Consider the following 110,099-nt stretch of genomic DNA (forward strand, 5'->3'; position numbering starts at 1 on the left):
TGAAGTGCATCTTTGTATTGATTGGTTTTACTTTCACATTTGGCTCTGCTGTAGAGAGATAAATGCCTAAAAATGAGTCAGAGCAGGGGGTCTGCAGCCCCCAAACTGTGAGGAGGAGATGAGTGGAAATGTGTGAGGGAGTGGTATGTGAATATTTTTTTTTTTTCTTTCTAAGGGAGGGATCCCTACAGGATGCCCTTAAAAGATGATGCCCACTCCCCGACACATATTCACCGTTAGGACCGCAGAGCCTAGATCAGGAAAATAAATTAAAATAAAAGCATCATGAGGCGACAAAGGGAGATTTTAGAGAAGCTGGCAGCGACTTTTCACATCCGGCATGCGCTCCTCCGCCAGGCCCTGGCTGAATGCCTGGGAACCCTTATTCTGGTGGTGAGTAAAGAGTATTTTTGCTTCACTCCTGCAGGGAGCTAAATGGATCAGATAAATAAAAAAGAAAAGAAATATTAATTATACTCAGTGTGAGTTTATGATGTAGTCTTTTTTCCACCCAGATCTGCTTCAATTTGGTTAAACTGAATTTAATCAGACTTTGTGGTATTGTACTGGTTAGGAAAATGAGGGAATTAAATGTTTATTACAATGTAAAAAATATGTGGTTTAATATAAAATATATCATGTATATTTGTAAAATATAGAAAGTCTTCCTACGGTCACGTCTTTGCTTGTATTAACACATTCTTACGAAAGCAAACCCAGCGACAAGTACAGGTGGAAGACAAATGTCATTATTATCATTATCTAGAATTTAATATACAAGCAAGTAGACGCGTCATAATAAACCATTAACGACTAGTAGAGGATTGTTTTTATCTGATAATGTATAAAATGTAAATATTAAGAGGGTAGTAGTACATTTTAAATCTAATTCTGCACACGAACTAATAATGCATCAATATCTTGCTAATCTTAAGACTGATTGAAAAATTTGAAAAACTTTTTTTTATTATTTTGTTGGCGGCGGCATCGAGACATCAAGTAATCAAACTAGGCTGAAGTTGTTTAAGAGATATTTGCAGAAAAAAAAGTTAATCAGTAAAGCTTTAATAGCAGTTTTTTAGAAGTGGACGGTTTTGTCCTTCACGACTCAAAACATTCACGGACTCAAAACATTCACGGTGTTCTATTGACCTATTCGAAAAATTTAAATTTGAATTTCCAAAAAATTTAGCCGTATGCACAAACACAGCCAAGATGACGGCCAGATCAAGAGGAAAAACAGACAAGAACGTCCATAATGACGCATGAAGGTAAAACCATTAATAGCAACTATCAGAGTAACGCTACCAGGTAAAATAAAGTGTCTCTGCTGCCTTATTTTCATTAAATCGCTGCTCTTTTGAGCGACCTGGTCGAAGAAGTTACATCCATGGAGCACCTAAACCTCCACCAGTGTTCATTTCATAAACACATACATCTAGTTGTTTCACACCCATGACGGAGGACTTCATCCGTCCCCGCTGAAACCTATTCCAGCACACCGGGACGCCGTGAAATTCTTTCAAAATGAAACAAAAATGTTTTCCCTCTGGTTACCCACAGACAACAAAATATCAGTAAAGGTCACCTACAGTGAAACGCCGGGCCATTTGTTATTCCCCCCTCCCACCGGCTGTGACTGATCTGTTAATTCCACGAGACCTTTCGCTCCGCTGCAGCCAGGTTCTCCTCGGTAGTCGCGGTCGGGCCGCTCCGCGGGAGGAGTCAGGTTGTTGTCGACCTCGGTAAAACGCCCACCCACAACACACGCATGACCCCTGAGGTCACAGAGACACACCCTGACTCGCTGTCAGGCCACCGTGGGGGCTTTGTTATTCTCTTTGAAGGTTTTCTACGTCGGTCTGCCCACAAACAACCGCTCTATCGTTTGACGCCCTGGCACAGATCTGGATCGGCCTCTAAATGGTAAAAATCTGTGTGTTAAAGATCAAAGAATCCCAAGATAAGACATAACACATGTGAATCACACATAGACATAAGGATAAGAATAAAGATAAAATAAAATAATCTTAAAAACAGAATAAGAATAAGAATGAGGGAGTAAAGAATTACCAAACATTTATAAACAGACATTTTAGCCAAAGTGTCTCAGTGTGAGTTTAGCAAAAAGCCTTCTACAAGTAAGTAAGTGCTCTCCCCTCCTCTGTCCAGATGTTTGGTTGCGGTGCGGTGGCTCAGCTGGTGCTAAGCGGAGGATCTCATGGCACGTTCCTCTCTGTCAACCTTGCATTTGGTTTTGCTGCGACACTGGGAATCCTAGTGAGTGGACAGGTCTCAGGTGAGGACACGCGGCAGATTTACTTCAAGCTGAACATGCGTCTACCTTTGTTTGAAAATCAAAGGTAGTTCCCAGTAACAGCTTTTTCTTTCTTAGGTTGCTTTCCTAAAGTGAAATTTAATAGCCAACGGCATCAACGTAACATGATTTATAACCTCGTTTGATGTTAAACTGTGTAGAAGGACTTGAAATTTACACATCTTGTATCTCTGGGGGAATTTAAGACAATTATAAAACACAGGGAAATATGTTCAGTTGGATCTTGTGACTGCACCGTATATTCATGTAATCCCACTGTTGTTTTTCTGTAGTGTGTGTCCATATTTTATTCGTGTTTTGTGCGTTTGATGAAACCGTTCTGTTTTCTGTGCTGCCGTCTTGAAAAAGAGGTTTTAAATCTCAATGAGTGTTACCTGGTTAAATAAAGGATATAATAATGATAATAATATGATATAAATAATAAGCCTGGAAGTCTAAATTTGGAAAACTGCTGGTAACTTACAAATTGCACAACTCTTTATTAAAAGAACCATCAAATATGTTCCACAGGTAAAAACACTGGTGCATTACTTTTGTGTTCATTTGGACACATTCATTTGGTCACGACGCTTTGTGCCTTGTGCCTTAGTATTGTCGTGTCAGTTTGTTACGTACTTTACACGATAAGGCCAAACTCTGATATTATAAATATTACAGAGAGAAACCCAACATTTACCCCTGGAGCAAACACTTGGCAACATTTCTTTTGAACAGGAAGAAACCTGTGACTGCAGTCTGCTTCAAACAGTTAGGGCGAGACAGGCAGACTATTAATAACTCCCACAGAACTCCCACGCTTCAGGAACTAACTTTACTCGATCCCAAACTGATTAAGGCCCAAGTCCATTCAACTGTTTAAGAGGCACGAGAGATACCTACACGGTAGTCATAATGTTATGCCAGATCGGTGTATTAGCTAGTCTGGGTCAGGTTTGAAGAAAACCTGTTTAAATTATGGTTTATTTTAATCATCATTAGTAATATTTGACAAAAAATTGTGAAAAAAGTAGATGTGGACAAAATTTAAGTAGGTGTAGGAATCAGGAACATGATTTAAAAGCACATTTAGTTCATCTAGAGTCCATTTAAATCACCTCCGTGCAGCGTCTGCCATCCAAAGAACCGTTTCCACAAGACTGAGCTTTTCTCCAACCTCCATCAGCATAACAGGGAGTCATTATTATTGATGGCTTGACAGGCTCTAAATATCAGCAGAAGGTAAACCGGCAGTTATCTGAGGTGCAGTATTTACCACACTGATGCGTCCGCGAGATGAATTAGAATTAGAGGCGGCGACGGAACCAGATCGGCGAGCGGCGGACGGAAGAACGCGAGGAAGGAGTCTGAGGAGGCTCTTACGACGTGGCTGGAAAACTATGTGGTCTGTAATTGAAAGGATGGCGAGCGAGTCGGTTCCTTGGCGCCCGTGTCTTCTGTCGAAAGGAGCCACAGTACAAACACTAGCACAGTTCACTCATGCTCACTTCTGCATTGTCTTTATAATGAGGCTGTCCCCCTCTAATGCACACCGGAGCTGAGAAAATAAGCTCTTATAATTAGATAGCTCCAACTCTGACACGATTAAGGTGTGAATGCTAGCGAGGCGCCCACATGAGTGCGCCATCAGAGCACTTCTTACCCCCTTCCAGGTTAGAAAAAAAAGAAGAAAAAACTGATACTTTTCATCCCTCCAATTTAATTTGTGTCACAGAGACCCTCCATCCTAACAGGGCTACAGAGACTCTGGATATACAGCGGATTCCTGTCTCGCTCAGAAGTGGGCGTGCAGCGGGAAAGCAGAAAATAGCCTCAGGGATGATTCCCATTGAGTCTGGTTGTACATACACACAGTATGTATAAATAAAGCAACGTTTCTATATGTTGCTCCTTTTAAGGTGGCCACCTGAACCCAGCGGTGACCTTCACGCTGTGTTTGCTCGGGAGAGAGCCCTGGAGGAAGTTCCCGCTCTTCTTTCTCTTCCAGACCCTCGGAGCCTTCCTGGGTGCGGCGGTCGTGTTTGCAGTGTATTTTGGTACGTGAAGATAAATCGAGAAGATTGTTGAATGTTGCAGCATCCCTGAATTTAGTTTCTTAATGATTCTCAATACCACTGCTGTCAAACATACGGCCCGGGGGCTAAAACGGGCCTGCAAGAGGGTCCAATCTGGGTTACTTTTCATTAAAAGCAACTGCTGTTCTTAGTTTTACCACTAGGGGTGGCACTGTTTTGGTGAGAGTCAGAACCATATATTAGAGAGAGTCTGGCCAACTCAAATCATGGGCGCCATGTTTGCTACATCAGAGGGAAGATTCTACAGTGTAACCCTATGGGGCAGATGTGCTATGTTGAAATAAATGTATTGAGAACATCTTTCAATATGTAAAATACCACTACTTAAACATCCCAGTGTCTACTTAACTTTAAATATCTTAAATGAGCCTGTAAAATGCTTTGTAGCCCAATCACCTCATCAGTCATGGAGCTGTGTTTACCTTCTCCTCAGTCTCCGTGTTCATCCATCACTGCTAAGTTTGAAATTACTCAGAAATAGTGAAAATTAAACTAGTCTTATTGTTATTTAATATTATCATTGTAGCATTAGCACGCTAGCCATAATAACTTAATAGTGACCGAGGCAACGTTACGTGTCAGTTAAATTTGTCTATCTACATGGACATAAATTACATGAACACGTGAATTTCAAAGTATATATGACAGTTATTTTTCTAACCCTTTAGTCTAGATAACTAGCTCGAATAAGGCTAGAATGAGGTTTAGTTAACTTTATTGCTTCAAGCAAAACAACCAGATGTGCCTAAACGTATTTGATAAGAATCAATGTGGGCAACCCTGCAGGAAATACCTAGTTCTACCTTGCTGATTCTTCATGTCCTTCAACAAAGTTCTGTTCGTTATATCAGGCACTATGCAAATGTCAAAAAAAAAAAAAAAAAAATCCACACTGATTGACGTTTTGGGCTATGTTAAAAGTGGAGTTCAAATCTCTAATCAGAATCATTTGTAAATGTACAGTAGCCAGGGATTATACATTGGCGCCTCTTTTGTGGTGTTCTTTACGAATGCCCTTCAGTTGGCAGCTTTCTTCCGCAGAATCTCTAACACAAGGCATCAATTAGTCACTTCTCTCCTCCTTCCAAAACATCCTTATGGGAGCTATAATTTCTAAAGGCTGACTACATTAGTGGGTATCTTCTAAGTTAGAATTGGACACTTCGGTATAATGTTATTATTTCGCGACAAGACAAAGCTAAGAGATTGTTTTAATTCAATTGTTGCAGCATATCAACATTTAACATTTCGTCCAATAGTTGTTCGAGATATTTTAGTCTGGACCAAAGTTGACAGCCTGATTGGCAGCTCCTCCCTAGAGCCATGCCACGAGCACAGCTAAAAATAATCTATACACCTTTATTAATGTGTTCAAGTTTTACCAGCAAATTGCAAAAAACCATTGCGCATACCTGTCATGTCTAGATTGACAGTGGAGAGCAAGTTGTTATCTCAGTCAGACACACATGCATCCAGAGTATGTATGAGTATTACGTGCGCACTGCAGTTGTGCATCACTTGCACAACTTCCTCTGCATGGGTGATAGTTGTTTTTACGGCCTTTCTACAACTTTGTTGTTATTTCATGTTCTTATCCGCAGTGAGTAAGGCTGTAACCATTAAATGTTCTATTGTAGGAGGTACGTTACTAAAAAAACAGATATAACAAAGGTTTGTTAACAAGGTTTTAACAATGGTTTGGTAGTAGGGGTCAACTGACACATACGTGTTAGTAATAAGGGAATGGGGTGAAAAGGGGTCGAGGGTATGGGATGAAACAAGGTCGACAAGATGGGATGAAAAAGGATGAGGGTATGGGATGAAACAAGGCTGACAGGATGGGATGAAAAAGAATGAGAGTATGGGATGAAATGAGACTGACAGGATGGGATGAAAAAGGATGGGGGTATGGGATGAAATGAGGTCGACAGGATGGGATGAAAAAGAATGAGGGTATGGGATGAAATGAGATTGACAGGATGGGGTCAAAAAGGATGGGGGTATGGGATGAAATGAGGTCGGCAGGATGGAATGAAAAAGGAAGCGGTTTTGGGATGAAACAAGGCTGACAGGATGGGATGAAAAGGGATGAGGGTATGAGATGTAACTAGGTCAACAGGATGGGATGAAAAGGGATGAGGGTATGGGATGTAACTAGGTCGACAGGATGGGATGAAAAGGGATGAGGGTATGGGATGTAACTAGGTCGACAGGATGGGATGAAAAGGGATGAGGGGTTGAAGGGAAGGAATGATGGGGCCAGAATGTGTAGACGGATGGTGGAAGAGGAACCCAGGGATTAAGATTTAGGATTGGGACACATCCCAGGAATGATATGGGGCTTGGTCTACTTCCCAATTTTAAGTTATAATAACTTATACAATATTAGCTGTATTTCAGCTTGACAGCGTTTATATCATTTCATCCACTTATAAATGACCTGGGAAAGATGAAAAAGTGCAAAGGTGGGTGTAAACTGTTTCAGTCAGAAAAAAATAAAATGATTTACACCTCATTTCACCAGATGCATTATGGGACTTCGGCCAGGGTGAGCTGATTGTCGTTGGAAGGAATGCCACAGCTGGGATTTTTGCCACGTACCCAGCAAAACATCTCACACTGGTTAACGGATTCTTTGATCAGGTAACAGTGACAGGTATTTCTATTCACTATAATGGTCATTATCCATTTGAAACAGAACACCTTACAACAGTTCTGCATAAACAGTTTACACACAGCATCCACTATCTGCAGACCACTGCCTTACTTTTGCATGTGAAAATAAAAACCGTCATAGATATGTGTAGATGCTTTGTGTCACTGTAACACATGCTCAGCACTTCCACACAATTTCACAAATGAAATGCTCTACAGCGAATGGTTGGGAAACCATTAACAGCTATATGCTTGAGCAATGCTACTTTCTGCACAGCTTGGGTGCCGGATGGAGGTTGCCAGGCTTTAATCAGAAGCTCACAGGGCAGATAATAATTATACAATGCCGCAGCCAAAACTCATAATTCCTACAATGCTCAAAACAGCTACAATAGACAACATCGGAGGTGCAGACTGCAACCACATGAGCTGTCTTATCCCACTCTGTGCAGATGTGGATAGACAGAGGATGTGTAATAATTTAGTGCATTCTATAAGCATGCAACCTTTCCTTTTATATTCAAATTTGACTAAATTCGTAAATTGTGTCACTGAATTAAAAGGGAAACGTTCAATCTGCCAGCATGCTCACTCGTCGAGTAGCTGGCATTGTTAGCTGGCTACTCCCTGGTCTCACGCAAGCCATTATGTAGAACACAATTAAAACGGACCATTTTCTAATCAAACTAAGTCGCAGACCGGATGGAGGAAAAGACAGCAATGCAGCGAATAAGGCAAATAAAGGCAGGCAGGAGCTGGAATTAAAAACAAAAACTGCAGGTGCTCAGTGTAAACAGAAAAGAGAAATGCACAAGAAAATGAGGAACATCTGGAAAAAATTGGACAGGTGAGTTCTTGTTTTATTCCCCCAGAGAAACAGATCCATATATTTAATATGAAGTAATGTTTCTTAGCTTAGAGTGCCAGTTCCCGATTATATATATTCTTTTATTGTATGCTATACATTACGATTGATGGAAATAAATGGTGAAGACCACTGCGAAAGAGTTATGATTTCATAAAGACTGTTTGCTGCCCTTTTACTGTTTTAGTTTCTCTTGGATGACATTTTCAACACCTGCATTTTCACCTAGATGAACATCCCTTACCCATGTATCTGCAAACTCAAAAAAAAAAAAAAAAAAAAAAACTACAGTGAAGTACGCCGGGTGCAACTTTTCAGCTCTTTGCAGCCATGTTGCATCATTTCTGTGTTGCCCTTGCCGGCCAAGGTGGGCACAAGAGAGCTCCTCCGCCGCTGCTACACTAATGTAGATACTGATATGTCACAGTATGCAGCGTGATCTCTGCCATATCCAGTGTGTGTATATGCTGCGAAGCTGCTTGTTGTCCTGACCAAATGATGTAACCAAGCGAATTGAACAATCACTTCAGCCAAGCTCTCTCTGAAGTGTTTCCCTCCATCCACTGATGTCAGAATACATCAGTGGTCAGTGGAGGTTCTGTGATCTGCTGTTTCTGATGAAAAGAGTTGCCATGATTGGGTCTTTTTGTACTTGTTCTGAACTCTGGGATTACTAAAGTGTTCTTTATTCTCTCCAATTTTAACGAAACAGTAACAGATCTAACAGACCTAACATAAATCACAGGGCAAAACAATTAATAATGTCCTCCAAGATGAAATATGAATTCCATTTTCACTTACTCTTTCTAATTGTTCGTAAAAGAGCTGAAGATCAAACTGGTGTTAGGTGTTAATTAACAGACATTCCGTTGCTTTCCATCTCAGATCATCGGAACAGCAGCACTCATTATGTGCATCTTGGCCATAGTTGATCCATGCAACAACCCCGTCCCTCGAGGCCTGGAAGCCTTCACGGTCGGGTTTGTTGTCTTGGTCATTGGCATGTCAATGGGCTTCAACTCTGGCTACGCAGTCAACCCGGCCAGGGACTTAGGGCCACGCATCTTCACGGCTTTGGCAGGCTGGGGTGGAGAAGTTTTCACGTGAGTATAGCAGCAATTGCCATGAAGTGACATTGCACTTGGGTGTCCTGAAACTAGAAATATTTTGGGGGATTTCATAAAGTTTTGAACTTCCAATTAGTTTGAAAACAGAGACAGGAAAACAGAGATATCAGACATAACATTATAAACAGAGTGGTGTTAGTGGGGGCCTTTGGGCCCTATGGGTTGGGTTAGGGTTAGGGTTAGGGTGTCGACGGTATTTACTCCTCCTATCAGTGGCTGATACTGTACTCATTCGTTGGCTCTAGTGGCTCCAAAAACACCATGAGGCCTTCCCACAGTCGACCCTACCTTCTCCAGAGAAGCCCTCTTGTTTCAGCCACACCTTTACTCAGAAATGTAGGGTTTATTTGACATTTACTTGGTCAGACGCCTGCTTTGAAAGCAACAGTACTTGGGGCAAACCCACAAGATCAGTCAAAAGTGAATAATGCTAAACTTCCCTGCAACTTGTGCGGGCACCTACCCGTCAATCAACGTAACCATGCTCTTAATTATGTAATTACTGTAAATAAAAAAAATATTTTAAACAGCCAAGTTGTTTTAAAAGTCATGGCTGACTTGCTAAATGTTTTCCCTACAGGGCTAACACCTACTGGAGCATTGTGCCTATCTGTGCCCCATTCCTGGGTGCAGTGGTGGGTGTGTTGATGTACCAGCTGATGGTCGGATACCATTTTGAAGGAGAAGTTCAAGAGGAGCAGAGGAAGGAGGAGGAAAGGTTCAAACTTTCCAGTGTCGCAGCCAACGAAGATGCATGAGATTTCTACTATCACGCTCTTGACTAACATCTTCTGTTTTTTCTGGTGATTTAGAAACAAACTGTCCCCTTTTACACCTTAAGCACATTTTCTGACATTTTCCACACGTAAGCCTTCAGTCTATAATATTGAAGACATTTCCTCTTGTGCCACCTCGTCATACACGGAAGCCGTTTCTCACAAAATGATTGCAATCGTTGTTTGCATTCTCTTTCATTTGAACCTCTGGTAAGATCTTTCAAGCGTTAACTATTCCCTTCATGCTTCATGTCTGAGTAAATAAATTTATCGACTTACGGAAAAACAGCAAACAAAAGACGGTTTAAGGTGGAGAAGGACTTGAAGGGCGCCTTGTTTACTTGCCTGAGATGGAAGATACCTTCAAATCACCATCAAATCAAAAAGCATTCCCACTCAACATTTTACTCCTTTGTACTGCTCTCGCTTCCATTTGGGGAAAAAAACTATGTATGGTATGTTACTTCCTGAAATGGAGACGCATTTCCTTTTACTGCACACCCAAATCAACACAACTGTCAGACATGCTGCCAATTAAAGCATTTTACCGTCAAATATTTGTGTGAAGTTTTTGTCACAACCTATCCTGGTGTGTTTCCATGACTTGACAGCACGCAACAAATGTTGTTGACTGATGTTTGCCTCATTAGAAGATAATAGGCAAATAATTAAAGCATACAAGAGTATGATCCAGTCTGTTTCTGATTTTAACTTTGAAAGGGTTTTATTAATAATCAAGTACATTTCTTCCTCCATGCATATAAGAAATTATTTATAGGTATATTGTTAAAACATATCATCAGATGGCAACTAAGAGGTCAAATAAGTTTATTGTAAGGATACTGTAGGGTTTACAACTACACATGTAGTTAATGTTACACGAGGTAGACTGGTTTAATTCCTTCACTCACTATCTGTACAAATTCTCCATTGCAGTAGCTGTACGCATCCAACTAATAACACTCAAAGAAAATTGGGTAGAACCATTAAGAAGTTTCTGATGTGATCCATTTTCAAGAATGGGGCGGACATGGAGTCACAGAGGCCTTTGGCTGTCAAACTCTACTCAGTTCAACCTTCAGGCAATGTGTACATGTCTTCTATGATCTTAATCCCATGTGAATCGTCCATGTCCATTATTTGTAAAGTAAAAATTACACTGCAAATTACCTACCATAAATCTCATAACACAGAGGTCCTCTGATAAAACTAATCCGGTGTGAATCGACATCTCTGTGATTTAGAGATGTGTTTTTACTTTTTCGTGACTTTTGTTTGAATTGAAGCTTTTTTTCTGCCACTTGTCACTTAAGAATTATGAAGAATGTGCTATAATTCAAAGCTTGGGCAGATGTTAGAGTGCAAAGTCTGATGTCACTGAACTATTCGCCTGTTTAGACGGATGAAACCATTATATCAACCAATAATGTGTTCGTTGGCAAAGGTGAAATTAAAACTGTCTCTCATGTGCAGTGTAGTGAGACGGAAAGTATATTTGAGTAAAACGCCAAGTTTGTTTATTCCGTGCGAATGTACCACATGAAACACAGACGTTGGGGGTAATATCTGAATCACAGGACGTCCTCAGGTAAAACTAATCCGGTGTGAATAGGGCTTAAGACCCACATGAATGCACTATATACGTGGCCAAGGAATAATATCCATACATTCTACGTGTCCTAATTGGAACAGCACTTTTGTTGCCCTCTCCCACAACTATAGACTCACTTTCATTTGTGTTGTCCCAATTTAAGATGTGTTTCAGCTGGCCCCACTTAGGATGATGTCACCATAACAGATGGTTTTAAATTGAGTTGAGATGGCCAACGCCTATTTAATTGTGTTTAGTCATTTGTGTCTTATGGATGACTGTATCATTACCCCAATTAGGCAAGCCCTGAGAGACGGGCTTACCAAAAATAGAAAACGATTGGTTTCCGTTCCAGTGTCTCAAGAATGTTCGCTCATTGGTGCTGCCGGTGAGCAGAAGCATGCAAATCATGACATTTGTCACATTACAAATGCCGTCCAGATTGTTAATAAATGCTTTTGGTTCGTGCTGTATCAAGTTTGGTGGAGCACCGAGGGCCATAAAGGTCATGGGTGTTTGTTCAAAGTGACACTCACACACACCTACACACACATCAGGATCCTATCACCGAATCGTTGTCTTCCACACACGTCCATCAGTGTTCACTTACCATTACTGGAAAAGGAAAAAAAAGCATATTCTGCATCAAAATATCAGCGGTGACATTTTTGAAGTCTGGGAAAGAATATCAATCCATCGCATCTTACAAAGGCTTAAACTTCAGAGACAGGTGTTTGACATTTGGAGTTCCTCTTTGGCATGACCTTTGCAGTCGTTCGCCAAACATATCTGGTGTCAATCTAACCATTTGCCTCTGAAATTTTAATTTACATTCCAGCTGACGAGTGGAGCTGGCAGCCGTGTTTTGATTTGGCTCTCAAAAGATGTCACGGCGGAACAAAAGCAGGGTCCGACTGTGTTATCAGCGGGAAAACTTCCATTACAAGTACGGCAAGGTCTGCTGGCTTCACAGCACAAGTAAAATCAGAATACACTTTTTATTTCCTGCACTGTGGGAAGAAACCTGTGATACGCACCTATGACTAGAACATAAAATCAGAAACATCAGCTGCAAGGGTAACAGGAATATTCTGAAATGTGAAATGTGATCATTTGTGGCCTACCTTAGAGGTACAGTAGTAAATACAATACATACACACTACTATGTGGGAGGTTTTCATTTTGGATACCAAGCCCTGAATGCCATTCAACAAGGGTGTTTCAATGCAGGAAAAACAGACAAAAAAACTTGAACCACAGCTCCACCATGTGGTGAAATAAAGAACCTTCAACAGGAGGATATGATATAAAAGCAGGGCAGGCTAAAAGGGTTCAAGGACAGGGTCTAATGTGCAACTCTTTTTGACTGATTTAGCTAAAATAATTTAGTTTAGAAGGATGCTTTTCAACTGTGTGACAGGGAATTATAATAATACGTAGCTGCATGTTCCCATCACCTTCCATAACAAACTCAGGTATTAATAATCGTATTCACCCTTTTTGATATAAAATGGTATCCAAACAAACATCTTCCTTTTAACTGTATTTTACTTTCAGATGTAATTATATTGAAATCTTGGGCAACAGGTTCTCTTGGGCTTTATCCAGCAACTGACTGCACAGATACGGACGCCTGCACAGACTAAATGGCAGTGGTTCAAAGAAATGAAAAGAAGGGCTCATTGTTGTCACGTCTTCATTTGGCACGACTTTTGGTCGACGTACGCCCCCTCCCTCCCCCTGTGTCGAACAATGCACCGAGGGTGAACACATTTTAGTTTAGCAGCAAACACAGTGCATGCATAAGGAAACTATCCGTTTACTGCTCTGGGTAAATACCCTAATAGTAATTGTCACCTGTTTCCTGTCTCACCATCAACATCTACGATTCATTTAAGGTGGAATGATTGTTTCCCAGTTTTGTTCGTCATTTTTTGGTTCCGTATTTCGTTTCTTTCATGCCCCACGACGCAAACTTATTCACTCAAATGTGCCCTTCGCATTCCTGACATGCCACACGACCGCTGCTGCTTAAAAAACAACAAAAACGCGACACCGCGCCAGGATGGAATCGGTTCTTCTGAGACATGCCCTCTGCAAGCGTGTCATGAGGAAAGAGATGCCTCCATGTGTTGTTGGATGTTAGTAATGAGCTGTGGCATTTTGCACAAAAAACAAACTCGTCTGCAAACATGCATCGCAGCTTCAAGTATGATCGCAATTCACCTGCTGCGTGCGTCTCGGTGCAGGTGGCGACAGTAAAAGAACTAAAATAAAAAAGTAAACCGAAGCTTTTTACATTTGAGTACATGTTCAAATCGGCTGCTGTTTTCTTCGCGTGAAGGGGAAGTTGTCGCACAAAGATACGCTGATCTCACTTTTATTTGCTGGTGTTGACACACAACTCTGCACAAAGAAATCTCCTTTCACAAAGGTGCTCCTGTACCAACACACAATCACAGCCACCTTTTGTCAACCTAAGCCTCAGTCTTTTGTTTTCAAAAAAAACATTGAAACCAGTTCTGCACAGCGCCGCTGCAAATATATTTGTTGCAAACCCCTCAGTTGAAGACTAGTATCGGAGTAGCACACCAAACACACTCATGTGCACAAACACTGCGTGTTAAACTTTTTTTAAATCCTGCGCACGGTACGCTTTCGCCCGGTCATGCTTCCTGCTCTCGCCTTATAGGCCCACACTCCACCCATATACGGTTGTATGCATGTCAAAATTGCAGCTATGTGTTGTGACAAATGTCATCTTTATTAGATATCAAAAAGATCAGAACACAATAGGAACTGGTTACTGCAGCTTAAGGTGAAGACAAATTGGAGCCACACCTGAAACAGCTATGTCTGATCAACGATAATAAGCAGCCAAGCCAACTTTCATCGCAGCATGAACGAAGAACAAAAGAAACAAGAAGCTTGAAGTACCATTCCGCAGGATGGAAAATATGATAATGTCTGAACTTAAAAAAAAAAAAAAAAAAAAAAAAAAAACCTCACAGGTTATGGTTCGTTGAAAAGAAGGAAACTGAACCTTGTTTTCAGAATTTCTTTTTGATTTGTAGCATTTATCCGACTCTGGGACTAATTTATGAATCTGTGCAGCACAGATCAGATGAAGCACCAACTTCTCTTTTCTCTTCATGTTTTTTACATTGTAGAACAAAATGGAATCATAAGAGACAATGCAAGCACAGCCCCATCATCACAGAGCGATTGCATCAACCAACAAATGATGCGGCTGTTCCAATAGAAGAATAGAAGAATGTAAAAAAACGTCAACTTACTAAGAGCTTAGCTCCTGTAAAATGTTAAGAGTTTTAATTTGCTTTTCAGAAAGATCACACAGGACTCTCTGTGCATTTGGATTTGGATGTGTTATTCCTGATTTATATCAACAAAATACAAAAAAATGAATAATTTATTAAGGAAAGAAAAAGAACAATGGTAAAAACAAAACAAAAAACAAAATCAGATTAGATCCCGTCTCAAAATGCCGGTGTCCTCATTGGCCTTTATTTGCTCACTTGTGGAAATTTTATGACAGCATCTCGCATGGTTGATGGTATCGCGTTGAGTCTCCAGACAGACAGACACACAGACAGACAGACATGGGAATGTGTTACACTGTGATCGCCAATCACGCTGTCACGGCTGCTAACCACGTTTCATATTTAAGATTCCTCAAAGTAGTCCAAAGTTTTCTCCCCGATGAAAGATTGCCACCCTGCTGCAGGATCACGAGGATCGTCCGCAGGGCAAACAGGCGAGGGGAGAGGAGGGCATCAGCATTAATGTGGTGCCGACTTTGGCACAAAAAACACAACATGAGTGAAACTAGATAGCTTTTTTTTTTTCCCGTTTTAATTGAATGTTAAAACAGAAAGTCTCTACGCCCAGTTTCTAAATGAGGCTTCAGGTATTTAGTTTGGCAAATGACTCACCTGTTTATCATCTTAGAAGCGCAAAAGATAAATAGAGTATGTTTTATTTAAGTCCGATCTGATAAAGTACATGCATACTATTTATATTATTGTATAACTTCTTTCATATCTGTTCCTATGAAGACAATATCTGCTCCATCTATTCAGTGTTTTTAAGTTGGAATCATTTGTCACAGTGCAATGAAGAGAAATGAAGTAAAACAGGCTACTTCAAGTAGCGTCTGATATAACTTCACTTTAGATAGCTGTGATTTAAATTTGTTTGATTTACAAGCTTATTAAAATAAAATTTAAAAAAATTAATTCCCCAGTCTATCACAGGGCTAACACAGAGAGATCGACAACCATTCACATTCCCACCTACGGCCAAATGAGAATCACTAATTAACCTAACGAGCATGTTGGTGGGAGGAAGCCTCAGTACCCGGAAAGGACCCACGCAGTTGTACAATTTGTTCACTGTGCTTTCATTCACCTGGAACAGTTACTTAAGTCTTCTTGAATTGAAGCTTGAAAGTTCTGCAACACAAGTTTCCACAGGGAACCAACTGTCAAATTCTGGATTATTTCCTGCTTTACCTGTTGGTTCAACTGGTTCTGCACTGAAAAGTTTATCACTCTAAGGACGGGGGCGAAGGTTTTCCTTATGAAAACACACAACACTGGGAGGAATGGGGGAGCTCAGAAAAAGAGAAACAATTTACAATGTGAATTCCATTTGAAGAGAAAGAAAACATTGAAATTGGTTAAATATCAAACATTTCTTGGTAGCTCAGTTGCAAATTAAAAAAGGTTCTTTAGAGAAACAAGTAAAAAGAAAAATAGGTGAATGTAGGTCAAAAAATGAACTAATTAAATAAATAAAAATAATTAAATAGAAATAAAATAAAAATATAAAGAAGATGTTTTTTGCATTATCCTCCTGAGCCCATGCGTCCTCACATGGGGACATTAACTTTCAGGTTTTACTGCAATGCATTCTGCTTCATTTAAACCCGTTGTCCTCATTAGTGGACACTTTAATCTGCTATCCAGTCAGTAAAGGGTCAGTGCACTAGTTGGTAGAAACATGATAGTGGGCATTTCATTGGATTCATTCTACAGAGGATCACAGGACGAAAGTGGACGAGGAACAAAACCCCGTCAATTTCTACAGTTAAAACGTACAAATTTTATCAATGAGCTACAACCTCGCTAATTAGCAAGTACTCGTTTGAGGACGTTGGGACTTGCTCAGCCATGTTCAGGTATTAAAATAAACAGCTTTATATTTTGTCACACATGGGTGACTTTATTATAGTATAAATAATGAAATAATCCAAATGTCCACATACGAGGACATTGTTTTTTGTTTTTTTCAAAAACTACTACTTCCTGTTGAAAGATGATGCTTAGTGTTTATACATCTTAGGTGTATATCAAATACCTTGGAGAAATTCAAAAAGGCATACCAAACAAAAGCATGAGTCACAGGAGGTTAAGAACAAGAAATATAGATTATATACAGAGAAGATTAATAAGGTGCAATAATGTGCATTCAAAGTAATAAGATGGAGTTATCCGTTACAGAAAGGTGAGTTGTTGTACACCTGGATTGAGTAGGGAATGAATGAGGTCCTATTGTCAAAAACAACATGAATTGTCTCAAGACGCTTCACAAAATCTGGTCTGAAACAACAAGTAGAGACAAGAAAAGAGACGAAGGAGAGAAGAGGAGGAACAAGACAAATAAACATTTGACTAAAGCTTCCATGTAGAATCTGATCGTGATGAAAATACAAGATATAGCGGATGCATGTTGCATGGCAGTTTGATAATGAATATAAATAAAGCTGTTAGCGGCAGCAGCTGTTGTATCACAGGTGAGTTAGCAGCTATAATGACTGGATATAACAGGTTGGAGAATGATGCCCTCAGGTAGGAGGCTATGAAGACCTGGCAGGTTGATGAGGACCTCTATATTCAGGATATGGTTTTATAATAAATATGGGGTGCAGACTCTATGCTGTAATTCGAACGTGTGCACGTCCAAATGGGACAAAGGAAGGTGTAGGAGTTACAACCATTTCTATCCTCAGTCTCCTTAAATGAGCCTGTATATCCTGTGGCTCCAGTGTGGAGTCCCTACGTGAAGACAACTGTACCTGGAAATCAGACAACTGGTTCTGCACTAAGAAAGTGTTTCACTTTGAGGACCAGGAAGAATGTTTCCTGATGCGAATGCACAACGTTGGGGGAAAGTGCAGAGAAAGAAAAATGGAAACAATTTACAATGTGAATTATATTTAAAGAGAAAGAAAACAGTTTGGAATTGGTCAAATATCCAACACCCATAATGGCTGGTATCATAGGATAAAATGACTGATCTGATGCTCAGTGCAAATTACAGATAAAGAAAGATGGGAGACACACACACACCTTAAAAAAGCCTGCTGAGCTCAATAACACAAGCACAAAAACTAATGAAATAAAGGTTTTATGCATATAGGCCCTATAACGGGGAAATGACTGATTTTAGTGTTGAACTCTAAAAATGACAAATTTGACTATTTTTCTCCTAAATGAAACCCTAATACTGCAGAATGAATGATTTTATTGTGTTGCGGCTGAGAGATTAAAAAAATGAGTTATAATGGAAGTCAATGGAACATTTTTGTCCGCCAAGGTCACAAGAGGGTAGTAAATTTTAAATCTGATGCTACACAACAACTAATATACTCAATATTTTAGATAATCTTGGTCATTAACAAGACAGATTTGAAAAAAGAAAATCTCCAGCCTCCCACCATAAGTTTTATGGAAAATTGCAAATTTTCGAGTGCACAAAAACTAATGAAATAAAGATTTTATGCACATGCCCTATAATGGGGAAATGGCTGACTTTAGTGCTGAACACTAAAAATGACAAATTTGACCATTTTCCTCATAAATGAAACCCTATTATTGCAGAATGAATGATGTTATAATGGAAGTCAATGGGACATTTTTGTCCGGTAATGTCACAAGACAGCAGTAAATTTTAAATGTGATGCTACACAAATCAAGTCAATATTTTAGATAATCTTGGTCATACCCAAGACTGATCTGAAAAAATGCCGCAGCAACATTAGTTTTATGGAGAATATCTAATTTTTCACGTTATTTTTCTGCAAAAAACAAGTGACTCAAAATGGCATTTAACAGGTTAACATCCTGCAGAAAAAAGCAGAAGAAAATATTAATCAGTTAAGTTTTTATAGAAGTTTTTGTGGGCTAAGGTCATAAGAGGGTAGTAAATTACACCTGACAGTTAAAATACCAGTTGTGTCACTGTCTTGTAAAGTGACAACAGAGTGAGAACAGATCCTGATTCATGGTTAATGAATTGAACAACCTGCTCGTCCTCCGGATTGAGTTACCTGCTTTAAACCCGAGAACCTGCATCCTGTGTCTGAGTTTCAGAATGAGCCAACTGGTGACATCTTGTAATAAGAATGAGTAGTTCAATGAGGAAGAGGAACTTTATCCTCATTCATTCACGAGTTTCTGTCTCACTCTTCGCTAATCAACTGACTTAGGGGATTTCTGTAGAATCTCAATCAGCTGTTCGTTTTGTTGTTGTCATACTTTGTTCTCATCCGCTGCTGACAGAAGTCCGATCCTCATCCCGCCCACATCACCACCACCAGTGTCGGAACTCATGGAAGTTTCCTTCACTAAGGTCTGGCCGTCTTTTCCTCAAATTAGCAGCTGACTTCATTTTTTTTCCTTCTGCATTTGATAAATTTTCAATAAATCTTAAATTAGATCACGCACCGTTGCATCAAGAAATCTACAAACCTAATCCACCTGACTGAAACTGATCCGTGCTTGATCTATTATTACATCGCGCACAATTGTAAGATTCTGTGATTATACTTTACAGGACAAAAAGAACAAAAGGTGAAAAAAAAACACACAGCCGTCTTTCTAACAATCAATCAAATTTGTGCTTTATCTGTAGTCTAATAAAGTTTTGCGTATACATTTGATTTTTTTTTTTTTTAAATCCATTCCACAGAGACGTTTCTCACTCTTCTTTAAAGCACCTTGGTGTGAGTGCAGATGAGCATGTGTGATCTCAGGGAGCTGAGCAGCTCTCACATTGTTTCGAGTTCCGCATTTGCATTTCATTCATCTCTGTTAGACAGCTGTAGTAGACACGAGAAGGAAATGTGGATGGAGATAGGGAGGAATGTGGAACAAAGAGGAGTCAAAGCACGAGTGGGTGCTCGCATGTACAAGTACATCTTGACCCGCATGCTCAGTATACATGACACCAATCAGCCACAACTTTATGACATACAGGATTAATGAATAACATTGATCATGTTGTGACAATTCATTGTTGGAAGCTTTTGGACCTGGTATTCATTCTGTGTGGATGTTACATAGATACGCAACACACACCTGGACCTCAGCCACTACCACAGTCTGAATGCTGCATTCTCTGAGGATAAAAGTGAAAATAGATTATACTGTCTGTTGAGTGATGTTTTAACACTCTTAACAGATACCTTTAATAGAACAAAGCACAACAAAGACATTCCTCCGTAATAACATCTGGTCATTCCAAGAAGTCTGCTCAGAGAAAACAGACCTTTTGCATGACGTAAAGATACTGTGATATTTCCAACATTGTATGAACTGCACACTGTTGCATGGAAACTAAGAAAACTTGTTTACTGTGATGATCACAATTCACTGTTGTTTGATTAAGAAACCAGACCAGGCACCCCGACCCCATAGCAACGACACACCTTGGTGGCAGCAGGATGCAAAATGACACAGACACACACACAAAAATGCTTCAGGAACCAGGTAAAAAACAAAACAACCGGCTTTTATTCGTTTTCCGTTTCTGAAATTAAAATGATAAAATCTCAGTTTTCGGTTTCCAAAAACAAAAAATAAAATCATTAGAAGACTGAAACAAAAAAGGCCCAGTTTTTCATATTTTGCAACCGAAAGTTGCCGTTATCAAAGTAAGAGCACGTATGAGGACGGTACTGTGTTTAAGGCAATATATTATGCTATTACGCCCAAATATATGACTTCTATCGGTGGTTTCCCTCGCCCAGGCTAAAATGTCTTTGGAACCTTACCCTGACATGATTTTTGACATGGCAAAACAAGGCTTGTCACCTGCAGAAATCTCTGCACTTATTCATGGGTTATACGGTGACGTCACACCGTCTCAACGGCGCCATCTTTAGGACCGTCAGATACCGGAAGTACGCTGTCAATCTGCTGTACGGTACAGGAGTTACGTTTCACAATATCCCCAAAAACAACGAAATAAGACAGAGGTGGGTCGCTGTCATTAAAATGCAATTTAGGACCTAGCGCCACCATCCGGTCCCGGAGAAAAATGGGCAGTCAAACGGCAAATGCGCATCTTTCACCTTCCGAAAAACAACGCTATTTAAGAAAATTGGTATTTTGGGTTCCGATCCCTAGTTAATTGCCCTTTAAATGCTAATCTGCAACCTGCCTTAAATTTGTCAAATTTGTCCTTTGCTGACATATACATTTATCCAATTCATAATCCATCCCCCTATACCGGCGAGTCCCTGTAGGCTTACAAGAGCACCGAAGCCTACCGGTACTTCACCTCAGGTTGGGTCACCGAGGCAAAACTTTATCACCTGGAGGTCCAAAACTGTTTTTGACCACGGGAAAGGTAAGTTATGTATTTATTTATTACTTTATGAGCTTTCTGGCCGATTAAAACTACCACGAACGTTACATTTGCTAGCTTGTTTTTGGCAATATAACTAGTAATTCAATCTAAATTAAACACAACAAAGTAATCTTAATTATCTGAAACAATACTGAAGCGTTGATTTATCGCGGCTATTTTTACTCTGTGACTAATATTGCGATCGTTAGCATGCTAACGCTTGGCTATGTACATAAACATAACTTACCTGAGATGAAGTGCTCAGCAGAGTCTGGAGTGTTCTGTGGGCATCCAGTGATCCCTTTATCGGCAGCGACCCACCTCTGTCTTCTTTCATTGTTTTGGGGATATTGTAAAACGTAAGTCCTGTATTTTTAGCCTCAGCTCTATCGCAGCCGACCGCACAACAGATACACGATATAGTGACAGCGTACTTCCGGTATCTGGCGATCCCAAAGATGGCGCCGTTGAGACGGTGTGACGTCACCGTCACCGTTAGCTAGTAGCTAACTATTCCCTGATTATATGCAGTTATTTTTTTTTGTTTGTACCTGAAATATGAGGCTTAGTTTTTCTGCAGTCGTGTCATCTTCACCAAGACGTTATTATTGTTTCGAAAAACAATGTACTGATCCATGTCAATCAACTTCTGTTGCACAGCGCCGTCTTCATACGTGCTCTTACTTTGAAAATGACAATTTCCGGTCGCACATTATGAAAAAAATGTAATTTTTAATAAAAATTTAATTTCTGTATTTTTTTTGTAATTTCTGTCTTCAACAATTTTATTTTTTGTTTTTAGAAACAGAAAATTCTCGAACCTGATAAAGAAAAATGCCTTTTTATTTTAAATATCTTCTTCTGAATGGAAAATTCAATGACCCACACATACACGGACACAATATTAGGAAGGTGGTCATAATGTTATGCCAGATTGGTGTACGTAGTATTAGTTCTGTTTCAGTCTGCCCTTCCCTCACTGCGTCTCTGTAAGCTGCTTGCATTCCCAAAAAATACTGCAATTTGATTTGTGATATAATTTTCAGGCTTTAACAGTGTAATAAATAAATACACTATGCAGCATTTTCACAAAAGACAAAATATTACTTTTTCTCTTTATTCTTATGCAAGGATGAGGAAGATACACCTTTACTGGCTATTACATAATCTTTAGTCAAATTAAAGTCAGCCTTTAATGTGGATCATAACACTATATTCTAAATTGCTGCAATTGGCTATATGCCCTCAAACCGAAACTAAAGCAAGATGTCCCTAGTAAAAGACACATTGTGTTCAGGTATCCCACTTTCACGGGGACCAGTGTAATTAGTTACACCTGCCGCAACCGAACAATATGGCTGCACAATAGATGCAGCTGCAACTGCATGTGGTATTATCTGCTTATTGACTTGGACACACCCTTTGGTATGAAGTGTTGTGGGTTAAAGGTTTTTTTTTATTATGCAATTGTTAGTGTTATGCCCATTTTTACAGTAACACAAAAATATGAAATTCAATTTTATTCATATAGTGTCAATTACAATAGAGACAGGAAAAGAGAGAGGAGACATGCATCAGGCATAATATTTTGACCACCTTCCTAATATTGTGCAGGTTTCCCTTGTGCCTCCAAACCAGTTGTGACTCATCAGAGAATGGACATGGACCTTGTGAAGGTGTCCTGTGGTTAGACCCTGTGCAGACCCTAGCACCATAGCTAACGTGCACCTCCCCAGAAATGTAACTGCGAGCCACAGAGAGGAAGAGCTGTGAACGGGGAAAGTTTCAGTCTCCATTGTTGACAATGAAGCAGGAAGTAAAAATGTAAAATGCTACGTGCGTAGGTTACACCATGAGCCTAAAGAGAGATTCTTTTCTCCTCCGGTAACCTTCGATGCTCTCGTACCGCATGAATTCCAATCCTGACTGTGTAATTATCTGTAATAAAATATGGAAAGAGCGGACAAGAGACAATCAGACAACAATGGTTTATGATCACCAGAGTAAACAAGTTTTATTAGTTCCCATGCAACAATGTGCAATTCATGCAGTGAGAGAAATATCAGTCTTTACGTCATGCAAAAGATCTGTTTTCTCTGAGCAGACTTCCTGGAATGGCAACTGGATGAAGACAAGTCATGGAAGTTTTTTTCTCAGAACTGTTATTATGGAGGAATGTTTTCATTGAGCTTTGTCCTATTAAAGGTATTTGTTTTGATAACTGACGAAGACAACAGTCAGCAGACAGTATAATGCATTTTCACTTTTCATCCCCAGTGAAACTCATGCAAGATTGAGAATGAGATAGTGGCTGAAGTCTAGATGGGTGCTACATGTCTAAGTAACATCCACACAGAATGAATACCAGGTCCAGAGGTTTCCCAGCAGAACACTTAATTGTCACAAGTTGGTCAATGTTATTTATTTCTCCTGTGAGTGGTCCTATATATGGTCCTTATATATGTGCTTTCAGACTGTACGAACTTATCACTGTAGAAAATACAATTTTTCTTTTTTAGCTCCTAAGAATCGTTGCCAACACAAGATGAACCTTTGGCGGTGAACGGCTGGGGGTCATTAACAGCACTACAGCAGCATTCCTTTTGAAAAAATTGTAAACAATTGGTAAAAATGTCAGTTCACGACATTAAAATACTGGGTCAATACCTGGATAAGTGAACCGACAGTGAAGTCCGGCCTCCATCGAGCTTATGTGTGACATTGTATAAGTGCTAATAGACTTCATGGCGTCTCTTAGGTATGTAGTTCTCATATGTTAGCTAGCCAATAACAGACAGACGGCTTCTCGATACGAACGCTCCGTAATGTAACCCTAATCCCAAAGCGTTTTGAAGCTCAGTGCAGTGGAACCAGCCGTCGCCAGCTTGGCCATGCCTGACTTCACCCGACTAGAACCAATTCAAAGACAGTCAAAGAGGTGGAACAGTAGTGGGGCGAGCAGTTGACGCAGCTAGCAGCTGCTAGCTGCTGTGGCTGCTGTATTACTTTAAACATTTTAAAGGAATTAATAGGTGAGATATATTAATAAAAAAATTAATAAATTAAAAAAAAAAAATCACCCACCTCAGAGTATCAGGAAATTAGCAATAGAGACCAAAATGTTATGGAGCTAGCCTCAAGTGGCCATCTAAGGAACTGCAGCTTCTGGCAATTCTGCATTAGCTTAACCTTTTAGCCATAGTAGCAGATTCTTTTCTTTTTTTTTTTACTGAGATTCAGATCACAAAGAGATTAAGTCATATTTGGGAACATGTTATGTCGAATGTCATAATATGACAGTTTCTTACTAACCTCATACCTTGGTATCTTAAATGTAATGCAGCTCCAAGTATGTAGAAGGTAAGGCCTCATTCTGACCCATTTGATGAAGACTACAAGATCTTAGACATCTTTAGACACACACTCTTTCTGTTTGATCATTTTTATTCTATTTGCACGGCAGTTAAATTCAATCTGTAGCTGACTTCTGTCTTTTATCATGTGTAGGGTCCGGTTTTGACCTTCACATATACACTGAGTGACCGATGACCTGCAGTCAGTGGAGACAGAGTTGAGATCACTCCGCTGCGGGTTGTTTTCATAATATTGAATTTCGAAAGGGATTAAAAATAAGTTTCAGCCATTTATCTTTCCTCCGGCATCTCTACATTTCAACTGTAGCACAGCGAGCACACTGTGTTTTGATAAAGACAGCGCCACACCTGGGGGATTCCCATGAGATGATCTCCTAATGACAACAAAGACTGGAAGGCCTTGTTGCAGACAAATGTCAAACAGTTCCTGTAGGCCTAAAAAAAACACACTACCGTATCCAAGAATGAATTCTGAAAGGGCATCGTCATTCAACAACTGTATTGTGGAATTTGTTCTGCATCGTTTCCAGCACCACCCTCGTATCTCATGCTCTATGTTTAGATTTTCCGCGCTGCAAAAGGTAAATCTTGTAATCCTACATTTACGTTTAATAATTTGCGCTATTTTTTGGGGCAATTGTGCGCCGTTATCTTCTTTAAGAAGGGAGATTGAAAGAGGGCTGAGCTCAGGTGGCCAGACTCAACAGCGCAGAGCCAATAAATGATGGCCAAAAGACGAAATGACGTTTAAAGGATTAAAATTAGGCCTATATTATTGCAATCATTCCTGACTCTGGTACTGGTGCAATCTTAGATAAGTCACTGTCTGAAACTTGCTTATGGATATGTCTTAATTTTCGACGTGATTTTGGAATATGTATTTATTTTGAACTAATTTTAGAGGATTTAAAGTGCATTTTATTCGCCTTAAAACCCAATAAAAACTTTTTTTTTTATGTTTATTTAAGCAGACAGAGAAAGCAGAGAAATGTCACTTTTCCTGTCTTAGGAATATTTAGTAATTAACTAAGTATGCACCAACACCCAGAGTAACAGTACATATACATCATGCATATGTCATGACGCCATTTTTTTAAAAAAAAAATTTTTAAGATGCAACTGTGAATCAGGGACATGTCCCAGCCTGTGCATTGTCCATTGTAGCAAATCATCATAATACACTGTACAACAGATAAAGTTGTGTTTAATGCAATCCCCACAGTGTCAGCACAGACTTCTGGTGCAGTGTTTCAATGCTACAGTCGTGATTTATTTCAAGAGGCCTTTATCGAGTCACGAATTCAAAACAATTATTTGATAAAAAAAAAAAAAAAAAAAATGGGAGGGTTTTAAATGTCAGAAGTAGATGACTGGCAATCATTTCCACCGGTTTCCTCATTATTCTGCCAATATGGGAGGCATATTCCAGTACACCGTTTTTGGTCGCATGCTCAGGAGCGAGTCGAACTGGTCCAACAACAGAAATCTCAGCAGGAAGAAGTTGGCGTAAACACCCCCTCTGTTACATTCTCACATCGTCAGACTACACTCAGCACTCGAGTCGAGCGCCTTACTGACGTGAAGAGACACTAATAAGCGCTGGCAGTGATTTTCATTTAGTTCAAATCCGTTGAAGGGATTACAAACCCGTGCACAACAGAGGCTGATCCTCAGGGCAATGAGATAATCTCAACCATTCTTATTCTGTCAATGGAAACACAGGTGAGGATAAATGTTTTTATATGGATTCCACTTCTTTTCTCTTTAATGGTCACTGCTCATGTTTGGGTTTGCGGTGTGTGTTTGACCTGCAGAAGCTCTCCTATAACTACTGCAACCTTGCTGGAAAAACTTAAAAAACAAAGAACATTATCATTTTAAATTTTTTTTTTAATGATATTCACATACAAATTGACCTATTTATTTAATTCCTAACGGTATGACACAACAGGTGAAACCAGGAAATGAAAGAGGGCATTGATTCAACTTTTGAGTCTCACCCGAATGGCATGTTGTCTAAGGAGGCAGGGTTAGGGTTAACTCCCGGGGCTTAAACGCTGACATATGGTCAAAAATCGGGACATGTTTGCCAACCATCAGTCAAGGCGACGTGACCTCATAACACCGTGGCAGTACCACCCAAGAATCTCAGCTCCAGGGGGGTGTGTTCGCTCAAGAATGCTCGCCGGCATTTCCCCGATTTGAGAGTCGCCCTAGAAACTGTGATGATGAGGTGAACTGAATCAAATCTGGGTTTTCAGGGACGCACAGAAATGGCGCACGGAGAAGAGGAGAGGGCCAAAGAGCCGCTGGAGGAGATCACGGAGGAGCAGTTCCTCAAAGAACTCTACATGTTCATGAAGAAGAGGGATACACCGATAGAGAGGATCCCACATCTGGGCTTCAAACAAAGTACTTATTCATTTTATTTCCTTTTAATGTACACAGAACTGCTCTAATACACTAGTTCAGTGGACAAAGTCAATACAATCCGCCATTAAAACAGATGTTAATTGATGAGTTAACTAAAAGAAAAACTATTTTACCGATTAGTATTAGGGAGTTTGCGTTTGAACCTAAGAATTTGCTTAAAAGACAGACTGGTTAATTATTATCTTTAATTTTTAACTGTTTTTTATATTCAGATTATATCGCAGGACGAAAGAATTCCAGTCTTTCATCCTGTGCCACTGTAAATTCATTCCTCATCTGTTTTTGACCTTTTGCCAAAGTACTGTCGTAAATCTGTCACAAGCGTTCAGACCTTCCAAATAAAACAAATCATTTCGTAAGAAAAGAATTTAGAATGATTTGGAGTGTGGAGTGTATTTCATCATGTTTCTTCTTTTTTTTCCCCCCAGTTGATTTATTTGTGATGTTCAAGACTGTCAATGACTTGGGTGGCTACCAACAGGTAATTAAATTTTATGTACTTTAACCCTACATACCATTGTTATTAGTTTCACTTGTAATCATCGTATATGGAATTTCAATTTTGACAACAATAAAAATGTGGATGATTATTTATGAAGCACATTCTGTGATAACTGGCTCGTGTTAAATCCAACAAGCAATAAATAAAATATATTGCATCACTCTCAGGTGACCGCACAGCAGCTGTGGAAACAAGTTTACAACACGCTTGGAGGAAATCCTCGAAGTACAAGTGCGGCCACCTGCACCCGCCGGCACTATGAGAAGTGAGTTTAATCACACGCGGCCTTTTATCAGGCTGTGAATGAGCTGGATCTGATGCATTTCATGCTTTGCTTAGGTTGCTCCTGCCGTACGAATGCCACGTGAAAGGCATTTTGATAAGCACCCTGCCTCCGCATCAGCCAAAGCCCTTCCACTACAGCAGCTACAGCAAAGACGAGGACGACGGCCAGAGACCAGCCAAACGCAAGCTGTTATCAATGCCGCTGCACCAGGTTGGTATTATGTTACAGTTTAATAAGAAGGGAAAGCTGGAGACATGTAACAAGTAACATCCACAGGAATGCCAGGTCCAAACGTTTACCAGCTGAACACTGAACAGCCACAAGATGGTCGATGTTATTTACTTCTCCTGTCAGTGGTCATAATGTTGTGGCTGCTCGGTGTCATGTGATGGGTTAAGGCCACTTATATTAATCTCCTGAGCTTTTATTTGATGTGCATTTTTAATTTCTCCCAGTTATTTGGGATCAGTAGGACCTAAGACGTAAAAAAACTAAGCACCATCTTTAAACTGGAAGTCACAGTTTTTGAAAAAAAACAATGTCCTCGTGTGGACACTGGGATTATTTCATTATTTATACTATAATAAAGTCACCAATGTGTGACAAAATATAAAACTGTTTATTTTAGTACTTGAACATGGTTGAGCAAAACCAGACTTGCCAACACTGAACCCTGAGTACGAGTACGTGCTAATTAGCGAGGTTGTAGCTTGTTGCTATTGATAAAATTTGTTAAATTATCAAACTAGAAACATCAATAAGCATAAATAAATAAGTTTTAGCCGTAGAATTTTTGGGGGTTTTCTTCCTAGTTCGCTTTTGTCCTGTGATCGTCTGTTGAATAAGTCAGATAAAATGCCTGCGATTCTGCTTATCGATCCGATTCTTTATCGATTCTCTTATCAATTCCTCCCGTGAAAATTTGATGTGGAAAAAGTCGGCGTTATTGAGTTTCTAAACAAGATATGAGAGCTTGTGAAGGAAAACATAGTAAAGTAAACTGGTCGCTGGATCCTCAATAGCTCGTAACTCGTTGACCGGAGACTGACGAACACATGGTGCTCTCATTATTTAAAACTGGTGGTGTTGCCGCCCTTATTTGAAATTACGGTGATGCATAAATTGCATGTTACAGATCACGTGATATGAGCGACGTGTTTTGACTTAAAGATTCTTCTTCTTTCGTTTTACGCTAATTCTGTGTGAAAGGTATCGATATGGGGAATAGATAAGCATGAAGGCTAATGATATTGATGAATCGAACCAGTTGGTTCTTTTAAATAGCTGGTTCTCAATGCCCATCAATGCTCATCCCTATTGATGCTTTGCAACTACTAGGTGGCAGACTAAAGTTTAAATGAAGCTGCAATAAAACTTAAAACTTAATGTCCCCATATGAAGAGGCAGTGTCTCAGGAGGTTAAGAAAGCAAATAGCTGTTTTTTTTTTGTTTTTTTTCCATAAAGCTCTTTGATCCCACTCTAAAGAACCTCTTATTCTCCTTACAGGGTCCTCATAACCTCCAGTCAGAACCTCATGGGAGTCTCTTCGCGTCGCCGCTCCACTTCCCCCACTACTATCACCCAAGCCACCCAGTTCTTCCTCCGTATCTCCCCATCCCTCCCTCTGTGTTGCCGCCACACAGCTCCCTCGCCCCCAAGCTCCAGTTTCCTTTCCAACCGTGTGAGCTGAACTCAACGGACTCGGTTAAGGAGCCGCTGAAGCGCCTGCGCTACCTGGCGGAGCAGTACAAAACCACATCCGGACTGGCCGAACCGCTGAACCTCAGCGTCAAAGCATCGCCCCGGGAGACTAACAGCAACCCAGTGTCATCGTTCGCCCCACCGTCATCCAGCAAGAGCCCCAAGTTTTTAAACAAACCCTCCACGCTCTACGCTCATCATCCCGCGGAGGCGACCGGCGGTGACGGATGTGAAGGACAGGATGGCGAACCCAGCGAGGGAGTCCCATGCGTTTCATACCCGCCGACGGCGAGGGAGGAGGATATCGTCGACCTCACAGAAAAAGACGCCGACCACGTGGCGCGAAAACCCTGCTCTCCAAAAACAGACTTTACAATCAGGCCAAAAGAAGAAAGAGGGGCGAGTCCAGAAGTGCCTCCAGACGTGCCTCGGGAAAAAGATGACAATATGGTATTTGAAATACCGCTGTCTCTGTTTCACAAGTGGCTCAAGTTGTATGGATCCTCAGCCATGATGCATGAAGCTAAAGAGCCTCCATTTACAACCCATGAGGAACAGTCTACACGAAGGATCTGGCCCAACGCAGACGTCCTCCCCACCGACTTGACTTTTCACATGAGTCCCCAGCACCAGGGTTTGGCTGAGGATCTGAGGCGAAACCTGCCAATGCCAACAGCCAGTCAGCTCAGTGCCATCCAGAATGGATTCAGCAGCTACAAGCCTTTACCTTCAGGGGCCATTCTGAAGAACGGAGCCAGTCTGGACGTCCGTCCCTTTGACCAGCAAGACGTTAACAAGTCACACATCTCCAAGAGCACACTATTCTGGGAGGCCTACGACAAAGAAACCCGTGACAGCCAAATGAAAATGGACTCTGGTCCCGTCCGAGGTCAACCAGGCAAAGTCCACGCAGAAGACTTGATCCAAAGAGGGAAGCAGAGGTCGGACATGGAGTCGTCCGCTCTGCTAATGCTGAACTCCAGCTCGGGCTCTTCCCCGCTGTTCACCACCGAAGAAGTCATGAAGTTGAAGAGAATCCTCTCGAGCTCGTCGTGAAAGCAGCTGACAGTTAACTGACCCACCAACACCACGTCAAAGCTGACTCATAAATGTCCTCAGTCGTTCTTTTCTATGCTGTACATAATTTTTTTTCCTCTGTCAACCCGTTACCAAAGTGTAAATATAACCCAATAAATGGCAAATCATTCATGTCATGAAGCAGAACTTGATTTCAACGTTTCTAGTTTTTTTTGTACAGACGTGTTGCCTGATTCGTTCAGTGATAATTATTATGTAAATATGAATTAATTCAAATAAATAAGTGTCATGAATTATTTGTTGAGTGTGATGTATTTCTTCCCGTTCAAAGAATGAAAATCATTTTAATTTGCTCATAAGTCTTTCTTATTTATTATTATATCATTATTTTTTATATTTCTTCTTCAAAATTCCCAAGTTCACAATTTCTCTTAATATTAATATTCCTCTTAAAGACATTTCTAAGGTTAAATGTGCTTGTTATCAGCACTTTACAAAGTAGAAGTTTGTGAGCAGGTAAACACCAGAAAGCAAGTTGAACTAAAGTTCAGCCATGCTTGATTTTCTTTTTATTAGTCATGCATTAACGTCACACCCTCGGCTTTCTGTTCTGTCACCATTAATGCTGTAATTACTATCTTGTGATTTGAGCTATGTTGTGTGTAATTTTAACGTGTGAAGGCAACACGGAATACAAAACGGACACTCCCATCCTTGCAACTATAAACACTTTTCAGTGCAAATTGCTTGGTAACACGAAGCTGCAGGGGTAATTAATGCTCTAAAAATGACTTTCATTTGAAAGGTGCTTAACACTATTAAATGGCGGAGACAATGCTGAATGAGCCCAACCGGCTTACGGAGCTCAGTCTCCTTCCTGTTTTGCTTTTTGAAAAATCAAAACACCCGTTTATTCTATCGAGTCACGCTGAATTTGCTGAAAACACTATCAGATTCAGGAAGCCCTCATGCCGCGCACAATATGGGGCTTGCGTATGGCGTATTTATTTTGATGGAATGCAGTCAGGTGCTGAATGTCATTGGAATTTATTTGTATACAATATTTTATCAGACACCTCAAACCTAAACATCACAGATAGCAGTGAAGGGTGGAGCTGATCCAAATGCAAGGCGCTAACGGGAGGCCGGAGCGGGCAACAACACGACAAAAATGAACAGCTGGATTTAAGGCGCTGCGGGGATAGCAGGTTAACGCAAATCCAAAAGAAACTGGTGAAGAACAAAAGCCAATGACGAAACCACAAGGAAAAACTCAAAGAAATATAACAGGCAGCTAAACATCATAGGTAGATAATGTTGTATATTGATGTGCTGAAGAAAGAAGTGATCACCGCTGACAAGTCTTATCTTGCATTTAAAAGGTTTATTTACAAGAAAGAACAATGTCAAACTCTTGCCGAATCTGAGAGAGCTTCTGGCCAATCGTCGAATCCCCTCTCTCGTTCAGCTCCCACAGTCACCTTATATAGGATGGTCATCCCCGAGAACCCCCACACACAAACAAAACTTTATGGCTTATGTCCTGGTTAGTTTTACGAACTGGCATCTGGTAAATTACCTTTTGACCTTTAACTTTATACACACTTCACAACCCCCAAACACAGGAAAGGGACAGAAGAGAAAAACAAGAAGATAATATACTACAATAACATCACAGACAACTTGACAGCCAAGAAAGTGAAATGCAGGGCCATAGGCTATATATACAAACACTATATTTCGCTACCGTAAAGTTTTAGAACACAAGTTTTTTTACAGAAAATTATTCAATTTATTGTGTCATTGCACAATAAATCATGGAATCAATTTATAGACCAAAATGTATTGTAAACTTTTGGGGTATTGCATGGCGCTGCACAATGCTGCCAAAACAGCTCCAGACCATCACACTTCCTCCTTCATGTCTGACCGTTGATGTCACACACTGTGCAACCATCCTCTCGCCTACTCGACGGCGAACAAAGATCCTGCGTGATGAACCGAAGATTTAAAATTTTGATTCATCAGTCCATAGTTCCTTCTTCCAGTCCAGAGGCGGGGTTTCGTGGCTCAGGAGAGCCTCTTTGTCTTATTCTTAGCAATGGCTTTCCTGCTGCGACTCGTCCTGTCAAACCTGCAGCTCAAAGTTTTCTCTTAACAGTTGAAACGGAGACTTGCTTACTACGACTACTATTAAACAACTTGAAGCTGTTGTTCTGTGAACTGCCTGTCACGCAAGCTGTTAACTCTCAGAAACTTGTCCTTCGTTGACTTTCTTTGCCGTTTCCCTGTAGGACAGGCCTACATTTTTAAGTGCTATGATGGTCTGTCTCGATTCCATATTTAATTGCCTTTTTCTCGCCATTTTTGTAGCAACACGCTACTTTCTACAGTATAATACTGTTCCCCTGATGCTCATGAGGGTCTGGTAACACAGTGGGTTCCAACACTGCTTTTATGCAGAACGAGGGGGTGGTAAGTAATCAAGAGAAGTTGGAACACCTGTAGGAATAAGTAGCACCGGCTTTCAAGGCTGATTCAACCTTCACTGCAGCAGAACAGCTTTAAATTGTAAACCCACTTCATGTTCCCTGAAAAAGGCCTCTTTGTATAATTCTGAAATGTACATTATTTTTCAGTTTTGGGTAACCATCCTTTTTTTTTCTAACCTCTGGGTGTTCAGTACTTACCTTTGCACCATTTCCAGCTATTCATTGGGCCTCAATGACTTGAATTGCAATAAATAAACAGGAAAAATTAGGGTGTTTTAAAACTTTTGACCAGTAGAGAGTGTGTGTGTGTGTGTGGGTGTGGGTGTGGGTGTGTGTGTGTGTGTGTGTGTGGGTGGAAAAAGACAAGAATTAATACAAGACGAGAATCACCAAAGAAGAATTTAAATTTAAATTATTTAAATTTAAATTTAAATAAAAACTGAAGAAGGGTCAGAGAAAACATTTAAAATTCAAAACCATGATTGATTTATATGTATGATCACTGATCCCAGTAGGAACAATTAAGGATGACACAGCAGCATTAGAATAACATACAGAAGAAAATACAGTAATCTGCATATAGTATATACACCAATCAGACATAACATCAATGGCCAGATAGAACAGGACACACTCAGAAGGCCCATGTCCATTTTGATGAGTGATGAGTCACCTACACAATATTAGGTGGTCATAATGATATGCCAGATCAGTGTGCATGTGCTACAGAAATCAAATGAAAATCTGGTGCATTCATACATATTGTAGACCTACATATTCTGTCCACATGCCAGTAAATTAATTAATCAGACATTTTTAATAAATAAAAATGAGCTGACAGTGAATTTTTGATGAGTTTGAATATCCACGATTGCTACATAAGCTAAAATTATATGTTTTTTTTTTTTTTTATCAGGTTCCATGTTGTAGAAAAGACCCAAACTGTCAAAACTGACCCTGTCTGTTTGACTATTTCTAAAGCCTAAAATAAAAGCTGTTTTAGTTAGTTATTTGACGCTATAGAAACATAGAAACAGGATGTGACGTAATGATGATTAACAGCTTATTAACAGCTCCACTCTTGGACTGTACTGATCAAACTCTGGCTCCAAAATCGCAACATGGCGCCAGCATATCCCTGGAAAAAATAGCTTCACTTCGGCCAGTGCAAGAAAGTGGGGATTCATTGTCCATATTTATATACAGTCTATGCTCTAGAATCTAGAGCATAGACTCTTAACAAGTTCCTTTAGAGTCTCCACTTCGGATATTTTATGAATCTAGAGTCTAGATTCATAAAATATCCGAAGTGGAGACTCTAAAGGAACTTGTTAAGAGTGTTGTTGCGGAACATTATGACGTCAGAGTGAAGATGGCCTTTGACACATGAAATGTCACGACTGGATCAAGAGTATTGCACTTGATGTTTATGTCATCTATTTTATGATTAGTCCATAACTCGTCACGTTATGAGTCAATATATAACTGAGGAACTTCTGAAGTCCATGGGATATATCTTGCATACATTTTTAAAAAAGTAAATTTTTAAAAAATTAATGTATTTTATGTTCATTTTGATCATGTCTTTAAAAAATCCATAATTATTTATTATGGAAACACTTGATAAAAAATAAAAGACTGGAAATCACTAAAATGTCACAAAATAACCGAACAAATTTAATAACAACCACCTTCTAATTAGCTAAAAAACAATAAAATCAGCTTATTCAAAGTTTGTGCTCTTTTTGTTAAGTTGAGATAATCATGACAGATGTTTATTTTTTGGCAGTTTTGGCAACTGTCTCTGTGTTACCCAATTCAAACGCACAACATTCCACCTCTTAAGGAAGCATTTTCAATCCAAATCACATGACCTGCTCCAAAGTATGTTCTTCCTCCTCTTTATTGGTTATTTAATATAAATTAGTGTGTGAGTCAAGTGTGGATTTAACACATGTTAACAGTGTTATGACAATATATTCATAAATAACTTTAAGGAGAATCTTTCCGTGATTGGCTATAGGCGGCCATGTTGGTTTTAGGCCTGGAAACAGCCAAAATGTGATCAGCTATGAAGAGCAAATCCTCAGACGGACTTCCTAATAGTTTGGAGTACTTACTGAAATATGCATGTGTGCAAGACTTCAAGAAATTCCTTGAAGGAAGTTGTGTGTACAAGAATATACGCTTCAAACAGGACGTCACTCTTCACAGAACCCCGGAACTTCCTCAAGTCTTTTTTTAAATTTTTTTTTTTCTTGTAATTGAAGCTGTGGGCTCTGATTGTAAATGACTTCATAGCCGGATGCAAATAGACGTAATGTCATTTAGTCGCAGCACCTGGAAGCTTTTTGCACATTTAATCCTTATTAGTGGAAGTGGACACCTTTTGCTGCGATGTGAGGAATCTAAAATGGTTTCTCTGGATATGCACTAAATATTCAATGATTGCAAGATCACACTTTGTCACTTTTCACTGTCATTTTAATGGTGGTTGGGTCAATAGTTAGAGTCATGCAGTCAAAATAGTAAGTACAGTTACAATAAGCCTGGCTTCTTCGTAGATGTGAAAGAGTCCGTCATGTCCGTGATTCCTCGGCCAGGCAGGTGGCTTTACTCCACTGTTACCGCGCTGTCGCTAACTGTGAAAATTAAAAAAACAAACAAAAAAACAGTGTTATGCAAATTAGTAAAGATACTAGCTTCCCGAAAGAAGCCAATAATCTACCTGCCCATCTATTTTGGTTTTGGTAAAATTGTTAGGCCCAGTTTCCTGGTGGCACGCAGCCAGATGGATTCAACATTCACTTTGAAAATGCCTCACTCCTCCCCAACAGCTATGAGCTACGAGCGTCTTATCGCGCTATCAACTGACGTGAGGACAAGTTTTGTTTTTTGCTTACCAGAATACGCAGGATGTAAGCAGACAAGAGTAATTGATAACCACCGATGCAGGAAATGGCTTTCAGGCATTCGTCTTATGTTACAACAAAACAAGTCATGTTTGCGTCCTCTGTGGATGGTTTGGAAAGCTGGAAACGTTTATGGCATAGTTGCCATAAATGTGGTATGTTCTGTGTATTCTGCTAAACGTAAACTATCTGAAACTGCAATTACATGTAATGGTGGAATTGACACGAGGGACAGGTAATGTCGCACTTGTGAAAAAAAAATAAAAAATTGCACAAAGGCGGCATTGTAAGAGCTGGACTGAGTCATCATCTTTGGCTTCTACCTCTCATATGTCAACTATCACACACAGCAGCGCAACCTGTTCTCCAACACCTCTCTCGACCGATCTCTGGCCTTTTCTCGGTACACAAACCGCCGCAATCCTGAGCGAAATCAGTTTCTTCTGACAGCCGGGCGCATTGTACGCCGACTTGGACTTGTAACATTTGTTTGTTCGTCATTGTAAAAAAGTCTAATTATCGGCCGGTGTGTGACGGCAAAGCACACGCTGCTGTGAGGTGACCTTTATGTGCTGAAGAACAAGAAGTATTTATCTTGCTTAGCTGTGATGTCGCCTTTTAAGCTTGTTGTGCTTGCTCATGAAAGAGAACACTGTGACCTGTGCCGATGACCGTTACTGCTTTTTCCACGTACAAATACAAGACAAAATAAGTGGCTTGGCTGGAATATCGAACTTGTTATAAAGGTCAGGGAACTTCCCTTTAATTCCAGTTATGACACAATTACATTGAAACTGCTGAATTCATCTTCTTTATCTCTTTTTGCTGCGTTTCATTGATACGCATCAGAAAACATACATCTGGAGGAGGAGGGCAGGAAATTTGACTTTTCACTCAACAATATTTGCGATGAGTCAAATATTCACGGGAATTCTTTGTTCATTGTCGCGCTTACAGTCATTGTGTCACCGCTTGTAGCTACAGCTCGAGGCATGCTGCCTGTGACAACTAACATGTGATTGATCTGTGTCATGGGCAGCGCCCAAACCCTGCATCAAACATTCAAAAGATCTGTGACTGGAAACACATGAGCCGATAAGAAGCTGATTAAGACGTGCGCATTTCCTCCTGCGTCACCTTGACCTCTTTGCACCAAAAATGTTCCCTCCAACAGAACATGTTATTCCAACAACACGCCCACATTTCAGATGCTAAGATAGTATATCACCCTTTGTGCTGTGCTGCGTGCACGTATACTCAGCCGAATAAGTTTTGATCGGCATGACTGACGTTTTTGTCGGCAGGTGTCTGCGATAATGGCTTACTCACGTCAACAGTGTCTGGCTCGTCGTGCCAGGTCATTGTTGGGTCGCTTTATTTATCCTGTGGAGCCTCCTATTTACCCAAAACTAGTTTGTCTACCTTTAGGCTAGGTGAGCAAGTCCAGCTTTCTGCACATGAAGACAAAGGGTTTGCAACATCTATTGTCAGATTTCATGGTGTATTATCCGCTGTGGAATAAATTAAATGATTATCTCATTTTATGTGGCAATAAGCTGCAGAACATTGATACAGAAGCGGATGTAAACTACATCTGCTCACCCACTGAAGCAACCAGTGTCCCAATCACTTCCGTGCCCACAGGTGTATAAAATCAAGCACATCATCATGCAGAGTGCATCTACAAATATTTGCGAAAGAACGGGTCGCTCTCTGGAGATCGGTGAATTCCTGCATGGCACTGATTCTGATTAGATCAAGAACAGTGTGCAGAGGGCTTCTTGGAATGGGTTTCCAGTGGGTCACCAGATGCAATGCAAAGCGTAGGATGCAGTGGCGTAAAGCGCTGCCACAGGCTAGAACAGCGGTGACGTTATCTGGAGGGACCAATCTGGCAATCTGATAGACCTATCTGGGTTTGACTGTTGCCACAAGAATGGTACTTGTCTGACTGCATTGTTGGCAAGTGTGAAGTTTAGTGAAGAGTGGAATATGGTGTAGGTTCGTTTTTCAGTAGCAGGACTTATTTCTTGTGAAAGGAACTATGAACGCACCAGCATACCAAGAGATTTGGCACAATTTCCCAACTTCCCGACAATGCTTCCAACTTTGTGGATTTGGGGATGACCCCTTACTGTTCCAACATGACTGGGCACCAGTGCACAATTCACAGCAACACAAAGGACACCTTTGGGATAACAATTTAACAGTGTCTGTCCCAGGCTGCATCCTGCTGCTGCCATCGAGTGTCATTGCTATGGGGTAGGGGTCTGGTCTAGAATGCCAGGTCCAAAAGTTTTCCAGCAGATCCTGTCCTATGGTTTTAATGTTATGTCTGATTGGTGCATTTTTAAATTTTGGTTCTTAACCAGCACAGTATCTAGTTTCAGATTTTTTTTTTGCACATTTTCTTTCCTGTTTCTCTTTGGGGGGAGTCATTAACTGTGTAAATCGCTAAGCAGACTCATTAACCACAGGTAATGTCACAGCTCAGAATAAATCTGCAGTCGCTAGTCTTTATTTATATATTTATATATATATTTATATATATACATATATATAGAAGGACCAGATCACCTGACTGCTACTTTGTGAAATAGAATTATCCCATGTGTCAATACTTCTTCGTGTTCTGAAATGTAGCTTTAATCCATCACCTTGGCAGCCCTCAGCTTTGCAAGATCTTGCCACCTTTAATAAATTAAATCTGACATGAATAAAAACAGTTGTCTGTGATGAAGCACCTCGCTGAAAAAAAAAAAAAAAAAAAAAAGAGACAAATAGAGGCTCACTGTGTGTGGTTAAAACTGCTGAAACCAGACAAAAAAATCTGTTTTTGCAAATAAATAAATAAGTAAAAGGTGTGGCGTGTAATAACTAACGTCGGTGGCTTCGCGTGAAGCAATAACAAAAAAAAAAAAAGCTGTTGAGGTCTCGTAAGGTCTTAGTTGACTGACGTGACTGGGGAGACGGCAGCATGAGCACGCGACACAGGTGTCACTCTGCTTGTGTTACGCTACCTATTTCATGGTATAGAGATCCCTGCTTCAGCGTGATGGATTTCCTGGAGCTCGGCGTTTCAATCTTCATGAGGTTATCACAGCACTGCTTCCAGTGGCCTGCAACAAACAGTATCAGCGGTCAACAGTAAAGAAGATGAATGAGAAAAACGCTCCCAGCAACAAATATACTATCAGCAGTTACTCAGCTGCCCTTACCATCGAGGGCAAGGTGGCCGCATCTCAATACCTGTATCCGGAAAACAAGCTGAAGCTGGACTTGTACCTCAGTCTTCCAAGTAGCATCTTTAGTTGTAAAAGACTGGCAGGGAGTTGGAGCAGTGGCCCATTTTTCAGCTTGTTTTTTTGGGGGTATACCATGACATGAATGACTGAGAACGTTCTTCTTTTAGTAGTCTCCATAAAATATTGAATGTGGACTTAAAATTCAGTTTTTATTATCCACATGGTGGATGATTGCAGGCAAAGAACAACCCTCAAGAACAGGGAGGCCAGATTAGAATTTCCCCTCTAACAACGTCATACCAGTTCTACGGAAGAGTATTAGGGCCACACATGAGAAAAAAAGATTAGAGGAGGTAGATTTTTTTTCATCATGCACTTTGAGAAAAAAAGTAGAAATTTTGAGGGAAAAAGTAGAAATAATAATAATGTATCAGCAATATAACAAAAAATAATCACAATACAATTTTAAATTCGTAATATTAATTAAGCCCCAATACTCATCTGTGGAGTACCGGCGGTACCATACACATACAGTACTGCAGGTTTAAAGGCCTACTTTCTATTTTTTCTTAAAATGTTGACATTTTTTCCTTAAAATTTGTTATTTTTTTCTCGAAATTTAGATTTTTTCTAAAAAAAAATGACTTTTTTCTCGAAATTTCGGCTTTTTTTCTCGAAATTTTGACTTTTTTCTTCAAACTTTTTTACATTTTTCTCGAAATTTTTACTTTTTTCTTTAAGTGCATGATAAAAAAAATTCTACCTCTTCTAATTTTTTTTTTCTCATAGGTGGCCCTAATAGTCTTCCAGATAGAACAAGTCTACCAGTAAGAACCAGAACCTGTAATCAACAAGAGAAGGTTAAAAAAAAAAAAAAAAAGAGGTATACTTAAGTAATAAAAATAATGATAATAATAACAATAATGCATTGGATTCATATTGCACTTTTCCAGATGCTCAAAGTGCTTACAATTATATTGTATTGTATGCTTTATTCATTCGCTCACACAGTCACACCCTGGTGATGAATAGAAACGTGGCCGCCAGTTTGTGCCTTCAGCCTCTGACTCCGGAATAGGGCGGAATTGAACCGCCAACCTGAGCTACTGCTGCTCCTAAAGTCCATATTTAGTTCCTAACAGGGTATTTTCCAGATTTTTATTTATTTATTTTTTTTTCCTCATATGTGCTTTTTTTATGAACAACAACCTGCCTCAGAGACAACAGATGGAAAATAGCCTTGGCTACAGTCTGGCGTATTGACATTATTTATAATATTCATTAATATGCTCTTTCCCTAAATTAATTAAATAAATAAAAACAAATAAAGGGTTTTTCCTAATCCAGTACAAATGGACAATGGCACAAAACACACTGTGAAAGTGTTTTGAGGACAAGAAGTGCAAGATATTCCACAATAGCCGAGTCAGTCACCTGATCCCAACCCAATAAAAACAAAAAATATTGGGCTAATTTCTTCATACAGTATTTTTATTCAAAGCTTTACATTAAAGCTGGGAGTTTATACTGTAAGCCCACAGCCATTATATAACTACAGCTTGAATGTGCTCCAGTAAGGGGATAAAAAAATTAAAAATTGTCACTTCAAAATTACGTAACTTTTACTGTGTAGAAAGGATATTTTAATTTGTAAGACACGTCAGCAATACTAGTATTAGTAGTTTAAGGTGTTGCTGTTATATTTGAACCTTAAACATACAGTTAATCACAAGGAACATTTTTTTTTTTTTTGCGTATTGCCGAAACCAAAAAGAGCATTCAACTGTGTGTTTTCCACCGTCATACAAACAGGTGCATACCGAGCATCAATCACTCTATTACTAACATGTCAATAAATGCAATGCGCTGTGTCACTGAACCGTATTTTTTTACATAACTTTTCCCTGATTCACATGATGCACCAGGGTCAAAACCCTACGTTCTTCTTCCTGGAGTCAAATGAAGGGTAATAAAAACAGTTAAGTGTCAAACTGAAGACTGCTGACAAGCACACACACCCAAGCTCAGGCCAAGGAGTGGCACATTCACTCGTTCATTGTGCATTTCCAGCAGTGCTGTGATAACAGATTGTTGCAGCTCTTCTCAGCCGTGCTTTGTGTACGCTCAGCAAGTGCAAATGCAGCGAGAGTTTGAAAATCCATTTTAAATCCCCTTTTCAACAGAAAAAGGATTACGAGAAACGCTATTTCATCCTGCAAACACCTCGCGACAAATAAGATTTCACTGAGCCGTGACGAGTGACAATAATAGCCCTGAGGTGCGCAGAATCTAATTCATGATGCATTATCAAACTTAACGACACACCCTTAATTCGGGGGAAATTCGACGAAATTAAATATGTGATTGTGAAATCCAAACCGTCCTTTTTCTCGGTTCCTACCACCCGAAACTTTCCAAATAACAGTAGCAGCTTGTCTGCACTGCCTTATCTTTACTTATCTACCCCTATAGCAGCACAGGAACGCACAGGAATTTGCAATTGTATCTATCTGTTTATCTGTTTATTTATCTATTCATCTATCTATCTATCTGAATATTACAATCAGGAACATTAGAAAGAGAAATTGAAATATCGCAACAAAATACATGAGTTTATTCATTATAATTTGCTACCTGTTGTATTATGGCAGAGAATTTATTATTATTGTTATCATTATTATTCAGTCTTTGGGGCCTTCACAATTTTTTTTATTTTTTATTTTTTTTATTTATGCAGCAGATTGCTTTTCAGTGGCAGCAGGAACTGAATCATTCAGCTGCCGTCAGTTTCTATTTTTATCAGCTACCAATTCGCATTTAACTTTTCATTCGACCAGAAGGATGTGGGACATTCATTAAGATCTCAACGCTGAATACAAAAAGACAACCAAAGACCAGCAGGCCTGGTTTTCCCAGAACAATCGCGGCATTTTCACGTCATCATCCTGTTTGTTACACACAAACAGCTTTGCGTAAGCAGTGTTTACAAGCTGTGAAGGAATTTATGTGGGCAGGTAGAGCACCTGCCCACATAGCATCCATACACATATAGGAGTAGGAACTACGTTCCCTTTACGGTCCAAGCACCTCCCATTACTTGATTTTAAAAGTTAGATTACAAGTAAGTACAAGTTACATTCAGCAGCTGCCGACAACACGCATCAACTAGTGATGTGCGGATCGATACGGAAATATCGACACTTCCGATACCATGTGTTTATGCTCTAAAAATCGATTCTCAAATCCAATTAGCGATACTTTCGATATTTCAGTCATTCGAGGTAATGTAGGAGGAACACAGTGGAAAGTGACTAAACACACAACACAGAATACGAGGCATTTATGATGAGGAGGACAGAAAAGGAGAGCACAGAGTCACAATTACGATGAAGGTTTTTATTTTATAGTAGTTCTTAATAAATCAACAATAATTTATTTTAATGGTCTTATTGTTTTACTTATTTTTTTTCTTAATTGTTTGAAACATCATATTCACATATTTTGTATGATTGTGTCCTATGTTTGTTTGTTTTTTTTAGGTTTACCAGAAACATTAGGGTGTATTTACACAAAGTATCGGTTCGGATCGGTATCGCCGAAACCAGCCTTTATTTTACTCAGTATCGTATCGTTAGGGAAATCGGTGGTATCGAACATCTCTGGCATCAACATTAAAATAACGACCGAATTCTGCCAATATTCACTTTTTAACAGCTTTAACTCAAAAACTATTTCCCCACAAAAAGGCTACATACTACACAACCAACGTCTTCAACTCTTAATTCTTAATCTGATTAGCTACTGCTTTGGAAATAGTAACTAATCAGGTCACTCATTACTGGAAAAACGTGGTCAGATGAGAGTGGCATCAACTGACGAAACAGGTAACAACAACAGGCAATTAGCAGTAATTAAAAAGATCGCAAGTAGGTCAAACTAAATACTTGATGATGGTACAGACCAAAGTCTGACTATAGCCTGAGGCCAATTTCTCAGTCTGTCAAACACGATGACTGCATCCGCTACAGCATTAAAACCACTAACATGTGAAGTAAATAACATCAACCATCTGGCTACAGTTCATTGTTCTGCTGGGAAACTATTTGACCTGGCATTCATTCATTCAGGTGACTATTCCTTAGACATGTAACACCCATGTAGACCAGACCAGACGCCTCCACTACAAATCCATGCAACATTAACATCTACCTCTCCAGACGAGCCACAACATTAAGACTACATTAAGGGTAGATATTTGGTTGATTAGACATTTTATATATATATATATATATAATATATATTTTAAATTTCAAAATTAGAAAATGATAATAAAAATAATGTGTATTAATACATATAATATGCTATATAATTATAGAACACATATAGTAAGTAGCGGGTTCCCTAGTTTTGAAAAACGTTGAAGACCCCTGGTATAAGGCACAGGTGGATCTAAACAGGTTGAGGACATGTTAATTAAGGAAAACAGGATGTGGTTGCATTCCAGCATGGCTTAACAACAATTAATCTCAGGAAACACAAACAATTCAGTTTTGTTGCGACACACATGTAAAAGAATCTCGGTTACGTCAGTGGTGTTCACAAATATGTATCGGCTGGAACACACTGCATTTGTATCGGTTACATAAAGCTGTAAACACCCCTCCCTTGATGTCTGCCTCCTTTTGTAGAGTAGCCCATGTACTGTCAGGCCTCTTCAGAGGCCGACACACATCGAGTGTCTGCCGAGTCTTCATGTCTGAAACATACGTCACACGTGTTAACAAGACGCAGGCACGTGTCTGCGAACTCCACAGTTGGACACGTGCAGGAGGAAAGACAATCTTTAAAATTTGCCAAATTCGTAAACAGATCGTAAAAATGTCCCGGAGATAACGCAGCACCAAGCAACAAAGGCCTGACCTGATCTCGCTCTGTCATTAGAGAAATATTCTCTCCGCGACGAGCTATTTATAAAAATGACAGGCAGGCTTTCTCTTTTGTTTTTGATTGTACAGACGTGTCATTGAAGAATGTCGCCTTGCAGGTGCTGGAGGGAATATACTGCACCATTTAAAAATATACAGACAAAGTCAGATTAATATTCCCTCTAACCATTTCCGAGCATGGGAACTTGGCTGAGCGTGAGATAAGTCAAGTTCAGTTTGTTGGTCCTGCTCTACCACTCCACCACTGTATTCTTAATTAAATTCAGTTAGGATTGCTCACTTGTTTGTTTGTTACAAAAAGCTGTCCCGTAGATAAATAAAGGTGTGTAATGTGACCGACGTGTACTTTGCCAAAAATGACCTGCAAACATGACGTCGCGCTGAGACCGGAGACATAAGAATTCAGAATTCAGACTATGTGCGTTCCAAAACGGCTTCTGAAGCATCTGGTGAGCCTTATGTATTTAAAACCTCCAGCTGGTTCTCTCATTTCGTTTTCTGATACCACTGGTGTCCCCTATCTAACCTCACCTAGAGGCGAGGACACGAGGTAAACTCCGGTCCACCGTGAATAATGTCCACCAGCTGCAATGCTGTAAATGGGAGTGTTAAAAGTTTATTTTCACCAATTAACAAAATGCAGGGAATGAACATAAGAGAAATTTAAACTAAATCAATATTTGCTGTGTATTTACTTTGCCTCCAAGACACCATCAATTCTTCTATTTGCACACAGTGTTTGAAGGAACTCTGCTGGTAGGTTGTTCCAAACATCTTGGAGAACTAACCACAGATTTTCTGTGGATGTAGGCTCCATCAAATCCTCCTGTCTCCTCATGTAAACCCAGACACACTCCATGATGTTAAGATCAGGGCTCTGTGGGGGCCGTGCCATCACTTCTTATTCTTAACTCCTCCTATTATCCTCAAATATTACTAACACATTTTACCCTTGGAGTCAATTTGACCTCAGGGATATTTGCCTCCACAAAATGATTTACATAAAGTTGTTGACCAAGTTTTTGTGTCGGGCACTTTGCTTATTTATTGAATACATTAAAAAAAAAAAAAAAACTTTGATAATGAAACCTACCAGTGAGTTGAACTTCCCTCTAGCGCCACCATCAAGTCAAACTTTCAATTTTAGGCTTTGGTGTATCTTGAAAATCTTTTCTAATTTGGAGTGTACATCCCAAATTATCCAGCTTTTGTGTGTTTTATATGTTTGCATGAGCTACCAATGTCCTTGTGGGAATACCAAGAATCAGTTCTACTTCTGCAGGTGTGAGTTCAGTAGGTGAAACATGCACTTCATGCCCAAAGTTTGCATAAGAATATTGTTTTCCCCCTCCTCCATGTCACGTTAGCACAAAAAATAGAAAATTATTATACACACAGACGGACAAGCTTTACACAGCTAAAACACCAATGCGTGGAATATGTGTTCAGCACGTTGAAAAAATGTCGTGATGATAATTTTAGTCAATTGTGGGTCAAATTGACCCTTAAGAATAATAGGAAGGGTTAATGACCTCGGCTGATGGTGCTGAGGACTGATGCCACCATCAATCCTGACCAAACCTCCGACCTCCGTTTGCAGAAATGCGGACGCAGACTTGCAAGGAGCCTCCACCATGCTTCGCTGTTGCCTGCAGACACTCATTATTGTGGGCCTACAGCCAAATATTTCACATATTAACTCATCAGTCCAGAGCACCTGCTGAGATTTTTATGCCCCCAGATTCTATATTTTTTGTGCATAGTTGAGTCTCTTGGCCTTGTTTCCATTGGGTCCCACTGGTTTCTGAAAGTTCTCAGCTGATGGCTCTGCTGGACGTCTTCTGATTTCAAAGGGAAACGCTCCTTGGCCGACCACTGTGTCTACAATCCTACAAAATCCCTGATTTTGTGCAAGTGTACCTATAAGGATTGATTCTGGTTTGAAGGCAAAGGGCAGTAACACCAGATATTGATGTGACTTAGATTTTTCTTTTGTTTGCTTACTTTGCACTTTGCAAATGGATAAAAATAAACAATCATTCATATTTTTGAAAGCATACTCTATCTATCTATCTATCTATCTATCTATCTATCTATCTATCTATCTATCTATCTATCTATCCGCCTGTCTGCCTATCTGTCTGCCTATCTGTCTGCCTATCTGTCTGCCTGTCTATTTATCTATCTAACTCTAACACTAACTCAGCTTATTAACTGCAAGGACTGCATCATTAAAAAGTATGAATCACAATATGGAAGAACAATGGGCTATATGAGATATTTAATGCAGGGCGACTGAATAGACACGGTGATTATTATTACGGCTGTTGTTTCAACCTGCTTCTGAATCACTGTCATGATATTTTAAAAAACCCGTGAGACGAGGGGCGGAGGTCAGGGCCACGACCTAAGAACAGATTGAGATCACTGTGCATCTCCACACACGGGGCGTGTGTTCCCTAGCGCAGGTATGCACTCTGACGCCGGTCCAACTTCAAATTAAGATCATCCTATAACAACAATAAGGCATTAAGAGGATTACGACACCTTGACAGGAGCATTTGCTCTCTCTGTTGTTGTGAAAAGGTGTCCTTTGGTGCGCGAGGTGCGCTTATCTAAACTTACACGGACTTTTATTGAAAGAAACGCGGTGGATAGAAGGGCTTCTCGGGAACAACTTACTTGGGAACACGAAGCCCGTCCGCAGACTGCAAAGATAAGCGGCTTTGCGAAAATGAGACACGTGCGGTTACAAACGATATTGGCGAGTGCCTCACTCATGTTGCGGACGTGCCACCAGAGGGCCTCCTTCCAGCGCCTGGCCTCCTCAGACGTGTGCGCGGTCAGAGTGTAGGTCGCGTCGTCTCCGCGAGTCCGTGTGCTGACGTAGATGCGGTGGACAGGATCTGCCTCAGACGCACACACGACTGTGTCCTGACGGAAAAGAACAAAAAAACACATCAACATCAATCATAAGACATGGAAAAAAAAAATGGTTCTTTCTCCTTTAAATACAAATGGCAAAGTACCAAAGAAGTGTCAGAAAGAAATTGCAGGAAGCTGAGGCGCAACAATGGAACGGCTTAAATATAAAGCAGCAATGACATAATCTTTCACTCAATCTGAAGCAGACAAAATATACTTCAATCAAAAATATATAAACAGGTGCATTAAATGCGACGCTGTAATTACGTCAGGGCATGAAAGGTGAGCTGGAAATTGAGATTTAAATGTATCATTTTAACACCCGTGTGTAGGAGCCGATGGACGAGGTGAAGTGAATCTTTTACGTCAATATTTCTGCCATGACTCATATTTGCACTAAGCTGCTTAAAGATGGATGGATAGATGGATGGATGGATGGATGGATGGATGGATGAACGGATGGATGGATAGACAAGGTGTTGACCTGGCCTCCAAATTCACTAGATCTGAAACTGATCACGTATCTGTGGGTGGATCCACAGAGGCCCCTCCCCCTCAACACACAGGACCCAAAGGCCCATTAATATTATTATTATTATTATATTGTACCACACTGAGCTCAGCGTTAGCCGTCCTACTTTTTCTTAAAATGCCAATCTCAGACATTTCTCTTTCATTTTTTTTTTTTGTGGCAACACTGAGGGCAACGAGTGGGATTTGCAGGTGTGTCTTGGAAACCTGACTTTCCAGATATCCTGGCTCTCTGACAGAAACCAGATAACTGCTGGGAGATGGCCTGTGTTTCTGTTCAGGAATGTGTCCACATACGCACACACACACACACACGCACACACACACACACACCTAGCCAGGCAACACTGGCACGAAAATGTTCGTATCGAGTCATCGCGGCACACCGTGTACGCTGAATCGCTTCTTTGTTATCTCATGCGGTGACAGATAACTGACCTAAAATACTTTTATTTAAAAATAAATATGTTTAAAGGGTGAGATTAGACGTGGAGTATTGGCACGTCAGCCTGTTGCAGCTGCTTTTCTTTAGCTAAAAGTGTTTTATTCGTGTACGCGCAACCCTTTAAAAGAAAATAGAGAGCGATATTATTGCATATTAAAAATATTTGTGTTAAATGGATTGTAAAAAAAAAAGACACAATCTGAATACCCTCCGTGGTTATACATCATATTTTATAAGCTAAACTCAGTCTTTATGAGCAAAGTCAACTACATCCGGCAGATAAATTTAGTAAAAGTTATAAATGCTGAGACTTTTTAAAATACTTTCTGGTTTGTCTCATCTCAGGAACCTTTACAGTCTTTAATTCTTCAGTGCCCTCTGCTGGAATGAACGTGTCACTGCACCCGACACGGGCGGACAGTTTCCTGAACCAACCTTTCTGACGGGGATTAAAAGCAGCGGCTTCTCCTCACGCTCCGGGTCTCCTCGGCCCTGATAGCAGAGAAGGGTTCGCCCCCTGAGGACGCCGTAGACGTCTCCCCAGTCGCTAAAGTCCTCTTCAGCCTGTGAGGAGAGGAAAGACTGTGAATGCCAATGACACACGTTTTTAAAAAAAAAAAAAAAAAATCACAAGATGGGACGATACGGGAGAAGATTGAGTCACCTTGACCTGGAGCTGCCCACTTATCACCGGCTGAGTCATGCACAGAGGCTGAGCCACCAAGCGGCAGCACATGTTTCCGTAAAGAGGCAACCAGAACGGACTGTCCTCTGGGGGGAAAAAAAGAAAAAAGAAAGTGGTTATTGTTAATTCTTTTTATGAGGAGAGGAGAGAAGAGGAGACTCACCTGTGGCTGCAAGAAGAAAATCATGGGTCTTAAAACCCTCCTGGATGTGCTCAATACTCAGAGTTGTGTGAGCCAGCAGGTTAAACTTAGGCCCCCTTCAGACAGAAACCATTTAATATTTATTTATTTTAATGCCATAAATGTGTCGTCTTATTAGTCTGGGGGTTGTCAGACTCACGGCGTGGACTGGTCGTGGGACAGAGGCGGGGACACGGCTCCGGGCCTCGCGTCCCCTCCGTAGGAGACGGCTCCGCAGAGTCCCGCGGACTCTAGCGCGGCGCGGATCTTTTTCCCCGAGGAGCCTCCCAGAGAGCTGCCCAGAAGGCTCAGCCTCCTGGCCCCCAGAGACCCCTGGGGGAAATCCTCCACCGCACAGCTGCTGTACAGCTCCACGCGCAGCTGGAAGGCCGGGTCCACGGCGTAGCTGCGCACACACAAACAAGACTCGTGTCTTTAAAAATGGGAGACGAACGAGATCTGGGCCTATTGAGGGAGGGAGGGAGTTCTTTCCTCCACCGCCACCATCAACCCTCAGGCTGGAGGCTGCAGGCTGGTTTTGTGAAGCGTCTTGTAGCAATTTGTATTGTTATTGTTGCTATATAAATAAAGTTAAATTGGACTGAATTGGAAAAAATTGGCCCACGGGACGAATTTGTAAAGTGCAAAAATGACACTGAAGACGTTAACTGTGATTTTTCCAATTAACCCTCATGACCTGATGAGGACAAAAGTGTCCTTTTCCATTTATTTTTTTTTTGTATGTATTTATACATTTTGCTATAATATTTGGCAAAGGTGCGTAATTTTTAGCAAATTTTGATATTTCAAACTCAAATCCCATAATTCTCCATTGTTATGTTGTTACCATTAAGGGACAAAAGTGTCCTCTTCAAAAACACCCTAAAAATAGCATGTGTAAATTTTTTTTTTTTTTTACATAAATCTTTTAATCCACTTCAATACCAATCATAAATACCAAAAGTTTGTTTATTTTTTGACTTTTAACCCTTTATATGCCAGTGTTTTTGATGGCATCGCATTTTGTTCAAAAAAAAACTCACAAAAATTTAAATGCTTTTAATAAGCACAGCTTATTGATGTGATATTGATACTGTATGTTAATATTTTTATAATGTTTTTTTGTTTTATTTTTGTCTACTTTTGTTTTTGCATAAATCTTTTAATCCACTTCAGAGCTTATCATAAATACAGAAATTTAGATTTTTTTTTTAATTTATCCCTTGTTATGCCAGTGATGGCATTAATTTAAAAAAAAAAAGAAAAAAAAAGAAACAGAAATTGGAATATTTTCAATAATCTAAATGCACAGTGAATTTTGGTATTTGGTATTTATAATTAGTTTGAAAAAAAAAAAAAAGAAGAATATTGACATATACTATTTTTAGGGCATTTTTGAAGAGAACTTTTGTCCCTTAATTGTAACAATGTAACGATTTTAAAATCAGGTATGAGGGTTAAAGTGTCTTATCCCCAAGGTTCACACAGTTTTAATAAGAGCTGTGGAAAAAACAACACTAAGACCTAGAACTAAACATAAATTGCACTTATTGTACTTATGACATTTAGAATAATAGCACAGTTTTAATAATGTATCTCTTTGCATTAAAACAAATAGAAACATTTGGAGCCTTGAGATCAAACTGAGTTGTATGTGGCCCCTGAACTAAACTGAGTTTGACACCGCTGCTGTAGAGGTTACTCACAACGTGACCGTGTCTTCGAAGCAGATGTCGGTCAAAGTCCTGTCGACCATCACGAGGTCGGTGTCGTGGATCTCGGTGCCGCACTGGAGGAGGCAGAATACGGCGCAGCGATGCAGCTCTGCAAGCAAAGACAACAGCCCTCATCAAGCACAGCCTGTGTCTGAAGTGTTGTTTTTTTCCTCTGTGATGAGATTCATTCGGGGCTGTCAGGGGGGAAGACGGCAACTGTCACTCCGCATATAAAAGGACCGCGTCATAAAATATGTATCAGAGCTATCAAGCCCTTTATCAGCAGCGTTTTTCCTCTTCATCCCCAGGAGTTCAGTAGACGTTCAGGCTGCCGCAGTCAGCTCCCTTGATCCAGCCTCTCTGACTTACCCCCTTTGTTTTTGAAGTACTCCGAGTCTTTCCACATGAGGGGGATTCTCAGGTCTGCAGAGAGCAAATTATAAAAAAAAAAAAAAAAAATAAGAGGCAGATTCAGGTACTCTTTATAAATCTGTGGTAAAGGGTTTTCGTAGACACTCACCTGAGAGTGCTACTTTTCCTGTACATGGAAGTAGATCTTCAGATGGGCTGCAGAGAAAGGCATTCATTAAGCGACCACACACACACATGCAAATGTCTTGGAACACATCTTTGTATGCATGTGAGAAATGTTAGATCCACACGTGCTTTATAAACACAACAGATCAGATAAAATCCTCAAATCAGCTATTCTGACCTCTAGTGGCGAGTAGATGACACGACAATCACTGCATGCAAACGCTAAGTGCTTCCTTGCCGTGTTAAATAACCACTAACCCGTACATGCAGCCTATGTGTGTGTGTGTGCACTCCATCTGACCTGTGTCCCGCTCTCTGTAGGATCCGGGCCTTCCTCATCCTCTGCAGCCGGCTCAGTAAGGCCAGGACGCGGGCGTTGCAGGTCAGGAGGCTCTTGGAGGCCTCCAGTGCCTGCTCCCTCTGAGAGCAGGCTGCCAGCAGCTTGCTGGCCCCCTCCCTCATCCGCACCTCCCGCTCGATCTGCTGCAGCACCTCGTCATCCTGCAAAAAAAAAACAAAAAAAAAAAAAAAAAAAAAAACATTTGTCAGGTCCCAGCTGCAAGGTTCTGTGCATTTGTATTGTTATTATCAGCCGTCCAGCTTTAGACGCACTGAGCCCAGAGCGCATCGCTTTAATCCCTGGATGCAGTTCCAGGTAACAGATCCTTAAGAGGAAATCGAGTCACAAAGTAATGCCGAGGTTCATATTTTTGGAAAGGATACAGCAGACAACGCTCCCATTGTGTTAAGTTGAAACAACAGGTTTTGTTGCTTTGGGATTGATAGAAAAAATTATTAGAAATTTATTACAAAGTCGCCAGACACAGGGTATGTTACTGTTTAGTGGATTCCTTTGATGATGATCTGGTTCATAGCATGTTTCCTGATGAGCTGAGTGCAGGACAGTCTCTCTTTTTGGACATTTTTCTGTTGATTTTAACAGTTAATAGTGTGAGTGAGTTTATTATTAGACATGTGCTTAAAACACCTTTTAAATAGACAGTATATATAGACAATTCCACAGCGGCTGACACAAATATATTTAATAGAAATGCATGGGATGCACAAAAATAATAATAATAATAAAGAGCCGGACCAAACAACACACCTCACAAATAAATTACGTAAAAAACAGTAATAATAATACACAAAAACTCCACGTCACTCATCATGATGAAGCTTCCAGACGTGCACGTAATGAAAGAAAAGTCCCCTCTCAGTCTCACTTCCTTGAAGTTTTCTCGTGCATCGACACATCATACACGATGCAGTAAAGCTCCAGGGATCAGAACACTGTTGCATAACTCAGACATGGTTTCAGAGCCTAAGCCTCGTTGGTATGTTTGAATCGAAGCCAAACAGACCTCACATAATCACACAACAACTGACTCAAAGAAACGTTTTAATCACTGTGTACATTTTAAAGTTTTCGGAAAGTCCGTACAGAAATGGAACAAATACTTTTTTGTCCAAAAATACTAATTTTCAAAGAGCATCAGTTCCTGAGTAATGTTAAGATATTTAGTAACTTGAGGCATCTGATGAGAAAATACCTTTTCCTCAGGTCTAAAATAAGACTTTAAATCTGGTCATATTTATGAAGCACACATATTAATAACAACCCACAGTCACAGTTCAGTCATTCTGGTTGTCTCACCTGTGCGGTATCGCTCATGCTCCGTCTCGGACGGCGGCGGCTCCGGCCTCAGTTCTGTGACGCGCTGCACAGAGTGAACTAATCTGGAACGGTGTCAGAGTGGACCTGTGGGCAGAGTTACTCAACAGAGAGATCAAAACCGCCTTAAGCCTCGAGCACAAGCGGCTGCAGCAGGATTACAGTCGCAAACATCTTTTATTCCACCGGCGCGGTCACGTGAAGCACTGATTCACACACTATATTCTCAAATCATGATTCATAATAATACAAGTTACTTATAAATATTAATTTGACTCATTTTTGAACTGTATAAATATTTCCCCCAGAGCCAGTCGTCCTGCAATAAACAGGCTGATTCTAACTGGGAGGCTTAAATGGAACAGATTTGTGGCACTATGAAAGCATTGTGTAATATTTTGTCCCCATAACATAAGTTAAGATGCAGGAAAACATGTGATGCCAATAATTCCACAAAGACCGTTTGCAAGTGGCGAAATTAATTTTATTCACAAATTAGAGAATTTAACCTTTAAGGCAGAATAACATGTATTTTTTTTATTTATCAAACATATTCATCGCAGGCTCCAGAGCTTGTATCACTGTATGTTTCAAGTGCTCACTAGATCTACACTATATACACAAAACAGCAAAGCTATGAGAATTAGATGGAAGTTTTCTTTCTAAATCGCTTGCTTCATTTTATTGAATGAGATACTGAGATTTTGTTTTCTAAATTAAGACAATAACACATTGAAATGTACAACTGTACATGTCATTTTCCAGAAAGTCGGGACCAAATATTACAAAAAGAAAAAAAAAAAAGATATTGTACATTATTTACATTTTCACAGCTGGTTAAAAGAAATGTGAAGCGTAATGAAATAAAAGCTGCCACTCGTTCAGTCAAACAACGGATGCTTTTGAAAATATAGTTATAAATAACCTGTACAAAGTTAACTTAACATAAAAACAATACTGAAAAGCCACAGGTGCCTTCTCCCTCTGACCTTCATCCCTCATCTACCTCAGTGAAGATGTCACTTAAGAAATACTGAGAGACGTTGGTCGGCTCCTCCTCCACCGAGCTCTTCTCCACACGGTCGCTCTTCTGGGGAGCAAAGGACAAAAGAAGAGCTGTAAAATACAGGATTCAGACACATTTCCAAGAATTCTTGGTTTAAAAGAAAGTTTGAGTACATATGTACATATAAGTAACTTATGGAATGAATCGTATATGTGCTTTAAAGTCTCTGCACTTACTACCTCTCTGCTTCACAATCAGTTTTAAGATCTTAATGGTTCTTAAAGCTCCTAATTATTTATCTTATTTGCTTTTAACGTCTTCAGGAAGCAATCTTTTTATTTTATTTATTATTTTTTTAATTACACAGTGAGGCCTCCTTTTAAACATTATGGCCCTCGTTTGTGGAACAGTCTGTGTGAGGACCTGAGGAAAAACATTTTTTTAAAAGCAATCTAAAGACTTTTTCAGTTTTGTTTTCAACTAAATTTTATTTTCCCTTTAGTCTGGTTACTTATTGAATTTGATTTACTTTTTATTACATTTTATATATTGTTTTAGTCTGACTTTTGACTGAATTTTTCCTTTTTGGTTATTAATTGATGATTATTTATTTGTATTTATTTATTTTATTTTATTAATATTTTATCTTTTTAGTCTGACTTTTAACTAACTTTAAATTATTTTTACTTTTTTAGTATGACTTTTTATTGAAATTTACTTATTATTTTTTATCTTTTTAGTCTATTATTGATTTTTATTCATTTATTTTATTTAATTTATTAATATTTTATCTTTTTAGTCTGACTTTTAACTAATTTTAAATTATTTTTACTTTTTTAGTATGACTTTATATTGAATTTTACTTATAGTTATGATTTATACAGTTATTTTTATGTCTCTAGTGTTTCTTCAACCTCAAGGTGGCGATGGTTTCCTCAGTCTTCTTAACTCATCAGAGTTTTTACATTTTCGTGCATCCGTGTGTGTTCACATACATGTATTGTCTCTTGGGTCTATTGTTATATAAAGCACTTTGGGCTGCATCTTCTGTATGGAAAGTGCTCTATAAATAAAGTTTGATTGATTTATTGATTAAGAAGATTATACCTAGATCATACCAATAAGTCAAGAAGATAAATTCAGTTCACGTATTTGCACTTTGAATTTTTCATACACTACGTTTCGTTTTCCATACTTGTGTAGGGACCCTGAAAATAAATAAATAAATAAATAAACTTTCTCTCACGGTTTCCATGTTCCTCCTCACCTCAGTGGGACCCTGTGAAGTGCTTGGAACTTGATCTGAGGTACTGTGACCGTGGTCAGAGGTCTCTTCCATGTCCACCTCTGCTTTCGTTTCCGTTGGTGGATTTGTCAGACCTGGTTCGGGGCCGACGGCGCGCGACACGAAGGCTACAGGCTCCGACGAAGACTCTGCAGGTTGAGTTTTAACCTTAGATTGAGTGGAAGCCGCGTTGGAGGAGAGCGGAGGGTTGTTTGAAGGAGCAGCGTTTGTCTCAGAGAGGAAGGATGGGAAGTCTTTGGGTTTTCTGTCAGATATTAGATAAAAAAAAAAAAACACAAGACTTCAGAACAGTTAACCTCTGCAAAGTGTGGATTTTTTTCCTCATGCATTTTGTATATTGTTATTTTATTCTGTTTGTATTTGGAACTGTCACTTCATGAGAGTCACTTCAAAAAGTGCACTTTATATTAAATTATAAAGGGTTTTGTAAAAACTATTTTCCTCACTTATTCCAAACACTGGTCCCAGTTCTCTGTGTCGTTCGTGCTCCTGAGCTGGTTTCAGGATCAGGACCCGTCTTATTGGTTCCTACATCAGGTTCCTGGGTGGAGTTAGCTGTGACTGACCCTCCTTCCTCAGCAGTCTCCATCTTGTCGGTTTGCTTCTTTCTTGCAGGTTTGGTCTTATCCTGCAGTTTGCCTGGTTAAAGGAGACGTGGTACAGGATGAAAACGTGTCCAGTTTGGTGAAAGTGCCGCGGCATGAGTAGACATGAGTAGATATTCGTCAGCGTACCTGTTCTTCCAGGTCCTGCTCGTCTCTGCTTCGTGTTCTCATCATTATCTGCAGTCTGTGGTGGCTGCACTGTCACACTTCCTGTTTCATCAACAAGCAAAATCAACTGTAAATAAAACAACATCTACCCTTCCTTAAATACAACCATAAATAATAAGTAATTCTACCATGTGGATCCAGTGGATGCTCCATAGGAGAAACCTGGTGGAGGAGAAAAAAATAAATAATTAAAGACATTTATATCACAACGCAGCCACAAGTCGTTCCATGTTACTTCACGTACTGTCGAAGTAGCTTCCATATCCTTTACGCTGATGAGGTCCATCATGTTGCCGTCCTCCGTGGAGACATAGAAGAAAGGTCCATCTCCTGCTGCGAAACTCTCTCCAGAAACACTGCTGAGGGGTGAACGAGGTTCCAGTATCAGACTGTCTGAATGATTAGTCAATTTAAAAAAAAAAAAAATATATAAATACATGAATGAACACTAACCTTGGTGGCTGTATTGATGCATCCTCGCCTGATGAGGAGACTGGGATCTCGGTCAGAGAGAGGATGAAAAATGGTTCGTTGGGATCGGAGGGGACCTGGTCAGGCAGCACTAAGAGAGAGAGAGAGAGAGGCAGGTTTTAGACAAGATCCACAGGGAATAAAACAAACAATGGAGGATAATACATGACCGACTTACTCTCTTGAAATAAAACAGGAAAGCTTTGGATCCCTTCTTTGCTTGATGGTGATTCACTCTAGGATTAAAGAAGTAGTTTTTCTTAGAGAGACTAGTTGGAGTATCAGAAATCATTCCTGCCTGTGACCATCGACCTGTACAACTCCTCACTCTGTGTGTGCATAACCCATATTTATACTGATATTGTGCAATAACTCATGTTCACTTTATTTTGATATACTTGTAAATACTTATATATATATTATTGGACTCACTTTGTGCAATAATTTCCCACTATGCAACACCCCATATTCAATGTTGTTGTAGAGCAAGAACTCAGGTTCACTTATGCTTGTACATATTGTTATATATATTGTATTCTTACTGTAATGGTCTACTTACTCTTACTTATTGCCTACATTGCTTTTTGTTCTCAACACTGGTACACGAAGAGTAATTTCCTCCTGGGATCAATAAAGTGATTCTGATTCTGACACCTCAAAGGTGGATATCAGTGGGAGGGTTCTTTAGCTACCAATTCCAACCATTTATGCTTTAAGTTACTCTTCTGCAACCTCTGCACAAAACAAACACCTGCAGAGAGGCCTAGGTGGGGTTGGCTACACAGAAAAAGTCAATACTAACATGCGTGGAAACACTTTAACATGCGATGAATCAGTATTGTTAGTGTTAGAGATATTACAACCACACATGATTAAAACACATTATAAATTAAGTTTTGCCCCACAGCAGAGTCAGTATTTGTCTTACCTGGGTAGAAGATACTTGTGTCACACATTCAAGAGAGGCTTGACCATCATTTGAACGAGAGTCATGCTCATTTTGATGCTTGGTAACCTGCGGCATGCAGCCAAGAGAAGACCCGACATCGCTTACAGGTGAGTCCTGGTTTCCATGTTCACCTGTAACTTTCCCTACTGGTTGGTGAATGTCAGGCATGGGTTTGTGATCGACTGAAGCATCCACGCCCTGTGAGCAACTGCTTGACTCTGCAACAAAGAAAGAATGAGTAATGAGACGAGAGCAACAGATGGCGCCAATCTAGCAATCAGCGTTGTGTTTTTAAGGGACCACACCTGCTTCTGCTGTTGTATTCTGCATTTTCCGAGGTTGTGAAGGACGCCCGGCGCGTCCCAGGTTGGGCTTGGGTTTAATGAGCCTGCCTCTACGAGCTTGAGGAGCTTTTCTTGAGGTCTTGGAGTCGGTCAGCTCCGACTCTGTCTCACTACTACCGTAGGTGGGAAGAAAAATGTTACGTGAGTGAATTCCGGTTTGTGATTCACTCAAAACACACTATTTACATGGTCAGCTGCATTTTGGAGACATGTGTTGAGACAGAACTCTTAGGGCTTACCTCTGGACTGATGAGTCTTTATCCAAACATACAGGGTTTTCAGTAGTCGTCAATGTAGAATTTATGTTCGACTCTGTAGATCCATCTTTTGAAGACTCCACATCTGAAGCTGGAGTTGGATCACTTATTTGTTGGGTATGTGACTCTGTGGTGGATGTGTCCAGCTTGTTGTCTCCTTGTGAAGAAGAACTGACTTCGTCTGGATATTTTTTTGACATTTTGTCCTCTGTTGATTTTGTTTCAACTGTTGACTTATTAGTGCTTTTACTTTTATGGAGTGAATCTGTTAACATGGGCTGCTTCTCAGGAACCCCTGATGCTATGACCACACCCAAGGCCACACTTTTATCATTTGTGCTGTCTAGTAATTTTTCAGAATCCACTGGTCCAACATTTATTGAAGACAGCTCTGCATCAGATGAACAATGTGCAGCCGTCAAGTGCTTGGCGTTTTTCTCTTTGAGCTCCAGATCCGTTTGTGCAATGCTACTGTCCACAACTTTTTTTCCTGCTGCCGCATTAGAAGTGGTTTCCTTCTGTTCTGAGGGTTTACTCGTATCACCAGATTGCATTTTCGTTCTTGTCGATGATCCTACATTAGGTTTAGGTTTAACCTTGGGAAACCACCGCATTTTTTGAGGTACATTTTGTTCCGAGTCCACTGAACTTGAGGCTTGTTCGCATCCAACATCTGTATTTAAGCCCTCAGTTGAGGGTAATTCCTTTGTGCATTGATGAGTTGGGCATATATCCAGTGATGGGACTGAAACTGAAGCAGGACTTGATTTATCTAGAGGGGTGGTGTCGCTTGTCGGCTGTGCTTTAACTTCTGCTAATGCGTTGTCGGTGGATTCAGGTGCAGAAGTTGGACTGGGAAGATTCTCCACGTCCTGGTCATTTGGGGACTGAGGTTTAAACCTCGGGGTTCTTTTTGTCAGTGGTAGGTTTGGTTTAGGTTTTTGTAATCGACTCCTCCTCAGTTGACAAGCAGATGCACGTTCGCCCTCCTCTAGACGTACCGTTAACTCTTCAACAGGTTTGACACCCACAGCAGGATGGCCACTTGGACTGGCTTCTTGGACTGGATCTACATTTGGACCGTCCCCAACTTGTGATTCAGTAACTGCTGAGTCAGTTGTCTCCACATTATTACTAATAGTCTCAACATGAGATGGGCCTGTGTCTCCAGTGGCCAGCTCCCTACTGGGCTTTTCTGACATACCTACTTCTGCCTGATCATCGGGTACAACATGTGCCGTCTTCTCCTCATTTGTATGGGCTTCCTCTGTGGATGCGTGACTTGAGTCTAAATTCAGTAATCGATTAGGACATTCACTCTCCTTTACAGGAGTGGGGCTGCATGTTGATTGTGGTTCCACCTCTGTTATTGTTTCCTTGTGAAATTGAGAGTTTGGAGCCGGGACAGAGTGTTTCTCTACTGTAGTCTCTGTTGTGGTCGGAGGTTTAGACCTCGTAGTTCTTGTTGTCTGTGAGAGGTTTGGTTTGGGTTTGACTTTTTGCGATCGCCTCCTCGTCGGTTGACAAGCAGATGTACTTTCACCCTCCTCTGTTAACTTTTCAACGGGTTTTACGAACACAGCTGGCTGTTCACGGACTTCTTGGACTGGGCCGGAAACAACATTTGACCCTTGTCCATCTTGTGGTTCTGTGATGGCTGAGACAGTTGTCACTAGGTCTTTACTGATGGTCTCGGTGTGAGAAGTCAGGTTTTCATCTGTGCATTCAGAGGTTGACCCTGTGTCTTTGGTGGCCTGCTCCTGACTAGCTTCAAACAGGGCTTTAGGGAGTTCCTGGTTTTCAAATGTTGTAGCACCTAATTCTACCTGATTACCAAGTTCAACACATGTAGTTTTCTCCTCATTTGTAGATGCTTCCACTGTAGGAATAAGAGTTGAGTCCAAATTAAGGGATGCATTTGAAACTGAAGCTGCAGGATCAGTGATTTCATTCTCTTTTTCAAGAGTAGGAGTGCATGTCGGTTGTGGTTCCACTTCTGTTATTGATTCTTTGTGGGACTTAGGGCTTGAAGTTGAACCAGAGTCCTCCTCTGCAGAACTGGGAGGTTTAGACCTAACAGTTCTCGATGTCTGCGGTAGGTTTGGCTTGGGTCTGCCTTTTGGCAATCGAGCCCTTCTTGACTGGAAAGCAGTGCCAGCTTCATTCTTTCCTACTTGACTGAGAGACAAATCTTCTATAGGAGGAGGTTTGTTGCAGCTCTCTTGTACTGGGACTGGATCTGAGGATGAGCCTTGTCTAAACTCTATGTCTGCCGAGACAGATGTCTCAGGACTGCTAAAACCAGTCTCAGCTGTTCCGACACAAGAGTTCTGTCTTTCATCCAAGGATTCAGATGCTGGCTTTGTGTCTCTGCTCACCTGATCCCTACTGGAATCAAAATGAGATTCAGAAAGGCAGACACTATGGATTTCTGAGGATTTCTCATCAGCTGTTGCTACATCTGATCCTGCCTGATCAAAAAGCCTCCTCTGACTGTCAGATGGCACATCTGTTAGTTTGGCAGCACAGGAAATATCATCTTTAAACAATGCTGGAGCACAGTCTGGAATCTTTGAGGCTCTTTCTTCACCAATTGATAAAATGTCACTGGGTTGAGAATGGCTGGGAGCTGAAGAGTGGTTTTCTTCAGGTGTCCTTACTGCTGACGTCTCTGGTAGGGATTTTGTTTGTGCAGTCCTTGAAGATCGGCTAAGGTTAGGCTTAGGTTTCACCTTGGACAAGCGTCCCTTCTTGGCTTGTGGAGAATCCTTATTTAAGCTCTCTGGTTCTGAATGCAATTGAGGGGTAGGATCACAAACGGTCTTCTGCTCATCACACTTCGGATCACTTTTGTTAATAATAGGAATGTCATCACATTTGTCTATCGCGTCTTGCACTTCCACACTGGCAACAGATGTTTCTGTGACTTCCTGGCCAACAGCAACAGACACAGAAGTAGTGTCACATCCCTCTTGAGCAACAGGTTTCGATGCAATCTCTTCTTCTAAGTGACTGGGTTCATCCACAGACGCTGATGTTGTTGCTGCAAGGGCATAAATGGCACAGTTATAATAACTGCAATCTAAAATAAATCCAGTCATATCTCAAATGATTGATGATAACCTGTTCCGTCATCTTGCACGGCTGTTTGATTCTGTGCAGATTGCGGCAGGTGAGCCAGGTTGCCGATGGTCAACAGGGTTTGCGCTGCCTCGTTATAGCTCTCGTCCTCAGCCACTGAAAGGAAAAACGCAACCATAAACATCTGTGATGAAGCTAAACAATATAACTACTAACTAAATATATTTTCAACATACCTTCTGTGTGTTCTGAAGAAAGGAAATCTATAACATCCTGCAAAGCAAACACAGACATTTTAAGCGACATCGAAAGATTCCCTGACGTTTGCATTTCTTTGTCATTTGCATCCTTTATCACTTGATTCCACCTAGACACAAAAAGCGTTGCCATAACAACAAGGAGCTCAACAAAACATGAAAAACCAAGACTGTTTGATTCACTGTTCAAATTTCATCAAGTGTCAATCTCAAAGATTTAACCTTAGACTATTACACTAACGCTGTGAAGGTATGACCAAATTGGGGGACACTGTCAAGATCTCTGGGAAGTCAGGTTCAAAACACATCTGCAATTGGCACTTGTGACTATAGGTGCCACCAAAGACAGCAGGACGGAGTTCGTGATGCTTTCCACTTTAAATTATAAATTATGCTAAGCAAAGACATGCATTAAAAACACTTTATAAACACTGGCCCCAAAATTCTACAGGATTGGACCTCGTGAATCATATTAAAACAAAAGGTGTAAATCATTTAATATCATATTTTAGACACTTACAACCAGTAGGTCCAACTGATGTTCACATGGTACTGCTGTGTCTGCCTCATGTGCCTCCTCACAAGAGGAATTAGGGCACAGTGCATCTTGGGACATGCCCAACACATCGGGCATACTGGCCAAGATATCAAGCTATGAGTGAGATTGGGATGAGGAGGGGATCAGAAGGATGGGTTTGAAATATGGAATGGAAAAACCATGCACAAACACAAATTACGAAAATGATTGTGACACAAATTATGGTAAAAAAAAATTAAACTGATGAATGGTATGGGTTTGTGCAGCATATCACGGAGGTGTTTTAAGTCTCTCATACCTCCACCATGGTTTCATCCACTTCTGAAATCACAGGTTGAGGAGTGTGCAGGCTGGCGGGCACGAACGCAGGGGCACTGCTGTCTTTACCGGGACTACCCTCGAGCTGCTGCTCCTCCACCACCAACTCCTCATTCAACCACGGCGTTTCAATGTCGTCATCACTGGATTCGGACTGTGAAGCCCTAAGTGTGACTAGTTTGGGCTTTTTGGACTTTGGGGTTGATTGAGCCTTCGATGCCATGGCCCTCTTGGCTGTGACTTTGGGTTTGAGCTTGGCAGGAGGAGCAGTGAAACCCATTGGTGAGGCGGGAACCGTTTCAGATGCTGAGGAGTGTGCATCCTCTTTGGAAGGGTAATTCAAGGGCCTGGTGGGTTTGGGCACTCTTCCATACCTAAAGAAAAAAAAAAACAGGCAATTACTCACAAATGAAAACAAGGACTATCCAAATTGGGAAATGTTTTGTTACAGTTTTACAGAAAGGCTGTACCTGGTAGGTCTCAGAGGTTTAATGGTGGCGTCCTCTTCTTCAGAGGAAATGTCATCGCCACTGGACTTTTTCGTATTGGCTTGGCTTAAAGGTGATGCATCTTGTGCCTAAAATATTAGCACAACTCACAGTGAGGCAGACACACAACAACTTATAGAAAAGTTTGATGGGTGTACACTAGGGCTGTCGCGGTATACCGGTTCATACCGAATACCGGACCGGTTTCAACGTAGGGCCTCTAAAGGTCTGAAAAAGGTGAAGTGAAAGGTGATGAGGGTGACTATATGTCATTGCTGGGGACAGTCCCCGTTTTGGATGACCTGTCCCCCAGCTATAGCTGTCCCTGAAAGTGTCCCCAATTTTAGCTTTTTTTTTTTTTTTTTTATGAATGAATGAAAAAAAATGTTGCGCACATACTACAATTATTACGGTAGCTGGTTATGCTGCTATTGACATTATATAGCAGTTTTAATATGTTTAAATATAGATTAATATGTTAAAAATAAATGAAACCATAATTATCCTTGTTTCCTCGTTCCATCTTGATAACAATTTATTTATTTTTATCTCCATGCTGTAAATGTCTCCAGATTTCCACATCTGCAGGCAGCGCTAACACGGGGTCATGCAAACCTGTTTTACTACTAGTGTGAGATTATTCTACAATATTTACTCATCATCACAGTAAAATATGATAGTGCATTAGTTCCTCTCTCATCCAGAAGAAAATGTTGTGAAAATGTGTTTATGCATGAAAAAAAAATAAAATACTGTGATACTGTCAGAATTTTGAAAAATTATATACATTTTTGGCCTTATCGCCTTGCCCTAATGTACACTAAAATAAATAAATAAATGAAATTACCTGCTCTTCGGGGACACCATCACTCACACTCTCGTCCCTTTTATCTGATGGGGCGTCTCTGGCCTCCCCTGTGGAAGGTGGATGCTTTTTACCCCACTTACGACCCAAAGGCAGGAGGGGTTTTGGTGCTCTTCCTCGTGAGAGTTTCGCTGGCTTGATTGAGGCGTCCTTGTCTGTATTATCCTGCTGCTGAATATTTTCAGACCTGGATATATGGACAAAAAAGAAAGGAAATAAATGCTGATGGAAATGTAATAAAATTAAAAAAAAAAAAAAAGTATTTAACACAAAAGACGGTTTGAAGTTTAATTACATGTCAGAATTAGTGTGGTCCTCGGGAAGCGCTGCCTCAGCGTCTTCAGGGATCCCCGCCTCACCTGATAAAAGCAAAAATGATGTAACAAATGTGGAAAACAACAAGAATCAAACATTTACTTACACAGTTTTCGGGCTCCTGTACCTTGCTCATTGCTCTTTTCATCTGTTTTCTTCTTCTTTCCATCTGGTTCCTCAGTCAAAGCGTCTGGTTTGTTCTTTGTTTTGCGTTTCCTCTTAGGCTTAGAATCAGGGGTTTCTCCCTCATTACACAGCTCCTCATTCTCCTTCTCTCCTTCCTTCTCCAAGTCAGGAACTTGATTCTCGTTTACCTCGCCTCCCTCCTGCTCATCAAGTCCCTTCTTTGCAGATTTTTTGCCTGCTTTGGGAGGGAACGACCACACAAGGGTTTTTGAATTGAGAGGATGAACTGAGAGCTGCAGCCCAAACAAAAGGAAGATTAAAAACTATTGTTGAATGATAGTTACCCTTTTCCTTCTTTTTATTCTTCTTAGGCGAGTTCTTCTGAGTGAGTGACTTGAGTTTCTTCTTGTTTTTCTGATATTCCAAAATTTTCTCCAGCAGCTTAGAGAAGTACTCTATATCCAGTTTACGCCTCTCTCCTACAAAACCATCACCAGGACATGAAGCATGAAAATATATCCATCAAAATCTAATTTGACGTTATATATAACCAGCTAAACATTAAGATACTACTGAAGACTTACTGAAAGCTTTGTCAATTCTCCAGGCATTCTCTCGCTCTTCCTTTTTGAATTTGTTCTGAAAGTTCAAATCAGTGCAATTACTCAGCAATTACAGCTTAATCGAGCTATGCTCTGAATTCAACTCTCTGAATGTGATCCTTGTCCTAGTTTATATGCATCAGAGAAAATCGAATAACTAACACGAACATGTCCTCCTCCTCCACACTAGGTGGCGATATGTGTCTTTTCAGCAGGTTAATATGTCCCCCTTTCCGGTTGATCTATTATGTCATGTAATAAACAACCGGAGTCTAATGTGGTTCATAGATCAGCTTTTTTTAATCTAGTACGTAACGTGCAATCTACTTATAGTGCTTCTTCTTCTGCAACCGGCTTCCTTGGATGCTTTTGCTCCAGGGTCACATGGTTGTGGAGCATGCACGCACACGTGTTGTCCAGTCAAAGTCTGATTAAGGCGTATACATGCCAGAGAAAATCAATTTCCAATCGCATTATCTGGGTGTCTTAATCGGATAAGGAGAACTCCGGAGTAATGTGTTTACATGCGCTTAAGTTGTCCAGTTAAAGTCGGATTAAGGTAATAAATTGTTTTTGTTTTCACGTGCATGTAAATGTGCTGAATGTATACAACATTTCTAGAGTTGTTTCTTAATTATCATGTTGGTAAAAAGGTCTTACCTTTATCTCTGATCGAGCTCTGTGTGGAAACAGTTGACAGATCATGGAAAAGTCCGTCCCCACCATGTTAATTGCCAGGAAAAACATGTCTGTCTCTGATTAAAACCAAAATTAAAAAAAAGATATCAAAATGTAAAAATACAATACATGCTGGGAAAAAATAAATATATAAAACTTTAAGTATCTATATTATTAATGCACCTTCGCTGGACCAGGGTTTGGAATAAGTCCCTTTCCTGAAACTTGAGTAGGTTGTAGTGGAGCCACGCTCAAAAATGGGATCCCGATTGTGCACTGGGTTCGGCCCCTTCGCTCGCTGCACTTCCACCGTTAAGCTGAGACACACAGATTAAAAGGAAGTTATTAAGAAGTCATCATCTCCAATATCATGAGGTGTAATCACATGACCTACAAAGCTCCACTGACCTCTCTTCGTCGATGATCAGCGAGCCGTCTTCAGCTACTTTGACCTGAGGAACCAGGAGTGAATCGTCCTCATCCTCCTCTGCCTCCTCCTCTCCGTCCTCTCTGGAGTTTACTGTGGAAGGCTGCGCTTCAGGTTCCTGTGCTCGCTCTGGAGACCTGGTGGGGAATACAGGGCCGACATCAGACAGAAGAAAAGGCTCCTCAACACGTACATTATGGAAACTACCGTATGTCCACATATGAGTTATACCTGGAGAACGAGGTTCTGATTAAAGAAGTGGTGATAAGCGTCCATCTTTACTCAGAAACATTATTGGGGGTTTGTTGCATTTGGACCAATGACTAAGTTTTGTATTTCAAGGTACATTGTTTCTGCAGTGGAATTTGTCTCAAGTTTACAAATAAAATCAAGATTTTTCATTTATGCCTCATGTTGGTCTCACAGGGGATCTACTAGAATATGTGCACCTTCGGCCTCTTTAACGGCCCCCTCCAAAAAGCCCAGTCTCCTTTTATTGGTCATCTGGGCCCATTATGTCGTTTCTGGTCATATTCTCACTGTGACTCGTGTCAAATTAGCTGTGCACTTGTGTTACATTGTGATGAAGAAATCCCGGGAATTTTTAGATTTTCAGACCCCGGTCGACCTGTGTTTGATGCCCTGTCACATCCTGAGTGTCACCTTTTATGTAGTGCTCTTTCATCCATATTATAACACCTTATCATTTATCCTTCCTATGTATATTAGTATATATTCTTTTCTATTTCTAGATGTGTACATATGCAAATCTTGTATTTTATTTTTTCTATCTTACACCTATTTTTCTTTTTACTAGCAGTTTTCAAGAGTGTTTTTATGTGCAACTGAGCTAGTTTGACCAAGCGATTTCCCTTACGGATTCATAAACTCTAAGCAAATGCTACATAAGACACTTAATAAAAGGAAAATCTGATATAGAAAACTACAAGGAAACGGGATTTAAAAACAAAAAAAAGATCATAAACTTACTCCTCTCTTACTGGTGACGGCGGGACCACAGTCTCATTCTCTTGAGTTGAGTCTTCCAAACTCGTTCTGGAAAAAAAATTGCAAAATGACTTTTTAACTTCCATAATCCATAACAATCAATACGAAACTATAAGAGATAAAGGCGACGCTGGAGATGCTTACGTCATGGGGTTGGAGGTCGGAAGATAACGGATGAGGTCACTCATGGTCATTTTTGCAGGATCTAAAGTATATTCTTTGGGAAACATCTTCACTTTCTTGAGTTTCTGCAGCAAGAATAAATTAATTGTAACATATATATATTAAGATTAAGAAAACCTTTATTTGTCCCACAACGGGGGAACAGCAGGATATAAAAGACAAATAGTAGAATAAAATAGAATAAAAATATACAAGTACAGGCATATATACAAAAAAGTATGTATATCTATATTAAAAGTAAATATTTCTAAGTACAATGACCACGATGCATTGAATGAAGACTCGTCACTGAATGAGTTTCTCTGCTCACCTTTTCCTTGCACATCTCCTTTCTGAGCAACTCTCTGAGCTTCTGGGCCTTCGCTAGCCTTTGCAAATCTGACGGGTCATTCAGGAGTCTGCTCAAGGTGAACGCGGACGACGTCTGTGAAAGCAAACTCTTAGTTGACACGAGCGTCTTGGCCTTCTCTGATATCTCTATGGCTTCTTTGTCCGGTAGAGACGGTGGCACTTCGGGTTGTCTGGGAGGAACTTCTTTAACCTTAACCACCGAGATGTTTTCTAAATCTTTGCTGCCGTCTCCTGGCAAACAGGTTTCAGCTGGTGATTCTTCAGCTAGAGGAACGGATGACAGTTCTGAACTTTCAGAAGAAATGGTGGAGGGTTTAGTTTGTATCGTGGGCTGCTTGGTCTCCTCTGAAGGCCTTCGTCGCCTTGGCGACTGAAGACCCTGAGGAGCTGCTGTAGTTTGGTTGGATGTCGTTGGTTTGTCGAAGTCTGCGCCAGACCCAGGAGTTTCAGCTAGCGCCTTGCCGGGTGATTTAGCTGCACGAGCGAGGGCGGCCCGTCCGGGGGCCACTTTGGGTTTGATAGAAAATCGCTTCCTTCTCTGCACGGCTGCAGAGGCGCTGGTACCTTCCCCAGTCTGGTCGCCGCCATCACTAAACCGTAATAAGAACAAAGCATTTTAATTCACAAAACATATGTAGCAGTAAAATAACTGGGAGCCGACAGTTTTCTTTTCACTCACCCTGGAGCTGGAGCTTTTTCTGTTGTGGTCAAATCAGTCTTGTTTTCTGTCACAGCAGCAGCAGCAGTGCTGTTGCTCTCGCCGGCGTCTTGCGGGGTCTCACCGGCCTCCTGACTCGCTGAAGGAGCTTCCTGTGACGCAGCTGCCGCTCTCCCTCCCGTACCGACATTGGGACGCACGCTAAATCTTGACCGACGAAACATTTCGACCTGGCAACGAACGCACACAAAGCAAAGGCTGCGTCAGTCTCACGAACAAAAGGAAAATGTACTCAAGATGTTGTGGAGAGGACAATGATGTGGAAAACGGTCAAGAGAGAAAACACAAACAGGAACTGATTTTACTCCTTTTTCCTCAGATTTTCCTCTTCATCAATAGTAAGAGCAAGGTCCCACAGATAGGACATTAAGTCATCCAACCTACAGCTCGTTTGTTGTAAGTCTAGACCTCGTAATCACAGGAGGAAAAAAAGAAACGGGAAGTAGCTCAACACCAAACTCTGGTTAAATGGAGGAGGAATGTTCCAATACTTTAACTCAGTTTTGTGTAATTATTTATTATAAAACCACTTTTCTGTAATACAGGCCTTTGCAAAACTTTGATTATGGGACGGAATGAAAACAAAATTGGCACAAATGGCACAAAACTGAACTAAACTGTTGCAGTGCATCCTGCAGATTCTTGAGTGGTTTTAGGATCTAGTGGAGGATTTGGAGGCCAGGTCGTGTTTTTTTTGTGTGTTTTGTTTTGTTTTTTTTTGTACTTGTTCCTAAACCGGTTTTTGGGGGATGGCTGCTGGACTCCTTATCTAGGAGTGTCACTGCTATGGGCCGGGCCGGGCCGAGGCGGGGGTGTCTGGTCTGGTCTGGTCTGGTCTAGATGGGTGATACATGTCTAAGTAAAAGCCACACCAATGAATACCCAGGTCCAAAAGTTTCCCAGCAGAAAAGAGATTTGTCACAAGATGTTATTTACTTCTCTGTCAGTGGCTTAAATGTTGTGTACTATACAAGGATATCAAAACACTGAAGGTTTTCTGAGTGCAGCAGCATATAAATATGTAGCATTAAAAACGCAGATCGCTTTTCCTTGTGCGTGGAAACTTTGCAGTGACTGTGCAGCCAACCATCAATCAACTCGGACGACAGCTTGTGTGCACGACTCAGATGTTAGATTAACTGACAGCACTGGCGACGTTGACAGTTGAGAAGCGTTGGCCGTAAATCGTCGTAAAACACGAAGAATATCAACCGTAGCGTTTAATAAATACAAACGCGTTATTAACAACAGTCAAGATGCCTCACAAAACAAGCCAATGATGAAAGAAAGAAGTCGAAAAGTCCAGAAAGCTGGGTTCCAACTCCCATGACAAGTGACTCTCCGTGAGTTGCACCGTGCTCTTGTAGACGTATGTGAAGCTGAGACGACTAAATTTACATATTTTTGCGCCTTGCGCGTCTTTCTTTGCTTGTAGCTACATACCTGTCCCAGAAAACGTCCTCTTCGGGGGAGAATTCAGCTTTCTTTTATCGACGAGGAGTGGCGAATAGCGGACCCCATGCACACACCAACTACACCGCCATGTTTTTTTTATTGACGCTGTGTTTACGTACGCGAAGGTGGTTCTGGGAACGGTAGTCGGGTCGCAAGCAGAACGCGATGAGGCAAGAGTTCAGTGTCTGCGTGCAAACGTTCTTCTGAGTTAATTTATGTTAAGTTCCTTACGACACATTTTTGGACTAAAACGTGAAGTATAAAGTATTTTGTAATCAATTTTGTAGATATAGTTTGAATGAGGGGCTTACTTTAATTTTCAGTAGCAATGTAATTATGATTTCCATCTCTCAAAAAATGGGATTTATTTTTAGTAAGTAGGTTTTTTTTTTTTTTTTGGATGAGAATAATCTTAGTTTATCCGATCACCTTCCAAAATCAGGTCCCACCGAGATTTGAACTCGGATCGCTGGATTCAGAGTCCAGAGTGCTAACCATTACACCATGGAACCCCCGATGGAGTGCCGCGTTCACAGACTTCAGAAAAACTCGGCGACGTGATGAAATTCTCCTTATGTGAAGATTGTATGCATCGTGTTGTTGTTGTTTTTTCTTTTCTTTTTGCATTTATACAACTACATAATTAAAACAAGCGATGGCTATATGTTAAATTCTGTATGGACGAATTTGATTGGTTGTTGTGGCACTGTTTCGCCACTAGGAGGCGGAATTTCCTAGGACGTCAAGGAGTCAAACAACACAGTTTCGTCAAAAGTGCCAGAAGAAGAAGGTTCCACCGAGATTTGAACTCGGATCACTGGATTCAAAGTCCAGAGTGCTAACCATTACACCATGGAACCTATAGAACACCCCAATTATGTGTGAAAAATCGTCCAGACATCTACGTTTACATCTTAGCTACTTTTTGGAGCATGCCCTCTAAGTGCACAGTAGAAAATCCTCTGCAGTCTGCATGCTATGCATCCCACCTCGATGTAATCAAGACCTTTATCTGTTGTTTGTGTACAGAACATCCAGCATTCCCTGCAAATATCTGTTTTGTCATTCAATCCTACATAATGTTTCCATGCTACAGTCAGCGTTGTGCACCTTGTCTCAAACAATTTACAGGATTTACAAGTAAGCGAATGCAGAGTCTTCACGCCGAACTACGCTGCAAGATTTTCCCTCACATATCGTATAAAAACAGGAAATAAAGCTTATACAATACCAGCATCATAGACAATAATGTGGAAAAACTCAAGAGCTAAAATAAGTGCACACTGTGAAATGAGTTATAGGTTTGGAAGACTTGACAATTATTGCTGCAAAGTTAACACCAGCTGGACACCAACAGCTGCTACGTTGACACAGGATGAACCAGTGGAGGCTCTCTTCAGACAGAAAATGAATAAACGGCATTTATTTAGCAGACAACTGTTGTGGTAAAAATGGAATTCAGCCTCTGACCTTGGCATTCGGTGCAACAGTGACAGTCAAACCTCAAATAGACTCACAAACCCAGCATGAAGACGGCGACGGATGCGTCAACACCACTCAGCGTTATGATTGATTTCTTTTATTTCTTTAACAGACAGAGACAGCATCAGCAGTGGACCTCTTTGGACATGCCTTCTCTCACACACACACAGCGCATTTCTTTCTTCAGCAGATCACGACAAATACACATTTACTTCTTGGATCAGTGGTCTTCAGAAATAAGGGAACTACTGATTGGGAAGAAGAAGAAGAAGAAGAAGAAGAAGAAGAAAACACCGTCGTAGATGGAGGTATATAAGAAGTGGGTAGGCGAGGGTCAAGAGTTAGAAAAGTTCATCTTTTGGATTGTCTTGCACAGAGCCGCTTTTTCTTCCAAAGGTGTTACTGGATGTGAAGATCTCAGTTTTGCTCCAGTGGTTCCATTTCAACTGCAAAGGGTATAAGAAAAACATAAAACAGTCTATTTTTAGCTATCTGAAGAGAGTAAAAATGTATAAATGTGAATAAATGTACTTACTTATGGACAAAGCTGTGGTCAAGCAAAGGGATTTCCAAAAGGGTCATCAAAAGCAGCTGTTGAACCAGAGCTCTGACCAACAGAGGCATTCTGTCAGAAGTTTGAGAGCAAATCACTGAATAGTTTAGATCGCGGAAAGGTAATCTAAAAGCAGAATGTGCCTATGAATAAATCTCTGTACCATAGCTACGGGTGGCGCGCCAAATGGACTGGAATCCGGGGCCCCAAACGCTTGATCAAACATGTCCTGACTGTGGTCCTGTCCCTGGGACGCCGCCGAATTGTTCGAGACGGGAGGAGATGAGAAGGCGTCGTCAAAGAGGCCGGAGTTAAAGCTTGGAGCTGGGGCTGCAGCTGGAGTAGGAGCTGGTTTGGTAGCACATTATAAACACAAGACGACAACTGGTTAGAAGTCTCATTGGGGGGGGAACACAGTTACCTGCAAAATGACGTAGGGTATGTAGTTTACCATTCACCACTGGTGAGATTTGACTGATAACGAAGTCGTCGTGGTCGGCAACATCCTGAGGCACGCCAACTTTACTCGAAAAGTACTGATCGAACGCCCCCTCCTGTTTGCTGCCGGGCGCTGCGGCCGAGCTAGCGGCGAGCTCCCCTTTCCTCGCCGGGATGGCGGGGGGTTTGGCGATCTGGAAATCCTTGAACATGTCCTTCCCGGTCTTCTTCTCTTTATCTCCGAGGGGGTCCAAGGATGTGAAGGCACTGTTCTCTACTCTCGGTTGGGCGTCCTTACCGGGCGGCCTCGGCGGAGGGCGCGACGGGCCTTGCTGGTCGCCCATGCCCGGGAACGCGCCGGGCTGGAAAGGGTTGTTGCCGGCGGCCTGCTGGCCCCAAGCGAGGTGGGGCGGGGAGAGAGGCGGGACGCTGAACTGCGGTGGCATCTGGTGGCCCCAAGCTGTGGGTGGTATGGGTAGCCCACCAAAGGCAGACGGCTGTGGGAAGGCAGGTCTAGGGCCTGGAACCGTTACCCCAGGCATCCCTGGGCCTGCTTGCACTCCTGGCATGGGGAACATGGAGGGTGCGGCAGTGGTCGCGGCCCACATGCTTACGGCAGGGACACCAGCCGGTGGACCTAATTGAAGGTTCCCTGAATATGAAAACATTGATAATTTACAAGGAATGAAACGCAAAGCTGACTTGTACGAGGGTCAACGTTCTGACATTGTGTCTTACCCAGAGCAGGTATGGAGGAGGCAGCAGGGTTTGCAGGTGCACTGTTGAAAAAGTCATCTGAAGCAGATGATGCCTCAGGTTGAGGAACAGCAGCAAACAGCTCTGCTCCAAACAGATCATTGGATGTGGACTAATAATAAAAAAAAAGGAACATTTAAGTAACGCCGCACCACATTTAAATCACTTATATAGACATTTAAACTCTTCAGAAACAATCTTTAACAGAAGAATTTAACATTGGTGCGTGTGCATGCTTTGCCACTTACCAGCGCTTTTATCACTGAAGCATTGAGTGTTAAGAAAGACAGATTATGAGCAGAGAGGACAAAGGGACAGCAGCACAATCAATTTTTCAAGCCGGTTAGGGGGAAGCGTGCGACCACCTGTGCATGCATAAAGACACAACCAATCCAAAAACAAGTCCTTAACCTCAGCTCTAAATTACAGGCTTTGCATCTCAACTAAACCCCGCCCCCCTCCTGCCCCGCCCACCGGTGCACATCCCGCCAAGACACCTGTGCACAACCCAAAACGGTCGGAAACAAGAGATGTTAGCTCCGAATGTGCAGCATGACACATGCACTGTGATTCGTCCGTCCATCTGTGTAATTTCACCTTTGCGCTCCTTCGGCCTCGTCCGGACTTAGAGCTCTGCGGAGGCGGGTTTATGACAACCGAGTCCTTGCTATGATTCGCTGGCGGCGCCGGCTTGCGATGAGTTACGCCGTTAGAGACGGGGGAAGTTGTCGAGTCAAAAAATGGGTTTTTCGTCGAGAGCGCTAGTCCAGATTCATTCCCGTCCATCATAGTAATTGTGCTGGTTTGAGGTATTTTGCCCCCTAGTGGCCACTGTCCGTTACTGAGCGCGAGGATCATGGTCTTACTGGATAACCCATTTATCTGCTGACTGAGATGTTCAGAGTCTCCGTTCAAGCCACCGTTAATAATTGTCTTACTAGTGGTGCCAGCAGTGCTGTTTAGGTGGTCGGCGGACGCGAGGGGGATCTGCGCATTATCGTGGGGCAACCGAGCGGGCGATTTGGAAAGGGGGTCGTCTCTGAAAGGGTCACTGTCTGGGGCTGGGAAGTAGCCAAAAGTTGAGGAAAAGGGATTCTCTGTCTTATAGTCAGCAGCACAGGAAGCGACAAAGGAGTTTCCCTTTATGCAATTCTGATTGCTGTCAACTTCAGAGGAAAAGTCCAGCAAGAGAATATCATTAGAGCCCTGGTTAAGACGGGAGGGACAGTGAGACACAAACAGAGAGAAAACAGATTTAGGAGTTGATTCTGCAGGAGGAGATAAACACGTGTTAACAAAATGAACAATGAATCACGTGGTGTTGAAGAGACATGAGCGTTTAAAGCTGCTACCTGCAGAAATATCACTCTTAATATTAAACTTGGTGATGAATCAGAGGCCAGAGTTCATCTTTTTTTTTCTAAGTTTTTACTAAGTTTTAACTAGAGATCAACCGATATATCGGCCGGTATCGGCCCTTAAAAATCCATATCGGTCAATCTCTAGTTGAACACTAGAAATATTATCAAGTCAAATAAAAATCCACTTGTAGCAGCTTTAACGTTTCGATGAATAACAATGAGATTGGTAAACGTGAAGTCAATTTGTAGAAGATTATAAATTAATATAATTATTAATAATGTGGAAAATGAAAAGATGAATTCACAAACAGACAATTTATTTACAGAACCGAGCTCACTTCACAAACGCACACATAGAAGCTGACCTTATACGGTGGAGCGATTTCTCTTCAAAATCAGATTTAAGAAATGAATCTGTCACAAAAGCGCAGCTGTTGCTCCAAAAAGGGAAGCACATATAGTGTAATAGCTGCCATAAATACTACTAATTCCACCGCGATGCCCGGATAAAGAGACCCCTATTCACCAAACACTTACATTCGGAGCCCGGATGTCTGGAGGGGTCGACATGTCTCCAAAAAGGTCAAGCTGCTCCACAGCCTGGACGTGAAAAAGAAAGCAGAGCGTACTGTATTGAGCAAAAACAAAAAACAAAAAGATATGTGGGATGTTACTCTTTGTTTAAACTGGAAATCAGGAATTCTTACTTGGGCAGATTTTCCTCCACTGTTCGTACTTAGCGAGGCATCGTTTCCATTCTGGAGATTTGGGAAAGAAAAACAGGCGGTCAAAAAAAAAAAAAAAAGTTTTAGAGAGAAACTGTTTTAGGAAAACAAGAGCTGCCAAGTGCTTACCTCAACTACCGTGCTGCCATTTTCACCCTGTAAACAGAGGCAGGCTGTTAATGATTCATAGCTATTTTCCATAAAGTTGTGATTCACTGACAAAACACAGAGAGGCAGTGTTGACATTCAGCAGTGTGAACCCTGTCACTCCTCCCGGATGACCACGCCAAATGCTTCTTTTTTTTTCCAGAAAAGAAAGAAAAAAAAAACAAGAAAAAAAGACTTTTTCCAGAGTGAAGTCAAATGTTTCTGAGTCAGCTACCTTCTGTGAGGCCTCCGCTTCCTTCTTCCTCATGTTGAAGATGACCTGGAAGAGGTCCTTCAGATCAACGACCAGCGGCTCTGCCTGCACGGCGACAGAAAAACAGCACAGATTTAATGCTCTCCGGTTTTTTCTTTTGCACTTTCTGTTTTGTTTTGTTTGTTTTTTTTCTCTTCACGTCCGTTACCTGTTGTGCGGTCTTTATGGCGAAAAACTGATGCTGTCCCTCTGCCCCGCACACATACCCAAACGCCCGGTTATCCGTCACGTCTCTGGCGATGAAGGAGATCTTGTTCACCGCGTGCTCGTGCTCGATCACCTGAGGACGAAGAAGAAACCGTCAGCGCTGCTGCTGAAACAAACCCTTCGCGGTGCCGTCAGCGGCGGGAGTAAGCGGCACGACTCACTCCCGATTTCTCGTCGATGATCTTGATGCCCGACATGGAAATGTTGATCCAGATCCTCTGCTTGTGCTTCCCTTGGGACCGAGCAGCTACCGCCATACCCTGGAGGCAAATAAATATTTAAAAAAAAAATTTAAGAAAGCGCAAAATTGAAAAACATTACACACAATACATTTTTAATGTATTCTTTTCCAGGTCCTACGTCGTACCTTAAGCTTCATCATGGAGTCCTGGCACATTTTGTCTCCTCGGGCCTCGGGGACATCATCGATGCCAATCAGTTTGGCCTTGTACCTTACGCCGTCCCCCTGAAACCTGCCCAGCAGGTATTCATCTGTCTTCTCTGTTACTGTAAAGAAAATAAGTAAAGAAATCTGTGAAACATTGAATCACGCGTAACATTACGACCACCTTTCTATTATTGTGTAGGTCTCCCTTGTGCCTCCAAATTCAATGTGAGTCATCAAAGAATGGACATGGACCTTCTGATGGTGTCCTGTGGAGTTAATGGGGGGGTCTTTGGGTTCTATGTGTTGAGGGGAGGGGCCTCTGTTGGTGGATCATCTCACAGATACTTTATCAGTTTGGGATCTTGTGAATTTGGAGGCCACAACACCTAGAGCTGTTCTTCATGTTTTTTAAGTTGTTCCTAAAGTGTTTGTCCGCTGCCATCAATGAGTGTCATTGCTATGGGGTGGGGATGCCTGGTCTGGTCTAGGGGGGTGCTGCATATCTAAGCAACATCCACACGAATGACACTGAAATGTCACAAGAAGGTGTAAATGTAAAAGCATCTCCTATAAGTGGTTTTAATGTTGTGGCTGAGAACATCTGATCACACCATCGCTCACCTTTCTTCTTCTCCTTCTTGAAAGGGGTTTTGGACGGTGTGGTCGGGGAGTTGGGAGGGGTGCCGGAGGTCGAGGCTGCGGGTGGGGAGGCCGCGCTGGGGTCGGCAGAGCTGATTTCCACCTCCGCGGACATGGCGTGGAGTGAGCCTCTCTCTGGACTAGCGGACGATCAGAGGTAAAGCGGACGACGGCTCCGTGTTCGGGGGGGGTCAGCGAGGTCAACCGAGCATATGACTCCTTTCAACACCCACACATGCTTCTCTGGTTTGTCTGGAGCAGAAAATGAGACAAAGGCGAAGCGTGTCGGTGAGTGTGTGTGTGGAGAGAGAGAGAGGGAGAGGAACAAGGAGGAGGTGACAGATTCATTCCCACTCTTTCCTTCTCAACTTGCAAATGCGACATACAGCTGATGCAATGCTTTCCCAGTAGCTGCTGCAATTACGATACTTAACGATGCACAGTAAACATTTACAATCACAAAAACAGAGGCAGACATATGACCAATAAAACACCACAAGTTAACCCCACTTTAAACGCGCCGTGTCAGCTGTTCAGAGGAGTAGATCATTCTCATAACCAAGTCACGAAAACCTGTCACAGTGGAACCGTCTGTTGCAGCTCCAGATAAAAAGCATCATGCCACCGCACGGCATCTGCGCATCAATGGTAACAACACACACAAAAAAAAAGGCACCGTCACATGAGCCACAGTGTGGATTACAGAGGATGCAACTGCAGCTAATAATCACCGACATCACCTCAGCTGTGATAGATGCAGCGAACCTGTTTGGTCCAACTCGGATACATTATTTAAAAGCCACCATCAACAGCTACCACCATAACCGCCACCAGAACGGCCATCCCTGCGTGGGACCTACGTACCTTTAGGACCAGCTCCAGAGCCTCCGCCAACTAGAATACCTGTGTAAAGAGCCTGGGAGTTTCCTCAAGGCGGAGCAAAGGTTGGGAACGGGCAAAGGTTGAGCAATTACCTGGGGTTAATCTTACGCCAGCAGAGCGAGAAGACCTCGTGATGCCCAGCTAAGCAATTATGAACGGAAATTGGTGCCTCTGGAGCGATAATTTACCCACGATGTTCTGATCTCAAAGGTTTAGGTTTATAAAACCTATAATTATACACTCGGGGGGACCGAGGTGAGATGAGTCACAGGAATCCAGATCTACCTGCACGTTTCATGAATGCACAGGGACGCCAGGAAACCTAATCCGGTTTGGATCTTTATAGCGGATGGCAGGTTTGATCCACAAAGGAAATGAAAGATGCACAGATAACAGATGTGAACTTTCAGGGGTGCGCTCCAGGTTCGTGCCAACACCTGGGCCTCTACGGATCCGGACCGCGTCAGAGTTTGACACAGGACTGTTAGAGGGATGAGCCGAGCAGCATCACGAGAGCTACCGTAAAACAATAAAAACCCGATCTGCCAGCGCCGGTTTCTGCAGAAAAGCACAAGCGAGGCCCTTCATGCCATGGAAATCACCGCGAGGCACCACTGGCACACGGGCAAATCTCAACACTGGCTGAGCCCCCTCCCCTCATTTACAGGAACAGGACTCATGATCGACACATGACTCGTCCAGTAACCGGAGCGGTGTCAGAGTCCCACCAGCTGGAGGAGAGGAGATAAAAAATAAAAAGGTTGAAATGTCAGCGGTTCAGAGCAGATTTGAGTTAAAGGATTACATTTTAACAAAAAAGCAAAGAGTAGCTTTTTTGTCACAACACAAACGACACTGAGACGCAGAAGTGTAAAATTAAGTTTGTCAGCAGAATAAGAGCAGCGCGAGGGGCAGAAATGTCACAATCCTGGGCCGTCAGGAAACGTAAACTGCTGCACATCTGGAGGAAATCAGGGAATGACTCAGACTGCAAGTGAATGAGATGGTGAAATACCACAGGCCCACTGTGAACACAGAGGGCATGCAGACGCTTTTATGCAAAGGAATGAAAAGTGCCAAAGCTCCAGAACTTGGGTGCGTGGATGAAATAACGCACGACTTGAAAAAAAAAAAAAAAAAAAACTTTTGTCAAGCTTTTGTTTGCGTGGCACACGGGGACGGGGAGAAACAGAAACTTGGAATTGGGCACAAATGGTCTGTTGTCCCAACAAAGGCAGAGAAAAACAACAACTTTTAAATGAGTCAGAAAGAGAATCAGCCGCAGAATAAAGTTTTATCTTGCACACGCGCTGAAATAAATAAATAAAAGAAAAAGTACTTCAGCTTAACCATTTGTTGCTTTAAATGTGTCTTTGAAAACACTACCTGCGGTCCCCCCCAGATCTTTAATTAATGCACGGATGGAAAATGAAGGGAAACAACACAATGACCTACCTGTGTGAAAGCGCGCAGAAAGCGGAGTCCTGCCGCAGAGAAAACGGTGACTTTTGTTCCCGCGATGCCTCCGTCCGCAGCGACGAGGACGAGTCCAAAATCAAAGCGGGGCTTCGGAAAAACGAGCAGCAGTCAGATGTTTTCCGCTAAATGCAGTGTGGACAGAAAGGAGAGACCGCTGCGAGCGCCCGGGTTAACCCTTCCCTCCCCGTGTGGCTGACAGCCTTAACTGGCTGCAGATTTCAACGGGAGGGGGGCGGTCTCTCTCTCTCTGTGTGTGTGTGCGCACGGAGGAAAACATCACACTACCGGTCAATGTAGTAAAGTGGGTCATGAAATGAAAAAAAAAAAAAAAAATACATTAAAGTTTTGTTAATGCATTGCTTCTCCTTCCCTCTTTTCATATCATTTCAACATTTGCTCGCTGCGAACTTTCCTCAAGCATGAACTGAATGTGTCATCGAGTATAATCAGATTTGAGGTCTGTGTTCTGAGTGAAGTGTCTGGAAGAGAAGCTTTTATATTGAAATGTTGTCTTAGTCCCATGGGTTTCTATTCTTATCCCACTGCAACATTTGCGTACCTTTTGGATTTGGGAACTTTCCATCAAGAATGTTTATGACATCCAGATATTTTTAAAAGAGATTGATTGGGTTAAGTTGCTGGAAGAGAAACTTTTATGTCTAAATATGTTGGACGTCCCTTATTCTGGTTCCTTTTTTTTTTTTTTTTTAATCCCATTGCAACATTCGCTTACCTTTTCTATTAAGGAACTATCAACAAGTACACGGACTTTAACTATTTTAATTTGTCATGTTGAATAATCAACAACAGCAAAAAAAAGACATATTTAATATATTTGAGGCCTGTGTTCTCAACAAAGTGGTGGGGCGTAAAGAAGAGAAGCTTTTATTTTGAAATATTTTGTAGTTTTTCTGTCCTTCAGCACATTGTTTTGATTTTGAAGCTTTAACTGGCGTCACTGCCATAGAGCAAACAGTTAGAGGAGTGTTCAACACTGCAAAAGAAAATTAAATAAAGAATACTTTTTTTAAAAAAAAAAAATACAGTTTTACAAGTATTTGTGTCGCGGCGCAAGTCATTTTTCACATCAAAATGTTACTTGAGTAAGGCATGACCAACTGATGTGTGTGTTTCATGCTTTATGTTTGAGTATTCAAGTACAACAAGTAGATAATAGTATATAATTTGCCTGCTGGGATCTTAATTTTTTAATTAAAGCTTGTGGTGCAATAACAATTCCAATGAAAAGTGATAAAAGTAATAAAAATGCATCTATATTATTGCACCCCATTTGTCCATCCTATGTAATTTGATTTAATTATTAAATATTTTTTATTTTCTAATCTAAAAAGCATAAAGTTGCATGAAAATAAAACACCCCAGTAGAAGTACCTCAGCTGTGGTTAATGATACGGACGAAGAAAATGGAGAGAGCCAGGAAAAAAAATAAAGAGAAAGAAATCTCAACAGGAAGTTACATCAGCTCAAAGGAGCGTATCAGTGTAGTTTTCCAACTTGTTGCCACTGACTATAAAATTAAAATATGCACAGGATGACAAGTTGCTTCTTCTTCGGGGAGCAACGCTAACTAAATAACAGAACCAAAACAAAGCTCTTCAGTCCTCACAGAGAACTCCTTCTGCATAATAACCTGTCATTTAAGTTGTTAGGGGAGAAAAAATAAAAGCAGTCATTGTATATCCTGTAAAACATACGATCTGAAAAACATTCACTATTGTTTCCGTCGGGTGAAAAGTGGCCGAAGTTTGGCCGATGCAAAATGCAATGAAGCAAGAATTCTTTGTTGCTCAACATTTGCGGTGAGACTTTTTGAGCGTGGAAGGCCAAACTTATCCATCCTTTCTCCTCCGATGTGAAACGTGTCGAGCACCAGGCGGCTGTAACGTATGTAACGCTGTGCATTATTTTAAGGAATGAGGAAGGCCCGAGGACGGAGCCGGGGCCAAAGCTCCACTGCTGCTAACGCAGCACAATTTCTGAAAGTGTAGGCATGACATTTCCTCTGCCGCGCACTAATCTCACTGCAATTACCGTAAACTCACGGCTGAAAAATGGGTCGTCGACTTCCTTTGTGCAAATGTCTATTTTGCTTTTGATGCCGTGCAGTGATTTGGCCGTGTAATGACAGTTTTCGTGTTTACATTTCGGAGCACTTTGTGGATATTCCCAGGCAAGGAAAAGCAAATCCTGGTAGTCTCACAGGAAGCGCTTCTGTTTCATTGCAGAAGCGTCAATAGATGTGTGTTTTGGGGTAATTAAATAAATCAGATCTTCCCCGTCAGTGCAGGTGAAGATGGAGAACACAAGCAAAACCGTTGGGAAATCAAATATACTCTAAATACAAATACTACAGTGACATCAACGGTGATGTCAGGGTTGTATTTTTCATGCGGAGTGGAGGGTTTCACTTCTCTAAATTTGCAAGAAGTGAGTCAAGAGTCAGAATGGTGCTTTAGTGCAATGGACGGTTTCATTCCCGGAATATTTACAGTGCTCTGGATGTATTGACGTAAACGGGGAGCTTATCGCGGGGACGCCGAGACACAATAACCCCTTTCCCATGCACGTATCTCAACACGGCAGAGATAGTTTCCAGCCGTCTTCAGGGTGTCGCGCTGTCAGAACAACATGTCCATACATTATCAAAGTTCACAGCCCATCTACGGTGCCACGGTGCAGAGCTGCAACGATAACCTGGTCTATAACATGTAGTAGTTATTTAGTTTTGTAGTTTTTCCAGTAATTTTCGAATCAATTTCTGCTTAAATATCCTCGTTTTTCATAAATATTCAAACACTAACAACTCATACTACATATGAGTGAGATTGTCTAAAACATAGGTCTTTAAAACTGGGTCGCAAAATCTTTGGTTGATTAGGCATTTTATATATATATATATATATTTTAATTTCCCCCCACAAATTTAATCCTTTGACTTCCACACTAAGAAGTGCGATTAATCGCGATTAACTATCATTTATTTTTAATCTACATTAATAGCGCGCACTGCAAACTGATTGTTTTGACGTATCATTATTAAAATGTTCACATGACTGTACAGATTCATACAATTTAAATATCGAAGCTGAATATTTCTGAGCCGTGGTCATCTGTTCGAAGGCGCTATGTCTCAAAAAGAACAGAGAATAGATGTAAGAGTAGATACTTGAATATATAACGTGTTCCCATATAGGCAGATTTGTGCATCCTGCAAACTGAATGACCAGCAATGGTTAGAAAATGGCTACAAAATCTACTACTATTACTACAGAACTGTGTGGCAACATGGAAATGTCATGCAAAATGATAATAATAATGTGTATTTAATAAACAGCACTAGGCTGAGTTTAATATGGAACACATATAGTAGGTGGGGGGGTCCCTACTTTCTCCTAAGCTTTAAAATAACTTCCTATTCACCATGATTAGGTTTTATAATATATTGATTATCCGTCCGTGATTCGCGGTCCTCCCCTGCTACTACACGTTCAACCACACCTGCACCTGGTCTCACAACGTATGAGAAAGCAGACAAATATAAATGCTGTCTTATATTGAGAAGATGTGCCAGGTTGTAGGATTAGAGCTGAGTAATGAGAGACGGAGAGAGAGAAGAGGGGGCAGAGGAAGGATGTCTTTCCTGGCTTCGTATCCTGTGTTCTGCTGACAGAGGCTGGTTTGTAGGAGACGAGCGGCTCAGGAGCCAGATTACACGCTGACGAGCTGAGAGTTCAGTTTTCTCAGTTTTGCTGGAAAAAAAAATAGAAAAAATTTCCGTGACCTCCTTTCAAACATTTAAGAGTTATCAGGCCGTACTCGCAAAAACAAAAAACAACAAGACTGATCGGTGCAAGAGGAACACGCACGGATGTTCGCACCGTTTCACTCTTGTGCAACGGTCCTGCAGAACAGGGAGGTTCAAAATATGTTCCAGTAAGAATTTGGAGATTGTTCACCTCGACGGTGACGTGTCCCTCCGGTGCGGCATCACTGCCTGACGGTGTCTGGTGAAACTTCCCTGTTCTTGTGAACGTTACTCATTCACGGGCGATGAGTGTGCGCGGCCCACCCGCCGCAGGAGGCCGCGCTGGATGCTACGTGTTCGCTCTGGATTGTCTGCGCTGCCTGTGTCGTGAAGTCTGCGAGGGCACGTTAGAGGATTTATTTTTCATGACAGAATGCTGACAGACACAGTCTAATGGGAAGCATTCTTTCCTCCCTTTATGGCAGGAAGGCCCACGATCCAAACATCAAGCGTTGCAGGGCGTGAATCCTGGAACCGGCTGCGACCACAGCCTGAACCTAAGATAGCTACTTATCTCTCGTCCATAATTGAGGCAGCCTCAGATTTTATCCTTTGTGTCGCTCTGTGACTCTTTAACCCCTTCACGGCTCTTGAGCACTTCTAAAAATACAAGCGGCGGTGGCAGCAGCACAGGAAGCGACGTCATTGAACTCAGTCAGACTTTGGGATGCAGAATCAAGTGTGTAAATTACAGTAAAACCGGGCAGTGTGCTGTGCCACATAGTGTTTCCACACAGTTCCAACACTCACCACCCACCCGCAAAAAAACAGGAAGCCTTTCTAGTCAGGAGGAGTATTGGCCAAGCACCTTACCTACCCTCTGGTTTCCTGAGAGAGCCGGGAAGGAAACTGCCGAACCTCATAAAAGTGGTGACTTCAGCACATATTTGCGCCTCCCCATCGGGCCGTGACCACTTAGCCCCAACACTACCCCAGCTCTGCTTGCAGATACAGGGAAAAGTAACAGAGAGGGGGCAGCCCCTAGGTTGACTTTGGAGGCACTGGGGAATAGTCTTACTGAGTTTATTTAAGTCAGCAGAAAAGTAGTTGTCGGTATGCTGAATAATCTGAAATTTAACGTCAGTTTCACTCCCTCAGATGGATAAAAGTAGAGATTTGTCCGACGTCTGTGTCCACAAATAATCATTCAGACAATTTTAACACAACCGTCTACTTATAAATTCACCTGTCAGCACTGAGCAGTTTTCTGTTGTTTCTTTTTTTTTTTCCTTTTCTTTTTTGAACAAATTCTTACACACTGCACTCCCTCCTTTTGAAGAACAACGTTCTGCAGACTCAGCAAAAGCCTCGCGGATCACATGACAGATCACTGGGTGCAACAGTTCAAAAAAGAACTTCCTGTGAATTGTGCAAGGCTCTTTTTCTTTTAAACATGTGCACAAGAAAATAACGGAGTTGAATTTACGAGAGAAGGACGTTAAAGCCGGAATAAGAACCATATGTTGTTATTATAGACTCTATATCGGTGTGCTACTAATATATGAAACACAGGCTCGCTACGAAATGTTGCAGTTTTTCTGTTCGATGTCGCCATCTAGTGGATAAAGAGCCGCACTGCAGCGCAGTCTCCACAAACTTGTGCATTTTTGTTTTTTCAAGTAGCTTAAATCCTGACAGGGTGCACGTCCGTAGATGGTTTAAATAGTCCTGCCGCTAAGTTTCCAAAAACTGGGGCCGTGACCCGAATGTATCATGCCAGGAGCCAAACACTACCTCTTTAAATATTTGCTTTGTCTCACCGCAGGCCCGCCTCCAGTGACCTACCTGAACTTACCTAATATAGGAAAACACAAACGCGGTGGTTTCCAGTAAGCAGAAAACAAAAAGGAAATAAAAAACAAAGTATGAGTGCAAAACTGTGTTTTGTTTTTATTAAAATATAGAGTTCTCCTTATTCCCTCTTGCTTGAATTTAATCTTGCACCAACTGTGTGTTTTTGCTTATCAATCAGGAATTAATTTTTCTATCACTTTATGCATCAGTAATTCGGGAAGGAGATTGATTCTAATCCGCTTTTTCTGATTCGCTTATAATAATAAACTCAACACACATATGCAGACACATATTTGCTCTGGATTAATGTCTGGTTATCTGAGTGTCTGTTAATCAGATTCAAGAAATCGAAGTATCGCCAACAGGCAAGAAAATTATCAATCAAAACAACTGATGCAGTAGCATTTAATGATTTTTTGATTTTGCTTTGTTTTGACTCTGTTAACTCTGGCAACTAAATCAATATTGCTACACCTGAAATCTGAAAAGTATTGACTGTGACGGTCTGCTGATCATTAACAGAGGCGTAGCTTAAAAGAGTGAAGAGGAGACACAAGCAGAACACTATTTCAGTTTTTTTTTTTAAAGGTGCATCATGAGGACCGGGATCGCCCTCCAGCTGGGCTTCTGTAGCCTGTGTCTAACTCTGGCTCTTCTCGGGGAAGGGATGTACGTATATTTCCTCTTTCATTCGCGCCACAGTGAGTGGATTTTCCGCCTCTTACTTTGGGGTTTGCACAGAGAGAGATAATGTTTGTGTGTGTGTGTGTGTGTGTTTCAGGGGAGAGGTGATTGCTGATCCAGCGCCTGTGGACTGCGTGTGGAGCCGCTGGTCACCGTGGTCCTCTTGTGATCCCTGCTCTCAGTCTAGGGTGAGTCCATTCAGATTTCTGACTGTCTAACGGCCAAGCCTATTTAAAAAAAAAAAAAAAAGGAAAGAAGTATGTTTTCACATGCTTCTGACCAAAGGCGTTCACACTTCAACAGTCCCAAGTAAATCAGGGCAGATGCTTCAGCGATCTTTTGATTTTTGACCCTCAGAGGCGTTCCCGAGGTGTAGAAGTATTTGGCCAGTTTGACGGTCAGGCCTGCCAGGGATCACTAGGGGAGAGGGAGTACTGCGTAGCCAACACTCAGTGTCCCGTTCCCCCTGCACCTGAATGCCAAGACAGCGAGTTCCAGTGCGAGTCAGGTGCTTTTTCAGCTTCTTTTCCGTCACTTCCACTACCCCTTGTCCTTATTCTGACGCCTTTAATTTGAATCTCTGCGCAGGAACTTGCGTTAAGAAGAGGTTAATGTGCAACGGGGACTACGACTGTGAAGATGGAGCAGATGAGGACTGTGATCCTCTGCGTAGGCCCTGTGGAACGGTACAACTGGACAACAATGAGCAAGGCAGGACAGCGGGATATGGGTAAGAGTTAAGAGCTCATTTAGTTGGAACCTAATGGACAATAACATGAATACAGTATGAAGCTAAAATTAACCCAATCTCCTCATAGCAGTGGTGTGTTTACAAGCACAAAATTTTACTTTCTGAATGTGGTCCTTGTCGGAGAAAATTGTACAACTGACAGGAACATGTCCTCCTCCTTCACACTAGGTGGCGATATATGTCTTCTCAGCAGGTTACTACGTCTCCCTTTCCGGATGACCTATTACGGCTGTGGCCGAAATCGCCCCCTAACCCCTATATAGGGGTTATGCCATTTTGTAGCAGTGTCCACAATCTTAGTGATCAAATTCTATGCCCTACATAGGGGACTCAAAATTTCCCATAAAGCATTGCAAAATGGGATTGCAAAAAGCAAGTGACCATCCAATGGTCACTCAACGGGTGGTGAATATCCCGCCATGCATTGCTGTCTCTAGCGGTGCTGGCGTTAATGGCTGTTAGTGAGACACATTTTGAGTAAAGTATTTTTTAAACATGATTTAATTTTTTATTTCGTGAATGTGATGTTTTAGTAATGTGTAAATTATAATGGAATAACCAGGTGAGTGGGGGTTAGGGAGTGATTGAACCATTTCAGGCACAGTCTTATAATAAACAAGAGTCGTTCATGTGTCAGACCGGCATTTCAAACAACAACCAGATGAATAATAGTTCAGCTTTTTAATCTTGTGCGTTAATCTTGGATGTTTTTGTTACGGGGTCGCGCGCATCCACAGCGGTTGTGGCGCACATGCGTTGTCCAGTTAAAGTCCAGTTAAGGCGTATGCATGCCGGAGAAAAAAGATTTCCAATCTCATTATCTGGGTGTCTTAGTCGGATAAGGAGAACTCTGATTTTAGTCGGAGTAACGTATTTACATGCGCTTAAGTTGTCCAGTTAAAGTCGGATTACGGCAATAATTAATTTTTTTCACATACAAGTTAACGTCACAAAAACAAAAAAAAAAACAAAAAACACAAGAACAACACAAGCTGTTAACCCCTCTCCTCAACCCCTAGGACCCAAAGACCCCCCCTACTAACAACATCCACTATCTCCATGCATGTGCAGAGTCAACATCTTGGGCGCAGAGCCTCGAATGAACCCATTCTACAATGATTACTTCAACGGGAGGTGCGATCGAGTGAGGAACCCAACCACTGGGAGGTATGACAGGCTTCCTTGGAATGTCGGCGTGCTCAGCTATCAGGTAAAGCCACAACATTTTTCTTGTTTGCATAATGATGATGAGCGTAATTTCAACCTCACCTCTTACATGGGTTCCTGTCTTTCTCAGACTCTAGTGGAGGAAACTGTCTCCAGAGAAATCTACGAGCAAAAAGACACCCTCCTGAGGGAAATGCTGACCGAGGTTAATTTTAATATTGATGTGGGACTTTCTTTCAAATTCACCCCAACTGAGAAGTCCTTATCCAATGCTACTATAAATGCGGGTGCAGACTTTGGATATGGAAAGAAAGAAATCATTAAGAAGGTCACAGAGTACTCTAACATTAAGGTAAACGTCCCACACTGCAACATGATTTGAAACCAGTTCATGGCAAAAGTGCAACCAAGGATGATCCAAAATGCCTTCACTTCTCCCCTGCACATGCAGAATAAGAGCTTCATGAGAGTAAAGGGAAAGGTTCAGCTGAGCACTTACAGGATGCGCTCCCGTGACCTGAAGGTGGCCGATGAATTCCTGGTGCATGTCCAGTCTTTGCCTCTGGTGTACGAGAAGGGCATTTATTTTGCCTTCTTGGAGGACTATGGAACCCACTACACCAGAAATGGGAAGTCTGGCGGCGAATATGACTTGGTTTATATTCTCAACCAGGACACCATCAAGGCAAGAAGTATGTATACCCCAGCATCTGCTCCAAACCAATTGTTTTGAGTTTGAGGTGAATTTGTAACTTGGAAAACAACAACAACAACAAACAAAAAACAGTAATCCTCTTAATCCTGTCATTCCCTTTCATGATTCTTGCAGATCTGACGGAGAGAACGATTCAAGATTGTGTCAAATTAGGCATCAACGCTGGTGTTGACTTACCAAGTGGATCTGGAGGAAAAGGAAGCGTCAAACTTGATCACTGTAAACCTGTAACGACAAAGGACGAAGGTCTGCTTTCCGTGTTACTGCTGATCACAGCCATATTGATTAGTGAAACCATTAATGACAGGCAAAATCCACAACCACTGTTCCACGCAAAAGGGAATTTTTACACCTTTCGGTCGGGCCGATTTAAGGGGTAGCCTCTGTGTGCCTTGCTTTCTGTCTACTGATAGTGAAGGATTGTGAGAATTCAATCAAAGCAAAAGCTGCTATCCTCCTCTAAGGAGTCCATGGACGTTGACAAAAAGCGGAGGTGTAACTGTGACTGGTTGATAGGCTAATGACAACAGCAAAGTTCCCCACAAGAACTTAACAAAGCGCACAAAGACTGAACAAAGCACAGAAGGAATCACTCCGGTACAAAAGTGCGCTTTGTTCAGTCTTTTTGCAACAGGGGCACAAGTGTAGGCAATTCAGAAACAATGACACAAACACACACAAACACCAGCACTTGACAGCGATGTACGGAAGACTATTAGACTAAAAATAAAAATTAGAGGAGGTAGGTTTGTTTTTCATCGGGAAGTCAAAATTTCGGGGAAAAAAACATCTGCCTGCGCATAAAAAAAAAAAAAAAAAAAAGCTTGTGGTATTTGTATTACCGTAACTCACAGATGGGAAGTTGCACTTTCTGTAGAAAAAAGCTGCCATTACGGCAATTATGACGCACCGCTGCTGTCGGCTGCAGGTTGGGGAACGACATAAGACCAGGGAGCCCCAGGAAGAGACAGTTGTTGTTTGGAGGAATTTGTTGGTAAAAGATCTAAGGTAGTTATACCCTTGTGATGTCACGAAGGTCTTCCAGACAAAAGCACAACTTCCCAGCGTTCAGCCACACTTTGAATTTTGTCAATAGAGCAAACCACTGTGAGTTACGTAATTCACATACTACATGTTTAGCGTATCTCCAGCCATATGTCCAGGCCTTAAAGGATTAAAAGTCAGATTAAGGCATATACACACCGGGAAAAAAACAATTTCCAATCACATTATCTGGATGTCGTAATCAGATAAGGAGAACTCTGATTTTAGTCAGAGTAACGTGTTTACATGCTCTTAAATTGTTCAGTTAAAGTCGGATTAAGGCAATTTTTTTTTTTTTTTTTTACTTGCATTTTTTTCTCATGGGTGGCCCTAATACTCTTCCGTACATTTTCAACTAGTGTACGTGCACCTGCAAAATTCTGCACAGCACCAACCGAGTATCACGCAGAGTAAGAATGGGCCTGTTATCGCCAAGCAAAGCAACCGCAACCTAACCTCTGCTCAGCACAACGTCTAACCTAATCGATTTAATGATGACGAAGTACGCTGATGCTGTGTTTACTTAATGGATCAATCATGTCATTAAACCCTTGTTGCTGCCCAAACAGCTTCCAGGGAAGGAAAAGCAGTGGTGGACCAGGTGATGACATCAGTCAAGGGAGGGACTATACAAGCTGCTGCTGCTATGAATGCTAAGTTGAATAAGGAAGGGGTGATGGATGTCGCGACCTTCCAGCAATGGGCTGCTAGCATCCCAGATGTCCCTGCACTGCTAACCAGTGAGGTAGGAATGACAAGAACTGTAAGATTTTCACTTATCCCGTGATCAATACGAATAATTTGGACAAAATTTTGTAAACCCTTTCCCATCTTTTACCACTAATAAGTTTGTCTTTCCCTGTAGTGCAGGCTGAAATTTGAAATTCCAGACCAATGGATCTTTTAATTTATTTATTTAATTTATTTGTCCAGCATTTGGCCCAATACCAGCAGTCACATTTCCATTAACTATGCTGTCATTTGCTAAAATACTGGCATGGTAACAGACAAAATGAGGACAAATATGGAAATGGGGTCAGCAATGTAGCATTAGCATGGTAGCTTCTGGGTAGAGTAGCCTAAAATTATAAGAGTAGCACTAATTCAAAATAATACTACGCAAGTTATTCATAAAATAAGTAAAAAAAAAAAGAAGTAATCTAATAATCTTTATAAATTATATGATATTATATTATATCATATTATATTATATTCTATATACAGTTTAAAATAATACTACTCAAGTTAATCAGAAAATAATCAAGAGTATTATATTATATTATATTATATTATATTATATTATATTATATTATATTATATATACAGTTTAAAATAATATTACTCAAGTTGAAGTCATTTAGAAAATACTCAAGACTAAAAAAGTATTTGGTGTAATCCGACAGACAATAATAACCAAAAAAAACAATGTGCAAATCATAGTATTTTTAAATAATGGAATAAAACAGAATCTTTACAAAATAACAAATAAAGGCACAAATTTCTTTATTTTTTTATTTGCAACGAAGCTCCGGTGACAAAGTAATTTCGTAAATCCTAAGTAAAGTCTATTTTGTTATATACAGTCTGCGAGTAAGAGTAACACTTCTTCTTCATTTACACAATTAGTAAAGTAAAAGTAAAAAGTATTGTAAAACTACAATTAAAATCACATTAAGCGACTTTGGTTATTAAAGAACTAAAGTTGTGTTTTTCCTGTAATCTACACATTATCTTGGTCTCAAACAGCCAGAGCCGATCCACATGTTGGTCCCGCTGACCATGCCGGACGCCAACACCAGGATATCGAACCTGAAGCAGGCCACAACGGAGTACGTCGCAGAATACAACATCTGCAAGTGTAAGCCTTGTCAGAACGGAGGCACCCTCACTCTGCTCGATGGACGCTGTGTGTGTCTGTGTCCCCTCCTGTTTGAGGGCAAGGCCTGCCAGAATTTCAAGAGCGATAAAGCTGGACACCAAAGTAAGAGCGTGAACGTACAGTTTCCCGACTTTACCCACTGGGCAAATCACTTTAAGGTCATTTTTTTCCCCACCCTGTATTGTGATCTTAGCAGGTCAGAGGCCACCTGTTGTGCATGAGGGCAACTGGTCATGCTGGTCCTCCTGGACCGGCTGTACCTCAGGGACGCGCAGCAGGACGCGTTACTGCAAAAAAGATGGGGTGGAAGGAGCTACATGCAGAGGAGACGATAGCAGTCAAGACTACTGTTAAACCGACGACGACAATTTAACAAACGTAACTGCTGACGTAACAACTGATTTTGTGATTTAACCTCCTGAGACCCAAGAATTTATTTGGAATTTCTTTAAGATTTGTAGGGATTAGTAGGTATAAAAAAAAAAAAAAGCATCAACTTTAAACTGGCGGTTTAAAAAAAAAAAATGTGAACATAGGGATTATTTCACTGTATATTACAAGTCCCCAATGTTTACCAAAATATAAAACTGAATTGGAAACAACGAAATCCCAACGTCCTCAAACGTGCACTTGTGAATTTCTTAAATTTGCATGTCATATTAAAACTAGAAAAGCATAAATCAGGGGCCAATGACCCCCAAACTGATTGAGAGATTAAGTAGGGACCCCCTACCTAATATATGTGTTCTATATTAAACTCGGCCTAGTGCTATTCATAAATATAATTACGGCTTTGCATTCAATATTAAGCTATTCAAAGTAAACGCAGGCTCAAATATTTCGTTTTTTAATTTCAAACATGTGCAACAGCAGGGTGGCCAGTTGCAGGGAACCAGACAGAGTCAGCGTGTGATATGCAACCTTGTGATTGGCTCAGCAGCGATAGGGGCGGGACTTAAATGTGTGGGAGAAAATTTTTAAAAAGTGTATGAAAAATGTCTAATCAACCAATTTTGCAACAAGCGTACTGACCCCTCGCTACCAGCACATGGCAGACAAGAGCGTCCCCATATGAGGACGCAGGGTCTCAGGAGGTGGAGAATATTTCATAATTTTTTACTAGAAAGTCAAATGAAATAAACAGGTTCTACAGAATGTCATTATATAACGTGCACTTTTTTCCCCCCATTTGTGCATTTGCAAGTTCTTTCCATCTTTGTAGCAAGTTATCGATTCATTATAGTATAATTATTCAAAAATTTCAAAACAATTCCATTCACAGAGAAAAAAAAAAAAAAACATATTTAAAAGTGAAGATCCAAAGAAGCTTTGTGTCTAGTGACTGCAACACTTACTCAGCGTTGGTTCCCTTATATAGCGCTGGCTGAAGTATGTATTAATGGGCTAATAACTCATCTGTAAAAGCAGGGACACATTCCAACTGGTTGTGCCGCGCAAATGAGAACCAGATGAGTTAGAAACCGCACGGATGGAGAGAAAACTGACACTGAGCACGACATCCAGCGCACGGAGATGTGAGATTTCGGTGTCGGACGTAAACACAACATAAAGGGAGAGATTGAATGTGTGCATCCTGTTTTCTTTATAGTTATATGCAGTTATTTTCTTTTTTTGGATAAATTCTCCATAATATTCTGCAGGTTTAATTAGTCATTTCACTGAGAATAAACATACTCTCAGTGTGTGAAGGTGCAATTAAAAACATATATTTTGGGTTAACACAGAGAAAGCAAGAGGCATGTCCAAAGAAGACGCGCCGTGAAATGATGGCTGAATTCCGCTCATCTTTGGTTTCAGGATGCTGGTGCTCGCTGGCTCACTGTGTTATGGCGTAATGGGACACTCGAACAGAAAAGAGTCATTGTTGATATTATTACTAACACATGCTTTTCCGACCATAACAAGTAAAAGAAATAAAAATGGAGCTGCTTAAAACATCTCCAATGCTCCAATACACAAAATACTATTATACGTATGTATCACAGTTTCTGGTGATTCAAAGAAAACTTGCTAAAGAGGCAGGAAAATCCCCAAACTGATAAGGACACGAACCAAAATGAGACCTTTGAAACGCAAGAAACTAACGGGCAAGATAGCAGAAGAGAACAGAGATAAGAGAGCAGACGACACGGCAGATAACGGAGGGAAAGACAGAGACACAAGACACAAGGAGAAACCAATCCAACAATCAAAGGGGGAAAAACACAGGAAGTAACACAAGACAAGAACATTACAAAATAAAACAGGAACCACAAAGGAAAGTCACAGGAAATATTCAACGCAGAACCATGACTGTCAAGAGATTTAGGAAAATAAATACAATACAATTTTTTTTTTTTATTATTATTTCACCCATTGATTAAAACAAAACAATTCAACATAAATGCAAACGATCTCAATTCTGAATGACATGGAGTGTAAAGGAGAACATTCTTATAGAATCTGCCCCTTTACCTCAAGAATCAATTTACAAAGAACTTAAATTAAAAAACAATAACACGATAAGCATCAATCGACCAATAATAATAGAATAGAATAAACCAGTATATTAGCTGAGCTCAGCTGCCTCTGATCTCAATGTTTGGTCGTGCATCGACGTGTAAAGGTGACATTTACTTGGATAAAATAAGGATTTCTCACAGGCGTAAACGCTCCGTGATGCTTTTTGCAGTCCAGTGTGTGAGCCAAACAATGCACACAAATAACGACTTTTCTTGTAAAACCTGAGCACTTTTCTCTGTAGGCGTTCTGGGAATCTCAGCTCCTGTCATCGCTTAAATAGAGTAAGGTCCAAAACATTGTGTGTGTGTGTGTGTGTGTGTGTGTGTGTGCTGAGCTGGTGGTGGTGGTGGGGTGATGAATGCATACTTGAGAAATAACCACTGGGGGTGGTGGCCCCTGGCCTCTAGGTTGTCAGCATAATAGAGTAAAACTTTGGGACCTTATTGAGCTCCAGGGAGACCCCATTCACCGCAGACAGCAACCCAGCCTCGAGCCTTTATCTTAGCCTAAAAAGTTTTGTTCTTTCCTAAGTATTCAGGAGAACAGTTTACACAGAATAATGAACCCCCCTTCATCAATAGACTGCCTCATACTCTGGATATTTAACCAATATTTACACATACTGTATGGTAAAACCACTTTAAAAGATTCTCTGTCTGGGAGTTTCACCCCTTTAAACATCATCATCATATTTAAAGCGACGATGCAGCCGAATTAAAAAAACTCGTTATCCGAATCTGTGGCCTAAAAGTTGCGCGTGTTCAAACATCGCAGCGTCATCAGCGGCTTCCGCCGTGTGTTAAACACACAGAGCAAATAAACTCATTTCTCCACATTCTGACCAGCTGGAGGATAAATTCCGCGTTTGCTCTCAAAGCGCGAACCATTGTCGCCTCGTCCCGTAAACACAGAGTCTGCTTTTCAAGAGGTAAGGGATATTTTTCCAACAAAAGCCCTCGGAGGAGTGTGAAAGTAGCCCCCTCGCACTCTTTAAATGCCTGCACACAGTTGGGAGTCGGGCCCCCTCCCTCCCTTCCTCCCCACTCCCTCCCCACTCCTCCCAAATCCCCGCTTCCCCGGGTCACTAAAGGCATTGAAGTTTCAGGAGGCTGCCACGGCAGATTACTCCACACAGCTGTCCCAGCACCGTGGAAATGAAGTTATGCCCCTTGTCAGCTGTGTTTTGTGTCCCCTCCATCGCTCCTTGAAAACCGGCTCTTTAGCGAGGCTGCGGGAGGTAAAACGGGGAGGGAACCGAGGGGGACAATCCCTCTTCCAGCCCCGTTTGCATCATAATTCAGAGAGGCTCGAAAATCCCTGACATTCAACCCAGCGGCGCAGCCCCTTCCCCCGTTAGCCCTCCATCATAAATCAACCCCTCCTCCACCTTTCCCACCTCTCCAAAGCCGAGGGTGCTGCCCCCCCACCATCACCCCTCCCTCCACCACCAACCTCCAATTATTGTGGGTCACCGGGGTTTATTCACTTCACTTTGCTTTTGCTAAGTTTGTTTATTTTGTTTATTCCAAATCTGGCGACGCGTTGAGACGTCTAATCACTCGGATAAATAGATGAATTATTCTGAGTTAAATTCACTATCGATAAAATAACGTTCTCATAAATCAGCGCACTCAGACGTGTTGCTGCTGCAGCCAAATTTGCGGGTTTGTGTGTTTGGGTTTTGCAGATCTGCCCCAGTTTATAGTACTTATTATAACATATTTTATCTTTTTTTTTTCCTCGAATTTGTGCATCAATCATACGTGCGTAGCGCCAGATATTCCTAATTTTCTCCAAATGAGGTTTAAAGGAGCATTCGTCGTGCAAAATAACAGCTTTAAGTAACTGGGTATTAAAACAAGCTGTATTTTGATGCACAAATCGACTGATTTCTGTTGGAACCTCACTGATGTTTGTCGCGTTAGCGCTCCGCTAGCTGCATCAAAGTACATTTTGTGGCTGCGTTTTACAAAGTTCTAAGGGGAAGTGCAGGGTGAGACTACTTCGACTGCAACAGGGGCGAAAGTATAGGCTCAAAAATGACACAAACGCACCAGGGCATGGGCCTACATTCAGATTTTTTGACTCATTTTCGACGTACAGCAGTAAATGTCAAATCTGCATAAGATTCTGCATAGCACATTAAAAGAAAACTCTCGAGAAAAACCAGTAAAAAGCTGGTTAAATTAAAAATAGGTGTGAGCAAGTTAAAAATAAATCAACATAAAATCAAATCAAAAAAGTACAATAAAAGGAAATAGCAGCAGACTATATGCTTACGCTCAGCTACGTGCGTTAAGGCTTTAACTTGAATACGCTGCATGTCTGAAAAGCTGCGGCGAACGGGCTCTTGTTCTCTAAACTTAAATCTGTCTCTTTTTATTTTTAGGACTGATGTTAGACAGACAGCAGAATAACTGAATTAGAAGCAGTTCTCTATACACCGAGACTGAGAGCGATGAAAATAGGCTCAACAGGAAAAAGTCAGTCTGGCAGCCGAGCACTTTCAAAAAAAAAAAAAAAAAAAGTTTTCCACCAGGACTTCAGGAGGAAGGAGCTATTTTTCGCTGAGGAGCAACGTCTGAGAATGAATTGAATTCACTTAAAGTCCTGAGATCCGTTCCGTATTTGTATATAATAACTTTTTGAGTGGAAACTCTTGAGCAGCGCATCGTTCAACTGGTCACATTTCACATGGGCATCTCTTGTAGAGGAGGGACTGTCTTGTAAATATAAAAAAAAAAAGAAAATGTGTTTTCCTTAGTGTAACCTAGAGGACGAATGAGTTGAGGCGGGGCCGAGGGGGGGTTGGCCAACACTTTGAGTTATGATGAGGCAGTTTTAATGAGGTTCTGCTCCCTGCACCAAAAGCCCCAGTCGACTGTTCTCTGATTCGGCATGGGAAAGAAAACACAGCATTCCTATTTTCCTCTGGTGCCAAAAGTTAATTGAAAACATTTCAGGGCAATGTATTGTCTGGGGCCCCCATATGACTCTCATCCCTTCATTATCCCCCACAATAATAAAAAGGCATTACAATTATTAATGGTTGGATCGGAGGCCGCTTTCTTAAAGTGACAGTAGCCGGCTTGTGTTTCTTTCCGACAAAGGCCCAGAAAGGCTTCCACTGCGCGAATGGGTTGGTGCTTTTTGAACAATCCGGGCCACCGTAGGGGTTATTAAGATAGTTTGAAACTACAATAAAAAAAGTTTTCTTCATAAAGAAAGTTGTGAACAGGGCGTCAGTGAGTAATAAAGCTGAACTCTCTCACGTTATCTCCTCCGTCTTCCTCTGGGATGACTGTCCCCCCCCCCCCAACTCCCCGAAAAGGGGGTGACATGGGGGAACAGAGTGAATGAAGTGCCCCCGCATTGTGCCGTCGCACCATTGTGTGTTTTGCGCCTCCATAATAGAAGTGCCACTCGACTCCTCTTCCAATCAATGGGCTGGAGGGCCCATCTCTCGACGTGAAAAGCAACATGGCTTCAAGACTCATCATCGAGAGGGAAGGAGGAGGAGGAGGAGGACGAGGGGGGCTTCTTCTTCTTCTTCTTCTTCTTTTTGGCATGCACCGAGAGCCGACTGACTCACAACATGAGTCACATGCACGTAAACAGACACACGCACCGGGCAACATCGCTGAAATCGCTGATTGAAAATGTGATTGCGTGTTGTTTAAGGAAGCGTCCCCGCGTTTAATTCGGGCTCGTAACCGTCATCTGCCACGAGGCATGTGCTCACATAAAAGCTGAAACTGTTTAGTCTTCACACGCATTCCTGAAGCTTCTACTTGTCACAATCGTTTCATGAGAAGAAGTAGAAAATATTTAACTCCGACTTCTCACTTATTTGAGTTACGATGGACCAGATTAACCTGGAAGTGCATCAGATTTCATTCTTATTTGCTGTGAATAATGAAGATTTATTTAAATTACAGTTTCAATATCTAAACTACGAGAAGAAATGTGACAGGAGAGGAGTCACCTTGGCTATGGAGCATTATATTTCAGATAAATTAATAATACAAAGATGTACGCTCGCGCAATTTCGTGCAATTAAATGGATCAAGATGAGAAAATCTCCGCTAGTGAATACAGGAATCACAAATAAACGCAGAGGGGGGGAATCATTTTAAAAATGTGTATTTATTTAATGTGCATGTACATTCAGAGTTCTGCGTTCACACTTCATGTCCCCCGCTCACCCGAAACACAGACATGTATTTTTTTTTCTTTAAATCATTATAAGGGCTTCTAACAAACACATGGGGTGAAGATAAACAAACCAACTCCTCGGCTCCATTTGTGCTGCAAATCCCCCGAGAAGAGGAGGAGGAGGAGGAGGAGGAGGAGGAGGAGTTCACCTTCCTCTGGTCTGTTTGAACAGGATTCAGGAGTTAATGCAAACATCCACGTTTACAGGGTCAAGTGTATCAGCTCCTAAGAGCTTCTTTTTTTTTTGCAGATGCATGATCTGGGATTAAGACACGTTTTAGAGGCTTATTCCACCTCTTTGGTTTGTGGCGGAGGGGGCTGAGGGGGTAAACGCCGGCTGCCTGTCATGTGATCAGATTAAACTTTTAGGCACTTTTAAGATTTCCTTCTTTTTGCAGTGCAGCACACGAGCGGGGCTCATCTTTTCACACAGTGCAAATCTCTTTTCACTCATACACACATGTTTGACGGAAAAATAACTTTGTACAAATCTACTTTAAATTTTTACATGTATGCAGCTGGCTTACAAAAGGTCGGCTCCACGGTCATAAAGGTTTACATTTTGGATGTAACTAGTAACTTTCTATATCCATAACTGCAGGCTTTTGCCGTGAGATATAAATATACTTAAAATCGGCCCGTTTTAAATGAATTCGTGTCGACGTGCAGCATAAGTTGGGGATGAATTTAACAGAGGCTTCTCAGAGATGTCAGAGGATTCTGATTCACATTGATTAAGATGACAGAGCTTTTAAGTGTCATTAGAGGCAGCAGCTCTTCACATAAATTTGGTTAAAACCAAAATGGTGGTCAGAACATTTAGAGCCGCCTGACTGAGAGGGGAGTCACTCGAGCTTTCCACGTATGGATTATTATCTCCTGGGTCGATGTAATCGTACTCGGGGTCCTCCTCGGAGTCCGAAAACCCGCTCCCCGCGAACCTCTCCGTGGAGTCGGAGCAGAAAGCTTTCATGCTGACTTTTATGTACTCGCATATGTTCCTCTCGGTGCCGTCGCACACGCAAGTGTCCAGCTGCTGCGCTTTCGGTATGGAGCGCATGTTGGCTATGACTCTGCGGCAGCTATCCGTGCACCTCTGGCCCCCGAAAAGTTTCCGGCAGTGGAACAAATAATCCCTCATGGCGGATTTGCAGGACGGGTCCATCTCACACTGCTGCCGGGCCTCGGTGCAGCCCAGGGTGCTGGTCCGCGGGAGGCACGGCTCGATCGCCTGCTTGGTGCTCCTGCACACCTGGTCCATGGCGCAGTCGCAGTCCTCCAGAGCCGGGCCGCCCTGGGTCAGGTTGAGCTGGATCAGAGAGGATATGCAGTGGCTGGGGCACTTCTTTTGATGCCCGCTGATGACAGTTGCGCAGGCATAACGGTACTGGTCGTAGGCGTAATGGCACTCCGGCTCCCCGTGACACTTGAGGATGGCTTTCCAGCAGATCAGCCGATGGTTAGGAGACCCGAGACAGAAACCGAGGACTAGAACCAACACGCTGCACATCAAAGTCACTGCCCGCCCCATTATTGAGGCACGACTTGCCATTTCCACCAAGAACCGATCTTAAAAGCGTCGGACTTCATAAGCGCTCCCGTAGTTCCACCGAGCTGTGCCAAAAGAGTCGCTCCTTGATGGCTTCATAGCGCGTCACGGTTGCTGACTTTACGAGGCGCCACAAAGTAAGCAACTGCTCATCAGGGATGACCATAACAAGCAAATCATAGTGCGATCTCAAAAGTTTTTTTCCCAGCGTTTTCGAAGTTTCTACTCCTCGCCCGGGTCCCGGATCGTGTTTAGGATGCTTCGCGTGTGTAGCGCGCTCAGTAGACTCGAAGGCGACTCAGAGTTTTGGGGTTAAAAAAAAAAAAAAAAAAAAAAGAGTAAAAAAGAAAAAGAGAACCAGGAGAGATATATTTCTCCCAAAGAGCACCGCGATATCTGCTTGTTTCTGGAGTCGCCCATGCGCTTTGACCCGCATCCACTCCTCCGACTGCAGACGCTTTGTAATGCGGGCTGCCTCGGGCTGATTAGGTTCCGCAACAAGCACGTCCGATTGGTCGGATAAACTGCTGGGATTCAGGCGTCACAGGCGGGTAGTGACGCACAGGACTGTTATTAAAGCGGAGCCAGAGGAAACTTTCTGCTAATTGGTACTAGTTAGGGTTAGAGCCACAGTAAAAAAATAAAAAAATAAAATAAAATAAGTAAAAAAAAAAAAAAAAAAACAAGAAAAAGTCTCAGGGTTACTCAGAATAATTAAAGAGATTAAAGTAATAAAAGGTCCAGATGGATAGATAGATAGATAGATAGATAGATAGATAGATAGATAGATAGATAGATAGATAGATAGATAGATACATAGATAGATAGATAGATAGATAGATAGATAGATAGACATGTGCATGTAGAATAATACATAATTCCCCATCTTTTAATAATTGCTCATCCTTGCAGTGAGACTTGGATCTAATTATGCCGTGTTTCTCTGCAAAACACTGGGATTCTGTTGCCTCCCTGCAGGCAAAAACAACAGCTGTTGCAACACATGCAGAGCTCCTGCCTTTCCACCATTAAAACGCGCGCGTACCCACGGATGCTGTGCAAACACTCGAGCGAAGACGTGACAGCTCGGAGATTTAGGAACCGCGATTCCCGGACTCCGAGCCGGGAAAGTACCAGAGGCCTTCACGTGAGACGCATAAGATAAAAAAAAAAGCTCATCTGTGTCTGTGCAAGTGGAAGCGAGTGGCGGTGGGGGGATCCATCGCTGTGCCATTTGGTAAAGGGTATTTCCTGCTTCCTAACAGTGAGGCTGAACAAGTGGAAAGGTGCGAAGAGGAATAACAACTGCGGCCACGCGCTGTGCAAACAAACACCGAGCACTGGGATAGAACGGATCAGTTGGGGCTCCGAGGCCATCGAGCGTCGAGAAGGGGAAAAAACCTGTTGGGTAATTTTGGATAACAGCGCTCCTCTGACGCCGTCACATCACCAGACCTTGACTACAAAGATCTGGCAGCTCTCAGGGGGACCCTCAGACCCCCCGACTCCAATTAGAGAGATTAAAGAGGAGTCAAGACAAGTGCAGAGGAGTTTCTTAGGCAAACAACCCAAAACAACCCCACCACCTCCTCCCCTCCTCCACCCCATCCAGCTGGCATACCAGTGCAACAGGCTGACTGCAGACTCAATTTGGAGCAACATCAAAGGTTAGAGGAAGCCCAAATGGTGAACTGCTCAAGGGTCTCCATTAAATACAAAGGAGCTGACATCATCCCAGACCACTCAGGATATATATGGGCTCTGTGCCTCGGCTCAAATGCTACAATCCTACTTTTTTTTTCTTCTTCCCCCTTTTTTGCGCAAAGTTTCTCTAATTCTCCAAAGTAAAACTTTTTCACAAAGCTTTCTTTTCAGAGCAAAACTAAAGAGAACACACCCTGGCCACATTTCACTTTTAAGAAGGAGTTCATAATGCGTAGCAGAACCAGAATCCCATCAGCGTTGGACGGCAGCCAGATAAGAACAACGGCCAGATTCAGTGGAGCCAGCGGGGCCTGTATGATGGAGCAGGCAACTGTTCCCCCCCCCCGCCTTACACTGTACCTCTTAAACGACTCTAATACATCACGTACATTCTTTTTCTTTCTCTACCAAACTTCTCGGAGGGCCGGCGCCCTGCACAGCCTCGTCCTCCGTGCCTTTATTTTCAAACGAGCACCTCCACATATATATCCCCCTACATGTGGTTGTTCACGGCGACTCCTCGCATGTAATCGTGTTTCCAGAATTGGAATGCGGTTTCCCCCGGAGTAGATTTGTAAATACTCATGCAGAGACAGACGTGCTCTTCAGTTTGTCTCCGCTGCTGTCAGAAGTCATTACACACAAGCTGCGCTGCCAGAACAATTCACTGAACTTTGCATTCAAGTGCTTCCAAGCCCAGAGAGCGACAGACAGACAGAAAGAAAGAAAGAGAGCGAGGGGGAGGGGGGTAGAGGAGGAGAAGGAGTCGATATTAAAACGCTGCCAAGTGTTTTTCTGCTTGCATATTTCCTCTTTTTCATCTTCTTTTTTTTCCCTGCGGCTCATGGAAACGTCTCAGATGTCTGTCTCAGATATGTTGGCATTTTCTTCCCCCCTTACTTGTTTTTTTTTTTTTTTGTTTTTTTTTTACACGAAAGGGAAAAATTCATATGACTTTTGTGAGAAAACATTTTCGTGGTCTGTGCATAGCTGGGACATGAATATGCAACATAATAAGTATCATGTTGGGATAAGTCAGCACTGCAGCAGTTTGGTTTTCTGGTAATGCCCCTGGAAAAATATAGAGGAATGATCAAATCACCTGGATTCTAGTATGGGCGGGTAATGGTGAGGACTTCACGATATGATACGTATCACGATACTTGAGTCACAATACGATACATTATTGCGATACTATGATGTTGCAATTTTCTACATAGTTCACTGAGAATTTTGAAATGCAGCTTAAAGTACACGTTGTATATATGTACATCAGATGACATCAGCGATAATTCATTGGACAAATTAATGATTTGATCCATTTCCAATTTATTGCACTTGTACAGAAAAAACGGTGGTGGAGGTGTGGAAGTCGTTCACGATCAGCCTAAAACATGACTTTTTCTTTTTCGAAATCAAGACATTCAAAATCTATACTGAAGTGGAAGAAAAAGTATCGCGATATATTACCATATCACTAGATTCTAGTGATTTTAGCTTAGCCGAAAGAGTGGTTTGGTTAATGGTTCTCACTGAAGGCTTAAAAACTATGAATGAACACATATGGAATTATGCAGTAAACAAAAACGGGCTTTGATTACTGCTTTGCACACTCTCTCAAACTGGATGGGAAGGCGTGTCGCGGCAGGATGCTGTGGTAGCCATGCTGGTGCAATTGGTCAATTTTGAACAAATCCCGAACACCATCACATCTCCTCCTCCATGCTTCACAATTGGAGTCATGCATGCAAAGACCATCCGTTCACCTTTTCTGCTTCACACAAAGACATGTCAGGTGGAAGAAAAACTTCTCAAAATTGGATTCTTTAGACCAAAGCACAGATTTCTACTGGTCTAATGTCCATTCGTTGTGTTTCTTGACCCAAACAAATTTCGTCTGCTTGTTGTTTTTCCTTAGTAGTGGTTTCTTAGCAGCTATTCGACCATAAAGACCTGATTCATGCAGTCTCCTCTGAACTGTTGATATAGAGATGTGCCTGCTACTAGAACTCTGTGTGGCATTTATCTGGCTCTAATCTGATGACTGTAAGATTGTTATTTCTTTAATTGTGTCTCGGATAAACTTATCCTCAGCACTAGAGGTGACTCTTGGTCTTTCTTTCCTGGTGCGTTCCTAATGTGAGCCAGATTTGACATAGCACTTGATGGGTTTTGCGACTGCACTTGCCGACACATTCAAAGCTTTTGCAATTTTCCGGACTGACTGACCTTTGGCCCTTAAAGTAATGATGGACTGTCGTTTGTCTTTACTTAGCTGATTGGTTCTTGCCATGATATGAATTCTAACGGTTGTTAGAACCTGGCTTCTGCACAACACAACTGATGGTCCCATTAAGAAAGCAAGAAATTCCATAAATGGACCTGGACAAGGACCTGCAACTGTGAAGTGAAAGTCATTACAGGAGACTACAACAAAGCGAAAGGTAGCTACTTTGAGGAATCTAAAAAATGTGAAATATATCAGTTTATTCTACAGTCTTGGTCCAATAATCCTGACTTTGGATATATTTAACTTTTCCTTAGGCCGCCTTTAAGAAAAATGCATCTCCAACCTGGACGATTTCATTTATCTAGGACTGAGCATTATTTGTTAGCATGCTAATCAAACATGATGCTAAACTCCAGTTAGATTTCAGCATGCTAGCAGGCTTAATTAGCATGTATGTTGCCTACCTGTTTGTCAGAATCCTCTTCTAAACATTAGAGCACCGCGTTGCATTATCCCAGCAGAGATGTTCTAGGATGGCACCACATGTTCTCAGACTGAATGCATCCCTCTGGGCCGATAGCCGTGCACACAGCAGGAAAAAGAATTTGTCTTTGAACCTGACAGAAGTTCAAACTAGGGTCAGTCTGGCTGTAAACTAAACCCAGACAGTTTAACATTTAAAGGAGGGCATGAACAGATAGGCGGTAGTTTTGCTGAGCTGGTTTCCCATTAGTAGGATACCTTTGGCTTGCTTTGTGGAAAACACGAACACGGAGACACAAAAAGATTCATGTCCTGGTTCCTCTTAATGATTCTGGAAGAATGCACACGGGGATGTTAAACCGATTGAAGTGGAGAGATGAACCCCAGACAGAGAGGTAGAGAGGTAATTAAAAACGAATTATTGCCTTAAGCGGACTATAACAGGAGAACTTAAGTGCATGTAAACACGTTAGTCTGATTAAAATCGGAGTTCTCATTATCCGATTGAGACACACAGATAATGCGACTGGAATTCAATTTTCTCCGGCATGCATAAAGTGAATTGCATTTTTAAATTGGATAATGCGTGTGCGCATGCTCCACAACCGCTGCGCTGGCGTGTGACCCCAGAACACAAGCATTCAAGAAAACCAGACGTAGAAGAAAAAGAAGAAGAAGAAAAAGAAGAAGAAACGGAGCCGCTGGAAGAACCGTCTGAGGGATAACGCGCATCTTACCTGCACCAGAAGTAGCGAGAACATTACATACGAGATTTAAAAATGTAGTATTATCCGTCTGGTTGTTGTTTGAAATGCCGGTCCGCCGCATGAAGGACTCTTGCTTATTATATCACGTAATAGGTAAACCGGAAATCGGGCCGTGTTAACGTGGTATTATCCCACTGAAAAGACACGTATCGCCACCTAGTGTGAAGGAGGAGAACAGTTATTCGATTGGCCGTCCCCCTAGGGTTCAAGTCCTTGTTACCTTTTGTCATCCTTACCTGTGTGTCAGACCTGGAGCCTCCTGGCCTTTTGTTCCAATAGAGACTCTACAAGACCTCCATTTACATATGCAGCCCACTCCTCCCCTCCTTTGATAATGGCCATGACCCCATAACTGTATAAAACGTGGTACCTTTCCAGTGTTCTGTGTTGGCTTACCTTCCCTGACCTACACTCTGTGCCTCTAAGCTCACCATTTACCGGTATACCAATAAATGCTCCACTGCAGCAAACTTTGAAGTAAGGAGTATTTTTGTTCAACACACCAAGGAGGGTAACTGATAGTACCAGACTAATGACACCTGCAGTAAAATCCATCTTAGGGTTTCGCGGAACAACTGAATCCCTCTTGGAATCCTGCTGTACAGACAAAGTCCATGACACTGGATAAGATAACGGTACAAACTGGGCCAGACAACACAGTTTTCTCCCTGAGGTAACTCCTCCGAGGGAAAGACAGCAGTTTTAGTTTTTTCTTTTTTTTTTAAACATAACCTCTCTTTTCGCTCCAGACTGTGATCATGTATCTCTCCAGGAGGAAATAGCTGCTCAGGGACAGGTATGCTACCATGACCTTAAGACAGAGGACTCCTTGTTCTCGATAAGGCATTCAAAAAAAAAAAAATCTGGAAAGGAGGAAATTGCTATTCAACATTCACCTCTGGTTACTGAACAACTCTTACAGGAAGTTCTTTAAAAATTCTCAGGAGGCTACATTATTGATATTTATGGATACACACCGATAAAGCATAACATTATGACCAGAATGGAAAGGGGCCGCTGTGGATCATCCCAGAGATAGCATTCATTTGTAGCACAGAAGCATTCATTTGTGACTTTTAGAAGTATCAATTAGTGGATTTTGATATGTTTGGAAACATACATGCTAGCTAATTACCCCTTTGTTGTCTTTCTGCAAAGTTAAACTACATGGCTGGTTGTATATGTTATATTTTAACTGGAATCGATATCTGTATTTGTACTGTCAGCAAGTCAGCAAATGATTATATCTGGAATAATGTGCCATTAACTACTTTAAACCCCCCAAGAAAAACAAAATAAATTAAATGAAATTTATCGGAGCTACTTTAGTAAGAGCTGGAAAGTGTTTTTGTACTATCAATACGCTTGAAGCACATTCACAGTTTGAAAAGAGGGACAGATGACAGGCGATTTTTCTGTTTTCCTGGTACATTCTGTGCCTCAGTCTGTCCGTCTGGTGTCCTGCCAGTTTGGGCCAAAAATGTTGAGCTCCATCCTGAAGCGTAGCTGCTGTTTCAGTTCTGGAGGCAGAAAATGAGACGAGACCTATGGCTTCTCTGACATTTCCCTTCAAGCGCTCACAATGTAGCGCAGGGTGGGAGACGCTGTTTGAATTTCAAGGACTTTTGTTAACAGATTTTTATGGCTGAGTACTCCTGGACGCTTCAGGCTGGACATTGTGTGGGCAGAGTTTTTTTGACATTTTAAGGTGAATGTCAGCAGCCGCTGAGGTGTTGAGAAAGGTGTAGCTCAGTCAAGCGCAGTGCAGAAGACGCACAATGACACGAGCAAAGGAAGATGGTTAAACATATACAAAATGCAAACTTATCCATGTTTCCATATATATATTTCCATCTCTTCATGTGGACGAGGCTTGTAATGGTACACACACAAACATCCTACTACTGGAGTAAATACTGACTCTTGTGGTCGGAGGCTATCTTCAGTGACAGTCACCACATGCATGCTTTTAATCCAAACACACCACCCACTGCAAGGCGCAGCGCCATCGGCGGTCTGCTCCGACTGTCCCCGTCCATGACACCATGCGATAAATCAAGAGGACCGGAGCCGACTTTTCCCAATTTTAAAAACAAATACCGCAAAAAGAGCCTGGTTACTACTGTTTCTGGACCACCTCAAATGTAACGAGCAAGAATAAGATTCTTCTTGCAGAAGGCAAGATTTTTTTTAATAGGATGCACAATATTGTTTTACACCGTGTAGGTCTCCACAACAGTTGTGACTCATCAGAGAATGATCCTGTGGTGTCTGGAAACACTTTGTTGTTGTGGGTTGAGGATGTGTATCATCCCACAGACACTTGATCAGTTTGGGATCTAGCGAATATGGAGGCCAGGTCAACACCTTGTGCTGTTCTGTTTCCCAATTGTTTTTGTGTGTGTGTCTGTTGTTGCGTTCCATTTATCTCGCAGGGCACAATTCGGCACTGGGAATGATGTCACGCCTGAGTCATTGGCATTCCAGTGAAAGTTAAAGAAGGCGTAAAACTAGATCGCCGTGTAAAAGAAAGCTCTTGCCTTGTCTGAATATAAGTTGGTGTGTTCAATAATTAAGTTTTTTGAGTGCAGAGTGAAATTAAAGTTGTTGTTTTTTTTAAAAATTAAAATAAAAAAAATCTTGATATTATTGCTATAATGGCAAACTAAATTTAGGCTACTTAAGTTACACAAATTGCAAATGCAACAGATAACAGATATTTTACTAATATAAAGTAAAAGGCCAAGAGTTTTTTTTTTACTAGAATTATTAACAATTATGAAATCTACAAGATCACACAAAGCAGAAATTTATACATATATATATATGTGGTTTCCACATAAAAAACTTAAATTACACTGTAACAGCATTTCAACATATGCATGTGGAAAAAATACTGTCTGTACGACCGATTTAATGCAACAAAAGCTAATCAGAAGAGCTAATAAACGGAATATTACAGGAGCTTCTAATCACTGTTTACACACGGGGCGGCCATCTTGGAAACTCAACTCAGGGGTAGTGAGGATTCTACAACTTTCTGATTTGAAAATTCCAACTTGAAACTTGTAAATTCTGACTTCTGAGTATAAATTGAACGCACCATGTGTCAGGCTGCATCCTTCTGGGGATGGATGCTGCCATCAAGGAGTGTTATTGCTATGGGGTGCGGGGTGCATGCTAACTCACATGACTCTTTGAACCTGAGATCTTTGGGTTTTATGATGCGTAGCTATGAAAACTAGGCCGCGTCAGGTACAAATATGGATCCTCTCTGGGCCAATGTTAAAGCGCTTATTTGGATTAGCAGTCGGCTCCACTCAGGGTGGTCTGGGACAGACAGAGTTTATGTTTAATTTAAACATAGGCTCTTTGGGTCTGCGTACTGTCACTGTGCTGAGAAAAGCCACTCCGGCCGGTTAAACAAGCGAGTGAGATGGCAGGTCTAATATGTAGCATAGTGAGTGGAGCTGCGAGGCCTTCTCAAAGCTCCCCACGCTGACAGAGAAAATCCTGTTTATAATAGAAGTCACTAGCTGGAGAACTATTGCAGACATTTGGTCATAAAGTAAAGTTATGGAGGAATTAAAGTGCTGATGTGACGTCAACAAAAAGGCAGCCAGATCATGACCGAACCAACTTTCACGACAGTCGGGTTCATGCTCTTTTTTTAGCATGACTAAACTAGCATGACTAACCATTGCTTGTTGACTATTTCTATTTTAGAATTCTCCATTTCTGCCAACAAAATAAAAATAAATAAATAAATCGGAGTGTCTTGTTCGTCATTTCAATTTAGCACAAAGCAAACTGGGATGTGAGCGAGGGGGCGAGGTTGTTGATGTTGTTGAACGAGCTGTCAGCTGTGCAGACACAGCACAGACGTACCACTATAACACTCCTCGTCAGAGTGTAAAGTCAACAGAGCTTGTCTGGACATGATGTCAGTCAGACGGGAACTACACGTAGTGTCCTGTCAAGTGTAAAGGTTGGAAAACGGTGCTGCATGAACTAAATTTGGCCAAAAAAAATAAAATAAACGGTCCGACGTGTTTATTTACACCGATCAGGCATAACATTATGACCACCTTCCTAATATTGTGTAGGTGTCCCTCAGAGAATGGACATGGGCCTTCTGAGGGTGTCCTGTAGTGTATAGGAACATAATGTTGTTAGTGGGGGGGCTTTGGATTCTATGATTTGAGGGGAGGGGGCTTGTGTGGATCATCCCACAGATATTTTGATCAGGTTGGGATCTTGTGAATTTCAGGTCAACACCTTGTGCTGTTTTTTTATTTTGCTTATGAGTTGTTCCTAAACTGTTTTTGTGTGTGTGTGTGTCCGTGTCATTTTCTACGGGGTGGGGGTGCCTGGTCTGGTGTAGGTGGGTGCTACATGTCTAAATAACATCCACACAAATTAATGCCCAAAAGTTTCCCAGCAGAAGATTCAATTGTGAGAAGATGGTCAATGTTATTTACTTCTCCTGTCAGTGGTCATAATGTTATGCCTGATTGGTGTATATAGCCAGTAAATCATATTTGAATTAGCCTATAATAGATTGCATGGCATATAAAGAGATACCATCCACACAGATGAATACCAGGTCCAAAGTTTTCTCAGCAGAACCTTAAATTTAAATTATTTTTTACTCCACCATGGTCATAATGTTATGCCTGATCGGTTTACATTTCACATAACCAATCAACCAATGGCACATCACCTCACATTCAGGGATTTTACCATTTAGACAGTGATTCAGCTAAATAACAGTTGGGATGGGGGAAATGCTTTTCCTTAAACGCAAGCCTAGGATTAATTTGAATACCTAACGTATGACTATTCAAACCGACATATGTCATCTCATCCCTTCCTTAAACGTGAGCAAACACGCGTACACTCTGTACATCCACACACACAAGCCGCACACACACACACACACACACACAGTAGCGAGGGGGGAAAATAAACAGGCCGAGATTTGCTTTTCCTGCAAAATCTAAATATTGACTCTGCAACCTATAATCATACGCAGTCTGAACAAAATCGAAATAAACACGCGCGACCGAAAGCGTGTCTGCGTCCTCTGGGCACCGAGGCCTTTGAGCGCCGGCGCGTTAAAAGAGGAAGGGGCTTGGCTTTCGGCGAATCCCAGACAGTATGAGTCCCATCCAGAGAACCGGGATCTACGTAAATGATTTTATATCCCCTATGTACACAAAAGAGCTATTTGAAAAGCTTTGGGTTTAAGCTGTTACATGACTCACATACAATATTCTCACATCCAGAGGCTTTAATTTGCCAAAAGTAAAAAGGAGGTAATAAAAATTCCATTATACTCTCAGACGAGATTTTACATTTCAATGCAAAGTTTCCAAGTGACATCAGTGGTCAGTGTTCCACTCAGCTGTGTTATTATTTCGTTATTAAAAGCTCATTAAGATGCATATTAGACTTTAAATCTCTGTTGGAAGCAACAGGGCGGTATTCCCTAATGACGCCTATATATGCTGACTCTGCAGGGGCCATATCGTTCTGCAGATTCTAACAATTGCTTTCCTAAATACACTTGATTGGAGCAGATAGTTGGACCTTTTTGTTTTTCTCAGTGAGTTCGTATGGATTATTAGAGCTGTAGAACACTGGCGCCACCAAAACTAAACCAGACTCTGTTTCTTGTGCCAGAAATAATCAAGAGCTGAATATATAAGTTGTAATTGGAGAAGAATCTGGTCCACAGTTACTTTAGTTTACTTTAGTTGCTGTGTTTATGTCAGCTAGAAGAAGGCTAGCTTAGCTTAGCATATTATCATGTTACCATTTTTAATGTTTATAATGTTCATATTTACTTATATGAACTTGTATAGAATGAGACATTCACCGATCAACATTATGACCACTTACAGGATAAGTTAATAACTTGTGACAATTCAATTCCACTGTCATGAAAATTTGGAAACTGCAGTTCCACAAATGGCCACTAGAAGCTGACTCCAAAAACTAGTCAGTCTCCATAGACCCGTTACAGCAGAAGCAGATATGTTTAAAGCCTGGTACATATGGGGCGTCGTTTGTAAAGTTGTGCAAGTTAATCTGAACACACAATTTTTCCTGCATTTAGCTCCCAAAAAACAAAAAAAAATTAGGTGCAAAGTTTTCAATGTCATTTTTAATCACATTTACTAAATGTTAAATCTAAATGTTAAAGTTAAATCTAAA

The 110,099-nt window shown here is 41.4% G+C and overlaps 7 protein-coding genes and 2 non-coding genes across 18 annotated transcripts; 3 read left to right on the plus strand and 6 right to left on the minus strand.

Annotated features, from left to right (window-relative positions):
- The first annotated feature begins 246 nt into the window (after nucleotides 1-246).
- On the plus strand, nucleotides 247-10,388 carry LOC124996272 (aquaporin-3-like). Its single transcript, XM_047569107.1, has 6 exons — nucleotides 247-393; nucleotides 2,173-2,299; nucleotides 4,234-4,371; nucleotides 6,935-7,053; nucleotides 8,816-9,033; nucleotides 9,638-10,388. The coding sequence occupies exons 1-6, from the start codon at nucleotides 286-288 to the stop codon at nucleotides 9,813-9,815; spliced, it is 888 nt and encodes a 295-aa protein (XP_047425063.1). The 5' UTR covers nucleotides 247-285; the 3' UTR covers nucleotides 9,816-10,388.
- A 15,587-nt stretch (nucleotides 10,389-25,975) lies between these two features.
- arid6 (AT-rich interaction domain 6) lies at nucleotides 25,976-30,709 on the plus strand. Its single transcript, XM_047569024.1, has 6 exons — nucleotides 25,976-26,174; nucleotides 26,714-26,864; nucleotides 27,314-27,366; nucleotides 27,555-27,652; nucleotides 27,727-27,883; nucleotides 29,181-30,709. Exons 1-6 carry the CDS (start codon nucleotides 26,163-26,165, stop codon nucleotides 30,429-30,431), a joined length of 1,722 nt encoding a protein of 573 aa, XP_047424980.1. The 5' UTR covers nucleotides 25,976-26,162; the 3' UTR covers nucleotides 30,432-30,709.
- Nucleotides 30,710-34,790: 4,081 nt separating this feature from the next.
- LOC124996176 (rhotekin-like) lies at nucleotides 34,791-52,789 on the minus strand. Of its 3 annotated transcripts, XM_047568947.1 has the most exons (13): nucleotides 52,685-52,789; nucleotides 51,329-51,528; nucleotides 51,011-51,057; nucleotides 50,860-50,913; nucleotides 50,482-50,599; nucleotides 48,936-49,181; nucleotides 48,758-48,852; nucleotides 48,574-48,680; nucleotides 48,345-48,473; nucleotides 46,786-46,942; nucleotides 43,726-43,818; nucleotides 38,838-38,936; nucleotides 34,791-35,547 (listed from the first exon to the last, which is right to left on the minus strand). In XM_047568947.1, exons 1-13 carry the CDS (start codon nucleotides 52,700-52,702, stop codon nucleotides 35,519-35,521), a joined length of 1,392 nt encoding a protein of 463 aa, XP_047424903.1. In that variant the 5' UTR covers nucleotides 52,703-52,789; the 3' UTR covers nucleotides 34,791-35,518. The 3 variants fall into 3 exon arrangements, 2 of the variants coding, with proteins under 2 accessions (XP_047424903.1, XP_047424904.1); XR_007110819.1 differs by lacking the exon at nucleotides 43,726-43,818 and having other exon boundaries at nucleotides 46,691-46,942; XM_047568948.1 differs by lacking the exon at nucleotides 43,726-43,818 and having other exon boundaries at nucleotides 35,372-35,547.
- Nucleotides 52,790-53,164: 375 nt separating this feature from the next.
- On the minus strand, nucleotides 53,165-69,323 carry zgc:162472 (uncharacterized protein LOC553495 homolog). Of its 5 annotated transcripts, none has more exons than XM_047570251.1 (29): nucleotides 69,207-69,323; nucleotides 67,725-67,933; nucleotides 67,005-67,635; nucleotides 66,656-66,759; nucleotides 66,494-66,559; nucleotides 65,485-65,640; nucleotides 65,260-65,393; nucleotides 65,059-65,153; nucleotides 64,381-64,435; nucleotides 64,141-64,275; nucleotides 63,798-64,031; nucleotides 63,651-63,714; nucleotides 63,338-63,542; nucleotides 62,473-62,579; nucleotides 61,983-62,376; nucleotides 61,667-61,798; nucleotides 61,126-61,162; nucleotides 60,932-61,045; nucleotides 57,791-60,851; nucleotides 57,513-57,664; nucleotides 57,187-57,425; nucleotides 56,437-56,494; nucleotides 56,241-56,349; nucleotides 56,032-56,146; nucleotides 55,916-55,949; nucleotides 55,749-55,829; nucleotides 55,461-55,653; nucleotides 54,976-55,258; nucleotides 53,165-53,792 (listed from the first exon to the last, which is right to left on the minus strand). In XM_047570251.1, the coding sequence occupies exons 2-29, from the start codon at nucleotides 67,925-67,927 to the stop codon at nucleotides 53,694-53,696; spliced, it is 7,290 nt and encodes a 2,429-aa protein (XP_047426207.1). In that variant the 5' UTR covers nucleotides 67,928-67,933; nucleotides 69,207-69,323; the 3' UTR covers nucleotides 53,165-53,693. The 5 variants fall into 5 exon arrangements, with proteins under 5 accessions (XP_047426207.1, XP_047426210.1, XP_047426209.1 ...); XM_047570254.1 differs by having other exon boundaries at nucleotides 56,032-56,143; nucleotides 63,798-64,034; XM_047570253.1 differs by having other exon boundaries at nucleotides 53,165-53,789; nucleotides 63,798-64,034.
- A 335-nt stretch (nucleotides 69,324-69,658) lies between these two features.
- trnaq-cug lies at nucleotides 69,659-69,730 on the minus strand. The gene has a single exon. It is a non-coding gene; the product is annotated as a tRNA-Gln (tRNA).
- A 276-nt stretch (nucleotides 69,731-70,006) lies between these two features.
- On the minus strand, nucleotides 70,007-70,078 carry trnaq-uug. The gene has a single exon. It is a non-coding gene; the product is annotated as a tRNA-Gln (tRNA).
- Nucleotides 70,079-70,781: 703 nt separating this feature from the next.
- Nucleotides 70,782-78,775, minus strand: dab2 (DAB adaptor protein 2). Of its 3 annotated transcripts, none has more exons than XM_047570053.1 (15): nucleotides 78,526-78,775; nucleotides 76,171-76,440; nucleotides 75,529-75,668; nucleotides 75,323-75,421; nucleotides 75,103-75,234; nucleotides 74,916-74,999; nucleotides 74,663-74,689; nucleotides 74,516-74,566; nucleotides 74,346-74,408; nucleotides 73,045-73,653; nucleotides 72,430-72,559; nucleotides 71,705-72,343; nucleotides 71,417-71,601; nucleotides 71,236-71,325; nucleotides 70,782-71,146 (listed from the first exon to the last, which is right to left on the minus strand). In XM_047570053.1, exons 2-14 carry the CDS (start codon nucleotides 76,301-76,303, stop codon nucleotides 71,254-71,256), a joined length of 2,364 nt encoding a protein of 787 aa, XP_047426009.1. In that variant the 5' UTR covers nucleotides 76,304-76,440; nucleotides 78,526-78,775; the 3' UTR covers nucleotides 70,782-71,146; nucleotides 71,236-71,253. The 3 variants fall into 3 exon arrangements, with proteins under 3 accessions (XP_047426009.1, XP_047426010.1, XP_047426011.1); XM_047570054.1 differs by lacking the exon at nucleotides 78,526-78,775 and adding an exon at nucleotides 77,053-77,177; XM_047570055.1 differs by lacking the exon at nucleotides 73,045-73,653 and having other exon boundaries at nucleotides 78,526-78,754.
- A 5,912-nt stretch (nucleotides 78,776-84,687) lies between these two features.
- c9 (complement component 9) lies at nucleotides 84,688-91,564 on the plus strand. 2 transcript variants are annotated; one of them, XM_047570770.1, is made up of 11 exons: nucleotides 84,688-84,838; nucleotides 84,951-85,041; nucleotides 85,211-85,361; nucleotides 85,442-85,583; nucleotides 86,676-86,814; nucleotides 86,902-87,123; nucleotides 87,223-87,463; nucleotides 87,601-87,732; nucleotides 89,100-89,275; nucleotides 90,277-90,511; nucleotides 90,606-91,564. In XM_047570770.1, the coding sequence occupies exons 1-11, from the start codon at nucleotides 84,765-84,767 to the stop codon at nucleotides 90,761-90,763; spliced, it is 1,761 nt and encodes a 586-aa protein (XP_047426726.1). In that variant the 5' UTR covers nucleotides 84,688-84,764; the 3' UTR covers nucleotides 90,764-91,564. The 2 variants fall into 2 exon arrangements, with proteins under 2 accessions (XP_047426726.1, XP_047426725.1); XM_047570769.1 differs by having other exon boundaries at nucleotides 84,689-84,838; nucleotides 90,603-91,564.
- Nucleotides 91,565-97,059: 5,495 nt separating this feature from the next.
- gas1b (growth arrest-specific 1b) lies at nucleotides 97,060-99,194 on the minus strand. The gene has a single exon (XM_047570682.1). It carries the CDS (start codon nucleotides 98,697-98,699, stop codon nucleotides 97,926-97,928), a length of 774 nt encoding a protein of 257 aa, XP_047426638.1. The 5' UTR covers nucleotides 98,700-99,194; the 3' UTR covers nucleotides 97,060-97,925.
- Nucleotides 99,195-110,099: the final 10,905 nt, after the last annotated feature.

This window comes from Mugil cephalus, chromosome 19 (assembly GCF_022458985.1).
Source record: "Mugil cephalus isolate CIBA_MC_2020 chromosome 19, CIBA_Mcephalus_1.1, whole genome shotgun sequence".
NCBI lineage: Eukaryota > Metazoa > Chordata > Actinopteri > Mugiliformes > Mugilidae > Mugil > Mugil cephalus.

Coding starts and splice junctions, on each gene's coding strand:
- arid6 (XM_047569024.1), top strand. Junction 27,653..27,726: donor ACCCGCCGGCACTATGAGAA/GTGAGTTTAATC, acceptor TGCTTTGCTTAG/GTTGCTCCTGCCGTACGAAT. Junction 27,884..29,180: donor TATCAATGCCGCTGCACCAG/GTTGGTATTATG, acceptor TTCTCCTTACAG/GGTCCTCATAACCTCCAGTC.
- c9 (XM_047570769.1), top strand. CDS start 84,765: ATGAGGACCGGGATCGCCCTCCAGCTGGGCTTCTGTAGCCTGTGTCTA. Junction 85,584..86,675: donor GGCAGGACAGCGGGATATGG/GTAAGAGTTAAG, acceptor ATGCATGTGCAG/AGTCAACATCTTGGGCGCAG. Junction 87,464..87,600: donor GGACACCATCAAGGCAAGAA/GTATGTATACCC, acceptor TGATTCTTGCAG/ATCTGACGGAGAGAACGATT.
- LOC124996272 (XM_047569107.1), top strand. CDS start 286: ATGAGGCGACAAAGGGAGATTTTAGAGAAGCTGGCAGCGACTTTTCAC. Junction 2,300..4,233: donor AGTGAGTGGACAGGTCTCAG/GTGAGGACACGC, acceptor GCTCCTTTTAAG/GTGGCCACCTGAACCCAGCG. Junction 4,372..6,934: donor CGTGTTTGCAGTGTATTTTG/GTACGTGAAGAT, acceptor TCATTTCACCAG/ATGCATTATGGGACTTCGGC.
- dab2 (XM_047570053.1), bottom strand. CDS start 76,303: ATGTCCGCGGAGGTGGAAATCAGCTCTGCCGACCCCAGCGCGGCCTCC. Junction 74,690..74,915: donor AAGCGGAGGCCTCACAGAAG/GTAGCTGACTCA, acceptor CTCTGTTTACAG/GGTGAAAATGGCAGCACGGT. Junction 73,654..74,345: donor CAGACATCCGGGCTCCGAAT/GTAAGTGTTTGG, acceptor CGTCTTAACCAG/GGCTCTAATGATATTCTCTT.
- gas1b (XM_047570682.1), bottom strand. CDS start 98,699: ATGGCAAGTCGTGCCTCAATAATGGGGCGGGCAGTGACTTTGATGTGC.
- zgc:162472 (XM_047570250.1), bottom strand. CDS start 67,927: ATGTTTCGTCGGTCAAGATTTAGCGTGCGTCCCAATGTCGGTACGGGA. Junction 66,760..67,004: donor AGGAGATGTGCAAGGAAAAG/GTGAGCAGAGAA, acceptor TTCTTGCTGCAG/AAACTCAAGAAAGTGAAGAT. Junction 61,046..61,125: donor TTCTTCAGAACACACAGAAG/GTATGTTGAAAA, acceptor TTTTCCTTTCAG/TGGCTGAGGACGAGAGCTAT.
- LOC124996176 (XM_047568947.1), bottom strand. Junction 43,819..46,785: donor GTGGCACGTCCGCAACATGA/GTGAGGCACTCG, acceptor CGTATGTTTCAG/ACATGAAGACTCGGCAGACA. Junction 38,937..43,725: donor AAAGGAGGCAGACATCAAGG/GAGGGGTGTTTA, acceptor TGTTTGTTGCAG/GCCACTGGAAGCAGTGCTGT.